The sequence below is a fragment of the Loxodonta africana genome, chromosome 16 (genome assembly GCF_030014295.1).
Source record: "Loxodonta africana isolate mLoxAfr1 chromosome 16, mLoxAfr1.hap2, whole genome shotgun sequence".
NCBI lineage: Eukaryota > Metazoa > Chordata > Mammalia > Proboscidea > Elephantidae > Loxodonta > Loxodonta africana.
In genome coordinates, this window is record NC_087357.1 from 37,658,671 (window position 1) to 37,802,849 (window position 144,179).

Genomic DNA, 144,179 nt, shown 5'->3' on the forward strand with positions numbered 1-144,179 from the left:
ATAAATTTTTCATTAATTCTATACCCAACCAGCCTAGAGAATTATGCATGTGTCTATGTGTGTGCTCTCATTAATAAAAATGCATCAGCAGGCCAGCTTCATGAGTGTGTGACCTGTGCAGTCATACAGAGCTCTGTGCTCAAAAGGGCGCCATACTTGATTTAACACTCTGGTATCACCTGGTGGCATACTGGTTAAAAGTTCAGCTGCTAACGAAAAGGTTGGCAGTTCGAATCCACCAGCCGCTACTTGGAAACTGTACGGGGCAGTTCTACTCTGTCCTACAGGGTCACTATGAGTCAGAATCAATTTGACAGCAATGGATTTGGGTTTTGGTATCACCATCTTAAGGTGCCCTGGTGTCTCAATGGGTTTGTGCTTCGCTGCTAACTTAAAGACTGGTGGTTGGAACCCAGTGGCATCACAGGGAAAAGACTGGTGATAAAGATTACAGCCTAGAAAACCCTATGGGCAGTTCTACTCGGTCACAAGGGGTCACTATGAGTCATAATCGACTTGATGGCAGCTTAACAACAACATCGACTTCTTGAAATTTTAAACTATTTTTAAACAAGGAGCCCAACATTTTCATTTTGCCAAAACTTCAGAAATTATGTGTCTGGTCTTGACCAATTTAAAATATTGGTCTTTGTTCAAAAGCACAAGCAAAATAAAATAGATAGTTTATTTTCATACTTATCAGTATTTTATTTTAAAAAAATGCATACCATCCAACCAGTACCAGTTAGGCTGAGTGGATCCGACTCATGCTGACCCCGTGTGTGTCAGACTAGAACTGTGCTCCATAGGGTTATCAACAGCTAATTTTTCAGAAGTAAAAAGCTTTTCTTCTGAAGTGCCTCTGGGTGGATTCTAACTTCCAACTTTTCAGTTATCAGCTGAGAGTGTTAACCATTTGCACCACCCAGAGACTCCGCATACCATTCAGGTATGTAGAAATTACGTGCCATGGCTTAAAAAAAAAAGCCATGGCTTAGGGAGGAAAAAATGCTTCATCATGCCAATGTGTATACAAAGGGTATGAATTGCGAATAAAGAACACCAAATAAAAGGTTTTGAAAAGGGGAAAAAAAACTATAGTTGAATTAATTTCTTTGGTTCAGGAGCATTAATTCTAACCACGTCATGCCCTCTAGTTAGAGGAAGTGAGAGAAATAGACTGAGGTTCGGTCACGGGTGTAGAAAAAAAAAAAAACAGAGAAATCGAGGGGCAGGAAAGTAGAATGAATCAAGTGTTGAACCCAATAGTCCCCTTTTGATGCAAAAGCAAATATACAAGCAGAAAAGCAATTAGCATGATCACCCTTCTGACGTGCACATTAACTGATGATATCCATTTATCAGGGGAAAAGGATTTGTGCTATCTTCACTGTGTGGTTTTAAAATTTTTGTTTGGCTGGGCTTGCTTTGAAGCAGACTAGAACCTTCATCTTGGCGACCACTTTGGGCGGCTGGATTCAAAGTAAAACCAAGCTGTCAGGTGGCTTTGATCTTTTATCTCTCCCTGTGCTTGGAGGCTCTTTGTTGTATTGCCTTAACCCTATAATAATAAAATTAAAGAGTAAATTAACCTCTTTTTTATACAGTGCAAATATATATCTTTTTCCCCTGAACTTTCAGTATTGCTATTTTATTTTTTGGCGTCAGTCATTTCTTTTGCCACCTTTTTTTTTTAAACAGAAAACAATTCTGTTGCTTTAAGGGGGGGGGGAGTTACACTTGACCAATCTGAAAATGCAACACCTGGAGCCCATATTTAGAAATTTTAACACACACACATACCAGAATTTAGTACTGAAGTGTGCAGAGCATTACAGGAAGCTCACTGCTTAAAAGCAGGTTGTATTCAATCATTCATTTGTAAGTTGGTTGTTTGGAACTTGAAAGCATTTTTTCCATAGAAGCAAAGCTATAAACAGTGCTTTGGTCCTCAGTGTTAAAAAAAAAACGGTTGCAGAAATATCTGTCCTTGTGATGAAAATAGAAAACAATTCTGTGGCAATACAGTAACTGCCAGGGAGGAAAGCTAACCGAGTAATAACTTGTTCGTCGTGAATGCCTATGCTTGAAGAGGAATGGGTTTCCTCCTAGGAGACGGTAGAGGCAGCTGGAAGTTTCCAAGGTACCCGTGGGTCATTTCAACAGCCCACATTCTTAGCATGTTCAGTTTAAAGCTTATGTGTTTTTTGTCCTCCATGCAAGGATGCTCCAAACTTTTTTTTTTTTTTGACTCAGCATGCTTAGGTTCTATTTTTGGCTCGAAATAGAAAGGGGATCAAAAGAGGAAGGGGAATTTTCCCGAGATGCTTAGAGAGTTGGAAAAAAGAGAGGAGGGGTAAATGAAGCTGGGTGGCCTTGTGGTGTTATAGCTCACGTTGTTTGCTCAGAATGCACAAGCCCCTTTGTGTTCCTCTTGCCACACAGGGAACTTCCCATTTTCTAACTCCTCCACTAGCTCTCAGAACGGCTTGTACATACTTCTGTGAAAGCACACTTCACATTGTTCTGTAATTGTTTCTTTGTGCCCCACACGTTTTTCAGTGATTATGTCTCCTCTGCTTGATTAGGGAAACCCCACCCCCAAAGAAGAAACTAATTTAAATTCATTTTTTTTTTAATATCTGAGGAAACTACATGATACAGAAATACATATTTTGATTGTCTAAGTTGAAATCAAGCTGTGAGAGTAAAAAATGGGACTAGGGGAGAACATCGTGGGGAGTCATCACACCAAAGGGAAGACTGGAGATAGTGGGGGAAAGATCTCACATCAGAACCTAAACTTCCCTCCTCATTTACCAGGAGCTTCACTGATGCAGAACCACTTGCCTCTTGTCCAAAATAAATGGAGGAAGGAGACATTTAGGTGGGTTAGAGGAGATAGAGACTGCGTATAAGCCACTGCTTTCCAAACCATGGTGGCTATGTTTTGAGGTTTCCACTGTAACCATTTTCGCTTCTTCCAGTGAAAGCCTCTGATTTTCACGTGGGGACACCCAGATAGATGGGCCTGGGTGGGTGCCTGACCCAGCTCCGGGATGGAGGATAGGGCATCGCTTTCTCTTTGCCCTTGGGTGTTTGGTTCAGGGATAGAGATGTGACCAAAAATTTCCAATTGGGATGAATCTCACTGCTTTTGAGGGCGCAGTCTCCATTCTGCTTCACCTGAAGCTGAGGAGCTATGAGGCTGGAGCAGCCAGGACAGTGGTGTGCTGCTGAACATTCAACAGCTGGCTCTCAAAATTTAAAAAATTTAAAAGCCCTGATTTTTAGCACTTGCCAACTCCTGTGGTGTAAATACTTCCACCATGGCCAATTTGAAGCTCCAGTGTAACATCGCTGAGCATTGGCTTGGGAAGAGATGTGCAGTAGCACGCTATTATACAGTATTTTCACCACAGAGATAGATACAATGGGTGTAAATAACCTCAACTCACAGATAATAGTAAAATGTACTAAAATAATTAGGAAGAGATGAGTTTTGAATATTTACTATCTCTGTTTTTAAGATAATGTATTAAATTGTAAGCTTACATAATTTTTTTTTTTTCAAATAATGGCTAGTGCCTTCAGAGGAAACATGGCCCTGCAGACAACTCAATTTTGAACTTCTGGCCTCCAGAAATATGAGAGAGTAAGTTTCTGTTGTTGGAAGCCACCGAGTTTAATGTGTTATAGCACCCCTAAGAAAGTTTGTGAGGATGGTACTGGACCGGGCAACATTCTGTTTTGTTATGCAGAAGGTTGCTGTGAGTTGGAGCCGGCTCAACAGCACCTACCAACGACAACAAACAAGAAAGTAATGTAAAGTAGCAATGTTTCACCTGTACAACAGTATCTTTTAATTTTTTTACCCTTTTTTTTCAAAGCAAAAAAAAAAGTCCACTGTAGAAATTAGGAACATTTTTAAAGTGAACATGATAACCACCCAGAGATAACCGCTCAACATGTCAGTGTGATTTCGTATATATGTGTGTAATTATAAAGCCTGGATCATACTATACAAATAGTTTCGTGTCCTACATTTTTTTTCTTTTCCCAATGCATTGTGAAGATCTTCTCATTTCATTACAGATTATTTGAAAACACTGTTTGTAATGACTTCAGAGCTTTTCATTTTATGGATATGTCATAATTTATAAAGTTATTACATTATTGTTGGATGTTTATATCATTTCCAATTTTGCACTATTATAAATAATTCTGTATTTACGATAAATTTCTAAAATCTTAAGCCTTTTTTTTAAGCATACAAACATTTTAAGAATCCTGATACATATTGCCAAATTGCCCTCTAGGAAATTTCTATCAATTTAAAGTGCTGTCAGCAGCAAGAGTGGCCATTTAACAAGAACTGTGAATTGTGATAAACCTAGAAGTGGTGTAAATGGTTAAGTGTTCAGCTATTAACTAGAAGGCTGGTGGTTTGGATCCACTCAGCAGCACCTGGGAAGAAAGACCTGGTGATCTGCTTCTGCACGATCCCAGCCAAGCTTATGGAGCACGGTTCTACTCGGACATATATGGGGTCTTTGCCAAGCTTATGGAGCACGGTTCTACTCGGACATATATGGGGTCTTTATCAGTTGGAATCAGCTTGATGGCAACTGTTTTCTGGTTGCTTTTTTGTTTTTTGTTTGTTTTACAAACCTGATTATTATCATTTTTTAAAAGCTTAACTACTTTGACAGGAGGTTTCTATAGCTTTATCAGCCATTCATACCTCTTCTTTCGTAAATTAACCTTTTTTGTGCTTTTTGCTCCTTTTCTATTGGGGTACTAGCCATTTACTTACTGATATGAAAGATTTCTTCATATAGTTATGTTACAGAATATTTAAAAACATTTCTTTATATAAAATGACTTTCTATAAATATTTGTTACATTTTATATGCAGGGTCCTCTCATTTATAGAAGAGCAGAATGTTGAAATCTCACGACACAGGCATTCATGGTCTGGGAGGATGATAGCCATCAATTTGGTTCTCTCACTCCAACCCCAAGGCTGCTAGGGTGCATTGTTCGATATTTCCGGTCTGACAATCCTTGATTTGCCACTTCTTAAGGGAGAATTCAAATTCTTCCACTCAGATAACCTGAGGTTAGATTAAGGACGTGATTACTTTCTTAAGCCATTTCACCCGAGAGACCCGAATTGTGTGGATAAATAATGGGAAAGTATGTATAAAATTTTTTCAAAAGCAATTTGCTTCCTAGTTCTGATTCAACACATCTTCCCTCAGGTTTGGACTGTACGCTTCGTTGTCTTTGAAAAGAACAACATGGGCTAGGGGTAAGGAGAGCTGAGTTCTTTCTGCACAGGTTTTTTCCTGCTTCAGGGTCTTTCTGTAAAACAAGGTTTTGCAAGTCACTTCACTTCTTGTGCCTTGGTTTCCTCATCTCAGGATTGCCAGATAAAATACAGGATAATACGATGCAATAATTGGGATTTACTTTTACTAAAAAGGCATTCGTTGTTTATCTAAGTTCAAATTTAACTGGGTGTCCTGTATTTCTATTTGCTAAATAAGGCAACTCTATTTCTAAGGCCTATTCCAGACCTGAACAATTAAAATTGAATGCAGAGCTAGGAAATATAATCCAATCTCAAGGCAACGTTTGCAGCCTGGGTAATTCGGGTCCCATACTCCGATGGAATGGGATTCCATTGGCCAGAGACTTTTTCCAGGAATGATTGTGAAGGAAATGGTGAATCCTGGACTGGCTTCAGATCTGTTTGAACCTCTAGGTAACTAGATGTAGAGTTTGGAGGTAGGTAAAATATGCAGGTGGGGTCAGAAGGACAATATGGAAGATACTCTAGGACTAGAGTTGATGAAGAGTGAGCTCTAGGAGAGGCAAAAGTTTGATTTTTAATCTTCTCTTACAGCAGTGATGGCAAATAGGTTTCCACTGGAGTTTCTGCTGAGTATTTAGCAGGTTTTTTTTTTCTTGGACATGTTTTGGGGAGGTCTCTGAATCCAAGCTGAGGGTCAGCTGGAAGAAGAAGGATTGAAAAGCAAGGTCTCCTGGCCACATAGTTTCCATTCCTTCATAGTTAAATAATTAGAATTTCAACAAGCTTTAACATCACGGCAGTCCCTCAGTTTGAACTGTAGTTGTATCTCACGCCTAGTTTTTACTTTATTTGCAGGTGTCTTTTAATAACTGCCAGGTTTAATTCAGGAAGGTTTTTTTTTTTTTTTTAATTTTGTTGTTATTGAGAATATATACAGCAAAACATATACCAATTCAACAGTTTCTACATGTACAGTTCAGTGACATTGATTCCATTCTTTGAGTTGTGCAATGATTCTCATCCTCATTTTCTTAGTTGTTCATCCCCCATTAACATAAACTCACTGCCCCCTAAGGTTCCTATCCAATGTTTCGAGTTGCTGTTATCACTTTGATCCCATACAGATAGTTCTTAAAAGAGCATAGTGCTCAAGGCAGACATTTTCTACTAGTTAAGCTAGACTGCTGTTTGGTTTTAAGAACACTTTAAGGAATACTTTTGGTTTAAGGTTTAAAGATTATCTCAGAGCAATAATTTCACGGGTTCATCCAGCCTTCATGGCTTCAGAAAGTCTGGAGTTCATGAGAATTCGAAATTCTGTTCTGCATTTTCCCCCTTTAGATCAGGGTTTTTCTATAGAATATTTGATCAAAATATTCAGTAATGGTAGCTTGACATCATCCAGTTCTTGTCTCACGGTAAAGTAGGCAGTTGTTCATGGAATCAATTAGCCACACATACCGTATCCTCTTCATACTCCTGTATCTCCTTCTTCCTCTGTTGCTGCAGGCGAATAGAGACCAATTATCATGACTTGTATGGCTGCTTGCAAATTTTTAAGACCCTGGGCCCTACACAAGAAACTAGAAAGGAAAAACAGAAGCACTAAACACGTTATTAGGCCAATTAACTGGGATGTTCCATGAAACTGTGACCCCAAACCTCCAAACCAAGGAATCAAATCCAATAAGGTTTTTTGTTCTACATAAGCAGTCTCAGTAGCTGCTTTTTTTTTTTTTTTAAATCTTGTTATATCTATCACACAACTTTTGCCAATTCAACTTTTTATAGGTGTACAACTTATTGTTTATATAGTATTCTAGTTTTGTGTTTGCTGCAGAGAAAGTCCAAAGAAGTAGAATACAGTCCTTTCACTGGGATGTTTGTAATAGGATATACATTTATGAGAAAAATTAAAGAGTTGGCATATGGCTAAAAGTCAAAACAGCGGTCCAAGAACCAAGAGATGAAGGAGGTTGGAGTAGAGGCCCAGGTGGACTGGGAGATGGGAGCAGGAGGAAGTGATCCTTGCAAGTGAATGAGATTTTAACAGACCACAAGAAATTAGAAAATAGTCAAGACTGGGGAAATATATGGGAGCTAGCAAGACTCTTCCAGGGAATTCCAGAGCAGGATTCTGCTTTGGAACCCTCTCCCTTGATGAAGAGAGCATTAATATGGAGCCCTGAGGCACCTGGGAGTTCTAATCCCCCTGATAGTTCTTTGGCCAAGCTTAAGTATTAAAGACACTTGTAGTCTTGTCATTTTTTAAACTCTTATTTTAAGCATTTCAAATGTATTAAAAAGGTTGAAAGAATGGTACAATGAACACGGATACACTCACCACCCAGGTTCCACAATTGCTAACATTTTTTAAAGTTTTGAGCCACCTTAAAGTAAGTTGTAGGTATCATGACACCTTAAACCCATCAGCACGCACTTCCCAAAATATCCTAATAAGGATCTTTTCCTACATCACCACGATACCATTATCATACCTAAAAACATTAACAATAATTACCTAATAGCATCTAATGTTCAAAACCGTATTACAATTTCTCCAACTGTTTCCCAAAAGTCTTGTAGAATTTCCCATATTTGGATTTTTTAAAAAATTGTTTCATTTTGGTGCTACCCAATGTGTTCCTCTAGCCCCTTCATTTCCTATAAACTTAGCAGGACCTCACATTCTAGCTTGCCTGGGAATGACCTGCTTGTTTGCACCTATAATCCTGACATACTGTCAATTGAGTTCCCTTCACTCTCGAATGCCCTAGTTTGCTGAATTTGATCCCTTAATTAAGGTGATCACAGCCAGATCTCATCACTGTAAGGTCGACTTTTCTCTTTGCAATTAGCCAGCAGCCTGTGGGATAAGACTTTGGTAACTTATGAATATCCAGTTCCCCCAACAACATTTCACCTACTGGTTTTAGCATTAATCAACGATCCTTTCTTTCATCAGCTATTTCTTTGGAGTTACCGAATGGTGATTTTCTTACTCTAGCATTCATTCAACATTTATTAGCTAGCATTCTTCTGTGAAAATTGGGGAGGATTTTCAATTCTTCCTAAAAACATCAGGGAAATGCTTCATTCTTTTTAATTTCAAATTATCAGAAGTAATGAGTTGAACCCAAAGCAATCTACAAATACAATGCAATCCCGATCCAAATACCAACAGCATTCTTTATTTTTAGATGGAAAATTTATCATTAACTTCATATGGAAAGGGAAGAGGCCCCGGATAAATAAAGCGCTTCTAAAGAGGAAGGATTAAGTAGGGGGACTCGTACTACCTGACTGCAGAAACTACTATACAGCTACAGTAGTCAAAACAGCCTGGTACTAGTACAACGACAGATGCATTGACCAATAGAACAGAATTGAGAACCCAGATATAAATCCATTCACCTACAGTTACCTGATCTTTGACAAGGGCCCAAAGACCATCAGATGGGGAAAAGACAGTCTTTTTAACAAATGGTGCTGCCAAAACTGGATGTCCATCTGTAAAAAAATGAAACAGGATTCATACTTCACAACATACACAAAAACTAATTCAAAATGGATCAAAGACCTAAATAAAAAACCAAAAACTATAAAGATTGTAAAAGAAAAAATAGGATCAATGCTAGAGGCCCTAATACATGGCATTAACAGGATACAAATCATAACTAACAACATACAAACTCCAGAAGATAAGCTAAATAACTGGGATCTTCTAAAAATTAAACACTTACGGTCATAAAAAAAAAAAAAGCTTCACCAGAAGAGTAAAAAGAGAACCTACAGACTGGAAAAAAAAATTTTGACTATGACAAATCCGACAAAGATCTGATCTCTAAAATCTGTAGGAAAATCCAACACCATTACAACAAAAAGACAAATAATCCAATTAAAAAATGGGCAAAGGAAATGAACAGACACTTCACCAAGGAAGACATTCAAGCAGCCAATAGACACATGAGGAAATGCTCGCAATCACTAGCCATTAGACAAATGCAAATCAAAACCACAATGAGATACCATCTCACCCCAGCATTACTGACACAAATCAGAAAAACAAAACAACAAATGTTGGAAAGGCTGTGGGGAGATTAGAACTCTTTTTTTTTTTTTTTTTGGATAATATTGTGTTTTTTGGTGGAAGCTTAGATAGCACAATAGGTTCCCCTCCAACAATTTCTACACAAATTTTTCAGTTTGTGAACATTCTCATTATTTCTGTTCTGGTTGTTCCATTTCCAATAATCTAATTTCCCTGCCCCCTTACCTTCTCATCTTTGTATTTTTTTATAATTTTTATTGTGCTTTAAAAAAAATTTTTTTTATTGCGCTTTAAGTGAAAGTTAACAAATCAAGTCAGTCTCTCATACAAAAGTTTATATACACCTTGCTATATACTCCTAATTGCTCTCCCCCTAATGAGACAGCACACCCCTTCCCTCCACTTTCTCTTTTCATGTCTGTTCGGCTAGCTTCTGACCCCCTCTGCCCTCTCATCTCCTCTCCAGACAGGAGATGCCAACATAGTCTCATGTTTCTACTTGAACCAAGAAGCTCATTCTTCACCAGTATCATTTTCTATCCCATTGTCCAGTCCATTCCCTGTCTGAAGAGTTGGCTTTGGGAATGATTCCTATCTTGGGCTAACAGAAGGTCTGGGGGCCATGATCACTGGGGTGCTTCCAGTCTCAGTCAGACCATTAAGCCTGGTCTTTTCATGAGAGTTTGGGGTCTGCATGAGATTGGAACACTTATGCATTGCTAATGAGAATGCAAAATGGTAAAACCATTTTGGAAAATATGGCGGTTCCTTAGAAAGCTAGAAATAGAAATACCATATGATCGGCAATTCCTCTCCTAGGAATATATCCTACAGAAATAAGAGCCATCACAGAAGTAGACATATGCACACCCATGTTCATTGCAGCATTGTTCACAATAGCAAAAAGATGGAAACAACCTAGATGCCTATCAACAGATGAGTGGATAAACAAACTATGGTACATACACACAATGGAGTGCTACACAATTATAAAAGAAAATGATGATTCTGCGAAGCATCTCACAACGTGGAGGAATCCGGAGGGCAGTATACTGAGTGAAATAAGTTAATCACGAAAGGACAAATATTGAATGAGACCACTATTATAAAAACTCATGAAAAGGTTTACACACAAAAAGAAACAATCCTTGATGGTTATGAATGAGGGGAGGGTTGGGGATGGAAAAACACTAAATAAACAATAGATGAGCGGTAACTTTGGTGAAGGGTAAGACAGTACACAATACTGGGGAAGCCAGCACAACTTGTCCAAGGCAAGGTCATGGAAGCTCCACAGACACATCCAAACTCCCTGAGGGACCAAATTACTGGGCTGAGGGCTGCAGGGACCATGGTCTTGGGGAACATCTAGCTCAACTGGCATAACACAGTTTGTAAAGAAAATGTTCTACATTCTACTTTGGTAAGTAGCGTCTGGGGTCTTAAAAGCCTGTGAGCAGCCATGTAAGAAACTCCACTGGTCTCGCCCCTTCAGGAGCAAGGGAGAATGAAGAAAACCAAAGACACCGGGAAAGATAAGTCCAAAGAACTATTGGATCACAGCTACCACAGTACAGTTAGGCAATCCCCAGCTACCACCACTGACTGCTCTGATAGCAGTCACAACAGAGGGTCCCGGACAGAGCTGGAGAAAAATGTGGAACAAAATTCTAACACACACAAAAAAACCAGACTTACTGGCCTGACAGAGACTGGAGAGACCCCGAGAGTATGGTCCCTGGACACCCTTTTAGCCCAGGAATGAGGTCACTCCTGAGGTTCACCCTTCAGCCAAAGATTAGACAGGCCCATAAAACAAAACAAAACTAAATGGGCACAACAGCCCAGGGGCAAGGACTAGAAGGCAGGAGGGGACAGGAAAGCTGATAATAGGGAACCCAAGGTCGAGAAAGGAGAGCGCTGACATGTTGTGGGGTTGGTAACCAATCTCACATAATAACATGTGTACTGATTGTTTAGTGAGAAGCTAGTTTGTTCTGTAAACCTTCATCTAAAGTACAATAATAATAAAAAAAAAAATGAAATAGAACGCATAAACACTGATATCCTGGGCATTAAAAAAAAAAAAAGTTGATGAAATAGTTATCTCTGATGGTGGCGAATGAGTTGATTTGGGGTTTTTGTTTTATTGCTATGGACTAATAGATTTTCAGCTGTTCAGTGTAATTTCTTCTAGGGCCTTTCAATGTTTGGTGCTAAAAAATCATAAATTCAGACTGGCATTACCAATTAAATTTAACATTATTGGTACTTTTTCTTTGATTTTATATTTGTATTTTTCCTCATACCAAAATTCTTGGCTCCTACTAATATTAGTGTATTCATTAGTTTTCTCTACAATATACAAAAATCATTTCAAAGTTATACTATGTATTTTACTACTAAAATTAAATTACCAAGTGGAGTTGGATATTTATTTACAGTTCTTTTTATTCTCAGAATATGTTTTACTGAGAATGCTTGGAGGACTATGTCCAAAATTATTTGAAATGATTTTCTTCTCTTTGCTCTCAACTACTAACCTGAAGATCGGCAGTTCAAACCCACCCAGCAGCACTGAGAGGGAAAGTCCTGGCAATTTGCTTCCATAAAGATTACAGCCCAGAAAACCCTATGGTGCAGTTCTGCTCTGTAACACATGGGGCCACCATGACTGGAAATTGACTTGATGGCAATGGATTTGGTTTGGGTTTTGTTCTTTGTAGTATGTTACCATTTAAATTTAAATTTGTTTGTTGCCACTTCTTTTCATTTTTAAAGATTGACATATTTTTCTTTGTGCTTTAATTTTGTTTTTGTTGTTGTTAGGTGCTGTGGAGTCGGTTCCAACTCATAGCGACCTATAGGACAGAGTGGAACTGCCCCATAGGGTTTCCAAGAAGTGGCTGGTGGATTTGAATGGCTGACCTTTTGGTTAGCAGCCAAGCTCTTAACCACTGTGCCACCAGGGCTCCCAATTTTGTTTTTTAGGAAAAATCAAAACTCCGTAAAAAGATAAATTCAGAGACTATATTAACATCCTTATCACTTTTGCTCTGTTTCTAGCTCCAGTATGCCTCCTATAGGTGACCATTTTTATTAGTTTCTGATTTATCCTTCCAGTGTCTATTTTTATAAGTATGTGTGTGTGTGGGTATATGTGTGCGTATAAATATATATAACTTTCCTCCCTTCTTGTAAAAAATGTAATTTATACCGTCCTGACTCTTGCCTGTGTCATGTAACATATCCTGAGATCACACCATACCAGTACAGAGAACTTCCTCATTCTTTTTTTACAGTTGCACAGAAATCCATTGTGGGGGTGGACCAAAGTTTATTCATCCAGTCTCCCACTGATGAACATTTGGGTTTTTCCAATTTTTTTCTATTGCAACTAAAACATCAATAAATATTTGTGTGCAGATAATGTTTATGTGTGTATGTGAAGATGTGTCTTCGGGACAGAGTTCTAGAAGTGAAATTGTGGGTCACAAGGCAAACGCATGTGATTTTGTTAGGTATTTCTATTGCCCTCCATGGGAACTGTAAACACATGCACTCTGTCCTCACATTCTCAGCGACAGAGTGTATCATCAGATTTTTAGATTTTTGCTAATCTGATAGGTGAGATATTATTTCAGTATAGTTTTAATCTGCCTATATCCCAATGTGAGTGTGACTGAGCAATCTTTCATACATTTAAAGGCCACTTGCCTTTCGTATTTATGGGTGTTTGTCCTCTTTTTCTCTTTTTTTTTTTTTTTTGCCATCTCAATTCTTAGGTGCTCTTTACATATTAGGATAATTAGCCTTTTATCTGTGATACCTGATAACAACTTTTTCTTTACTCCTAGTTTATCCTTTGTCTTTTGACTTTGCTTATGTAGTTTTTGCCATGAAAAAGTTCTTTAGGCTTCTCTAGTCAAATTTATCAATCTTTTACTACTTCTGGATTTTAAGTCATAGATAAGATTATAAAGAAATGTAATTCTATTTTCTTCTGGTATTTCTATGGCTTCCCTTTTTACATTTAGAGCTCTGAGCCATTGGGGATTTTTTCTGATAAATGGTTTCAGGTATGAATTTAAGTTTTACCTTCTTCTCTATGGCTTTGCAATTGCCCTATATTTAAAAGTCAATTTTTCCCCATTGCAGATGCCACATCCATCATGTACCTAATTTTCGTACGTTCTTCAGACTATATCTGCACCTTCTCTTTAGTCCCATTGAACCGTCGGTCTGTTTACACAGCAATATCACACTTTTTATTATAGAGGCTTCATAATGTGTTTTAATATCCAGGAGGGCTAGTCCCTTCTCATTCCTTCGATCTTCTTTTTCAGGCGTTTCTTGGCTATTCTTGCTTGTTTATTTTAAAATCAGTTTGTCTGCGGGTGTTTGAGAACTGGTCTGACCAAAGGATGGTTACCTGCTGGACATTAGTAAGGCATAAAATGGATCATCCAGGTGAGACTAAGTCACAGAGAAGCATGAATGACATTCATATTTGGTCTTAGAAGAAAGGAAAAGCCACTGAAGTCCTTAACAGGGGCAGCAATTGGGAGCATAGACTGGGGGTGAAAACGGGGGCGGATCTAGATACAGAGGAGTAGCAAGAGGCTGAACAGTGGTCCAGAGGGCTTAGGCTGGGGTGAGAGCAGGGTGAAGGTGGAAATATTTCAAAGAAGAGTCTTTTTGGTAGATTGGTTCTGAGGGCTGAAGGTGAGGGAGGAGATTAAGCTGATACATAGGCCAGGACTTGTCCATTCCAACAACAGGCTATTGTAACATTTTTGGTCAACAGGGCTTGGACTGATACAATGAATAAAGGCTGTTTTTACCTAAGCTTTCCTCCTAGTAAAACAGGTGCCTCACTCTAGGTCAGCCTGATGTACAGAATGTTGAGTTTACTGAATAGGTAAAATAAGGAACCACTTGTCTCACAGAATGTGAAGCGTAAGCCCCCTTACCCAAATCACAGATATTGTTTTCTTCCTTCTTTTTCCATTCCTGCCCTCTCTCCACAAAGGAGGGTGGCAGACAAATCACTACCAGCACCTGCCACACTTCCTTTTCTCCCTGCCTTTCCCTGGTGTCTTCTGCTGTTTTTCCTCCACTGGCTCACCCAGACTCCATCTGGGTTCTTAACCAGTACTGGCTGAGAAAACCAGGCATGGGCCTGACCAATCAGGGTCTCCTGCCACTTTGACCTGTGTGTGTCAGAAAGCTGCCGGGGTGCTGTTGCTGTAGATTCCACTAACAACCACCCCCCCAAACAAAAAAAAAAAAAAGAAGAAGAAAGGAAGGAAAAGAAAGAATCAAAGAAAAAGAGGGGATCAAATAGAGAGAAAATGGTTTGGGAGGGGTCAGGAAGACTGGGTGGCCTTGGGTAGGTCACATCACCTTTCTAAGGCTCAGTTTTCACATCATAAAATGGGAATGATAAGAGCACCCATCTCATAGGGTTGTTGTGAGGCTGAGAATCATGGTGATGGTTCTGCATAGAGAAGTTCCAATGCCACACCTTGCCTATTTCCTCTGGGAGCATGCCTAAGCCAGCCCTGGAAGGGCAACGGTTATCAGCGACTGGGTAGCAGAGCAGAGAGGGTAAACTGTAGCTGACTTCCCAGAGCAGGAATGCACTGAAACGTGCTCCTCAGCCCAGGCTTCAGTGAGGACTTGGATCACCTCCAAGATCCATTAAGCTGCCCACGGTCTCCTAGCCTCTCCTCTCTCTGAGAAGCAGTCTAGAGTGAAGAATCAGAGGTTCTCTTCTTGAAACTTTAAACCAGGACCTTTGCCCAAAGGTGAAGGAAATATACAACATTCTCAGACTATGCCCACTGGTGCTAACCTATTCCTACGCCCATTACCAGTGTCCAGACTCCAAGTCAGAAGAGGCCTGAGCCCTCTTTGAATCCCTTCTCCTTTACTCTATAGGTGAGAATTGAGGCCAAACAGACTGAGTTGCTCAAGGTCATGGTTAAGTTGGCACCTGGGTGACAGAGCAGGGTCCTCTGCCCCCAGACGAATCACAAAAGATCTCTCTTCAGTGAAGGTAGGACCCTGGGATCAGCAGCTTAGGCGACAGAAATAGACTTGGGTTTGAATCCCAGGTCTTCCACTAATTAGCGGTGTAACTTTGGGACAGTTACATGATCTCTCTAAGCATCAATTTCCTCACCTGTAAAATGGATGTAATCATAGTACAGGCACATGGAGACCATTCAATAAACATGTTGTTTTCATGCCAAAGACATAAGAAAAAAAGCCCAAGAGGAGGCAAGCCTAGCTGGGTCTCATCCCCAAGCTCCAGTATAATCTTTCTGCTTGTTCTCTTGTCTTATCATCTTACAGAGCTAACTCAGACTTAGGCAGACTGTCTTGGCTTTTCCCCATAAATCAAGACTAGATCTTCTCTTATTTAATACCTATGATGTGTGTAAGTTATGAATAACAATAAAACGAGAATTCGTATGCTCACTACTCAACGTAAAAAATAGCACACTACCACCATCTTTGAAACTCTATGTACCCCTTCACCTCAACTCTGCTCCCTGGTAACCGTTCACCTGAATTTTATATTTATCATTCCTTTCCTTGGTTTTACCAAATTGGAATGTATTCCTAAATAATATATTATTTAGCTAGCTTCGCATGTCTTTAACCTCATTATAAATGGAATTGTGCTGTATCATCTTTTATATCTTGCCTGTATTGTTCAAATTGTTTTTGAAATATATCCATAGAGGTGTGAGCAACTGTAGTTCACTCATTTTTTCACTAGTTGTATGGTATTCCATTGAATGAATATACCACAATTAATTTATCCATTCTCCTATTGATGGACTACTGGGTTATTTCCAGGTTTATTTATTTGTTTGGTTTTTGCTATTATAAAAGTCTCTCAATGAACGTTGTTGCACATGACCTTGGTATATAGTTAGGAGTGGAATTGCTGTGTCACTCGATGACAGCGGGTTTAGGTATATATATAGCTTACTTTATTAGATAATGCCACATTGTTTCCAAAGTCATTGTACCTAATGTATGTAAAATATGTGTACTTTTATCAGTGTATAAAACCAAAACAAAATCCATTGTCATCAAGTCAATTCCGACTCATAGTGGCCCTATAGGACACAGTAGAACTGCCCCATAGGGTTTCCAAGACTGCAGTCTTTATGGAAGCAGACTGCCACATCTTTCTCCCACGGAGTGGCTGGTGGGTTGGAACTGCCAACTTTTTGGTTAGCAGCTGAGAATTTAACCACAGTTCCAGCGGGGTTTCCCATTATCAGCAGTGTATAGGAGTTTCAAATTTTCTTTAAGGTTGGGATTATACATTTTTTCCCCATCTTTTAATTGTAAATTTCCACATCCCTGTGCCATGTACATTGAGCCTGAGCATTTAAATGTTCTCCGTGTGCTGTGGAAACCATGTTGTGTGGTTTCATTCCCTTTATAAGTCATCAACTAAAACTTGATGTCATAAATTTCTATCCTTGCATTGACCTTTGTAGCAAGCCAGTTAAAGCTACTGAGTAGGCACGGCAGGCCTGGAACATTTTGATGGTCACGCTACACACCACATGGGGCAAAATGTCCAGTCTGGAAATGCAGACTCTCATTTTTATCATGTCAGACTAAATGCAGTAAAAAGAAGAAAGACAAGTGGCTGTAAAAAGAAAAAGCAGAAGTAACCCATCCCCCTGGTCTTTTTCTCTGGGGAAATAAGTTGCCAGCCCAGGTGCTGAGCAGAGTTGTTGATTGAGAGAAAAGTCAAGGGACGGATGGAGTACAGTTTACAGTAATTTAGAAAGAATGAGCTCGTTGTTTTCACCCCATTCAGTGAAGCTTGATTTTCCTGATCTCGGATGACATTGTACATGCCTTGGTAACATCCTTGTCTACTGGATCCTTTCAGTTAGGAACCTGAAGAGTATCTTATGGCTCCTTCACAATACATTGCAAGATAATTAAGCTGCTTGTTTGAAGGAAATACATGATTGGAGGAGGAAAGCTGTTGAAATTTTTCTCATGAAATATCATCTGCTCTCTTGCTAGCCTGGCCAGTTTGGTGGCCTGGCCAAGCCGAAGGGCCCCACCCTTTAAAACTTCTGAAGATTCTCCCCCTGAACATCTGGCTCAACCAGAAATTTGGAGGCAGGCATGAATGTGAATAATCAAAATTTATCTAGAGAAAAATAGAACCTCAGTTTGTTCAAAGAAGAGGCACGGGAGGAAGAAAGGCATCTACTCTTTCCACTTCTGCCACGACCTCCTCCTCCTCCTTCCCCTTCTCTTTTGTTTCCTCCTCCTCTTCCTCCAGAGCCCTGATAGCTCTGTGGTTAATAGCTATAGCTGCTAACCAAAAGATCAGCAGTTCAAATCCACAGCCATTCCTTGGAAACCCAATGGGGCAGTTCTACTCTGTCCTATAGGGTTGCTATGAGTCAGAATTGACTCAATGGCAATGAGTTTGATTATTTTTCCTCTTCCCCCTTCTAACTGATAGACCTTGAGTCTGTAACAGGAGAGGTAACTGGGAGCCCTCTATTTTGTCCATTCAGTGTATTTTTCAGACCAAGGAGAGGACCAGTCACCTTGGTAAATGTGGGAAATGTTCACTTGACCTCACATAGGTGAGCAGGGCATTATTGCCGGAATCAAGGGAAGTGTGTCTAGGAAGAAAAGGAATGGTCCCTCTCACCGTCTTCCTTCTACACTCTAAACGATGGACAAATCAGGAGTTTTCAGCAAAGTTTATTGGTATAGTTATTGTTGTTGTTATTTAATATACTCACAATAGGTTGAAGAAACTGTGAAGTTTTCCAGAAAAGAAGTAGACCTCTCTGGATGGGTCTGGCCACATGCAGGTAGGGTGCCTTCCTCCCAGCACCTTACCTGCTCCTCCTGTCTGTGCTCTGGAGACCCATTACTGCTCCCATGTCACCTGGGTATGGTGAGGCAAGAGGGGACAAAGACAGGGAGGAAAGTGGCACTCTACTTTTAAGGGAACTTCAGAATGGCCTGATGTCAGAATTACATCATTGGGAGACTGTTAGATTTGTTCTTGGCTAACTTTTGTACATCCAGGCTGAGCTTGAAAGCATCTAGCTACCAGCGTGGTAACTCCAGACTCCACCAGCCCAATAAGGAGGCCACGCTTCTTATGATGGTGATCATCTCTCCTTTTCCAGATCACCTGTCTCTACCCCCAAATGATCTTGCATAGAGAATTTTCCATCCAATTTTACATAGATCTCCAGGAAACGAGAGACTCTAACTCTCTGAGGAAACTGTTACCACTGTGTCACTGCCACCTTGATATTTATTCAAATAATATTTGGGGGGGGGAGGGGACGAGACAGAATAGACAGCACAGAAATGCCATTTTCATATAGCAAAAAAATCCGTTGCTGTCAAGTCGATTCTGACTCATAGCAACCCTGTAGGACAGAGTAGAATTTCCCCATAGAGTTTCCAAGGAGTGGCTGGTGGATTTGAACTGCAGACCTTTTGGTCAGCAGCTGAGCTCTTAACCACTGTGTCACCAGGGTTCTCATTTATAATGGTTTTAAAAGTGGAAAAAGTATATCCATGACTTTAAGCAAATGAACAGAAAGTCTCAAAAAGACATTAGGATGGAATTGGTTATCCTGCTTTTCCTTGAGGCCAGGAAGCTGCCGTTGACAGCATATCATGATACTTGCTGAAAACAGGCACTGTATGTGGACAAGACAACAGGAAGTCGTGACCAGCCAGAAGCTTGTCCTGCCCTAATTACAAATCTGGTTATAAAAAAAAGCAGCTGGAAAGAAATCTGCATGCCCAATAGGTTTCACTATTAAAGTTTACACAACATGGAGTAATCAGCCAAGCTGGCTGGCTACCCTGATCACATGATTATGTAGAAACATGAAACTTGCTATGTGCTCGAGCAAGTTTTACTTCTCTCTAGTGCAGGAGTGTCTGCCAGCAGCCTGTGCTCTCGGAAATCAGATTCAAGTGACAAGGGACCCTTGAGACCCAACGCTTATCATGCTACTGCCTGGGAGGGCCAGGAACTGCTGATGCTACCACTGAACACTTATCCGTAGTGCTTACAATTACCGAAAAGAATGGACAAGCTTAATAAGATAACTGTCCCAGCCAGTCAGAAGTTGAGGTAAGATTTTCCCTATTCAGTACTTCTCCTATTTCTCCTTTTTCTTCTCCTTTTTTTGGGAATTTTCTTACTGTATCTCAGAAGTACTGAAATCCTGGAATACTTTGCTAACTTCAAGGCAGTGGGTGGCAATTACTGTAGGGAAATAGACTGAATTTTTAAAGAAACTTGTTGGAGCAAGAAATGTGTAGCCAGCACAAACTGGCTCTTCCCAGTGACAGATTAAAGTGCAAAGCTCTGGAGAGACAACAAAAAAGAAAAGCTAAGAGGCTTAGATTTCACCAAATGTCAGCTTTCAGAGTCTGAAAGCAACAAACTTTTCTAAAGAAGTATTTGTCTAAACTGAGTCCTCAACCGTTTCATTGTGAATTACTATTTAATTTTGAGAACAAAGGTAATCATTTGTAGTCATTATAGTTTTATCATCTCTTATTTGTTTTGTGACTATATATCACAAGTATCTTTGGGCGATTAGATCTGTTTTTCCAATGTCCTCATGCCACTGTTATAATAATCTATAAGAAGCCACTTAGTAGGAATAAATAGAAGTGGCCCAAGGGGCAAGAGTTAAGAAACTCCTCTTAGCTATGGAATAAATGACTTTCTAAATTTTAATTTGGAAGGCCTTCTTTTGGCCTAATTGTAACATCATCATGGTTTTTGGAGATTAGAACTCTTACATGTTCAATGAGCATTTTGTATTCCAAGTACTAAGGGAACTTCAGTTTTCCATGAGGTGATGTGACACAAGTAGCAGATAAATTATCACAGAGAGTAAGGAGCAAGAGAATTAGAACTTTGAGACAAATTTTAAGAAAAATAATTTTTAAACTCGCAAAGGGATAGCCCTTCACAGTTAAAAGAAATATCTTAAGCCTAGTAGCAGCTTGATAAATGGTAGTTTGAAATGAACTGTTGATCTGGAATCGGTAGGCAGCAGCTGCGTCAGCCATTGCAATAGCTTGTCATTGAATGTGAACCGTGTGATCAGCGCTGAGTGCCGGGCAAGATGACACCTCAGTCTTGCCCTTGCTCTCAAGTTGCTGTATTTACCTTCAGGGGTGGGAGGCAGCAGGTAAAATGATGGAAGATAGTAAGTGACTAAACGAGTATAAGAAGAGAATTGGAGTAGTTGGAGGATGTGTCATGGAGAAGAGGTTTCAAGTGGTAGGCATTAAGAGGGGGTAAGATAAATGTAGCTGGAGAGTTCAAAGAAAAGTGTTAGGTGCTGGGAGGCAGGAAACAGCAAAAGCTGAGGTTTGGAACTGCCCATAAGTACAGTCCACTTGTGGGATGAGGGGGAGAGTTTTCTGGGCCAACAGAAGTGGTAGAGTAGGGTATGTGGGACCAGAATGTCCTGATAAGGTTGGACACAGGGTGGGCCAGATCATAAAGAACAGTTAGGCTCTAACGATAGGGAGGCAGAGAAGAGTTCACCAGTAGGTTTGAGGGAAGTCGGCAGCATGGATTGAAAGGGGAGGGAACCTGGAGGCAGGGATACTAGGAAGAGGGGCAGGTAAGTAACCCAAGCATCTGGGGTTGTAGGCCTGGACTTGGGGCACAGCACTGAGAAGGAAAAGGAAAGACAGACCAAAGAAATTATCAAACATGGCTATCAGGGCCTCTCTTAAATCAGCAAGAAGGTCAAAAAGGACCTTTTCAGACATATTCCATAACCTAGAGCTACAGAAAACATTAGAACCTCTTTTAGGAAATCCAGATTGGAATTTAAATAAGGAAAGGCAATAGAACCTAAATTATTTTATGATTCTTCCCTTTGGGACAAAGTTCAGCTTGATTGCAGAGTAGTTGATAGGCAACATATAACCATAGATCACAGGGTAGAAAACTAAAATTATATTGTGGCTGATCATACACTACGTTCATCTACTTGGGCAGAAGTAACTTTTTTTTTTCCACTTGGTTGCTCAGTTGTCTTTACAGAATTGGCCTGTTTTGGTAAAATGGGCATTGTCAACGTGGAACTTTTCAAAGAAATAAAATTTAAACACAATGGACTTGAAACACCATCTTAAACCTTTTCTATAGTTAGGTGGGATGATGAAGAATAGGTAGATAAAATACTTGACCCTTGTGATTTGTATTCTCTGTCCTCACTGGTTAACATCAATTCAGAATGTTGTCTAACTGTGCAATTATTTGGCACTGGATGACAGAAGAAGAGCTGTGTTCATAGTTTTAGGATTATCAAAGATTAATGAGAATTTGCTCAAATTCTTAACCCCAAAAATAGAGAGATCGTGAGTGTCTTTCACGGAAGCTAGCAGGGAAGACCTTGATCCAGGGCATATATTCCCAGGGCTGAAAAGAAATAGAAGCAGAAGAGAGATCAGCAAGGGAAGGAAAGCGAACTCAACCAAGGAAAGGAGGGCAAGCAGGATTGGAAGGAACCAAGGACTCCCAAAGTGAAGGTGAGAGAGAGAAAATGGACCAGCTGGGGATGGGTACTCACCTTGAGAGTTTCCACTGGAGAAAAACTGAGACAGTTAAGGTGGCTAAGTTGTAACAGAGAAACACGAGCACAAATTCTCGCTTTTTCCTCCTACTGAGGCACTAAAATAAAGTAGGATTCTCTGTTGGTAGGAATTCATAAACTCTCAGAATCTTTTAGTTGATTCTTAGCATGATTTTCCCTTGATTATATAACATAATGCTAGCAGAACCCAGCTGAGGCCTGAGTTCTCAATTCTTCCACACTAAATATTCCTATGATCATAAAAATGTCATACTTCTACGTAAACATTTCAAAATTTTGAAGCCTTGGATCACATTGTGTATATTCTTATGTCTTTAATAGTCTCCCAATTGACTCAATATCTATGCTTGTGTATTTTTCTTCATAACACACATAGACATGTACCCACTTATTTTTATGAATGGAAAAGATAAAATCCCCAGGTCTTTGACACAAGTGTGGTCGATTCAGGTCTCCCGAATCCTTAGCTTATTGGTTAAAGAGCATTGTAGTTTTCAGCCAGACAACCGAAGCTAGAATACTGACTCTGTCACTGACTAACAGTGTGACTTTAGGCAAGTTTATTTCATCTCCTTGGTCCCAGTTTCTTCACCTGTAAGACAAAGATAATAATAGCCCCAATGCCATAGGGCTGTTGTAAGAACTAAATAGATGATTTGGTGACGTAATTGGTGTATAGTGAGCCTGGTATATGGTAATTATTGGATAAAAATAAATGGTGGTTATTAACATCATTATTGTTGTTATTATTCTATGTAGTTGTACAAGTTCTTTTCTGAATATAAACATGGGACTTTACATTGATCCCTGATAAATTTCATGTTAGTTTCAGTTCTTCTTTCCAGTCATTTTGGCTATTTTTGCCTATTAATTCTGACACCTGTGGCATTTAGGAGCCCTGGTGGAGCAGTGGTCAAGAACTCGGCTGTTAACCAAAAATTGGGCAGTTCGAATCCACCAGCCACTACTTGGAAACACTGTGGGGCAGTTCTACTCTGTCCTATAAGGTCGCTATGAATCTGAATCAACTCGACAGCAATGGATTTTTTGTGGCATTTAGCTTTGTGTGGACTATAGATGTAACAAAACTTCCTTCTCTGCCTTCATCTAAGTGGCAAAGAAAATGACTGAGCCCTGTCTGAGTCTCTCTGCTAAGCCTCTCACTCTGGAATCCTGACAGATTCTGGGACATGACTTCTCTTTTCATGTCTTGGAATCTTCAATTAGAGTTTCCAGTTACTTGACTTTTCAAGTTCAGTTCTTCAGAAGGAAACTCTACCTTCTTTTCACCCTCCCTCCACTACCTCCCCCTCTGGCCCTTCCTGTTTCGGTCCATGGTATCATTATCAACCCTAACTCTGACTCACCCTTCTCCAAGCACTCATACCCACTCACCCACCACTCCCTGTAGAGTCTTTCCTTTATGATACGTCCATAGATTTCCTGATTTTCATCTGTCTGGGACAGTTTGGGTGAGGAGTTGCCAAGGGGAAGAGCTAGAGGTCCTTGAGACTACATTTCAATTCATTTTTTCTTTTTTGGTGTCAAACAAAAAACAGACTCCATGAATTACATGCACCATTAAGGTACACATTGTCTTCTGCTGGGGAGAGAAATGAAAGCAGGAAAAGATTTTCAGACATAAGTTTGTTCTGGAATAGTCTCTGTTTCTGTCTCTCCAATAGACTGGATGAATGTTGAGTGAGAACCCTTAAGGCAGTCATAAAAAGCAAATTAGGTGATAACAGAGTTATTAAAAAGTCCAACGACCAAATTCTGATTGGAGGTGGACACACTGTGAGCATCTGGGAGCAGAATGTGTCTCTCTGAAGATCCATGGAGAGAACATTACCCAAGGACACTGGATAAAGGACCAAAGAAGACGTGAAAGGGAGACAACGCGCTTGTTTATCCACCATCTAATGCCTTCTCAGTCATAGATGTAGATTCTGTGGCAGTGTCTGTGAGGCACGGATTTGGAATAATTTTCCTATTAATGGAGATTGTTCCTGCTGCAAGAGTCACCTCTTGCCTGGTCTCTCAGTCACCAGTGGTGCATTATTTTTATTTTTAAAAACTACTAGATGAGTTTTGGAGATGCAACCCTGTTTGTTTTAAAGAGGTTTTTTTTTTAATTTTATTGTCTATTATGAATCAATGCTATATCTGCCCATGAAATGACGATTCAGATTGTATTGATCTTCTTCAGATGTTAGGAAACAGCTTGCCTGATACTCTTATGCACATTAGGAATGGTGAGAGGCGGTGTTTGTGAGGTATCCAGGCTGGTGTGGGGCTGTTGTCTATTGTAATGTTAGATGCTCAAGGCCTTGGGTGATCCTAGATCCTGCCTCTGAGTTAAAGGGGTTGCAGTGCTCTTGTGATTACATATACACCCTTGCCAGGGAAACTTTTTAAGTCCATTTAACCAAGACATTGTGTTTCTTTAAGCTGAACTTACTTTTATTTGCTGTATTGGGTGTTTATGTCTAAACTCTCAGGGACAACCTTAATTTTCTTATTCCAAGTTCTTGCTGGGCTTTCTAGGCCTTTAGGGCTGTAAGAAGGCGACACACTTTTTGCTCCTGATATGGGCCCCACCTGCGAATTAGGTGGAATTCTGGCCACCATCCAAGTCCCTGCCTCCAGATCAAGGAAAGTGTGAACCCCAAAGTGTGACACTGGCCAAGGCTCCAGCACTGTCTCCAGGGCAAGCAGCTTTGGTGCTGGGCACTGGGATTGCCTGGCCTGCTGTGGAAACCACACTCAGGGAGTTACATCTCTTGGCTGCGTGTTGACCTCCTCATTGGCTCTTTTATTTCCCTATCCCCAGTTCTCTATCCATCAGTGAGCAAGTTTGTCTTCCTTCCCCACACCTTGTACCTTGTTCCACAGCTGAGGGCTGCGTGCTCCACAAAGAGCTCCTCCCACAAGTCCCTGCTCCTCCTCCCTGTCCTGCCTTCACCTCTCTTTGGAAAGGGGCTTCTATTGGCAGCTACACCTCCAGGCTTAGTTTTCACATCGTTTTTACAGCACTATTGTGTAACCCCTCCAAAAGATAACTGTCAGTCCAGTATGGCTGTTTTAATGCTTATTTCAAAAGCAAGGTGAGGGAGGTGTGGCCAAGATGGCAGAGTAGTCAGATGCTTCCGGTGGTCCCTCTTACAACAAAGACCCCCTCAAAAAAAAATCAATTACGTATATGACAATCTACGAACCCTGAGCATCAAAGGCAAAGTTAAGAAATTGGACTGAGTGACAGAGGAAGGGAGAGATGGTGCAGAAGCAGCAAAGAGTTGCTGAGTCGGTGGCAGTGCCTCAGCCCCGATTCCCTAGTGTGACTGTGGCAGGGCTGGCGGTACTGTTTGGGGACATGGCTGCTTCAGCGAAAGAAGGCAAGCAAAGTGGTGCACCCCAGTTCCCCTGGCATGACTGTGGCACGGCTCGCAGTGGTGTTTAGGACACAGCTGCTTCAGCAAAAGAAGGCAAGCAAGGTGGCACAGCCCCAACCACCTGACATGACCACAGCAGGGACCAAGACAGCACATACAATCTACACATGCCTCCAGAATCTGAGATAAAACAGCGCTCTCGGCACAAGACAATTGATTTTGTCTAATTTACTCTGCAGATCTAATAGCTTCAACTTTTGAAATAACTCTTTTTGTTTGGTTTTATCTCTCTGATCCCTCCTCCCTCTGCCCCAGCTGGCTTCATTAACAGTTGATTTCCCTGGCCTGAGATAAGTTCTGCTGCACTCCCAGAGCCACTCTTCTGGCCTTGGAGAAGGAACAAATTAACAAAGGGAGGAAAAAGGCTCTGCTGACTCCCCTAATCTGGAAACTCAGAAAAGAAGCGGCTCCAGTCCAGGCGCAAGCAGTCCACAGACTTTGTCTTTCACCCGTGCATGGATCCAGGTGGCCCCTTTACAGCAGATAGGAGCTGGCTGTTATATTGCAAGGGCGAATCTGTTTGAGGTCTGACTGTAACTGTTTCAGCTGTGTGGTGGAAAGGCACATTTCTGATGTTTGATACTGCTCTGCCTATTAAACAGGGCCCTCACCTACCCATAGCAGGGGCCTGAGGACTGGAGGCTCCACCCACACCACCTAGCCACCTGCAACAGGGGTCCAAGGATAAGTGGTGCCTACCAGTCCTTACACTTAAAAGCACTGGCTACCTATGATACGGCTGCAGAGCCCACCCACCAGAGTGCTGTAGAGAACAGGGACATGACTTCCTCACAGACACTCAGGGGAAGGTTTTCAGCCCCCTGCCTTCTTCAGAGTGTGACTCCCTGCTGTGACCAGAAACCTGTGCATACACCAAGGCTCCTCTAAGATAGTAGGTGAGAGCCTACACCACACACTAGGTGACTGACCACCTGGACACCTGAGCTGAACCTATACAAGAAAAGCGAATGCACTCCTAGGCTCATATACCTGGTAACAGCTCTAGCCATTTGGTGACAGGACATTTGTGCTTCAAAGGCTCCAATAATCAAGTTAGTTCACCCTCATAGCCTATTTGGGTATATCAACACAAAACTAAGCAAGAAGCTAGGACACAGTGAGCAAACATAAAATAAATAAATACAATAACTTACAGATGGCTGGGAGACAATAGCCAATATCAAATCACGTAAAGAAGCAGATCATGATTGCATCAACAAACACACAAAACAAAGAATCAAGGAATCTTCCAGATGAAGATGTATTCCTGGCATTACCAGATGCAGAATACAAAAGATTAATATACAGAACTCTTCAAGATATCAGGAAGGAGATCAGGTAAAACATAGAACAAGCCAAGGAGCACACAGATAAACCAGTCAAGGAAATTGAGAAGATTGTTCAAGAACATAACAAAAAATTTAATAGGCTGCAAGAGTCCATAGAGAGACAGCAATCAGAAATTCAGAAGATTAACAATAAAATTTCAGAATTAGACAACTCAGTAGAAAGTCAGCAAAGCAGAGTTGAGGAAATGGAATTGAGAATTAGCAAGACTGAAGATAAAACACTTGGCACCAATATAAAAATATATTCAAAGAAAAATCAGATAAAAGAATTTAAAAAAATGGAGAAACCCTAAGAATCATGTGGGACTCTATCAAGAGAAATAACCTACAGATGATTGGAGTACCAGAACAGGGAGAAAAAACAAAAAATACAGAGAGAATTGTTAAAGATTTGTTGGCAGAAAACTTCCCTGACATTGTGAAAGATGAGAGGGTATCTATCCAAGATGTTCATCAAACCCCATACAAGGTAGATCCCAAAAGAAAGTCACCCAGACATTATAATCAAACTTGCTAAAACCAAAGATAAAGAGAAAATTTTATGAGTGGCCAGGGATAAATGAAAAGTCACCTACAAAGGAGAGTCAATAAGAATAAGCTTGGACTGCTCAGCAGAAACCATGCAAGCAAGAAGGCAATGGGATGACATATATAAAGCATTGAAGGAGAAAAATTGCCAGCCAAGAGTCATATATCCAGCAAAACTGTCTCTCAAATATGAATGTGAAATTAGGACATTTCCAGATAAACAGAAATTTAGGGAATTTGTAAAAACCAAACTAAAAACTAGGATACTAAAGGTAATTCTCTGGTTAGAAAATCAGTAATATCAGATATCAACCCAACACTAGAACACCGGACAGAGCAACCAGATATCTACCCAGATAGGGAAAATCACAAAAATGAATCAAGATTAAAAAAACACTAAAAACAGGGAATCAGTGATGTCATTATGTAAAAGATGACAAATTAAATCAATAAAGAGGGACTAAATAAAGTAGTCGTAGATCTTTCATATGGAGAGGAAATCAAGGCAGTATAGGGAGATACAAGTTAGGTTTAAACTTAGAAAAATAGTAGTAAATATTAAGGTAACCACAAAGGGGACTAACAATCCTATATATCAAAATAAAATATAAGAAAAACAACAGCAAGGTGAGGAAGCTAGCTTAAGAAACATGTTCTGTCTACCTAATGAGCCACTTTATCTATTGGGCACTTTCCTGGGAAAGGATTATTTACCCAGGGAAGTTCTTGCCTCCCAGCAGGCTAGCTGGGGGTCCCACACTTACTCCAGAGTGCATCCCTCCCACAATGCAGGGAACACAAACAGAGGCCGCAGAGCTTTCTGGGTATGCGGCCTGTGCAACTGCACACAGCACACATTCAGAAGGACTCTGCACTTGGTTTAATGCTCTGCTGCCACCTTCTTGAAATCGTTAATAATTTTTTAATAAGGGACCCTGCATTTTCATTTAGCACTGGGCCCTGGAAATTATATAACTGGTTCTGGCCGTGGGCTCCATAGGGATCCCAGTCATGCCTATTATCCCTGTAACATGTAGGGACAACAGACATGAATGGAGAAACCCCATCACATTATAAAGATTCACCTTAATAACCTTAGAGGCCATCCTCTCCAACCCTTTTGTTTTTCAAGCAAGAAAGCTGAGGCCCAGAGAGGTTAAGTCACTAACAGAGCCCAGTCTAGAGCAGACTTCCACGTGTTTCTGTGAGAAAGAAGGAAGAGCAGGACACGCCCTCATTTTCTACTCTCTCCCTGTGTAATTTACTGGGGAGAATTTTTTTTTATAACATTCTAGCCAAGTCTGGGTTCTATATTTTTCCTAGACATTTTTTTTTTTAAGGCAGTCAAGTTACTAGTCAGAAACCCCGGTAAAGTCCTACAGAATCCATGCTGTCAGTATTCCAGGCCATTACACTGTTTTCAAGTCCAAACTTAAATTCTGTGCTGACTCAAGATATGTATGGTTTTACTCTAATATATATTCTTCAAGGAATATTCCCACAGCAGTTCATGTAATCTGAGAGTGGGGTATAATTATCAGGAGCAGAGCTGATCTTACATGTAGACTGAGCATACTGCAGCAACGTAGTGTTATTTAAGAAGTACCCCTGAAAGGTGTGTTTGCTGTACTGGAAAGAATATGGACTTTGAAATCACGGAGAACCTGGGTTTCAATACTTTCAAGAGCTGATCTTACATGTAGACTGAGCATACTGCAGCAACGTAGTGTTATTTAAGAAGTACCCCTGAAAGGTGTGTTTGCTGTACTGGAAAGAATATGGACTTTGAAATCACGGAGAACCTGGGTTTCAATACTTTCAAGAGCTGATCTTACATGTAGACTGAGCATACTGCAGCAACGTAGTGTTATTTAAGAAGTACCCCTGAAAGGTGTGTTTGCTGTACTGGAAAGAATATGGACTTTGAAATCACGGAGAACCTGGGTTTCAATACTTTCAAGAGCTGATCTTACATGTAGACTGAGCATACTGCAGCAATGTAGTGTTATTTAAGAAGTACCCCTGAAAGGTGTGTTTGCTGTACTGGAAAGAATATGGACTTCGAAATCAGGGAGAACCTGGGTTTCAATACTTGCTGTGGGAATAATAATACATATACACTAATAATACATAACATATAATAAAACCAGTTGTCCTGGAGTCAATTCCAACTCATGGTGACCCTATGTATATCAGAGTAGAATATGGCTTCATAGGGTATTTAATGGCTTATTTTTCAGAAGCAGATTACCATGCCTTTCTTCCAAGGTGCTTCTGGGTGGGCTCAAACCACCAACCTTTCAGTTAGCAGCCAAGCACCATAACCATCTGCACCACCCTTGGGACTCCATGCAGCCCTAGTGGCGCAGTGGTTAAGAGCTCAGCTGCTAACCAAATGGCTGGCAGTTTGAATCCACCAACTGCTCCTTGGGAACCCTGTGAGGCAGTACTACTCTGTCCTATGGGGTCACTATGAGTCGTAATCAACTCAGTGGCAACAGGTTTTTTGTTGTTATTGTTAGTGACTCCATAATATATAATTGTTGTTGTTAGTTGTCACAGAGTCAGCTCCGACCCATGGTGACCTCAGTGAATGTCCTATTCCCAAAAATTCCTCCTGACCTGGGCTTTCTTGGTGTGCCAAATTGTGTCATTGGGGTAATGCAGTGTTTTAGGATGGATGCTGAAAACAACCTCTTACCACGATAAAAGCAAAAGCTATTCTTGTAAATGCCTCAAAAATAAATTGAAAAAAAAAATTTTATAATTGTTAATGAAATTATTTTCCATATTTGCTATAAAACAATGATCACATTTTGTTTGATCAACTAGCTATTATTTTGAAGGTTTTTTTGTTTGTTTGTTTTGTTTTTTAATGTATTCTTGAAAAACATTCCTAGGTGCTTTTTAAGAATTACAATGCTTTTCCCCACACCCATTCCTGCACGTGAGATACTCCCCATTTTCAGGAGGGAAAATGCGGAACAGAACTCAAATTCTAATGGAATCCAGACTTTGCCCTGAGGAAGACATTAAACCTTAAAATGGAACTATCCCCTGAAATTATCTTTAAACTAAACAGTTTACAACTCAGAGTGACCCTAGAGGACAGAGTAGAACTGCCCCATAGAGTTTCCAAGAAGCGCCTGGTGGATTCAAATGGCGGACCTTGTAGTTAGCAGATGTAGCTCTTAACCACTACAGCACCAGTGTTTCCTAAGCCAAACAATATAGTGTAGTTTAGCTTAGTTAGCAAACAATGTCTGCCTTGAGCGTTGTGTTCTTTCAAAGATTATCTATATGGTAACAAATTGACAAAAGCAACTTGAAAGGCTAGATGAGAAGCTTAGGAGGCAGTGAATTTGTGTTGATGATGGTGAAACTGTTTGGAAAAGAATACCAAGAAAGGTAGTACAACTTGCAGAGTGTAACCAATGTCATTGAATTGTTCATGTAGAAATTGTTGAATTGATGTATGTGATATCTTCACCAAAAATAATAATAAAAAAAGACATTTCCTATTTTTTTTTTTTACTCAGATCCCAGGGAAATGAGATTAAATGAGCAAAAATTTTTCAGTATACAAAACATACATTCCTCAAAATTATTCTTCTCTCCCTGAAAACATTTTTCTTTAGTTGCAGAAATGGGTTCCCAGTCAAGTATACGATACTAAATTGTACCATGCAGACACAACCAAGACTCACTTTTCCTCATTAAATTTTTAAAAGGACAAGCATAAATTCTTAAAACACATTCATTTTCTAGAATTACATTTTCTGACCAATATCACTTGTAAACTAAAAATTTTTTTTTTCTGAAATGTAATTAGAATGACTTATTTGTCACTTGGTCTTACATGCTTATTGGCAGTTGGTTCAGCTTTGGAATCATGAAGTTCACGCAGTCATTTCCGTGCTGGTAAAGGAGAGACTGGGCATATATCAAAATTTCAGCTGTCACCACTTCATAAGAACAATGACCACACCAGAGCCAAGCAAAGTGACAGAATTAAACAGCGTGACCTCGGGAGTCTCTTCCAAACCCAAGAGTCTGTGTTGTCTATGGATGCAGCTGCCTCCTTTAACTTCTTTAGCATTCACACCCTGCTTTTGTGTGGTTTTATGAAGAAATTTCCCTTTACCCAGGCCCCTCCCTGCTGTGTGGGTGGGTGAGAGCAAGGACCAGCAAGGTTTCGTCTGTGCTGTGAGAAAGGAAAGTGCTAGACTCCTAGAGACCCCAAAGGCCCCCAGCGCCTAAAGTCAGGAAGAGCTTGGGCCTTGACAATTTCTGCTGTCACATCAAGTGGCAAATATTCTAAGAGCTTTTTAAGCTAGTGTAGCAATAATTTCCTTGTCATTTCACCAGTCTCAGGTGACGCGTCCTACACTTAACTGGCTCTGTTAGTCAGGGGGAAGCCTGCCAGGATTTTTGAAAGATACAGGTTGTTAGTAGAATCATCCCCGCTTCTCATTGTGCCAAGTCAGCCCAATTTCTGTCTGCTTATAGCTCAGATCAGCAGTTTAGACCTGCCAAAGACTTGCACAAAATATTTGCAGATCTCAGTAAAAAAAATAAAAAAAGAAACGGTAAGGTGTGAACTGTCTGGAGTAACTTGCAAATTACTTTCTAAGGTGAATAGATGGTTAGTGAGAAATGACCCCAGCAGCCAGATGCTCATGTGTAATGTGGACACAGTCCCTCCACTCCATGACTCTTTGGTAGCCTTCCTGGCAGGTGTCAGGAAAGGACACATGGACCTACGGTGCTCAGGTCCCCCTCCACCTGCTCTGCTCAGCCACCTTACTTCTGAACATGTTGCAGACCTCAGACAGCCCCTGCTACCTATCCTCCCACCACCTAAAAGCACTACCTTCTCCTTTCCCCTTCTCCCAATCTGTCACTTCGTCTTCCCTCTCTGTTACTTCCTAAAGACTGAAATAGGCTCCTAAGCATTTATGGGCCTAGGGACCAGTAACAGGGCAGGGTGGGGAATCATGTGGCTCCCCAGTAAAGATTGGCTGGTAGAGGGATTGGATGCCATCTCCGAGGCAGAGAGAAAAGTGCCTAAAGAGGCACATGGTGAAACCTGCCACCTGCCATGGTGAGGGGCCAAATTAAAACAAGTTAGTTGGTATCATTCAGGGGTGATTGACAACACGGGCTTTGGAGTCAAACCGTCCAATTTTGAATCCCAGCTCTGACATTTACTAGCTGTGGGATCTGGGGCTAATTGCATAACCTGTCTGAGCCAAGTTTTCTGATCTATAGAAATGGGGACAATAATTTTACCTACCTCAGAGGGTACTTGTGAGGGTTAGATGACGTATGCAAAGTGCCTGGCACATAGTAAGTGTTCCATAAATGCTGGCTGCCATTGTTGTTGCTCTTTTTGCTGTTGATATCCCAGCCTGGCCACTGGCATGTATGATGAAGTTTTTTTAACAATGGCGTCTTGGGCTTGTACTGTAAACATGGCTCTGGGCTGTGGAAGGTGGAAAACACAGTCCCTGTCATGGAAAAACTTATTCTTCAGCAGGAGATTTGACGAACAGGGTATGATGGAAAGAGCTGGGAGGGGTCCTCAGCTAAATTAACACTGGGGCAATCTCAGAATCTCCCTGGAACTTGGTTTCCTCCCTTGCAACAAGAAGAGGCTGGTCCAGGATATTCCTAAAGTCTCTCTTACTTCCAAATGTCTGTGTTTATCTTTAATTATAAGGAGCCCTGGGGGCACAGTGGTTAAGTGTTCAGCTGCTAACTGAAAGTTCAGCAGTTGGAACCCACCAGCGGCAATCTGCTCCCATAAAGACTACAGCCTAGAAAACCCTATGGGGAAGTTCTACTCTGCCCAGTAGGGTCGCTATGAGTCAGCATCTACTAGAAGGCACACAACAACAACAGTTATCTTTAATTATAGGCAAAATTACGAGTTGGGATTTCAAAGCTGTGTGGTCTGGGATAAGCATCATGATCTCTCTGGGCTTCAATGAAATGGAGGCAAGTGGGGTGCGGGGAATGTTAACTCAGCTTTAAGAGGTTTACTGAGGTTATCACGCCATGGCTGGGACTGTCAAAATTCTGTGCCAGCTCCACCAGGGACTTACCCTCTGGGAGGAGGCAGCCTCCGGTGCTGAATTCACAAATCTAAATATAACACCAATAATGCTGCCAGAAGGCCAGGCTGGAGGAAGTGAGGAGCCAGGATTGAAGGAGGCTGTGGAGAGGGCAGAGGAGGGAAGTTGGTGATAGGAGCTCTGCTGCATGCAAATAACAGTAGTCACTAGGAAGTGTCATTCTGTTTCAAAATGACAGGTGGGTAGCCAAAGACTTTGGCTTTGAGACAGAAATGATCCAAAGGGAGACATTCTGAATGAATCAGAGTCTCCTCCAGGCTCTGTTCACATAGGGCAGAAGGTTTTTGTCCTGCGGGAAGGTGGTGGAAGGGAGCTCTCTCCTGCATCACCAGAGGGCAGGATTTGCGTTCACTGTAGCTCCGTATCCAGAATTTGCCTTGCCCAGTGGGCATTCACTGAATATTTGAGGAATAAATAAGAAAAATAAATGTTCTGTGTAAAACAACGAAGGCTCAACATGTCCCAGCAGGTTTGGATGCCAAATTTAAGCCGGGGGAGGGGGTGCAAAAAAAAAGCCATCAGTAAATCAAGATAAATAATATCTTAATATAATCTTTTTTAAAAAAAACCAAATTAATGCAAAAAAGATTTATGGTAAACAAAATATCAGTATTTTAAATAAAGACAGGATCAGTATTGCCTCAGGCTTCAATATGGCCCACAGGGCACTGTGCCCCAGCATTGCCCTCATTGAGAGCCGTTGGCCGAGGTCCTGCTGATTTTACCCCACTGCTTCTTGTATCCCACTGTTACGGGCTTGGGCTGGGGCCCAGCACAGTTGCCTCCAAAATGGTCTCCCAGCCACCAATGTCCTCGTGCCCGGGACCTCCTCCATGCTACCACCTTAATCATGACATGCCCCTAAGTAAACGTCCCCAAGGGCTTCCCACTGCCTACAAATCTGATCTCCTTGGCCTGACAATCAAGGCCCTTGATTACCTGTCCCTTACCCCATCCAGCCTCATCTTTGGTCACACCTCTCCCCACACCCCACATTTCTGTCACACTCAACTTCTCATTGGATCCCAGACAATTCTACCTCTGATCCTCTGCACTTGCTATTCTTGCTACCTGGCTGCTGATCCCCAACTGGTTTGCGCATGAATTTTTTTTTCCCATCGGGATCAAGCTCCCAGGTCACTTCTTAGAACCTCAAGTTGTTCACTTCCTTCTGACAGCCCGCACAGCTCTCGGAGTAGCTTTCACTTTTTATTTGTCTGTATCATATGAATTTTTAGACATAAGTGTATATTACTTTCATAAAGAAAAAAAACCTATTTTCATCTAAATAAAACAATTTAAGACATAAAATACAAAAGATTTCACATGAACCAACTAATAGTTCAAAAATTTCTATTAGGCACTGGGGCACCACAAACTATAACCGGAAACCCTGGTGGCGTAGTGGTTAAGTGCTAGGACTGTTAACCAAGAGGTCGGCAGTTCGAATCCGCCAGGCACTCCTTGGAAACTCAGTAGAGCAGTTCTACAGTCCTATAGGGTCGCTGTGAGTCCGAATCCACTCAACGGCAGTGGGCTTGGTTTTTGGTAATCAATAAACAGAAACCCTGGTGGCGTAGTGGTTAAATACTAGGGCTGCTAACCAAAAGGTCAGCAGTTCGAATCGGACAGGTGCTCCTTGGAAACCCTGTGCGGCAGTTCTACTCTGTCCTGTAGGGTCGCTATGAGTTGGAATTGACTTGACGGCAGTGTTTTTTTTTTTTTTGTAATCAATAACCAGTAAGTAGTATTGCCTGAAATGCTATGAATCAGGATATACAGAAATAGAATTAAGAGCTGCAAAATCCTGGGTAATCCAATCTTCTCATTTTATTGGAGACCATGAAGCATACAGTGATGATGAGGACTGCTCAGGTTTGCACAGACAGTAAGCAGCAGAGATTAGAGTAGAATCCACTTCTCTGGATTCTCCATGAGTGCTCTTTTCTTAAGTGCTGTCTCTGCCCGTGCCCAGAAAATGAGCTAGACCTTGGAATGGGACCAGTTGTGGATTTATAACAGTGGGTTAATTATGCCTAAAATGTTTGCTTGGGTCCACACTGAGAAGGCCTTTGAATGCTGAGTTAGTGAGTTTGGACTTTATCCTGTAAGAAACAAGGAGACATCAAAGATTATTCATAAGCAGGGGGACATGAAAAGGGCAACTTAAGAAAATGAATTTGGGGTTGGTAGAGATTGGGGAGGAAACCCTGGGGGCATAGTGGTTAAGGACTACACCTGCTAAGAGGTCAGCAGTTCGAATCCACCAGGCGCTCCTAGGAAACTCTATGAGGCAGTTCTACTCTGTCCTATAGGGTCGCTATGAGTCGGAATCTACTTGATGGCAACGGTTTTTTTTTTTTTTTTTAAATAAATTGGGGAAAGGGAGAGACTGAAGGTTGGGAGACAAGCTAGGAGGCTACTGGAATAGTCTACTGCCCTTGAGATCACAATAGAAGTAGCTGAAGGGGTGGACTGGAAGGGACAAAGACAAATAAGATTTGTCTAAAGACAAATTGGCATAAGTAGTGATGGGAGATGAAGAGTCAAATGGAAAGAAAGGAAAAAGAAAGGGCCAAAGAAAGCTCAGAAGTTTCAAGCCTGAAGATCTAAGGACACCAGGGTCTCCTTTTATAATATATAGCTGTATTGAAATTTAGTAACAAGAATGAACTATACCATAAGAATCATGAATGGCATCTTAAAAAGAAATCCAAAGTCAATAACGTGAGATTACTTTGTTGTTGTTATTAGATCCCATTGAGTTAGTTTGAACTCATAGCGACCCTATGTACAACAGAACAAAATGCTGCCCCGTCCTATGCCATCCTTGCAATGGCAGCAGGTTTGGGTTTTTTTTTGTTTGTTTGTTTAACAAACACTCTGGGTGGCACAAGGTTAATTAAGTACTCAACTACTAGCTGAAAGGTTGGAAGTTCAAACCCACCCAGAGGCACCTTCGAAGTCAGGTCTGGTGATCTCCTTTTGAAAGACCACAGCCTTGAAAACCCTACTCTGCATACATGGGGTGGACATGAGTTGGAATCAACTTGGCAGCAACTAACAACAATAACAACAAACACTCACAACATCATTTCAAGGGGCACACTGCCAGGCACAGCCTTTTTCTGGTGTCAAGAGGAAAGGCTTGATTTTGGATTTTGGCTGAGAGAAGAAGTCCAGCCCAAAGGACACTGAAATGATGAAACTTGGGAACCAGATCAGAGATCAAGATGTGGAAGCAAAGGAGAAGGAAAGATTCATCTGTTCATTTGTTTGCAGGAAGTCGCTTTAATCTGATACTCTATTTAATCCATTCACAAATCCAGATTAAACAAGGATTTTCTCTGATTAACAATGCGTTGCATTCCACCTTTTCTGGAAAGATAGAAGTGAAAAAAAAAAATACTTTAAACCTACCTTTTCATGGTTCTCTGTGAATGCACTGAGGAGCTAAAAGCGGAGCAAGATATTTTCTGATCTTTTTTTTTTTTTTCTACTAAACCAGTAGGATAACCAGCAACCGGTTGCCAAGGTGCCTACGGATGGACTTCAACTTCCAACCTTTTGGTCAGCGTTAACCTTTTGCCCCACCAAGGAACTTCCCCTCATGCACCAGACTCAAATCTGACCTTATAGGACAGAGTAGAACTGCTCCATAGGGTTTCCAAGGAGTGGTTGGTGGATTTGAACTGCTGACCTTTTGGACAGCAGCCGAACTCTTAACCACTGCACCACCAGGGCTCCAGATATTTCTCTGTTTCCTGTTACACCCTCCAGGATCAGTTTTAGCTGGTTAAAAGCCATTCAATTTGCAGAAGGAGGGAATATATAGATAAAGGCTGGCTGGGCAAAGTTCAAGGATGAAAAACCAGGTTTGTGTGCGTGTGTGTGTGTGTGTGGGGGCGTGCGTGCACGTGTGCGCCCACGCACGGCTGAGGGGGTGGGGGGGATGGTGGTGGAATTGTGTTCCCTTATGAAACTAATAATATGGAATATATTAACCGGAAAATGCAGATTACAAAATGTCATCCGTAAACTTAATTGTGCAAAATATACACATACTCATGCATTCATATACACACATAGTAAAATAACTGGAAGACTGTTCAATTAAATGTTAACAGTGAGGGTTAGAATTAAGAGTAAGATTTTTAATATTATTTCTAAACTTTGATACAGTGAACATGTATTACTTTTGTAGTCAGAAACAAAGGCATAAAATGAAAAGCTGTATAACCTACGTGACCAGTCACTATTCACCTGTGACTCCAAACAACAAAAAAGTCATATTAACTTTTGCCATTCAGATTACAGTGGCCAATACCCCTCTTCCACTTTTACCAGATTTCCCACCCCTGGGGTTCTGGGAGCCCCAGAGGCACTTACATACTCCACAGTTCCACACTGGCTATCCCTGGTCTCAGATCCACCCTCCACTCTTTCTAGGGCCATTTGTTCCCTCACTGTGTACAGCTGGCATCTTCTCAGCTCCATCTGGATATCCTTGGGCTCCTTTCACCTTTGGCCACAGCCCTTCTCTTATTTCCCCACAGTCCTAACAGAGACTTATTTGTGCATAATAAGACCTTACTGAAATTTGGGGAAGTACAACACAAAGAATGGTTTATACTAGACTAGACTTCTCTCAGTGTCCCAGGTCTTCTTCAGGTCCTCCCCACTTTACTCCTAGCCACAGATCATTTCAAGTGCCAGCTCACCTCTACACCGTGGGAATCCTTTGAGAAATCCACTCAACCTGTAGTCCAGGGATCAACAGCCAGGAGGCCCCAGGAAAATAGGAAACATCTCAGTACAAAGTTTAATGCCTATCTACCACATCTTCATTTTCCTTACTTCCTGTTTCTAGACTAGTCTCTTTGCAGGATGTGTGACAGCGTGGACACCCATTTCCCACTGACAGGAATGTGCCAGTGTCTTAGTCCCAACATCACTATCTTGTGTTATTCAGTTCTAGAACACTGTATTAGAAATGGCAAAATGATCCTGGCCATGTCGCTGTGCTTCAGGTGTGGTCGTCCCTTTTTGTATGTTGTTCTCCAACATGAAGTACATGTTCTTCCTTCATCTCTACTCTGCAACTCATGTAAACCATGACTCTTAGATAAGTAAAAATAGACAGGCATAAGGTAATCTAAATTGATACAGAGAAAAGTTTAGAGTTCCACAAAGAAGCACATGCAAAATTATGCTTTCAAACTGACTGCTCAGTTTGTCTCAAACATTGTACTCTGTTTCATGAGGACTTTAATTTTTCCCAAGCAGGTATTAGCTTTACGTAGGCAAAACTAAAAGTCCCGCAATGGAAAAAGATATGACCTATCACAGCAGTGCTCAAAGGGTGGTCTCCTGATCAGTAGCATCAGCACCACCTGGGAACTGGTTAGAAATGCAAATTATGAGACCCCACCACAGACCTTCCCAATCAGAAACCCTGGGTGCAGGGCCCAGTGATTTGTGTTTCAATAGCCCTGTAGGTTCTGATGCAGCGCAAGTGTGAGAACCATTGGTCTATCAGATTCAAAAGTAAGCTTCCACTACTGTGAAGACGAAAAAAACAAAAAAGTTGGTAATATTCAAATGATGACTTTTTCATTCTCAGTACCTCATGGGATCCAAATCTCTTGAGATTTAGACTCAGCCAGGGTCACGCTGGGGGAGTGTGTGGTTAAATAACGACAGTAACAATCACTTAAATAACTCGTTTCATTGAAGTTAAATTTAAGAGCTTAAAGTTTTTTTAAAAACAAAGGATAGAATATAAAATTTGATTTGGTTTATACAAGTAATAATTACTATAATCATTTATATGATCTGCTCACCATTTTTAATGCCCAAATGCCAGATTATTTAAAAATTACATATTAATATATATTAGATAAACTTTGTTCTTCATTTTATTTTGTTACATGACCATGGCTGTCTCTTCACAACTTAAAAAATTCCGACAATATGATCCTATTATTATTCTACTACCATGGAGGGTATCTCTGAAACGGATAATTAAAGTGAAGCTACTTTATGTCTTGCCTATTTTTACCTACACACAACTTACCTCAGTAAAACAATGTTGAAACTGGAAGTAACCTCTCCTCGAACCATCTAGTATAACATTCCTTTGTTATCACATATGCTATAAATTTCAGTAGAGGAAAAAAAAAAAAAAGCTCCAAAATGAAGTGGACAATACTAGAAACAAGCAAAAGCTGTTCATCACTAATTTAAGTTAGTAAGAATTGATAAAATGAGCTAAGAGCATCATCCCATTGTCCTGGTTTTGATGTTGTTGTTGTTAGGTGCTGTCAAGTTGGCTCCAACTCATAACGACCCTGTGTACAACAGAACAAAATACTGCCAGGTCCTGTGCCATCCTCACAATCCCTGTTATGCTTGAGCCATTGTTGAAGCCACTGTGTCAATCCATCTCGCTGAGGGTCTTCCTCTTTTTTGCTGATCACCTACTCTACTCTCTCGGTTTGGGGCCTATAATTTTCTTAAAATGCTATCTTGACATAGGTCGTTGTTTTGTTTTTTTAAATATTTCATTGTGTTTTAAGTGAAAGTTTACACAGCAAATTAGATTCCCATTCAACAATTCATACACAAATTGTTCTGTGACCTTGATTACAATCCCCGTAATGTGTTAGCAATCTCACCATTTCCACCACACCTGCCTCCATTTCCATCCATCTAGTTTCCCCGCCCCTCCTTGCCTTCTCATATTTGCTTTTGTGTAAATGTTGACCGTTTGGCTTTATATAGTTGATTGTTTAAATGTGCACATTCTTCACAGGTGTTATTATTTATTTTATAGACCAATCTATTACTTGGCTGAAAGGTGACCTCCAGGAGTGGCTTCAGTTCCAGATTAATCTTGACAGTTTTAAGGCCTTGTCTAAACAGTGTTCCTTCCCCTTCTTGAGCAGCTGATTAAATCCATTTTCTGAACATTTTCTTTATCCGGTTCTCACACCCCTGAGTCCCACGACACACCCTCCCAATCGCCCCAGGGCCGGGTATGCAACAGCTAGGGACAGCCCCTGGAGCCCCTGAGCTTGCAGAATTATTCAAACTCCCCAAATCCCAGGAAGCCCACACACATCCCCAGCACTGACACGCACTTGTACACATGCAAACATAAACATATATCCTTATACACTTCACCAGCATTTCCTCGGTATTAGTCTAATGTTCATCCATTGATTTGTGTTTACAGTGTGAGGTAGTATTCCAAAATCATGTTCTTCTATCTGCATGCCTGTCTCAAGCCTAATTAACAAATATATTTAAATACATGCTTTGGTGCAACTAAAAAAAAAAAAAAACAGTTGGTGAAGTTCCTCTGAGGAGCTGTCTTCTCATCAGAAGTTCTGAGAGAGCTCAAAAGCTTGTCTCCTCTAAGTAACTATTCCACCACCACACTGAAAAGTAACATTTCACAGCATGGGCGTTCTAAATCCATATATAGTCAAGGGACTGTTTCTCCCACATCCCCAATCAACAGAGTTTCATAAACCTATGTTAAGCTTAATTATATACCACTATCCATTTTTATCCATTACCTTCTCCAGGGACTGATCCCTTCTGACAACATGTCCAAAGTACGTAAGATGCAGTCCCACCATCCTTGCCTCTAAGGAGCATTCCGGTTGTACTTCTTCCAAGACAGATTTGTTCATTCTTTTGGCAATCCATGGTATATTCAATATTCTTCGCCAATGCCACAATTCAAAGGCATCAACTCTTCTTCGGTCTTCCTTATTCATTGTCCAGCTTTCACATGCATATGATGCAATTGAAAATACCATGGCTTGGGTCAGGCGCACCTTAGTCTTTAAGGTGAAATCTTTGCTCTTCAACACTTTAAAGAGGTCCTCTGCAGCAGATTTACCCGATGCAATGCATCTTTTGATTTCTTGACTGCTGCTTCCATGGCTGTTGATTGTGGATCCAAGTAAAACGAAATCCTTGACAACTTCAATCTTTTCTCCGTTTATCATCATGTTTCTCATTGGTCCAGTTGTTGAGGTGCCATCCATATTGAAGGCTATGGTCCTTGATCTTCATTAGTAAGTGCTTCAAGTCCTGTTCACTTTCAGCAAGCGAGGTTGTGTCATCTGCATAACGCAGGTTGTTAATGAGTCTTCCTCCAATCCTGATGCCCTGTTCTTCTTCATATAGTCCAACTTCTTATATTATTTGTTCAGCATACAGATTGAATAAGTATGGTGAAAGAATACAACCCTGACGCACACCTTTCCTGACTTTAAACCAATCAGTATCACCTTGTTGTGTCCAAACAACTGCCTCTTGATCTACATAAAGGTTCCTCATGAGCACAATTAAGTGTTCTGGAATTTGCATTCTTCACAGTGTTATCCATAATTTGTTATGATCCACACATGCTTGGCAGACATCCACATCATGCTTGGCAGAGTACAGGATCAGCGGAAAAGAGGAAGGCCCTCAATGAGGTGGATTGACACAGTGGCTGCAACAATGAGCTCAAGCATAACAACGATTGTAAGGATGGCTCAGGACCCGGCAGTGTTTCGTTCTGTTGTGCATAGGGTCACTATGAGTCAGAACCGACTCGACAGCACCTAACAACAACAATTCATTACCTATGAGTTCTCTATGAGTTGGAATCAACTCCACAGCAATGGGTAATATGTTACCTTCATCACCAATCTGCCAGTTTGTCGTAATGTGGTGGCTTGCATGTTGCTATGGCGCTGGAAGCTGTGCCACAGATATTTCAAATACCAACAGGGTCACCCGTGGTGGACAGGTTTCAGTGGAGCTTCCAGACTAAGACACTAGGAAAATCTACTAGTGATCTACCTCTGAAAATTAGCCAGTGAAAACCCTATGGATCACAACAGAGTTTTGTCTGATGTATTGCTGGAAGATGTGCACCCTAAGTTGGAAGGCATTCAAATTACACAGTGGCCACAGCAATGGACTCAAGCATACCAATGATGGATCCGGCAATGTTTCATTCTGTTGCACATGGGATCACCGTGAGTTAGAGGTGACTCAAGGGCAACTAGCAACAACCGATTACTTAACAGAAGACCTAGCTCCTAAAGTCAGAGAAATCTGCATTTAGGTTTATGGAAAATCACAATTTTCTCGTCACAGTGGTTGGGGTTAACTTTATATTTGGCTGACTAAACAGCTCAATCAAATAGTTTTCTCAGAACAAAGGAAAGGTTTGACTGAAAGGTGAGTTCAAATATACTACTCTTTCAGAGGAGAGTCATGTGAAATTTTATTTGAATTTTTTTAAGTCAGAAAACAAAACATGGCCCTATATTCTCACCCTGTTAACATTAATAATAAAAGATATATAATAATAAAGTGATATATGAACATGCTATGGAAATTGCAAGTAATATTGAAAAATCTCAATCATAAAGTAAAAATCTTCTTTTTATGAAGTAGAGGCTCACACTGACAGCCATCAAGTCCTTGCTTTACAGTTGGTTGGGCTGTGCCCAGCTCTGGTGACAAGTGGAGACTGAGAGCCATCTTTTTTTTTTTTCTTCTGTCAAGCTGCACGCCCGAGCACTGGGCAATGTCCACCCACCAAAAAGGGGCACCATTTCTAATTTGTACAAAGGCACTCTTAGAAAGCCACCTTTTAACAAATTCTAAAAAGTTATGCATATACCAGGAAATATGCCTCTATTAGTTCTTTTTATTTCCACAAAGAAACCGTATGATACACACTATTCTAAACTTTCCTTCCTTCCTTCTGTCTCTTCTCCCTCCTTCTCTTTCTTTTTTTCTTTTCCCCCTTTTTATTTACTGTATCTCTTGGGGATCAGGCATTAGTTTCTTTTCTTTTCTTTTTTTTTTTTTTAAGGGTCTGTAGTATTCCATTGTATGGCTCTATCAAAATTTATTGAACTAGTTCCCTTTTAATGACTGATGGGCATTTACGCTGTTTCCAGGTCCTTTTGTGGAGGAGGTGGGGAGGACTGGGGCTATTACACATAATGCTGCTTTAATGAACATGTTTATATGTGCCTAATGGCATGGTTTTGTGACCATGTTTATAAAACAAATTCTTAGCAGTGAAATCATTGGGCCAACAGGCACAGACATTTTAAATTTTGACAGATATTGATTGAAACAATTTATGCCAGTCCTGGCTGTTACCACACTTGTTAATTTTTGCTAATATGATAGGTAAAATATGATATCTCATTTTTTATTTATATTTCTTTAAATATAAATGATGTTAAATGTACTTCCATTGGTCTGTGGCCACTTGCAATAGACTAATGTGTTACTTTAGCTTTTCTGTTAACTATGTGTTCATATCTCTTGCTCATTTTTCTGTTAAATTTTTCCTTTTTGTCTCACTGAGTTGTAAGATTTCTTTGTAAATCAAGACATGCAGTTCTTGTTGTTATTATATGTAGCAGATATGCCTTCTAGCATGTCACTTATTTTTTGATTTTGTGCATCTCATTTTTGTTCTACAAAAGTTTCAAATATTAATACAATGAGATTCATCAGTAATTTTCTTGTTGGCTTCCATGTATGTAGCTTTTAAATGACAGCTTTTCCAAAGTCTACCTAGTAAAGTTAAAAAACAAAAAAGTCTTGGACCTGATTTCAGCCTGTATTGTGTTCTTCAAGGTAGCACCTATCCTAGCATTGTGGTTTCTCTAAGGAAACACGCGATGGACAGGGAGATTTATGACAGGACCAGAGAATCCCATGGGCCTCTAGCTGTCACCTGACTTCTTTTGCAGTGAAGTGAGCTCCTTGGTAACAAACATGGTGAAGGGGAGGGGCTCTACCACTGTAGGAATCCACTTCCACAGGGCAAAGCCCTTCAGGAATTGTTCACCCTTTGTGCACAGATCTAGAAGCTACCTGAGGAGCCCTAACTCCCTGCCATGTTAATTTGAGGTTTCTGGACTTTTCTCTGATAATAAAACTCTTGCAGAATCAGGATTACCATGCCCTCTTCTAACAGTGGCACCTAGGCCAGAAGACCACTCCCACTAGGCCCTGTTGACAGACACAGATCATCCCTCCACAGTGTCCTCCTCCTCATGGCCCCGACCTGGAAACCAGCACTGGAGTAGGGCAGGAGAAAAAGTGTCTCTAGGTTGCTGCATTGCAGCCCTAATTTCAGGTACTTCTTCATACGGCAAAAAAAAAACCTTCATATTTTGGGATGAGGGCACAGAAGGGCATGTTCGAGATGAGACCAGAAAGTTGGGAATTTCCTACTCCTCTGGATCCTCCCAACACCTTCATCCCATTGTCACAGTCTATCTTTGCCAGCACAGAATTAAATTGGACAATGGAAATCTGAGGTAATAAAGAATTGAAATGACACCAATTGCTTTCAAAAGGTGATTGCAAACAGCCTCAGCTTTTCTAGTAAAGTAACCTAGGACCAGAGAAGAACGTTATCTCACTGCGAATTGTTTGGTGCTATGAAAAGCAGCCATCGCCCTCATTCATTGGTTTTATTTGTTTTTGTTTTTTTAAATTAACTAATTTATTTATTGCGCTTTAAGTGAAAGTTTACAAATCAAGTCAGTCTCTCATACAAAAAGTTATATACAACTTGCTATGTACTCCTAGCTGCTCTCCTTCTAATGAGACAGCACATTCCTCGTCTTTATCCTGTATTCCCCATTTCCATTCAACCAGCTCCTGTCCCCCTCTTCCTTCTCATCTCACCTCCAGACAGGAGTTGCCCACATGGTCTCATGTGTCTACTTGAGCCAAGAAGCTCACTCCTCACCAGTATCATTACCTATCTTATAGTCCAGTTCAATCCCTGTCTGGAGAGTTGGTTCCAATCTTGGACTAACAAAGGGTCCGGGGACCATGACATCCAGGGTCCCTCCAGTCTCAGTCAGACCATTAAGCCTGGCCTTTTTACGAGAATTTGAGATCTGCATCCCTCTGTCCACCTACTCCATCAGGGATTCTCTGTTGTGTTCCCTTTCAGGGCAGTGATCAGTGGTAGCTGGTCACCTTCTAGTTCTTCTGGTCTCAGTCAGCCTATCTGAATCCTTATCACCATTAAATTATTCTAAGGCAGGAGCTGCCACACCTCAAAAGCTCATCTTTGATGGGTACACAGCCTCTTAAACAGCTTCATAGCTGCATCACCAAGACACAATCACTGTTAGTTATCCATCCCAGAGTGTGCCAAAGTTTCTTCCTTGTAACCCTATTCCAGTACCAATTTCTGTTTTAGTGTCTTTTGGTTGCATGGAACATCAGCTGGTTCAAATTACCTGAGCACAAAATGGATTTATGTTAAGGATATACATGTGGACTTGAAACACAATGAAAATATATTCTGGAACTAAGGGAGTGAGTGCTAGAGACCACCTAGCTCTTTCTGTCACCTTCAGGGTATCTCTGTGTTTCTCTGCACATCTGCTCTGTCCTTAAGTATAGACTAACCTCCATCTCCTCCTCCACCTTCCCTTCTCCCTCACTCATCTTCCCATCTTTGCTCTCCCTCTTTCTCCCCTCTCCCTTGATTCTTCCTTCTTTTTACTCCTTGTGTTGTTTGGGATAACCATATCTCAATATCATTCTTTCAAATAGTTCTTTCAACTAAATGCACTATGAACAAAATTTAAATGGTTGCATTTAAATCAGAGTTATCTCCGCTCTACTGATTGATCCCTTTGCCTCACATGTATCCTCAGATCAGACGGATCTGGGAATCAGAATTCCTGTCTTCACATCCTGAGGCTGACCCAGACATCCTAATGGATGGTAACATGGCCCAATGACCACACTCCTTATAGAGTCCTTATCTGTTACTCGAGTAACAGATATGAACATAATTCATTAAAATATAATTCATGCTATTTGGGGGTTTTATTGTAGGGTTTTTTTTTTTTCTTTTTTTGTAGTCAAGAAGGGTAAAAACCTTTGAAAAATCAGCCTAGTTATATGAAATTATTACTGTATAATAATCACTAATATCTCATGTTTAATTTCATTTCTTACAGGCAGCTTCAAAAGATGGTCCATGATATTAAGAACAATGAAGGTGGAATAATGAACAAAATAAAAAAGTAAGTTAAACTTCAGAGCACTATATAAACCTTATTATGTCAGCCTGTGCTAAGTGGAAGAAAAGAAACTTCTGTTACCTGAATGAGGGGTTGCAACCTCTCTTACTCATGGCAAGAGTCCATGGTGGTTAGCTTCATAGTCAGAAAACATGGCAAGTTATTGGAGTAGTACTCAGGGTACTTTGCTGTTCCTTCACACTACAGAGAAGGTGAGGTATGCCCATTGGATTTGTCCCAGAAAACATCAAAGCAGGAAAATCAGCTTCTATAATAATTTAGCTGAGAGTCACCAGGACACACACGGAGAAATCCAAATAAGTTACGAGAACACAGTGCTAGCTTCTACTGTCTGTAGGACGCCACACTGTTCTCCATATTTTCATCTGCTTTCTCAGTAATTGCCTTAAAATGGTGCTTTCAAGTGGTATCTGGAGGAGGAAAACTAGAATCCTCCAAATTCTGTATACCAAAAACTTCTTAAGTTTTTTTTTTAAGAAAATGGAAATTGTACATGCCTTCATTTACCATTCAAAATATAAGTCAAGAGAAAAGAGGAAACAATATTTTTAAGTCTTTAGGTTTTTGTTTTTAATGAAAGTAATATATGTTCAAAGGAGCCCTGGTGGCACAATGGTTGAGCGCTTGGCTACTAATCTAAAGGTTCGGGGTTCAAGCCCACCCAGATTCACAGAAGAAAGACCTTACAATCTACTCCTGCCCATAAAGATTACAACCTAGAAAACCCTACAGGACAGCTCTGCTCTGTCACATGAGGTTGCTGTAAGTTGAAATCAACTCCATAGCACCTAACAACAACAATACATGTTCACCAGGAAGAAAAAAAAGAGTTCAGAAATGCATAAAGTCAAAAGCTCCCACCTCTTCATATCCCACCCCAACCCACTCTCCAGAAACAGCCATTGTCCATTGTCACGAAACAATGTTATAAGCATGTATACTAAACACACATCAAAACACAAAAAACCAAACCCATTGCCATCGAGTCAATTCCAACTCACAGCAACCCAATAAGACAGAGTAGAACTGTCCCCTAGAATTTTCTAGGCTGTAATCTTTACAGGAGCAGATCGCCAGGTCTTTCTCCCTAGGAGCCATTGGTGGGTTCGAACTGCTGACCTTTTGATTAGCAGCCGAGCACTTAACCACTATGCCACCAGGGCTGACACACACACATACACTGACATAGATATAGCACATACCCATACACCTACACTTCACTTTTTCATCATGAATGGCATCAAACTATAAGCCACTATTCTACCAACTTGCTTGCTTTGTTTTACATAATGCTATGTCATAGACATCTTTATTTAAAAAATATATTTAGATACATAAAAATAAACCGTATTTCCTTTTGAACTGCTGATTGTCTAAATAAATGTATTAAAATTTAAAATTTATTTAATTGGTTTTATAATAGCAGACATTTTTCTAAGGGGCTAGGAGTTTGTCATAGACATCTTTATTTAAAAAATATATTTAGATACATAAAAATAAACCGTATTTCCTTTTGAACTGCTGATTGTCTAAATAAATGATTTAAAATTTAAAATTTATTTAATTGGTTTTATAATAGCAGACATTTTTCTAAGGGGCTAGGAGTTTGTCATAAAAAAAAAAAACATAGACATCTTTATTTAAAAAATATATTTAGATACATAAAAATAAACCGTATTCCCTTTTGAACTGCTGATTGTCTAAATAAATGATTTAAAATTTAAAATTTATTTAATTGGTTTTATAATAGCAGACATTTTTCTAAGGGGCTAGGAGTTTAAAATGGTACAATTTTGGAGGACAATTTGATAATAACAGTCGAAATTTCTTTGACATTTTCTTCAGCTTGTTTTAATGGTCACAAATACTACTGCAATAAATATCCTTTGCACATCAATAAACTAAACTCCTGAAATGAAATTTAACATAACTATATAAAATTACTACTCTATAATAACTACCAATATTTCATGTTTAATTTCATTTCTTACAGGCAGTTTCAAAAGATGATCCATGATATTAAGAACATGTACCCTTGAAATTAAGATATGTGCCCTTAAAGTTTGGATTGATATTACCAAATTGCCCCCCAGAAATTTTGTACTACTAATAGTGTACGGTCGCTATGAGTTTGCATCAACTCTACGGCTACAGGTCATATGTATTCAGTAAAGAGTATTTTTGCTCTTTTTGATCTTTGTTAATCGTATAAGTAATAAGTTTTGGTGGTGTTTTTTAGACTAGAAAATGTGAATGAGTTTCAAGATGTGTAAGTCATCATCATCATCATAACATACTTAAAATGGTCTGCCTGTGGGCAGTGGTCATTTTATAGAGAAGACTTTTGTCTTCATATTTTGTTCTGTGGCTGGGAGAGGTGAGCGATTATTTTCATTTTAATGTTATTTCTGATACATATAGGATTTCATTCAAATAAGAGGATCCTGGGAGTCACTGCTATAATCACGAGAAATTCTAAATTGATTATCACGCAGTTGCCAATTTTGCAGTACATCAGTTTGTTCAATAGTAGGAAGCTGCCATATAAGAGGTCTATCTATCCCATGATCAGTCCTACTGTCAACAACCACAGCTTTCAAATTTTCTTGGATAATTTCTATTTCAAACATTCTGTCCTTTGTCACCAAAAGACTTTTACTTGACAAACCACGTTTCTTCTCAGTTTGGAAAATATGGCTGCTATAGTCATTTCTCTGGGTGAAGTCATTGGCCCTTTGATTCAAACTGATGTGCGGTTAAGCTGTCACTCAAACCCAGACAACAGGTGCTACCTTGAAAGGAGGAAGCATGGTCGAGTACACTGGTTTCCTAACACAAAACCGTGACTGAGTCTCTACTGGTCCATGGCCAAATGAGAAAATATGGACCTTAAACTGTGTGCAACTGCAGCTCCTAAGCAAGACCCAAACCACACCTTTTATTCCCAGTTGGTCTTCAGTGGCCAACAGCTCTTTCTTGAGGCTGTCCTATATTCTAAGATTATGACCTTCATACATTTTTAAGTGTTAAGATATCCATTCTTTTCTTTTATAAAACGATGATAATAGTAGATAGTAAGGGCAGTCCCCAACTTTTGATGGGGGTTTTGTTCTTAAGACTCCATCTTAAGCCAGTTCTGACATAAATTGAATACCTCTTTTTTTTTTTTAAGTTTTCATTATTATTGCCTTTTATTATCAGTATCTTTATAAATCCCATCTTTATTTGTCCTTGGGTGTTGGAAACATTGCCTATAAACTTATAGATATATTTTAATACATAATACATATTACTAAAAAAAATTTTTTTTTATTGCTAGTAATATAAGATGTATAAAAAAAGATGGCCATAAGTGCACTTTGTTGTAACTTGAATACCTCATAAATTGGGGACTGCCTGTAGTTGTTTGTGTTTTTTGAAATATTTCTGGCCCATGAATAGCCCTGAGCACCAGGCTCAGTTTTGTTTTTGTTTTTCTTCCTTACAATACCTTGGACAATCTGTCTGGACCTCATCATAGTTTTAATGATAGTATCCTCCCAGCATACCCTGCTGGCTAGCTATGAGGATTGAATGAAATAATAGATATGAGAGCCTACGGGGAAACAAAAAGCAGAATTTCCATATAAATATAAATATTGTTATTTTTGCAAAATTATAATCCTGGTTTGTAAGGTTTTCACAATCAAACAAGAGTTTCTATGCTGCTTCCTGCTTCCCTCCCCTCCCCCCCTCCAGGAAATGAAAAATATTGGTATATAATGATTACTTCATACACTGCTTCTATAAAAGAATATGATATTTTAGTTAAAAAGTTACTGGATATAGGCTTTATCACTATTTTAAATTTCATTAAGCAAATCATTTTAAATAAGATGGGTGGCTAGTATTAAAAAACAGAAATTTACTATAAGTCTTACCCACGTCACATAATGGAAGCGAAGGTGTTGTTAGAACTTTTTAAAGTCTAAAAAATGGGATACTCTTTTAAAATGTAATCTTAGTTTTCTTTTAACGAGTGGGGGGAAATTATGAATATTCAGTATATTTTATATGTAGATAAAGATACTAAAGTGGTTTTTAGCATCGTTGAAACAGTTGAACTTCTAAGTAAGCTAAAATCACAATCCCCAACCTGGAGATGCTCACTGCTCATTTATTCAGCTTTTTTTTTTTTTTTTTTAATGGTGCAAAAATAATTTCAGCCCAACCTCCAACTAAGTGCTCATTGTAATTAATTTCTTCTTGTTATTTAAAGCATTTGTAAACTCTTAAAATACAGTTTACCTTTCTGTCAACCAATGAACACTGTCTTCCTTGAACCTCTGAACTTACAAGTGCTCCAACATCTCAGAGCCCCTTCATTGCCTGTTTTTGCCTTAACTGAGTCCCAGCCACATCTTGAGCTGGGGAGATGAGAGGTGACAAACCTCAGGATTAATGGTTTCACTATATTTAAAATACATTAAACCTTTAAATGTGATAGATCCAGAAGAAGCTATTATTCTAGTAGTTGTCCACCTGTTATCTCTATAACAGTTTATGTTTATGAGCCTTGACAACAGCTGTCCTACCTACTGACTGTTTGTCTAATGGTTATTACCTACAGGCTGAAAGTTAAAGCACCTCCAAGTGTTCCTCAAAGGGACTATGCTTCAGGTAAGAGTGTTTCTAAGGTACTTTAATTCTTGATTAATTTAAATGTTCTATTTACTTCATGGAAGGAGAAATACATTCTACTCATTTGAAACAAAAAGTGTCTATCCTAATTTTAAGAATGAGTAAATCTTTAGGCTTTTGACTATAATGGAGGTATAGTATTTGATTCATTCATCTATCCATCCATTTGTCTATCCAACTATCTATTGAACATTTATTAAGCATCATCCATGTGCTGGGCACACACAAGGTCTTAGGTAGAAATACAATGTAAAACAAGAATCATATATCATCTGTACACTCACAAAAGTTATAATCTAGAAGGGAAGACCCATAAACCCATTGCCATCCAGCCAATTCCAACTCGTAGCAACCCTGTAGGACAGAGTAGAACTGCCCCATAGGGTTTCCAAGGCTGTAAATCTCTCTCTTTTTTTTTAATTGTACTTTAGATGAAGGTTTACAGAACAAACTAGCTTCTCATTAAACAATACACATATCGTTTTGTGACGTTGCTTGCCAACCCCATGACATGTTAACACCCTTCCCTTCTTGACCTTGGGTTCCCTATTACCAGCTTTCCTGTCCCCTCCTGCCTTCCAGTCCTTGCCCCTGGGCTGGTGTGCCCATCTAGTCTCGTTTTGTTTCATGTGCCTATCTAATCTTTGGCTGAAGGGTGAACCTCAGGAGTGACTTCATTACTGAGCTAAAATGGTATCTGGAGGCCATACTCTCAGGGTTTCTCCAGTCTCTGTCAGACTAGTAAGTCTGGGCTTTTGTGTGTGCGTGTGTGAGTTAGAATTTTGTTCTACATTTTTCTCCAGCTCTGTCCAGGACCCTCTATTGTGATTCTTGTCAGAGCAGTCGGTGGTGGTAGCCAGGCACCGTGTAGTTGTGCTGGACTAAGTCTGGTGGAGGCTGTAGTACTTGTAGTCCATAGTCCTTTGGACTAATCTATCCCTTATATCTTTGGTTTTCTTCATTCTCCTGTGCTCCAGATGGGGTGAGGCCAGTGGAGTATCTTAGAGGGCCACCTATAAGCTTTTAAGACCCCAGACGCTACTTGCCAAGGTAGAATGTACATTTCCTTTATAAATTATGTTAATTGAACTAGATGTTCCCCAAGACCATAGTTCCCACAGTTTTCAGGCCAGCAATTCAGTCCCTCAGGGAGTTTGGATGTGTCTATGAAGCTTCCACGACCTTGCCAAGGCTGTAAATCTTTGTGGAAGCAGACTGCCACATCTTTCTCCCACAGAGAGACTGGCAGCTCGAATCCCTGACCTTTTGGTTAGCAGTAAGCACTTTAACCACGGCTTCTTAGAAGGGATGACCAGATGATGTTAAATGTAATTCCAGTTCACTGTGATAAGGAAAAGTACAAAGTTCTATGAAACGATATAAAAAACCAAAATAAAATAAAATAAACCCATTGCCAAGTTCATCAAACTCATGGTGACCCCAGGTATTACCAAGTAGAACTGCTTCGTAGGGTTTTCTTGGCTACAATCTTTATGAAAATAGATTGCCACACCCTTCTTCTGCAGTGCTGCTGGGTGGGTTCAAACTGCCAACCTTTAGGCTAGTAGTTGAGCACAAACCACTTGTGCCACCAGTAACCTGGAAGTATATACAACAGCACCTAACTGAATCTGAGGTAGAGAATGGAAAGGACACTTAGAGTGGGGAAAGGAAGGTTTCTTGGATAGAGCTGCTATAGTTTAAATCGATAATTGTGGGTTAGTGAAAGACAAAACAATAAATTACTGGTGGCATACGATCATCCCTGAGTTTAGCTCTGCAACCCCAATCTAACTAGGATCAGCTTTGGAGGTGGGGAAGGATTAGTTTTGAGATTGGTACAGTTTATGGCAGTAGTGACTGAAGTGAAATACCCAACACACTTTCCTTTTCTGGAAGATATGCCCTGGAAGGGTAAATGTAACATCTTTTCTTTCCTGGCACTAAGTATAATAATTTCCTGAATGTAGGCAGATTCTATGTAGCCCCAAGTGAAACCCACAAGGCTATAGACATCGTTGAAGACTCTACCTCTACAGGGCACCAGCTAAAACCAAATCACACCCTTAGATGATGATGACTTCTTTAACTGATAAAGATAGCAATTAATCAGATAATTGAGTCCCTTCTAGGCATGGATGAAATCTTATTGCACTGAGAAATGCTAACCAACATACCCAAGTCTAGTCACTGACCTATGGGCCACTTTCCATAACTCACCAGGTCATGGAGTATTTATTGACCCCCCCTGCCAATCAGTCAGCAAGTCTAGACAGTTGATCAGGGGATTCCTGTACAATTTGGAACTGAAAAAGAGGAATCCTTTCCTGGGCTTTAAAATTTACCTAATCAATAGGTTAAGGAAGCTGCTTATTTAACAGATGAAAGCAAACACATTCTTCTCCCCGAGTACCAAAAAGAAACGAAAACAAAGTACACTAAACCTATTAAACGGCCAAAAAGGTCCAATGGGAGAATTACGGAAACATGGAGTCTCGGGTTTAAAAGGAACTCCAAAGGCCATAGAGTCTAATCCCCCAATCCAGTGTTTAAACCCTACTCCTCCACCATGTACCCCCACAAACAGGGCCTAGTTTCTGCCTGGACACTTCCTATGATGACCTCATAAGCCTGCCTGTCCAGTTAAGGACAGACAGCCTGGCTGGATATAGAGATGAGATCTATCCCTTGTGGCTTCCTAATTCTGCCCCAATGGCCACATAGTACAAGTCTTCAAATATTAAAGAAAGTGGAACTAGAGTTGTCCTGTGCAACTTCAAAGGATTAAACTTAGATGTTAGGTCATTCGAACCTTCTGCAGGGTAAACATCTCCAAACGCTTCAGCTGTTCCACACATTCATTCGCTCAACACATATTTCAGGAGTGCATCCTATGTGACTCTCACTAGGCTTAGTGACTAGTGGGCAGTCAGATAATAAACAAGAAAACAAACAAATGAATATAAATTATTACCAAGTATGGTAACTGCAATGAAGAAAAATGATGGGGCACAGTGATACAGTCACTATGGAGTGAGGGAACCACTACCGTGATCAGGAAAGGTCTCTGGAAGAAGGTGACATTTACTTCGAGTCCTGGGGGATGAGCAGGAATATTTATCACTTTGTAGATGAACCAACAGCACTGCAAATGCTGGACACAGATGTTAGGAGCTTGGAGTCAATCCTCTGAAACATAAGTAGACTCATATATCTGACTTCAGGATGGACATGTCTTCTGAATGTCCCAGACACCTCATACTCACCTGAACTCATCATGCTCTCCTCGTTCATCTTCTCACCCAGGGCCTCTCGTCTTACTCTATTTGGTACTTGACTGAAACGCAGGTAGCATTCATCATTTATTCATCCTCTTGCCTAATCCAGGCACCTTGGGGGATTCTCCTTTTCCCTCATCCTCTGTAAGCAATTAGTTACAAAATCCTATTGATTCTATCTCTCAAATAGTTTTGCCCCTCTCTCTTTCCATTGCTACAGCTCAGATCCATATCATCTCTTACCTGTCTTAGTACAGACAAGCTCTAATTAGCCTCCTTAATTTCCAAATCCGTGCGGTCCTCTCCACCAGAGATATCTTTTTGAAATGCAGCTCTTTTCATGTCACACCTCTGTTGGAATCTTTTTTATGGCTCTATAACACCAATAAAAGAAATCGTAAACCACTAATCTTCCATTTGGAAACCCTACTGGAGCAGTCGTTAAGTGCTTCGGCTGCTAACCAAAAGGTTGGCAATTCGAATCCACCAGGTGCTCCTTGGAAGCCCTGTGGGGCAGTTCTACCCTGTCTGTAGGGTCTCTATGAGTCAGAGTGGACTCGACAACAATGAGTTTGTTTGTTTGTTTGGAATCTTGCATTCAAAGTCCTTCATTATCTAGCTACTAACTGATTATATAATCTGGGGATTTTCTGTATTTATATCATGTCGTTGTTGCTGTTAGGTGCTGTGCAGTTGGTTCTTACTCATAGCCACCCTATGTACAACAAAACGAAACACTCTCTGGTCCTGGGCCGTCCTCACAATCGTTGTTATGTTTGAGCCCACTGTTGCAGCCACCCTATCAATCCATCTTATCGAGGGTCTTCCTCTTTTTTGCGGACCCTCTACTTTACCAAGCATGGTACCAAAAAAACACCAAACCTCTCGGAGTCAAGTCAATTCCAACTCACAGCAACCCTATAGGACAGAGCAGAAATACCCCATAGAGTTTCCAAGGGGTGCCTGCTGGATTCGAACTGCAGGGCTTTTGGCTAGCAGCCATAGCACTTAACCACTATGCCACCAGGGCTTCCTACTAAGCATGGTAAAAAAAAAAGTAGAGGGCTGAAATAGATCTATAAGGTTCCCTCCAATGCTAACACTCTTCACTCATATGGGAACAGATTTTTGGAGACCAGATCCCAGTGAAAACCAGCCTCTCTTTACCTTTCCCTGCTTTAAGAAGTTGCATCTTCCAATCTCCGTGATGCTTGAAGTGTTCTCTTTCTTGACCTCAGACACCTGCTTTCTTCCCTAAAACCCAAGAAATATTTTTGACATCAGTACATCTGTACATATTCTCTCTTGGAACACAGATGTGCAGCTCAGCGAGATCTTCTAAGCCTTTGCTACTCTTTGCTGTTCAAAGTGGGGTCTCTAGCCTGGAAACATTAGCTTCACCTGGAAGGATGTTAAAAATGCAGAATCTCAGCCCCATCCTAGAACTACTGGATCAGAATCTACATTTTAACAAGAGTTCCAGGGGGATTTGAACATATATTAAATTTGAGAAGCCCTGCTCTAAGCCACCAACTCTATCTTTATTTCTTCTCCTGAACTGAAGGACAAAAAAAAAAAAAAAAAAGTATAAACACCGTTGCTGTCAAGTTGATTCTGAATCATAGCAGCTGTGTGTGCTTCAGGGTAGAACTGCACTCCATAGGGTTTTCTTGGCTGTAATATTCTCATGGAGACCTGGTGGTGCAGTGGTTAAGAGTTCGGCTGCTATCCAAAAGGCTGGCAGTTTGAATCTACCAGCTGATCCTTGGACAATCCTATGGGGCAGTTCTATAGGGTTGCTATGATAGCAATAGGTTTGATTTTTGGTTTAATCTTCTAATGAAAGTAGATCACCAGGCCTTTCTTCCATGGCACTGCTGGGTGGATTCAAACTGCCAACCTTTTGGTTAATTAGGAGCCAAGAAGAAACCATTTGCGCCACCAGGGACCTGAAGGACAAACAGATCCTCCCAAATCTATCGAAGTTACAGGATCTCAGAAATTCATCCCATTGCTTCACCAGACCAATAGGGACTTTCCCCCAGCCTCCCCCGCTTTACATTCAATCCCCTGAAACAGTCCTTTTTGCAAAACCACCATTACCACCTGCAGTAGCTGCCCTGCCCCCTCTCAAACCAACTCATGTCCCAGGAGCATTTCCAGCTGCTTCCTCTGAGCCTCCAGGCCCATATATGTGCAGCTACAAGCCCGAGTCCTCAGAAACCAGACCTGAGAGTTTTTTCCTGGACCCAGGGAGTTTGCAAGGACCTCAAGGTTCCAGTGCTTGGAGACCTTAGCCCATGATATGCCTCCTGAGCCTGGAGACCAGGCAAGTGCTCTCTGGAGATCTGTGGAGACTTGGTCCATCTGTTTCCCCCAAACCCTGGAATTTTATCCTCTTTCCAGTCCGTGAAGCAAATGTCTTCCTTCAACCCTCTAAACAGAGAGAATGTGTTGACCTTGGTGATCCCGACATTCAGAGATGGTCAGTGCCCCCAGAGGTCAAGAGAGGAGTGTCTATAGTCCCGCCCTCCAGTTAGACAGGACAAAGCTTCAATTACACCAAGAATGGAGGCCTGGACCTCCTATAGTGATGGAAGTCAGGCCAGTGTGGAGCCTGCTGTTTTCAAGTCACAGCCACAACCCTACCTTAGTCTCCAAGGAGCAGACGTTGCAGGGACCTCACATCTACTGAGCAGAGTGTATCACCGCTCCCCCCGCCAGGCAGCTAGCACTGCTGTCAGAAGGGAAAACATCCAACAGTATCAAGTATTTACTCTGCTCCAGGCATGACGTTAAGCTCTTGACAGACATTGTCTTATCTGATCTTCCCACTAGCATCATTATGTAGAATTTATTATGTCCATGTTGCAGATAAGAAAAATATATCTCAGGGAAGTTAAGTAACCTGTCCAAAGTTACTGCAGCCGCTCACAGGAAAACCTACCCCCGGCCCCCATTCCACTATTCCTCCTTTGACCCGGGCCGAGATCCTTATACTCTTCTGGGCCATTTCTCATTATCCTGACGGCACTGGAGCCACTGGCATTAGCACCAGAACCTGCTTCCCAGTTCCTGAGCTTTCATTAGCTGAACAGCCTCCTGGGGCTGTATTTTTGAAACCTGAGTTCTGGCTCTCAATGGGTCTGTCTTTGTGCCCCCAGAATCTACCAGGGGCATTGAAGAAGCCCCTCTGGTCACTCCAGAAACCCCTGAAGCGTCAGAACTGAACAAGGCCTCTCTTCTCATACCCTTGGGACCTGATATCCAGGATCTGTTGTGATATCCCCAGGAAGTCCGCCTTCTCCTCCCACCACTGATGTCACTCACAGAGATCACAGCAACTATAAAAGGGGCAGGTCTGATCTCCTCCGGTGAACTGACTATCATTTTCCTGTAAGGTCACTATGAGTCAGAATTGATTCGATGGCAGTGGGTCTGTTAGGATTTCCTAGAGATACAAGGGTAGGAAGGATCCACTCACATAAAAAAGACTCCAGGGCAAAAGAAAGTACTTGGACAGGGATTCTTGGATAAATACCCAGCGTGGAAGCACAAGATATGCATAAAAACCCTTAGTCCACTAAAACAAAAAACAAAAAAACATTTCTTTGCCATGGAGTCAATTCTGACTTAAAGAAGCGAAGTATAACACTGCCTTTCCCCTGCCCTGGTGTCCTCAGTGAAACAGTATTTACCTGATTTTCCATCTCCCCTGGTGGTATTAGCTAAGCTAACATGAGGAGAACTGTGTTTGACATTGTTCCTGCCACGTGGCACTAAGAGTAAAGCAATGAAACCTGAACTCAGGGTATTTTAAAATTGGGAAAGTCCTGAAAGATCAACCAATCCAGGCCTCTTGTCTTACAGATAGTAAACTGGAGGCTAGAGAAGCAAAGTGACTCCCCAAGGTCACCCACCAGCTAGTGGCAGAGTCAGGACTATGTCCCCCATGTCTGCACACCAGCCCCTGTTTATAGGGCCCTGCAAAGGTGGAATAAACACACAAAGGGAATTTCTAAGCTATTAAGTATATAGACTCAAAACACCTCTCCCAGACAGCTGGGGTCTGTGCCTTGTCCTCAGCTTCCACCCTGAACCACATCCCTATCTCCCCTCAGACGGGGCTCCCAAGGGGACTATCTGCTGCTGCCTTTTACACAACCTCCACAGCTCTGCTTTCTGTTCCTTGCCTGCATCTGTCCCCACCACTGCAGCTGGCCCACCTTCCTTCCTTTCTTCCTTCCTGAGTCTTCCCACTGGGGGAGTGGGGACTAGGTCCCTGTTCACCATTTCTGCTCTGTAAGACAGAATGAGCAGAGTTGGGTGGCCCAGAGCATGGCCACCAGGGCAGGGTCACGGCCACAACTAAGGCTGCATACCAGGCACGCAGCTGTGGGAGCCCCAATCAACACCGATGGCTGAGATGCCACCAGCATCTGCCCCAGGAGCTCGGGTGCTTCTGTTCACTCAGAACTGAGAGGCTGAGGTCACCGCCGCCCCCACCTTCATGCCTTTGCTCACCACAGAGCCCTTTATTGTCCATCCATGACCTCCAGTCTGGTTCCTCCTTTGTTTCTTCATGCCTGAGTTACTCAAACACTACCCTTGTCAGCCTCCGAATCTCACACACGTCACTGGGACCTACGTGTCCACTGTGGCTGGAGCATCCCCTTGGCTGGTAATAAATCCGGCTTTGTTTTACCACTTGGCAATCTCCTGTTACTCACTCTCCAGTGTAGTTCATTCACTCCGTGCACATCTGCCTCCTTAGAGATGCTCTCTTCCATCCATCAGCTATGTCCTGCTCTTGGTGCTGACACTGAGCCCCTGCCTTAGCTGATAGCTGGAGGACACCCTCCTCTGTTCTCTCACCTGAATCCTGCTCATCTTTCCAGTCCCAGTTCAGGCCCACGTCCTGCTCACAGCCTCATGCAACCTCTCAGCCCTCACTGAGTGCACCTGTCTCTGAACTTTCCCACCACCTGGAATCATTGTTCTGGGACATTTATTAAGAATTTTTATACCATCCTAGATTGTCCTCAGTCTACTATATGTCATTCTTCTAGTCTCTAGGTCTTTTATTTCAGTTACTCAGGGTTGTTTGGGGTCCTTTAGGCCTGGGAGTGAATCCTGGCTTTGCTGCCAAGCAGCTGTGTGACTTCTCTGAGCCTCAGATTCCTGACCAGGAGATAAGAATACCTGTCCTTCAGATTATTGTGAGAATTAAAAAGAATGGAAATTAATAGGTGTGGCTAACATCCATGGAGTCATTACTCTATATCAGGTACTCTTCTAAGCCCTTTACATTTCATTCTCTCAACAACCCTATGAGATAGGTACTATTGTTGTTGTTGTTAGTTGCTGTCAAGTCAGCTCTGACTCGTGGCGACTTTATGTATAACAGAACAAAACATTGCCTGGTCCCGAGCCATCTTCATTATCATTGGTATGTTTGAGTCGATCATTGTGGCTGTTGTGTCAATCCATCTCATTGAAGATTTCCCTCATTTTCTCTGACCCCTCTACTTTACCAAACATAATATTCTTTTCATAAAAATCTTTTCGTAGGAACTATTAATAATGTCCATTTTAGAGATGAGGAAACTGAGGCCCAGAGGTTAAGCAATTTGTTTAAGGTCACGCTGCTAGCAAATGGCAGAACCAGGATTTCAAGTTAGGCAGTCTGACTCCAGGCCTGGAGCAGATGCTGAGATGGGGGCCATTGTGGAATTCTCACATGTCTTATAGCCTCTGTGCTGTGCCCACACACCTGGCAGGGGCCGTGCTGATTGCAAAGCCAAGGCCAGACGAGGGATTCCAAAACCAAACCTGTTGCTGTTGAGTCGATTCCAACTCATAGTGACCCTATAGGACAGAGTAGAACTGCCCCTTCAGGGTTTCCAAGGAGTGCCTGGTGGGTTCAAACTGCCAACCTTTTGGTTAGCAGCTGTAGCTCTTAACCACTACGCCACCAAGGTTTCCAGGCAAGGGATTAAGAACATTTGGATTAAGCCTTTCTTATTTTGACACAGTAAATGAACCATAAGCCCCAAATTAGATCAACGACAAAGTAAGAAAGGCTTTACTCGAAAGGCTGGCAGTTCGAATCTACCAGATGCTCCTTGGAAACCCTATAGAACAGGTCTACTCTGTCCTATAGTGTCGCTATATGTCGGAATCGACTCAATGGCACTGGTTTTTTTTTTTTTTTTTTTTTTTTTGGTTTTACCTGACAAGAAGGCCAGACCAGAATCTTGGCTTCCTGGGAGGGACTGTGCAATCACACACACAAAATTGAACCACCTGGCCCACATTAAACTTGAACTCACCCTCCCTAAAATTTCATCCAGTATACTAGGAGCTTTATTGGATCCATTTCTTTGTGGTAGCCATACTGTGTGATTGGAGTTGGGGTGAATTAGTATTGGTGTTGCTTTGAGGGTTTATTGAGACATTTTCAACACCCAAGACAACAATACCTAATATTTACATAGCACTTATTGTGTGTTAGGCTTTGCTAAGTACTTCACATGTATTTGGAAACTCTGGTGGCATAGTAGTTAAGCGCTACAGCTGCTAACCAAAAGGTCAGCAGTTCGAATCCACCAGCTGCTCCTTGGAAACTCTACGGGGCAGTTCAACTCTATCCTATCGGGTCACTATGAGTCAGAATCGACTCTATGGCCATGGGTTTTGTTTTGTTTTTACATGTATTATATGTGTTATATTACTTGCTTCTCATACAAAGAATATGTTGTTGTTGTTACTGTTGTTAGGTGCCGTTGAGTTGGTTCTGACTCATAGCGACCTTATGTACACCAGAACAAAACATTGTCTGTCCTGCACCATCCTTAGTTTTGTCAGTGTTTTCCATAATTTTGTCTATTTTTTTCTTGGTTTTTTCTATGTTTTCCTTGATCTTTTTCCTAATCTCTTGGAGAGCCCTAAATACTAGCCTTTTTTTTTTAACTTTCATTGAGCTTCAAGTGAACGTTTACAAATCAAGTCATTCTGTCACATATAAGTTAATATACATCTTACTCCTTACTCCCACTTGCTCTCCCCCTAATGAGTCAGCCCTTCCAGTCTCTCCTTTCGTGACAATTTTGCCAGCTTCCAACTCTCTCTATCCTCCCATCCCCCCTCCAGACAGGAGATGCCAACACAGTCTCAAGTGTCCACCTGATATAATTAGCCCACTCTTCATCAGCATCTCTCTCCTACCCACTGTCCAGTCCCTTTCATGTCTGATGAGTTGTCTTCGGGGATGGTTCCTGTCCTGTGCCAACAGAAGGTTTGGGGACCGTGACCGCCGGGACTCCTCTAGTCACAGTCAGACCATTAAGTATGGTCTTTTTATGAGAATCTGGGGTCTGCATCCCACTGATCTCCTGCTCCCTCAGGGGTTCTCTATTGTGCTCCCTGTCAGGGCAGTCATCGATTGTGGCTGGGCACCAACTAGTTCTGGTCTCAATACTAGCCTTTTGAATTCCATATCAGGTAGCTCCACTGCCTTTTCTTCTCCCTGAACGTCATCTGATTCTTTATTTTGGTCACTAGCCAGAGCCATCTTGTCCTGCTTTATTATATATTTTGATATTGTCTGCTGTCTCCAAGACATTAAGGCATTATTTCTTTATTTATTGATTGTGTCTTAATTTGTTTCATCCTACTTTTTTGTTTTGTTTCAATACGTCAGGGGGGTGTTGGACAGGTATGTTTGCTGCTTGCTTGTCTGTGGACATGGTAACTCTCACCACTTTGTCCAAGTGGGCAGGGCAGCAGCAGGCAGGATGAACCCACTTTGCTGTATGTAACTGACTTGGCTAGGTGACTGAGAGCAGACCGGGCAGGCACTGTCTGCCTCCTGATGTTGGTCCAGTGGCATGGTGGGTGGGGGCAGGGCAGACGTGGGGCAGCAGTGGGCTAGCTTACCGGTGGCACTCTATCTGCAGTGGCACTGTGGGGGCTGGCAGGAAGGGCAGAGGTGGCCTACAGGGCTAGGTAGGAGGGTGAAAGAAAAGTAAGAACAGAAAAAAGAAAAATAAAATGGCAGTGCAAGGGGAGCTGGTGGGTGGCAGCAGGCCAGTGGCTCTCTAGCTGAGTGGCACAGCATGGCCCATTGGAAAGGGGTGGAGGTGCCATATGGGCGAGGTGGGAGGGAGAAAGAAAAGGAAGAAAGGTGAAAAAATGGCATTGAAGGAGCCAGCTGGTGTGGGTGGGGAAGACCCAGGGTGGTTGTGGGGTAGTGGCTCTCTAGCCAAGCAGTGCAATGTGGCTCGTCGGGACAGGGTGGAGGTGGTATACAGGGCAGAAGGGTGAGGGGTGGGAAAGCATGTTTCTCTGGTTACCAAGTGCTCTGTCACCTATTGGGAGCTCCGTGAATTTGCCTTTCTATACTCCCTGTCTGGGATTATTGCCGGTTGTGTTCCTATATGGCAACCCTGTGCCGTGTTAGTTGGCAGGGACCTCCACTCTGTATCTCTCCTCATTCTCTGTTTTCCATCCATTTCTTCTTCCGTTTGGTGTTTGATCTTGTTCTTTATCCCTTCACTCGATGCTTAGGGTTCCAGGACTGACATTTGTATTTATTTTACTCAGTTTTTCAGGTCTTTGCTGTAAAGGGTCAGCACGGTACATCTGTCTATGGTGCTATATTGGCTCCATCTCATTACTGAACATTTTGATTAAAGATTCCTTAGAAGAATCCTGACCAAAAGGGGGAAAATGCAGAACAGAATTTCAAATTCTCATGGACTCCAAGCTTTCTGGAGCCATGGGGGCTGAATGAACCCCTGAAACTATTGCCCTGAGATAATCTTTGAACCTTAAACCAAAATATCCCTGAAGTCTTCTTAAAACCAAACAACAGTCTAGCTTAACTAGTACAGAATGTCTGCTTTGAGCATAATTCTCTTTTAAGATCTATCCATATGGGACAAAATTGACAACAGCGACTTGAAAGATTAGATAGGAAACTTAGGAGGCAGAGAGTTTATGTTAATGGTGAAGGAACACTTTGGAAAAGGAGGTGAGTATGGTTACACAACTTGAACAATGTAATCAGTGTCACGGAATTGTACATGTAGAAACTGTTGAATTGGTGTATGTTCTGCTGACTATGTTCTCAATGGAAATCAAAACAATTTTTTTTAAGTGCATTCTGGGAGGAACAAGCTATCCGGGATTACTGGAAGTGAACGTAGGAGACTGCAGCAAGAGAGGAGATGGAGAAGTCAATGAGGAGGGAGCATTTGAATGTCTTGACACAGAGTCTAGGCTTTAGTCTATAAGGAGTCACTGATCTTCTTGAGGAGAGGAACAACATGATCCCATCTTTAAGAAAATAACTAGAATCAGCAGGAAGGAAGAATTGGAGAGGAGAGATAATGAAGACCGGGAAACTGGTTAGGTGGCTTCTGCAACTACTTTCTACCAGTAATTGATCATAAAGTAGACTCTGGCTCATTAAGAAAAGGTTCAGGAAATACAGGCAACCAAGACAGGGAAGCGTGTAATGTATTTTATACAAGTTTCTATTTTAAATGGCTTCTATTTAAAATAAAACAAAAACACCCTGCTGTCTTAAGTGTTAATCTTCAATTATTCCCAAACTTAAGGTGGAAACTTGTCATTCTCCCACTTTGCTAGGTAAGAGATGTCACAATATTAGGAAGAGTATTTATTCACCCATTCTTCTAGAGTTGTCTTGGCAAACTCCAATAATTGCAATAAACTATAATTCGGTAAAAATTAATCCAAAGAATAATTTAATAAAACTTATTTTCTGTTAATATCAAAGTTTAACCTGTATTTGGCTTATAGGGTGAGGCTCCTTCTTAGCTCCTATCATGTTTTTTCCACGACAAGGCACTGCTGCTGCTGTTGCTTAAGACATGAGTTCCCTAATCCAAAGATCTCCTTCCTGTCCTCATTTCACCTCCCTGATTCCTTTCTTAGTGACTCTGAGAAACCCACATGGAACTGAAGTTAGCAGTCTGCTGTGGCAAGGGATAGAAATTGTGAGAAAAATTCTGCTGAGGTTCTGGAGGATTCAGGGACCATGCATCAGGTCCTCTGTAGCAATGGTTCCTCAGTGGGGTCAAAGAGGGCTGGGACCCTTTATTGGGCAGTTGTTGGTGCCCCTCTACCATCAGGCCTGTGTCTAGTTGATCTCTTACATAGGAGAGTGAATTTCATTTAACCTCTAAGCTCAGTTCATTTGATGGAATAGATGCTAAGCTTCTCAAAGCCTAAATGTGTTTTGGAGAAATGGTCAAATATGCTCCCTTGACTGTCATATGAATTATGACAACCATTGTACCATCCAGGGGAACCACTGTCAGTACCTGTGTTATATCAGTTGTTAAACTTATGATTTATTCTTCAAGATCACAGCTTTATTTGCATCTTTTATTATTCTCTCATTCTTCAAGATCATAAGTTTCTGGAGGGCTGAGACCTGTCATATTCATTTTCATATTCACTGTGGAGCCTAGGGCAGTGCCTGCACCCTAGGGCTCATAAGCTATAAGGTGGCATGGCGTTGGGATTCAGAGCATGAGCTTTGGAGTCAACCTGCAGGGTTCAAATCTTGACTCTACCGCTTACTATCTGAGTGACTTTGGGCAAATGATTTATCTTCTTTATGCCTCAGTTTCCTCACAAGGTTTTTGAGAAGACCAAATGAGTTAATAGGTGCAAAGCTCTGATAATACTGCCTGCCATGTACATTGAAAAAAATTTTTTTCTTAATTAAAGAAAAAATCAAAGTCAGGGCCAGTGGAAATCATAGATGTTCTCCCCTCATTTTATAAATCTGGAAACTAAGGCCCAGAGATGTTAACTGTCTTGCCATTATTACCCAATTAGTTAGCAACATAGACTAGGTGCAAATTTGGGCCTATCTGACTCCCTGTCCAATTTTCTTCCTACTACACCACCTACACATTGATTCCAAAAAAAAATTCTTAGAAGCAATGTAGTATGGATTGCGGATCCCTGCTGGGTTACTAAAAGGTACCAGAAATGTCCTTTGATAAAGACAGACATGGGTCAGATGCATCATTGCTCTGCCCCAGCAGGACTTTATACTTTGAGAATTGATTTATGAAAGAAAAAAAAAAAAAAAAGAGCAGCCACAATTGAATGAATATGACACAGCTGTAATAACCATCCAAAGACAAGTAAATGGAACCAGGAAGTCCAAAGGCAGGGAAGGTGAAGCAGGGTGTTTGTGCATGGGTGGAGCTGGCCAGCTGAGGTTCATGCTTGTGCATTCTCTGTTCCCACACACCGTTTCAGGGAGTGCTGCTGACGAAGAGGAACAGTGGTCAGATGACTTTGTAAGTATTTGCTCCTGGGACCAAAAAGGTGCTATTTCCACCAGGTAGTTTTAGTGGCTTATTTCTGAATTACATGCTTCTGGTTAGCTGCCCATTAGCTGCACATCACAGAGGAGAGAGGGCAGAGCTGGAAAGGCCACCTACAGACAAGGCAGCAATAACCTTCATAAAGGCAGACTTGGCCCAGCACTCACTACAGCCCAGGCCTTTGGCTAAGAGCTTTATGTGCTTTCTTCACTGAATCCGCACCACAGCCCTGTGAAGTAGGTATTCTTATCCCCGTGTTCAGCATACTCACCAGCAGAGCCAAAACACATGCAAAGATGTTAAAGGATTTCCGTATCAGTTGATAAATGGCCTCTGCCCTGAATTCCCCAGTGCCCTATCACCAGGGCCCCTGCCCAGGATCCCTGAACAAATCAACAACTAGAGTTAATGCCTGGCACATCAGGAGGCCTCCCAGACTCTCTTTACTGCCACAGTCAGTAAAAACAACAACAACGATGAGTTGCAATAGAGTTGATTCTGACTCATGGCAATCCCATGCGTTTCAGAGTAGAATTGTGCTTCATAGGGTTTTCAATGGCTGTGACCACTCAGAAGTAGATCACCAAGTCTTTCTTCTGAATTGCCTCTGGGTAGATTCAAGCTACCAACCTTTTGGTTAGTAGCCAAGCACTTACCACCTGGGGACTCCACTGTCAGTATCTGTGCCTTATTAGTTGATAAACATTTTGAATATCAGCCCTGTCCATTTTACAGACAAAGAAACCAAGGCATGAGGACTTTAAGTAACTTGTAGTTCCAAAATTCAAACCCAGACCCTCAGAACCAGGCTTTTAGCCACCAAGCTGCTTACTGTGACCAAGTGGACATAAGAAGAGCTCCAGGGACCACTGAGTGAGGCACTGGGATCTAAACATGACGACATGAGAGGGTTCAGAATTAACTGTCAACCTCTGTGAAGTAGCTCTGCAACACAGAGGAACCTGAAGGGGGCTGCTGTGGCCACTTCTCTCCTGGGGTGAGTCTTACAGGGACAAAACACCTGAAAGCTTTTCTTCACAATATACCCACTCCTTACTTACTGGCATGCTTCAGTTGCAAAGACCAGGTCATTATGTGAAAATCAGCATTATGCAGAAGTCGAGGATGACCACATCAGATCACAAAATGGAGGATGACTACATCATTACATAACTACCAAATTATATCATTACATAAATGTCAAAATGCATCATTATGTAACTGCCAAACCACTGAGAATCATGGCCCAACCAAGTTGATATATAACAATGACTATCACAGCCAACATTACTCTCACCTCGCACCACGGCGTTTATTACTGCCGGATGTCATTGTTAACGTGTAAAATAGTCAGATAGTAGATTTTTTACTGTTGTTGTAAATGAAAAACGCCTGATAACGAGATAGTCGATAAGTGAGGACTAGGTATAATGTCTTCTCATTGAACACAGATTAAAATCCAGGTTTGTTACTAAAGCCTCCAGACCTGATGAAATTGGACCCTGGTTGTGGAAACATGTGAGAGAAAAATTGCAGTGAATTTGACGTCCTAAAAAATTTCTTCACAATAATTATTTTTCTCTTTCATCAAATTCATCCAGAATGTTGGCCTGCTCCAATCTGGGAATTTTATATTCGGAAGAGATCCAAGAGGGTCACCACACCACCACACACCCTATTTCACAAATAAGGAAACTGAGGCCAAGAGAATGGAAATGACTTGCCCACCTTCACTCAATTCCCCAGGGGAATGAGAGCAATGCCCAGAATTGAGCCTGAGCCCATTGCAGCACCCTGCATAGCTGCAGGAGTTTTTTCAAAGGACTGGGAAAGAGTGTTCCTACTTTTCACCTGCAGGGAAGGAGTGGCCTCTCTCTAGTTGCTTGGCTGCAGAGCTCCTCCCAGGGCGCAGCCTCTACAGTGGCTGCGAATCCCCACTAGTGCTGCAGTTGCACCCCCTGCTGGATACACACACCTGGGCCACATCTGAAGCTCCGGAAAGAGGCTGGTCCACAACCAGGTGGAAACAAGAAAAGTGAGCTCACTGACTTGATTAAAAAAAAAAAAAGCACCCACTGGAGCCTTAGAAGACATTGGGAGCACAAAATAAAATCAGCCTGGAGAGGGAGAAAATGACTTGCCTCAACCAAAATTAAGATACTAGCTATAATAAGGGTTGAGTAAACAGTAACTCATAATTATTTTTATTTCAGTGGCTTTCCAGTGCACATAGAATAAAACCCAGGCTTGTCTCCAAAGCCTCCAGGCTTGACAACATCCAGCCCCTGCGGACTTGTGCGGACTTTCATAACATGTGCATACACCCCACCCAGGCCATGTTCAGCACATCCCAAAGCACCAGCCCCTCCTCAGTTCCCAGAACAGGCTAAGGCCCTGCCTACCTCAGGGATCTCAGGCTTATGGTTGTCGGGCAGGAGAAGGGAAGAGAAGGGAAGAAAGGAGAAACCAAACCACGTTTTCATTCTTCCTCACTTTGTTTCTCACTCAGCCCTCTTCAGGTTCCACCCTCCTGTTATTCTCATTCAACCCTCCTCCAGCCACCTCAGAAAAGCTCTCTCCTCATCCTCCTTTCGCTTTTCCTTATCCACCCCTTTCTTCTCCTCTCTGCCCATCTCCCTGCTGAATAAGGAGGAAAGAACAGTCCTCAGCCATTCATTCATGCATTCATTCATTCATGTCAAACATACTGAGTGCTTCTCATGTTTTAAGCCTTGAGAACATGACAATCAATAAAACAGTTATCACACTATACCTGCATCAGTGTTATAAAGTGCAAAATGAAAAAGGACAGGCCAAAAAGAAGGTGCATCATCCATTTATTGGACAATTGCGTATCAATCATGTATTGATCATCATGTACTGTCCAGAGTAGTGGGCAGAGGGGTTAGAGAATCTCTTGTGTCCTGAATCAAATATTTCCTCCACAAAATTTACACATATTATATATATATATATATATATATCTTCTACTGTTGTTCTTTGTCAACATACAGTGTTTCGGCCACCCTAAGGATCAAATAGTCCAAACATTCCCCCAGGATAGTACAGTAGTCAAGGTGATGATCTTTAGAGTCAGAAACGCCTGGCTTCAAATCCCAGCTTTGCCTCTTAAGAGCTGTCTAGCCTTGGATAAGTCAGCCTCTCTAAGCCTTGGTCTCCTCACCTGTACACTAGGGGAAGAGCTCTGCCTCCTAGAATAGGAATTATCCTGGACTAAGCACACATGGGAAACCCTGGTGGCGTAGTGTTTAACAGCTATGGCTGCTAACCAAAAGGTCGGCAGTTCAAATCCACCAGGTACTACTTGGAAACTCTATGGGGCAGTTCTACTCTGTCCTATAGGGTTGCTATGAGTTGGAATCAACTCGATGGCAATGGGTTTGGTTTTGGGGTTTTAAGCACACATGAGGAACACTGGGTCTGGTGTCTGCATTTCCAGGATGGTGATTATGAAAATCCAGACGAGCACTCTGACTCGGAGATGTACGTGATGCCAGCGGAGGAGAACGGGGATGACAGTTATGAGCCACCTCCAGTTGAGCAGGAGACAAGGACAGTTCAGCCAGCCCTGCCCTTTGCCAGGGGAGAGTATGTAGGTGAGGCCACCCCACAGACCCTTGGCACTCTGCCTGCCAGGCCACAGGGAAGGTGGGAACAGGCCCATGTTGCAGGGTGGGGGCAAATCTTGTTGCTGCCTGAAGACCCTCTGCCCACCTCCCTCCCATTATCACCACCTCCAAGCAGGTAATCGGGTCGCTCATGAATAATGGAGCCCAAGGTACAAAGCTTTTCAATCTGAGAGGAAGAAGTATCCTTCCTAAATCGGAATTATTGAAAACAGGAAAAAATAAAACAAGTACACCCCGATGGTTGCTTCCCCCAACTCCCAATAACCCCATGCGAAATCAACCCTGAGATTAATCCCCACTTCTTTTATTGCTCCCTGTGCACAAAATACCTAGAATATCTTTTAAGAAGTCTGTACAGACCAGCAGTAACATTCAAAGGTCCCAAGTTTGCTAACGCCACTCCTCCCTCTTACACCCACCAGACAACCCCACCTCACACTGGCTGGCCTCCTACAAACTGAGTCTAGACTGCATTTTTACCTGGGTGGGGGCAGTGGGTAAGAGTTGTTGGAGTAGGCCCCCAATTCATGGGCAACCTCATGTATTAACAGAGTAGAGATCCATAGAGTTTTCTTGGCTGTAATCTTTACAGAAGTAGTTTTCCAGGCCTTTCTTCCATGATGTCCCTGGGTAGGTTCAAACTACCAACCTTTAGGTTAGCAGCCGATTTCAAACCCCTTGTGCCACCCAGGTTCCTAACCCCCCAGGCATACGTATGCTTAACATCTTCTGTCTACTCATTTGTTAGGATGCCATATTGTCAGCCTTACTTAGTCCGTGAGGCTCCTCACTCCCCTGGGAGGAGGTTTTAAGGGAGACATTATTTTTATAATGTAAGTCAATGGGTAGTTGAAATATTTGGCTAATTAACAGCTAGTAATTTTTGGCTACAGAGATGCTGGTGGTTTTATATTTTCTAGATCTTAGTTGGCTTCAACCCAGAGAATGATCCAGAGCTTCATTTGTCTTATGTTTTTTTCCTTTCAAGACAATCGCTCAAGCCAGAGGCAGTCTCCACCCATCAGCAAGACACTTCCCAGCAAGCCCAGCTGGCCCTCATCAAAAGCAAGGCTCTCCTCCACTCTGCCATCCCTCACTTCTCTTCAGAAACCTCAAGTCCCACCCAAACCCAAAGAGCTCCTTGAAGATGAGGTAAACTAAATCTATCCCAAAGACCCCCCCAGAGGATTAAATAAGAGAACATATATACAGCACTAGATACAATGCCTGATACCTAAAGGGGCTTAATATATGTTGGATTTCTTTCTAGTATATTCTAAATTTTTTTTTTTAAAAAAAATCCTGATGTCTAGCTTCACCTGGAAACTGAAGATGTGCCAACACTGGGCCAGCTGTGGCCTCAAACCAACTGATCCTCTTGGCAACCCTCTAGCTCAGCTGTGAATTCTCGATTCCTTTTCCTGTTTGCCATAGTCCCCACCACTCACACAGCACATACACCCTTACCATCCTTCTCCCATAAGCATTGTAGTTTACACACCCTTACCATCCTTCTCCCATAAGCATTGTAGTTTACGACACCTGCTCTAGGGACACTTTGAGTACGAACATCAGCAGACTTAAAAGGAGAAAGTGTGGCTTGTCCATACTTGCTCTGTCAGTTGGAGAGGTGATGCTGTGCTTTCAGGGTAGGATTAGGGTGCTGGGGAGAAGATGAACAGCGGACAGGGGACAGGGTGCACAGACCAGATGTTAGGGTTTCACTGTGAATTCTTTCAACATTCGGCAAATTCACATGAAGATATAAATTCAGACACAGAATACAAATTAATACCGTGGATTACGTAAGGTTCTCCATTTCTGAGAATAACCGAGGATGGACTCCAGTGAGGCAAGTGAGAGTTTTGCTAATAACTGCCTTGTGAAAGTGGCTCAGCCAAGTCTGAACCAGTGCGAAAAGGAGAAGTTTAAAGGAGGCTGCATTATGGAATGGGCAGATAGAGAATGGAGATAAGAAAGAGGTTTTTGGGGGGGTTGTTTGTTTCCTTTAAAGCCAGCATTAGGAGCCCTCGTGGAGCAGTGGTTAAAACTCTCGGCTGCTAATCCAAAGATTGGCAGTTCAAACCCACCAGCCACTCCGTGGGAGAAAGATGTGGCAGTCTGCTTCCATAAAGATTTACAACCTCGGAAACCCTGTGAAGCAGTTCGACTCCATCCTATAGGGTTGCTATGATTTCGACTATAAGTCAGAATCAACTCAAAAGCTGGTTTTGGTTTAAGAAGCCAAAAAAAAAAAAAAAAAGAGCCCATTGCCATCTAGTCAATTCCAACTCATAGTGACCCTATAGAACAGAGTAGAACTGCCACATAGGGTTTCCAAGGAATGCCTGGTGGATTAGAACTGCCAACCTTTTGGTTAGCAGCTGAACCCTTAACCACTATGCCACCAGGGTTTCCTTGGTTTAAGAAGGTAGGTGTTACTATAAGAATTCAACAAAATAATGTATGTAAAGCTGTTAAATGCTCACAAGAGTTGTAATGAGGAAGAAACTCATGCGGGCATTTAATAGCTAATCAAAATGATTCTTGATAAGTAATACAGTGTGGAGCAACGGGAAAGTGAAAATAAGATGAATCCCCACGTGTCTTAGTCATCTAGCGCTGCTATAACAGGAATACCACAAGTGTATGGCTTTAACAAAGAGAATTTTATTCTCTCACAGTCCAGTAGGCTAGAAGTCCGAATTCAAGGCACGGCTCCAGGGGAAGCCTTTTTCTCTGTGGCCTCTGGAAGAAAGTCCTTGTCATGCATCAGTCTTCCCTTGGTCTCTCCTTGGTCTGGGAGCATCTCGGCACAGGAACCTTAGGTCCAAAGGTCGCTCTCTGCTCCCAGCACTGCTTTTCTGGTGGTATGAGGTCCCCAGGTCTCTCTTCTCGCTTCTATACTTTTTATACCTCAAAAGAGATTGGCTTAAGACACTATCTAAGCTAATCTTGTGGACCTCATCAATATAACTGCCACTAATCCATCTTATTACATCATAGTGACGGGATCTACAACACATAGGGAAATCATATCAGAAGATAAAATGGTAGGCAATCATATAATCATACAAGGGAATCATGACTTAGCCAAGTTGACAGATATTTGGGGGCAACACAATTCAATCCATGACACCATGGCACTCCTATCTTTCGAATCTGTAGTCTTGGGGGAGGCAAACATGTAAACACCTACGGCAGGTGTCTTAGTACTGAAAACATCTAAACATTGGAGTTAATCTAAGATGATTTTAAAAACAATCATCTATTTACTTTTAAAGCACATCACTGTAATAACTGAAGAAGGATTTGTAATATTGTATAAGCTACAGTGGTAGAATAATATACCTGATTTCAAAAGATCAATCACTAATATCACTACAGTCAAGTTTTTGTGATACACACATAGGATAATGGAGTTTATATTAAAATATTGCTGCAATTTCAAGGTGGTCTTGTCAGTATACGAATTGTGATAATTCTTGATTATTTATTTACTTTTGGCAATTAACAACTATTTTAAAATATTGAATTACAATGCTGGAAATATACATTATATATCCCCTCTCCTCAGGCCATCTAATGGCAGAGAGAAGACTACAAACAGAATTTGTTCGGATTGGACCAAATGGTTTTGTTTGTTTGTTTTTCCCTACCATTGCTCTTTAGGACTTAAAATTTCTCCACTCCAGAAATATTATTATTCTAAATAGGTCAGTTTTTAGACATTTCAGATAAAAAAAAACCTTCCACTGTAATCTAGTACTGCAGAAAAAAAAAAAAAAACTAGTGTAAAATAGAGAATTCAGAAAAAGGAATTCTGAGGTGGTGAAGTAGGGAAACGAAACCTTGGTGGGGCATGGTGCTTCCAACTTATAATACCTGAATCATCCATTATATCTTCTAATACAATTCGAGTATTATTGCTGATTGCCAATACCAATGTTACATGTTCAGATATAAGATATTTGAGAATTTTGTTGACTATAGGCTTTGAGAGGGTGGGCACATCTCCCTGGGGGATGACCCTCTCCTTTCACAGAAACCAGACTTTGGGAGCAAATAACCCCTGGATCTGATAACATGTCAGTCTGGCTACAAGCTATTCCAGAGAAGTGGATCCATGGAACCAAAAGGAATACCAAAAGGAACACCACAGCCAGTCAACATCCCCACTATTCGATGCTGCTAAACCAGCCTCTTCCCAGCCCTGGATACTGATCAGTCGATTTCATTTCAACTCAACCAGGCTATGGACTGCCTAGGCACTGGAAATACAAATACAGAGAAGGAAGAGGCTCTGTCCTTTAGGAGTTCACAGTTTAACACAGTCAGGCCAGGGACACAACAGAGGGGAGGAACAGGTCCTTTGTGCCACAGAATAGGACCCTGATTGGCAGGATCCAGGAAGGCTTTTGATGATTCAGCTATTTACACCAGGGCATACAATATAGAAAAGTGTAGAGCAAAGATTTCCACCTAGGTCTGTTTGATTCCAAAGCCTAATATCTTTTAGCCAAATCATCTCTAAATATGACTCCAAGATTGAGATGTTGTGTGAATAAAGCCACCTGGTGCCTCTTGGTTAGACTGGAAGATGAAGAAAGAGATGAGAAATAGCAATTTAGTGAAGAGAAGGTAGAAATAAGACAGAAAGAGGGGGAGAAGGAAAGAAGGTACTGGAGGGTGGTGGATAAGAGTATGGGCACTGGATTCTTTAACTGTCTGGGTTCAAATCCTGGCCCTGCCACTTTTAACTGTGAGAGCTTGAGCAAGCTACTTAACCTCTCTGTGCCTCCGTTTCCTCATCTTGAAATGGGGCTGATAGCGGATTGTTATAAGGATTAAGTGAGATAGCACATATAACATACTTTGAAGAGCACCTGGCACATATCAAGGGCTCAATAGATGTTTGTTTTTTCTTTCTGAGTATCCATCTTGGTTACCCACCAGGGCAAGTTGTAAAAACCACTTTTGAGAACTGATACTTCACTTGCCTCTTATTGAAGTAACATTAGTCCCTTCCAACATTTATGACTGATTATCATCAAAGGTGCGAAGACAATTAATGTGAGAAAGAATAATTTTTTCAACATATGGTCCTAGGACAACTTGATATCCACATGCAAAAGAATTAAGGTGAAACTCTACATCACACCATGTACAAAAATTAACTAAAAATGAATCACGAGGCAGGACAAGATGGCAAAATGAGCAGATGCTCTCATTTACTCCCCCTAGCAAGTAACCCACTGAAGAACAAAGAAAAAGAAGCACATACTGAAACCTCAGAACTCTGGATGGCAGCTGAGGTGCTGGAGAGTTGGGGCGAGTCCAGAAGTGAGGGAGAAAAGGAGCAGGGATGGCACAGAAGCTGGGAGAACCTATCTGCTAACTTCTGGAGCACTTGTTCATCACTGCCATTTTGGGATGGGACTGGGCAACATCACAAACAGGGAACACAGAAAGGGAGATAATCTGAGGAAACTGTAGCCTGATTTTTTAACGTGGCGCAGATTGGCTATGAGACTTCGTGAGCCACACAACTGGGAGAAGGTGAAGGGAGGCCATGGTGCTGCGAGGGAGTGCTGTTGAATCTCACTGAAGCCCAAGACAGATGGGCACTAGGGCCAAGAGGAACTGTAAAAGCAGCAGGGCAAGGGGATACTTCAGATGGCTTCCTGCCACAGGAGGACACCATAGGAAAGCCTGTGCAGGAGTGCCCACGAGGGAGAGACACAGCTCCCCACCTTTGCTACATGAAAGTTGATCCCTACTGCTATGTCAGCATCTGCAACCAGCTAAACCACGCCCTCCTGCATGCACACTGAATTCCAGAGTTCAAGCATCTAGAACTCCTAAATCAGCACTGAAAAAAACTAAGGATACAAGTGCCTTCTAGTGATTCTTAGGAGAACATACCTGGCCCACTGTTACTGGATCAATTCTGACTCATGGAGGCCCTACGGGGTAGAGTGGAGCTCCCCTGTGTGGTTTCCAAGGCTGTGAGCCTTTGTGGAGGCAGGCTGTCACATCTTTCTCCAAAGAGTGGCTGGTAAGTGTAGGTCCTGGCCTTTCAGTTGGCAGCCAGGCACATGGCTGCTGCACCACTAGGGTACCCAATCAGAAAATTTTCCCATAAAATCAGAATACAAAATTTAAAGTAAAAAAAAAAAAAAGGCCAAAGTTCAACAAAAAATAGTAAAACACACAAAATCAAAGAGAAGAACCAATCAAAAGCAAAACATGAAGAAAATGAAGTTTCTCCTATGGAGGCCAGACTAACAGAACAAATTTAAAATTTTCAGACTTTGGTGCTAACTATGTTTAAGAAAACAAAAAGTGCACAGAAAACAAATTAATGGAGATAGGGAAACAAATGGAGGAACAAAATAAGAGACTCAACAAGGAAATTGAAAACATTTAAAAAAGAGAGAGAACTACTGGAACTGAAGAATAAAGCAACTAAATTAGAAAAAGCAAGAGAAACACTTAGAAACAATAGAGTCGAACAGACAGAAGATGGAATAAATGAACTAGGAGACAAAATAACTGAACTTATCAAGTCTCAAGGGAAACAAGAGAAAAGAACAAAGAAAAGCAAACTCAAATGGAAATATGGGATTTGATTAAGAAATCTAACATTAGAATTACTGGAATCCCAGAGTAACATGACAAGTGAGTGGAGTGGACACTTCCATTCTAAAGGCATGGAAACAATTTTCCAGGAGATAATCAGAGAGAATTTCTCAGATCCGAACAAAGAACCACGCCTGCAAATACACAAATCCCAATTAGAAACACAAAAAAATCAACTCCACACCATATCCTAATAAAGTTCTTGAAAACCAAACACAAGGAGAGAATTCTGAAGCAAGAAGAGAAAAATGCAATGTAACATACCAAGAACCTTTCATAAGAATCAGTGTGGCTTTCTTCCCAGAAACTTTAGAGGCCAGAAGACAATGAAGCGACATATATAAAATACTTAATGAAAACAATTGCCAACCAGAAATTCTCTACCCAGCAAAGTTGTCATTCAAAAATGGAGAAATCAAGATATTCCCAAACAAACAGAAGTTCTGGGAATTTGCCACTACCAGACCAGCTTTACAAGTATTACTCAAGGGAGGACTTCAGATGGAAAGGCAAGAGCATTAAATAAATACTTGTATCTATAACGGGAGAAAAAATAAAAGAGAGAGAGAGAGATCTCCAAAAAACACAACAATGTGGGCAATCATAAGGACCAAGTATATGATATTTTCAGGAAATGAACTCAATAATTAAATCCTGCAAACAACACAATATCAAGTTTGTAAGAAATAAGTACAAAGTAAACTTATCAAATATAGGTTGTATATTGATGTTAATGGAAGCACAACAACAGAAAAAGGGGGGAGGAACATATCAGGAATAAATTTATTATGCTAAGGTTTTATATTAACTGTTGCTCACATATTAAACATTGTTATAATTATAAGTTGTATAATGTGATATATGTGGTAACCCCTAAGAAACCATTAAGAAAAAACATTGAGAAGAAGGAAGAAAGTAAAAAGGCTCACCACAAGAGAGCAGCCAAATACAAACAAAAACAAAAATCAGAATGAAAAAACAAAGAAGATATGAAATACTCGCAAAACAAATAGCAAAACAAGTGAGGCAGACATTTCATTTCCAGTAATAACCTTAAATGGTCTAAGTGCCCCCATACAAAAGGCAGAGAGTGGCAGAATGGATTAAAAAATATAATCCATTCTTTTGCTGTCTACAAGAAACACACCTTAGACATAAGGACACAAACTGACTGAAAAGAAAAGAATGCAGAAAAATATTCCATGCAACCAGCAAACAAAAAAGAGCAGAGGTGGCCATGCAGTTATCAGATAAAATATAATTTAAACCAAAATCTATTACAAGAGATAAAGAAGGACATTACATAATAATAAAAGGATCAATCCAGCAAGAAGACATAACAATTATATATATATATGCACCTAACAGTAATGCTCAAAAATACATGAAACAAGTACTGACTAATGTGAATGGAGAAATAGACAACACCACAATAATAGTAGGGGACTTTAACGCTCCACTTTCAATTACAGACAGAACATCTAAAAAGAAGATCACTAAGAACACTGAGAACTTAAATAAAACCACAAGCCAATTGGACCTAATGGACATATACAGAACACCCTATCCTGCATCAGAATGGGGCACATGGATCATTTTTCAGAATACATCATAATAGATACAAAACAGCTCTTGACAAATTTAAAAAGATTGAAATCATACAAAGCATCTTCTCTGACCATAACAGTATGAAGCTAGAAATCAACAACAGAAAAATATGGAGGAAAAAAAAAATACATGGAAACTAAATAATACACTACTAAAAAAACTATTGGGTCATAGAAAAAATCAAAAGTGAAATTAAAAAATTCCTTGAATCAAATGAAAATAAAAGCACAATGTATCAAAACATTTGGGACACAGCAAAAGCAGTACCCAGAAGGAAATTCATAGCAGTAAATGCCTACATTAAAAAAGAAGATCCAAAATCATTAACTTAAACTGACAACTTGAACAAATAGAAAAGAAAGAAGCCGAAAGCTACCAGGAAAAAAAAAAAAGAAAGAAAATAATAACAATCAGGGCAGAAATAAATGAAATAGACAAGAGTAAAACAATAGAAACAATCAACAAAACCAGAAGTTGGCTCTTTGAAAGGATTAATAAAATAGACAAACCACCGGCTAGATTGACAAAAAAAAAACAGAAGAGGCAAATAACCAAATTAAGAAATGAAATTTGTGACATTACAACCAATTCAACAGAGATAAAAAAAATCATAACTGATTACTATGAAAAATTGTATTCCAACAAATTTGAAGACCGAAATGAAATGGACAAATTCCTAGAAACACACTACCTACCAAATTAACACAAATGGAAGTAGAAACTTTAAACAGACCCATTATGAAAAAAGAGATTTACGAAGTCATTTAAAAAAAAAACTGCCAACAACAAAGAAGACCAGAACCAGGTGGCTACACTGGAAAATTCTACCAAACATTCAGAGAAGAGTTGAGATCAATCCTACTCAATCTCTTCAAAAACACAGAAGAGGAAGGAGCGCTACAGAACTCTTTCTATGAACCCAACATAACCCTGAAAGCTAAACCAGGTAAAAACCCCAGCCACTGCTGTCGAGTTGATTCCAATTCATAGCGACACCACAGGGTTTCCAAGGCTGTAAATCTCTACAGAAGCAGACTGCCACATCTTTCTCCCATGGAGCCACTGGTGGTTTCAAGCCTCCAACCTTTCAGCTAGCAGTCAAGCGCCTTAACTACTGCATCACCAGGGCTCCTTAAACCAGGCAACGACATCACAAAAAAAGAAAATTACAGACCAACATCACTTATGAATATAGATGAAAATTTTTTCAACAAAATTCTGGCCAACTGACTTCAGCAACATATCAAAAAATCATACACCATGATCAAGTGGGATTCATAACAGGATTACAAGGGTGGCTCAACATTAGGAAATCAATCATTGTAATCCACCACATAAATAAAACAAAGGAAATGAACCATGTGATCATATCAACTGATGCAGAAAGGCAGTTGATAAAATTCAACACCCTTTCCTGATAAAAACTCTCAGCAAAATAGGAATAGAAGGGAAATTACTCAACATAATTAGGGGCATATATGCAAAACCAAAAGCCAACATTATATATGATGGAGAAAAGCTGAGAGACTTCCCTTTGAGAACGGGAATGAGACAAGGCTTCCCATTATCACCACTTTTACTCAGCATTGTACTGGAAGTCCTAGCCAGAAGAGTAAGACAAGAAATAAAAGGTATTCAAATCAGGAGGAAGTAAAACTATCTCTATTTGTAGATGACATGATGTTATACATAGAAGACCCTAAAGATTCCACAAGAATGCTGCAGGAACTAATAGAAGAATTTAGCAATGTTGCAGTGTACAAGGCCAACACACAAATAGCAGTTGGATTCCTCTACACTAACAGAGTACTCTGAAAAAATAAGTCAAGAAAGCAACACCATTTACAATAGCCCCCAAATCAATGGAATTAACCTAATCAGGGACATAAAAGACTTATACAATGAAAATTATAAAATAATACTACAAGAGAGTAAAAGAAACCTACAAAAAAATGGAAAGATACCCCGTGCTCATGGATTGGAAGACTTAATATAGCAAAAATGTCGACTCTACTTAAAGTGATATATAGATAAAATGCAATCTCGATACAAATCCCCACAACATTCTTAACTGAAATGGAAAAGCTAATGACCAACTTTATATGGCAAGGAAAAAAAACCCAAAAGAATACTGAAGAAAAAGAACAAAACAGGAGGCCTCACACTCCCTGATATCAAAATATACTACAACCCACTGCCGTCGAGTCGATTCCAACTCATAGCGACCCTATAGGACAGACTAGAACTGCCCCGTAGAGTTTCCAAGGAGCGCCTGGTGGATTAGAACTGCCAACCTCTTGGTTAGCTGCCTAGCACTTAGCCACTATGCCACCAGGGTTTCCAAAATATGCTATACAGCCACTGTAATCAAAACAGCCTGTTATTGGTCCAGGCATAGACACATAGACCAATAGAAGAGAACTTAGAACTCAGAATTAAACCCAGCCATCTATGGACAACTGATTTTCAACAAGGGGTCAAAGTCCATTCAGTGGGGCAGAAACCATCTCTTTAATAAACGGTGCTGGCAAAACTGGATATCCACCTGCAGAAAAATGAAACAGAGCCCATATCTCACATAATATACAAAAACTAACTCAAAATGGATTAAAAACCTAAATGTTAAACCTAAAGCCATAAGATTCTTGGGAATCTTTATTTGATCTTTTGAACAAATAGAATAAAACATAACAACAAATGTGTGACTAGAATAAGACAAAATAGATAAATGGGACCTCATAAAAATTAAAAACTTACGCTCATCGAAACAAAAGAGTAAACAGATAATCTACAGACTGGGAAAAAATCTTCAAAAATGACTTACCCAATACAAGTCTAATCCCTAAAATCTATAGAAAACTGCAACAATTCAGCAACAAAAAAGACAAACAACCCAAACACAAAATGGGCAAATAACATGAAAAGAACCTTCATCAAAGAGGACATCCAAGCCGGCAACAAACATATGAAAAGATGTTCATGATTATTAGCCATTGAACCCATTGTCGTCAAGTCGATTCCAACTCATAGCAACCCTATAGGACAGAGTAGGACTGCCCCATAGGGTTTCCAGGTCTGTAAATCTTTATGGAAGCAGACTGCTGCATCTTTCTCCTGTGATAAGTATCTATAAACAAACAAAACAAAATCCATTGACATCGAGTCAACTCTGACTCACAGCGACCCTACAGAACAGAGTACAACTGTCCCATAGGATTTCCAAGGAGTGGCTGGTGGATTCGGACTGCCGACCTTTTGGTTAGCAACCAAGCTCTTAACCACTGTGCCACCAGGGCTCCGGTAAGTATCTATAACCAAAACCAAACCCAGTGCCGTCGAGTTGATTCTGACTCATAGCGATCCTATAGGACAGAGTAGAACTGCCCCACAGAGTTTCCAAGGAGCGTCTGGTGGGTTCAAACTGCCGACCCTTTGGTTAGCAGCCGTAGCACTTAACCACTACGCCACCGGGGTTTCCATAAGTATCTATAGGTACATGTGAATACAAATATGTGGATGCAGGCACAAATATTCATTGACTTTTATACAAATAAGGATACTCCTCAGACATAACAACTTCCCAAGATTGGTCTTCTGGGTTTGAAAGCTTAGAACCGTAGTTTTATGGACAAATCAGTCAACTGGCATAACGTAGTTCACAAAAATCATGATCTGCATCCTAGTGAAGTAAGTAGCACCTGGGGTCTTAAAAGCTTGCGAGCAGCCATCTAAGATACAACTATTCACCAGGAGCAAAACACTAAGAAGGTAACCAAAAGCTCAGAGGAGAAATAAGTCTACAAGAGCCATGACCTCATCTACCCTGAGACCAGAAGAACTAGACGGTGTCCGGCTACCACTGACCATTCTGACCAGGGTCACCAAATATGATTCCAGATAGAATGGGAGAAAAATGTGGAGCAGAACTCAAATTCTTAAAAAAAAAAATTTTTTTAACCAGACAAACTGGAACAGTAGAGAACAGAGGACTCCCTGAGACTCACCTTCAGACACTCTAACCTAGAACCGAGCCTATCGCCTGAGATCACCTTTTAACAAAACAGCAGAGGGGCACACAAAATAAAGGATATTACCCATAAGATCTGTGCACTACTTAAAAGCCATCTGTATGAGATCAAAAAGGTCATTAGTTACCCAAAAGCAAAGATGAGAAGATAAGAGGGCAGGGAAACTAGAGTACTGGAAAGGGAACAAACAGAACATAATGAAAGAGAATGTTGGCACATTGTGATAAATGTAACTAAACAATTTGTGCAGAAACTGTCAAATGGGAACCGAACTCGCTGTGTGAACTTTCACCAAAAACTCAAAAGATATTAATTTTAAAAAATGGGTCATAGACCTAAATGTAAGAGCTAAAACTACAAAACTCTTAGAAGAAAACAGGAATAAATCTTAGTGACACTTGGGTCAGGCAATGGTTTCTCAGACACAACATCAAAAGCACAAGCAACAAAAGTAAAACAAAAAAGATAAAATACTTCATCAAAATTTAAAGCTTCTGTGCTGCAAATGATACCATCATGAAAACGAAAAAAACGATCCACAGTATGGAAGAAAACATTTGCAAATCGTATATCTGATAAAGCACTTGTATATATGAGTCGGAATCAACTCGATGGCACTGGGTTTGGTTTTTGGTTTTTTATTAGAAATATTTAAAGAATTCTTATAACAATAATAAAAAGATGGTGGTGGAGGTGGTGGTCGTCGTCGTCATCAAGTTGATTCTGACTCAGAACTGCTCCATAGAGTTTTCAAGGCTGACCTTTTGGGATTGTCAGGCCTGTCTTCTCAGGAACCTCTAGGTGGATTAGAACCGCCAACCTTTTGGCTAGTAGTCAAGGGCTTAACCACTTTCACCACCCAGGGACTCCAGCCAAAAAAGATAAACCAATTTAAAAATGGGCAAAGGATTTGAATAGACATTTCTCTAACGAAGATTTACAAATGGCCAATACACACACAAAAAGATGCTCGACATCATTAACTATCAGAGAAATGCCAATCGAAACCACAGTGAGATACACTTCACACCCACAAGGATGGCTACAAAAAAAAAAAAAAGAAAAACAATATAACACGCGTTGTTGAGGATATAGAGAAATTGAAACCCTTGCACATTGCTAGTGGAAGTGTAAATTGGTGCAGCCATTTTGAAAACAGTTTGTTAATTCCTAAAAATGTTAAACATAGAGTTACCATAACCCCAAAAAATCAGTATGATCCAGCAATTCTCCTCCTAGGTAAATACCAAGAGAAATTAAAGTTTATGTTCACACAAAGACCTGTACCTGGATGCTCACAGCAGAATTATTCACAATAGCCAAAAGGTGGGAACAACCCAAATGTGCATGAACCGGTTAATGGATAAACAAAATGTGGTATATCCATACAGTGGCATATTATATGGCCATAAAAAGGAATGAACTTCTGATCCATGCTACAACATTTATAACTCTTGAAAACATTATGCTAAATGAAAGAAGTCACAAAAGACTACGTAGCGTATGATTCCATTTATATGTAATGTCCAGAATAGGCAAATCTAGAAAATGGAAAATAGATTAGTTATTGGAAGAAGGGGTGGTGTTGGGAAGAGAAGTGACTAATGGGTATAGGTTTCTTTAGGGAGTAATGAAAATCTTCTAAACTTAGGTTGTGGTGATGGTTCCACAACTCTGTGAATACACTTAAAACTAATTAATTGTATACTTTAAGTAGAGGAATTTCATAGTACGTGAATTATATCTCGATAAAGATTTTTTTTTTTAATCAAACTCTCCCATACAGAAAAATATGAATGTACAGCATTCCCCTCATTCATTTCTACATTTCTTTTAGGCTGATTATGTGGTTCCTGTCGAAGATGAAGATGAAAACTATATTCATCCCACAGAAAGCAGTTCGCTTCCATCTGAAAAAGGCAAGCATTTATAGCTTTAAGCACCTGAAAACTTCTAGCAGTTGATCGGGTCACCCAAGACTATTTCGTAGTAAACACTAATGGGCTCAGAAAGGTCTGTGTCTGGCCTCTCTCTGCTTGGTTTGTCGAGCAGAGAGCATCAGGGAGTGACCCATCTCTGCCTTTCATGGTCTTTCCCCTCCGTCGTCCTTCTGCGTTCATGATTTAATACTCCCATCTCTAATTGTGAAAGCACCTGGGTTCTTGTCTTCAGCTGTCCTTGCTTCCAGCGAATTTCTCAAAGAGCCTAGTGCCTCAGAAAGTCACAAGCCACTATACTGACATTACAAATGTTGCTCCAGGAGCAATTTCTGCTATATAATTTCTGCTAGGACTGAAAAAAATGAAGGAGTGAAACATGCTCTGGAGCTTACCTTGAAAACGTAGGTCTGCCTCAGGTCCATATTGTTTTATATGACAACAAATTCTGTTGCAAATAAATCATCTTGAAAAGCTACACATTTACTCTGGATAGACATAATCGCTATGAAGACTATAATCCCGTGCCTCTAGCCTCTTCAGGTAACAACTTGGAGGTAGCAGTGTTCAGCTTTTACTCTGCTGTCATGTAGTGACACTGTCCTGCACTCCCTAACTATTATCAACCGTTTCAAGACCCACCTGAATTCCTGAGCCACCCAGCATGAAGAAACAACAAACACACATTGTTGTTAGCTGCCACTGAGTGGAGAAAGAAACGCTGCTTGGTTGGGCCTGTACCATCCCCGTGATCAGCTGTGGATTGGACTGCTGTGATCCACAGGGTTTTCATTGGCTGGTATTTGGAAGCAGATCTCCAGACTTTTCTTCCGAATACACATTACCCATTCCTTCCCCCACCCCACAAAAACAAAAAAACACACAACATGAAATTCAAGAGAAGTGTGTATGCTGTATGTGGCAGGGGAGGGGGGCTGTTACTTTGCCTCCCCACCACCACTTTTGTTTCAGTACATTTCTCCTGATAAAAAACAAAACTCTTACATCTCCCAGCCCTCTGGTTAGGCAAATGAAATTTCTAGCCAGTTGGATTCACTTTAACAAAATCTCTGTATAAAAACAATTTGATTATTCCTTTTAATCCTAAATACATTCATTCTAAAGATGTTCCTTAGGTGATGTCTGCTTTTAATGGAGAATAAATTTGTGTCCAATTCTTTGGTCTGACCCATCATTTTCATAATGCATTTTTTCCACAAGTGTAAATTTCCTTCAGTGGGATACATCTGTAATCATTATATATGTATATTTGTGTTTTTAAGCTCCCATGGTGAACAGATCAACCAAGCCAAGTAACTCTTCAAAGCCAGCCTCTCCTCCAGAAACAGTTTCAGGTAAAATATACACGTGATTTGGGTTGGATTTAAAAAAAAAAAAAATTTATTGTGCTTTAGGTGAATGTTTACACATCAAATTAATTTTCCATTCAATAATTCATACACAAATTGCCCTGCGACATTGGTTGCAATCCCCTCAAAGTATCAGCATTCTCCCCATTTCCATCCTGGGTTCCCCATTTCCATTCATCCAGTTTCCTTTCCCCTCCTTGCCTTCTCATCTTTGCTTTTGTTGTAAGAAGCACAGTCTTCACAGGTGTTATTGCTTATTTTATACGTTATTTTGTTATTTGGCTGAAAGGTGGCCTCCAGAAGTGGCTTCACTTCCATGCTAGTGGGTTGTCTTAGGGTAATAGTCTCAGGGTTCCTCCATTCTCTATCAGACCAGTAAGCCTGGTCTTTTTTTATGAATTTGAATTTTGTTCTACATTTTTTACCCATTCTAACCAGAACCCTCTATTGTGATCCTGGCCAGAGTGGTCGGTAGTGGTAGCTGGACACCATCTAGTTGTTTTGATCTCAGGTTAGAGGAGGCTGTGGTTCATGTGGGCCATTAACACTTTGGACTAATTGCTTCCTTGAGTCTTCAGTTTTCTTCATTCTCCCTTGCTCCAGATGGGAAGACAGCAATATCTTAGATGGTGGCTCACAAGCTGTTAAGACCCCAGACACTACTCACCAAACTAGGATGTAGAATATTACCTTTATGAACTTTGTTATGCCAATTGTCCTAGTTGTCCCCCAAGATTATGGTCCTTAGCCTTTAAGCCCAGTAGCTCACTCCCACAAGGTGTTTGGTTATGTCTAAGAAGTTTCCTTGATTATGTCCCCTATGTGCTGGTGGCACAGCAGTTAAGAGCTTGGCTGCTAACCAAAAGGTCAGCAGTTCAAATCCACCAGCTGCTTCTTCAAAACCCTATGGGGCAGTTTTACTCTGTCCATTACATAGTATTTCATTGTATGAATGTACCACAGTTTGTTTATCCATTCATCCATTAATGGATACTTAGGTGGTTTCCCTCTATTTGCTATTGTGAATAAAGCTGCAATGAACATGGGTGTGCATATGTATATCTGTATCACAGCTGTTATCTCTCTAGGGTATATACAGGAGTGGGATTGCTGGATCGTATGGTATTTCTATTTCCAGCTTTTTAAGGACGCACCATACTATTTTCCATAGTGGTTGGACCAATTTACAGCCCCACAAGCAGTGTATAAGAGTTCCAATTTCCCCACATCAGTGCCAGCATTTTTTGTTTTCTGTTGTTTTGAACAGTGCCATTCTTGACGGGGTGAGATGGTATCTCATTATACTTTTTATTTTGCATGACCCTGGTGGCATAGTGGTTAAGAGCTACTGCTGCTAACAAAAAGGTCAGCTGTCTGAATCTACAAGGTGCTCCTTGGAAACACTATGGGGCAGTTCTACTCTATCCTTAGGGTTGCTATGAGTCAACACCGACTTGACGGCAACAGGTTTGGTTTTTGGTTACTAGCTGATGCTTGGTAGGTCAGCATTAAAAAAAAAAAAAAAAAGAACCTCAATGAGATGGATGGATTGGACTGCGGCTGCAACAATGGGCTCGAGCATAACAACGATTGTGAAGGTGGCACAGGACCGGGCAGCATTTCATTCTGTTGTACATAGAGGTGGTATGAGTCAGAACTGACTCAATGGCACCTAACTACAACAACAATAACTTACTGACATCAATTACATTAATCAGTTGTGCTACCACTACCCTTAATCGCTGTGAATTTTCCATTACATAAACAGAAATTCAGTGCTCCATAAGCAATAACTCCCCCTTTCCTCCCCCCTCCCACCCCTGGTAACCACTAATAAACTTTGATCTCTATACATTTGTCTGTTCTTATCTGTTTATATAAGTGAGGTCATACAATATTTGTCCTTTCGTGATTGACTTCTTTCATTCAGCAATCCATGCTTTAGCATGGATCACAACTTCATTTCTGTTAAGATTCTTTTTTACCTCAGATGGTTCTGTTGAAATGTCATCCATCTCATTTTTTATTTGGGTTATTTGCTTTTTCTCCTTCTTTTCCTTTGTCAGTTTGGCGAGAGTTCGTCGCTTTTATTGAGTCTTTCAAAGAACCAATTTCTGGTTTTGTTGATTCTTTTCATTGTTTTTCTGTTTTATGTTTCATTTATTTATGCTCTAATCTTTATTATTTCCTTTCTTCTGGTGGCTATGGGCTTCTTTTGCTGCTCTTTTTCTATTTGCTCAAGATGTTGGGTTAAGGTATTGATTTTGGCCCTTTCTTCTTTTTTGATTTGTGCATTCATTGCTTTAAATCGACCTCTGAGGGCTGCTTTTGCTGTGTCCTAAAGGTTTTGGTATGTTGTGTTTTCATTCTAGTTTGATCCTAGGAATTTATTTCATTTTTAATTTGTTCTATACCTAATGGTTTTTAAAAAAAAAAAAATTTTTTTAAGCAAGGTGTTTATTCAGTTTTCATGTGTTTGATTTTTTTCCCTTGTTCTTATCGATTTCTAATCTAATAGTGTTGTGATCAGAGAAGATACTTGGTATTATTCTGATGTTTTTTAATTTATTGAGGGTTGCTTTCTGGAGTAAAATATGGTCTATTCTGGAGAATGATCCATGTGCATTGGAAAAGAATGTATACTGTGCTTCTGTTGGGTGGGGTGTTCAGTGTATGTGTATGAGGTCAAATTGTTTGATTATGTTATTTAGATCTCCTGAATCTTTGTTGAGTTTCTTTCTAGTTGTTCTGTCCTTCATTGAAAGTGGTGTGTTAAAGATTCCTACCGTTATTGTGGAATTGTCTATTTCTGTTTTCAAAATAGTTAGTTTGTTTTATGTATTCTGGAGCTCTGTCATTGGGTGTGTAAATATTTATTATAATTATGTTCTCTTGGTGAATTGACCCTTTAAAAAATTTTTTTTTAGTCATTATATAATCCTTCCTTTTCTCTTATGCTGGATTTTGCCTTAAAGTCTACTTATTAAAGATTAGTATTGCCACTCCTGCTCTTTTTTTGGTTATTGTTTCCTTAATAATTTTTTTCCTTTCTTTAATTTTTAGCTTATTTTTATATTTGTGTCTAATGTGTGTCTTTTGTAGGTAACATATTGCTGGGTCATGTTTTTTTCATCCACTTTGTCACTCTCTGTGTCTTGACTGGTACATTGAAACCATTTACAATTATTGTAATTATCAATAGGTATGGATTTACTGTTGTCATGTAATTGTTATGCTTTTTTGGTGTGTGTTTGATGTTAACAGTTTCTTTGTTCCACTGAATTTTGTGTACTGAGTTTTTTGTTTGTTCATGGGTTTTCTTTCCTTTTTTTCATTGTTGTTTCTGTGTTTACTGAGTCTTTATTATTTTCTTCTCTTTTATTTTTAATGGGTAGATTTGTTAATTTTCTTTGTGGTTACCCTGAACTTTGTCTTCCTAAGTTTAAAACTGTCTTTTATTTCTTGATAGCACCTTGACTTTTCTCTCAGTATGGAAGTTCTGAAACCACACTCTTTTCCCCTTTTTTGTTTTGAAGTTGTCCTCATTTACAAATTGGCATCTCTGATTCTCTGATTTCAGTTTTGTAGCTTTATTTTGGAGCCTTGGTGGAGCAGTGGTTAAATTGCTCAGCTGCTAACCAAAAGGCTGGTGGTTCAAAACCACCAGCAGAAAATGTGGCAGTCTCTTCCATGGGAGAAAAATGTGGCAATCTGCTTCTGTTAAGTTTTACAGCCTTAGAAACCCTATGGGGGAGTTCTAGTCTGTCTTTCGGGTTTCTATGGGTTGGAATCAAGATGGCTATAGGTAGTAGGTTTTAACTTTATTTTACTTTTGAGAATTCTTTATCTGGATTGGTATCTGTCTTATGGCCTTGCATTATTCTCAATAGCAAAAAGATAGAAACAACATAAGTGCTTGTCAGCAGATGAATGGATAAACAAATTATGGTACATACGCGCAATACACACAACAACAAAGAACAAAGATGAATCTGTGAAACATCTCACACCATGCATGAGTCTAGAAGGCTTTATGCTAAGTGAAATAAATCAATCACAAAAGGATAAATATTATATAAAACCACTTTATTAAAACTCAAGAAAAGATCTACACACAGAAAAAAAACAATCTTTGATGGTTATGAGCGAGGGGAGGAGCGGGGAGGAGAAATCTCTAAGTAGATAGTAGACAAGTTTTAACATTGGTAAAGGGAAAGACAACACACAATACAGGGGAAGTCAGAACAGCTTAACCAAACAAAGTCTTAGACACTTCCTAGAAACATCCAATCACCTTGAGGGACCAAGTTACTGGGGCTAAGGGCTGGGGACTATAGTCTCAGGAGACATGTAGGTCAATTGGCATAACGTATTTCATAGAGATAATGTTCTGCATCCCACTTTGCTGAGTAGCGTCTGGGGTCTTAAAAGCTTGTGAGTGGCCATGTAAGTTACATCTATTGGCCCTGTCCCATTCAGATAAAAAGAGAATGAAGAAAACTAAAGACACAAGGAAAATATAGCCCATAGGACTAAAGGACCAAGGGAACCAGAGACTCCACCAGCCTGAGACCAGAAGAATTAGTTGGTGCCTGGCTATCACCAATGATTGCCCTGACAGGGAACACAACAGAGAGTCCAGGAGACAGCAGGAGAAAAACGTGGGAACAGAATTCAAATTCATGTAAAAAGACCAGACTTAATGATCTGACAGAGACTGGAAGAACCTCCAAAACTATAGTCCCCAGATGTTCTGTTAACCCAGAACTGAAATCATTCCCGAAGCCCACTCTTCAGACAAAGATTAGACCGGACTATAAAACAAAAAATACACATAAGGAATGTGCTTTTTAGTTCAACCAGATATATGAGATCCTGTCCAAAACCAGGATGAGAAGGCAGAAAGGGACAGGAATTGGTTGAATGGACACAGGGAACCTGGGGTGGAAAAGGGGAATGTGCTGTCACATTGTAGGATTGCAACCAACATGACAAAACAATATGTGTTTAAATTTTTGAATGGGAAATTAAGTTAGGCTGTAAAATTTCACCTAAAGCACACACACAAAAAAAGATATTTCATACATAGGATTTCTCTGGTAGCAGTTTGGGGTTATGAGGAAGACATCAATAGGATTTCAGTTTTTTGTAACTGTTAAATACAAAGAAAACCAAATAAAACTTACCTTAAACCTAAAAAAAAAAAATATTTCAAAGGGCAGTTTGAGAAGACAAAGTAAAATATTATAATAAAATGTGCAAATACCCAGAGTTGGAAAATCAAAAGGGAAGAATGCTCTAGAGGGAATTATGCTGAGTGAGTTTCTCAAGGTGAAAGTACTGAAGAAAGAATTCAAGCCTCGAGGTGCAATATTGAAGGATTCTATGGGCAAAATATTGAATGACACAGGAAGCATCAAAAGCAAATGAAAGAAATACACAGTCACTGTACCAAAAAGAATTGGTTGACATTCAACAATTTCAGGAGGTAGCATATAATCAAGAACTGATGTTATTGAAGGAAGAAGTCCAAGCTGAACTGAAAGTACTAGCGAAAAACAAGGCTCCAGGAATTGATGGAATACCAACCAAGCTGTTTCAACAAATGGATGCAGTGCTGGAGGTGCTCCCTTGCCTGTGCCAAGAAATTTGGAAGACAACTGACTGGAAGAGATCCATATTTGAGGCCATTCCAAAAACAGGTGATTCAACAGAAAGTGGAAATTATTGAACAATATCATTAGTATCAAACGCAAGTAAAATTTTGCTGAAAATCATTCAAAAGTGTTGAAGAAGTATATCCACAGGCAGCTGCCAGAAATTCAAGCCAGATTCAAAGAGGATGCAGAATGAAGGATATCATTGCTGATGCCAGATGGATCCTGGCTGAAAGCAGAGAATACCAGAAAGATGTTTACCTGTGTTTTACTGACTATGCAAAGGCATTGAACTGTGTGGATCATAACCAATTACGGATAATATTGTGAAGAACAGGAATTCCAGAACACATAATTGTGCTCATGAGGAATCTGTACAAAGACCAAGAAGGAGTCGTTTGAACAGAGCACGGGGGGATACTGCATGGTTTAAAATCAAGAAAGGTATGCATTAGGGTTGTATCCTTTCATCATACTTATTCAATCTGTATGCTGGGTAAATAATCTGAGAAGCTGGACTATATGAAAAAGAAAGTGGCATCAGGATTGGTGGAAGGCTCTAACAACCTGCAATATGCAGATGACAAAACCTTGCTTGCTGAAAGTGAAGACAACTTGAAGCACTTGCTGATGAAGATCAAAGATTACAGCATTCAGCATGGATTACACCTCAACATAAAAAAAACAAAAATCCTCACAACTGGACCATTAAGCAACATCATGACAAATGGAGGAAAAGATTGAAGTCGTCAAGGATTTCATCTTACTTGGAGTCACAAACAACGCCCACGGAAGCAGTCAGGAAATCAAACAACGTATTGCATTTGGCAAATTTGCTGCAAAAGACCTCCTTAAAGTGTGAAAAAGCAAAGACATCTCTTTGAGGACCAAGGGCCACATGATTCGAGCCACGATATTTTCAGTAGCCTCATCTGCATACAAAAGCTGGACAATGAATAAGGAAGACCGAAGAAGAATTGATTCCTTTGAATTATGGTGTTGTTGAAGAATATTGAATATACCATGCACTGCCAGAAGAATAAACAAATCTGTCTTGGAAGAAGTACAGCCAGAGTGCTCCTTGGAAGTGAGGATGGTGAGACTTTGTCTCACATACTTTGGACATGTTATCAGGAGGGACCAGCCCCTGGTTCTGGACATCATCCTTGGTAATGTAGAGGGTCAGCAAAAAAGAGGAAGACCCTTGACTAGATGGATTAACACAGTGTCTGCGACAATGGGCTCAAATTTGTCAATGATTGTGAGGATGGCGCAGAGCCCAGCAATGTTTCGTTCTGCTGTACATAAGGTCACTATGAGTCAGAACCGACTCAATGGCACCTAACAACAACTATTTGAGGAGGCAGCTCTTCCCCAGTCATATTTTGAGTGCTTTCCAACCTATACCAGACAATGTTTCACTGCTATTCATAAGGTTTTCACTGGCCAATTTTTTCAAAAGTAGACGGCCAGTTCCTTCATCCTGGTCTGTCTTAGTCTGGAAGCCCCTGACACTGTCCACCATGGTGACCCTGCTGATATTTGAAATACCGGTGGCCTAGCTTCCAGCATCACAGCAACATGCGAGCCACCAGAGTACAACAAATTGACAGACGAGTGATGTTGGAGCACATTAAAAGATTCAAAAAGTAAAGTAGCATACAGTTTTAGCCTGATAAGTATATTGATACACGTAAGCTGGGCTTACAAAAAAATTTCATTGTATTAACTAACTACAGAGATATTTATTAAAAAAAAAAAAAAAAAAAAAACTTCCTCCTGAAACATTGCACAAAAGCTTTATAGACAGTTATTTTGGTGTCACCCCCTCTGACTGCACCCCCCCAAACCCTTCTAGTAATGCCATTGACTAGCTGATTAATCACAGTTGGACTTATACTGCGTATTCAGATAATATTTCAGCTTGTTGTTGTTGTTAGGTGCCATCAAGTTGGTTCCCACTCATAGTTGACTCAGTGCAACAGAACAAAATACTGCCTGGCCGTGTGCAATCCTCACAATCATTGCTATGCTTGAGCCCGTTCTTGCAGCCACTGCGTCAATCCATCTCATTGAGGGTCTTCTTCTTTTTTGCTGACGCTCTACCTTACCAAGCATGAAGCCCTTCTCCAGGACTGGCTCCTCCTGATAACATAACAAAAGTACATCAAAGTCTTGCCATCCTTGCTTCTAAGGAGCATTCTGGCTGAACTTCTTCCAAGATAGATGTGTTTGTTCTTCTGGCAGTCCACCGTATATTCAATATTCTTCGCCAACACCGTAATTCAAAGGTGTCAATTCTTCTTCAGTCTTGCTTATTTACTGTCCGGCTTTTGCATGCATATGAGATTATTGAAACTAGCATGGCCTGGGTCAGGGGGCACCTGCCTGGAGGAGGCAGCCAGGAGATGCTGAGGGGGGCTGGCTTAGCTTCTGGCCTCTCCCTCTCCAAGCCTACTCTTTATCCCCATGGTGAAGATCTACCCTGTTCTCTCCCACTCTCCTCTCTCATAATGATCACCTGGCTTCTGTCTTCGGGTAGAGGTAGGAAACGTTGGGCCCACGGACAAGGCTCTCTTAGTCCCTTCTGTGACTTCAGAAGATAAGATTTGGATGATTGGTTCACTTTGTCCATTTGTGCAATGAGCAAAGGCCCCAAGAACGCAGAGATGAATGAATGAATATCTTCCAAATGTGAAATTAAGTGTATGTATTTAAGTACGGTTATGAATGAGCAGTGCCTGTATGTGTATGTATCATGGGTGGTGGATTTGTGCCTCTGTCTCTAGGCATCTGTGCAGTATGTATAGATGCAATTGTGAGCCCTTGGTTTCCTCTCACTTGTTACTGTTGTTAGGTACTGTCAAGTCAATTTTGACTTATGGTGACCCCATGTGACAGAGTAGAACTGCCCCATGGGGTTTTGTAGACTGTGATCTTTATGGGAGCAGATCACCAGGTCTTTCTCCACTAAATCACTGGGTGGGTTCAAACCACAAACCTTTCTATTAGCAGCTGAACACTTAACTGTTGCTCCACCAGGGCTCCATCCCCTCTCACTGAGCCCTCAGAATTAGGGGCTCTGGACTTGCCCCGTGGGGTAAGGAGAAAGTTAACTAGAAATTTTAAAATGGAGTCCCTAATCCACATCCTGGTTTTGAGCTTATGAATTGATATCTTAAAAATGTTTCATCACATTTGTTTTTTCCAATAGCTTCAATGCAACTGCCCATATATATTTAACTGAAAGCTACAAAAAAATGTGCATGTATTTCCATGCCTGCCAGAAAGGCCAGTGTCACTGTGACCATCAACCTCAGATTCAAGACTTGGAGCCTGACCTGTATATATGTTTGTGCAGGTCGAAACAGCAGGCCCTGGGAATCCAAGTTACCTTCTTCACCTGCAGCGCCATGCCCACTGCCAAGGGCTGGGTAAGTACCTGTTGCAGAGAAGAAGCCGAAAGAAAGAGGCCCGAGGTCACCAAGTACTTAGTAGCAGAACTAGAACAACGGCTTCGCTCTGCAGACTCCCTGGTAATGGGTGTCCCCATTTATCCCAACTAACCCCTTTCCCTTTCTGCCAGAGGGCTCCATCTGAGGTTAGGAGGATCATAACTAAATCCTGCTCCCATCCCTCTCCACTGTTCAAGGATAGGCTTCCTAGACATTTACACCACTTTCATAATTCTTGTTTAAATTTGAGAGTGAAATGATAAGTGGTCAGCTCCACTTGTTTTCATTGTGGTTTAAGAAAGATAATCTCTTTATTCCACAGGAAGAAGCCAGCTACACCACTGAAGATAGTAAGTTAATTTTTCATTTAAAAGTGTTTCATATTTCCTACAATGTTTATTCTCATCCACTTGTTTCAAGTTGAAAATGCTTTCATCTAAGATGAACACAGCAATCTTAACAACTAAAGTTGCTGGCCAGATGGTCCAAGAGAAACTTAAAATACTCAGTTAGCCAGGGAAGATGCTGCTTAGGAGCGTATCCTCGCTTGGTCCCAGCAGCGTTGCTGAGTGTGTGCAGCAAATCAGAGACTGAGGCCAGGGTCCCTGCCTCCTACCACATCTGCCTTCCCCATGGGAACCTGCACCTAAGCCCATGTATCCAGACCCCATCCACTGACCTGGGAGGTAGTGGCTGGCAGCTACGTATCAGGCCCACGTAAAACAAAAAAAAAGAAAAACAAGCCCATTGCCACTGAGTCAATTCCAACTCATAGCGACCCTATAGGAGAGAGGAACTGCCCTACAGGGTTTCCAAGGAGCGGTTAGTGGAATTCGATTGCTGACCTTTTGGTTGGCAACTAAGCTCTTAACCACTGCATCACCAGGGCTCCCAGGCACACATAGGCCCAACTATAGTCAGAGAACAGTGTACTGGGGCTCCCTCATTATGAAAGGAAGCCCACCTTGACCTGGTACCTGCCATGCAGCTTAAGATTTATACTCACTTAGCAAGACCAGATGCTAGAATCTTACTACATAGGCACTATTGCCTGGGCAGAGCCCAGTCGTCATGGTATCCATCAACCCCATTGACAGAGCACAGAGGTCCCTAAACCAAGACAACACTGCCCCTGCCATGAGACACTTCCAGCCAGTTGTCACTAAACCAGTTGAGCTGGGGGTTATGTGCTTTTAATTTAACTGTTGTTGGGATTGAAAGAACAGCTACGCATCATATAAAAGTTCTCCCAAAATACTTATCTTAATAATATTGCTTTGACTTGTATTTCCACATTCAGCTGTACTGAATATCATTGCCTTTTTTTTTTTTTCCTGTATATATATAGACTCCGATTGCCTCGCAACAGAATGCATCAAGTGTTTGTGAAGGTAAATCTATATGTTATTTTGAAAGACAAGCATGTCTCTTAAAGTTGGTTTCATTAAGGATTTATATATAAATGTATTTCTAAATTTCTTTCATTATAAGCTATTGTAGATATGAAACTCAACTTTCTAAACAAAATGGCCTTGACTCTGCAATGAATAGTGGGGAGCAAAGCAGACCAGAACCTGAGCTTACGGGGTAGGGTCTTTGGGATAGCCTACAACCTACATGCCAAGAAACAGTATAAGTGGCCCTACACAGATGTGAACAAACACAAATTTAGAGCCATTCCCATATCTGAGAACTAATTCTTCAGTTAAGGTTATGAATTTTTTTTTTACTCTGCTCAAATGAGAACACATTATTTTGCTAAGTTTTCAAAGTTCAAATGTCTATCCTCTTAGTGCATTTTTAAATGCTTTCCTTCCTTTGTTTTATCACCAGTCAAAAGCCTCACACACATTTTCCATTAGAGCTTTCCCACTTTAAATTGTATTTGAGAAATACTGGGGAAAACCCCACAAATCTCAACATTTAAGACATTATCTAGCAATTACACTCCTTTACTCATCTAACCCCACACTTGAAGGCACCCAATCTTCAGATCTTATAGTGAGTGTTCCTCTCACCATCTCCTGATTGGTACGGGCATCTCTACAACAGTGTCCTGATTTCTCTGACTCTGAACAATGGATGATTTCTGAATGTGCACTGCAACTCACTCTTTCTGCTTTCATTGCTCTTATGAGGTTTTTCCACGTTGTTTCCCACATCTTTTTTCGCCATACTATTTCATTCCTTTTCTGCTGATTTGCTTTCTTCAGCCTTTCCTTTGATGCTTTTGTCTTCTTGCTCTTCCATTTCTTGTGCTCTTCCATGCCTGCTGATCAGGGATGAAGTTATAGTGGAGACTCAGGGCCTCTGAGCTACTAAAAGAAGTAAGTATAACCCTGTGCAAACTTCAAGGCTTTGAGAGCCCCAAAAACCAGGAGAAAAAGAATTCATGGCATACCCCAGGCTGTTTAGGTACATGGTGCCCCCCTCCCAAAGGGCTCCCAGTACAGGGCCTTGGCATGCTTTCTCTTTTGTTCCTTATTCCAAGAACAGAAGCAATGGCCTTCCAGACCCCAAGAGGGGGAGGAGTCTCTTCCTTCCCTGGGAAGGAAGCCTTCAGGCAGCAGAGGCCAAGCAGGTTTAGTCAAAGCTCATTAGGCTGTTGGGACTAATGTGTTTATTGTCCCTCCTTCTGAAATTACTAAATTGTAGAGTCATGAGCAAAACCTCTAACAAGGCTACTCAGGGTAGCTTATCACGTATTCGAAATATGATCTTCCTAACTTCTGGGCACCACAACAAACTCTGACGTGTATCTTACTGTTTATTTAAATCTTTGAGTTCTTACTACTTTTATTCCTTTTAGGTTCCTATAGTAGGAGATAAGGAGCCCTGGTGATGCTGTGGTTAAGCGCTTCTCAGCTGCTAACCAAAAGTTTGGTGGTTCGAACCCACCAGTCGCTCCACGGGAGAAAGATGTGGCAGTCTACTTCCATAAGATTACAGCCTTGGAAACCCTATAGGGCGGTTCTACTCTGTCCAAAAGGGTTGCTAGGAGTCGGAATCAACTCTACAGCAAGAGGTTTATAGTGGGAGATCAATAGGTCTCAGACGTTCTTCATTGCAGGAGACACAGCCATGGGCATACCCAGATTTTAACATACCCCCAGAGAGTGTTAATGGTTCAGTAGTAACAATCCACTATGGGCTTCAACATAAATTTCGTACATTTAGGTTATGTGCGTTTCCATATGTACTGGTTATAACTCTATCTCTTCCCCTCCCATCCAGGAAAACACAGTGAAATGCAAGTGAGATCAACACCACTATAGGGATAATGTTGAATTTGCTCCAATTAATTTTTCAAAAATTGGATCATTCACAAACTATTACTTTATTTCTTATTAGTAACAAATTACTCATACTACATCTCACAACTCATCAAGGCACACCAGGGTGTTCTAACACTTGTGTATGTGTGTAGTGTGTGTGTGTGTGTGTGTGCGTGGAGACATACAAAGTTGAGGGTGAGGTATTCAGAGGGTAGCTAAAACTTGCTCATCTTCTGCTCCCACTAGTACTCACACACTTAAAAGTCCAGTCCCTACAAGCTCAGTCCCTAATAGCACAAACATCACTAGACTGACAGGTGAACAAGCCAATGACATCTGGTAAAAGGCAAGTTTCCAGGAAGACATCGGACGAAATTTGGTCCTTCTCGGATGATAGTGCTGGGTGTGGGGGGCAGAGACAGATATTTCACTCTAATCCTAATATGAGAATTTTCCTAATCCAGAAAAACCTATCCCTGCTGAACGTCACCGAGGGTCTAGTCACAGACAAGAAGCTGTGCAGTCACCAGCATTGCCTCCTGCCCAGAAGTAAGAACCTTTTCTTTTCAAAATACTAAGTTGCTGCAGGAATTAACACTCGCCTTGTTCTCCTTTTTTGTTCTCCCACATAGTGAGCTGGTTTATAAATCCTGTAAAGATCTGCTAACTGCTTTGTAATTAAATTTTAAAAGGTGCTAAATTAGTAACAATTTTACTAGAGTGGCAGGGGTCTAATATTCAGACTCCCCCTAATTATTGGGCTTAACTAAAATCTAGTATCTCAGTCAAGGCTCCTCCTTTTTTAAAATTAAGGAGAAAAATTTTGCTTATATTTAAGGTTTTGGTTCCTCTCCTATCTTTGGATATGTTTCATTGGCCATTTGTCTTGACTTCTTTGTGACATGCCTGTTCAGAGCATCTTCAGTGTAAACAAGTCATATTTATTCACATGGTGCTTTAAAAAATGGTGCTTTACCCTTTAGTTAATACGAAATCATTTCTTTCAGACAAATTCATCAAAAACCCATCCCTCTGCCAAGTAAGTGCAACGAAGTCATGAACAGCGATACCAGGTAGTGGTTAAGACTGGGTCTTGGCATCTGACCTATCTGGGTTCTAACACCAACACTGTCACTTCCTAGCCTATTTCCTCATTTGTAAAATGGGGTGAAGAATCAAGAATATTTATCTCACAAAGTTGTTTGGAAAAGTAAATATTTTTTAGATAATTTTTACTTTCTTTTTTAGTACTGATTTAATATCTCTACTGGTTATATATCTTTTTTCCCCCCCACAAAAACAAACAAAAAAACTATTTTTGAAGTTAAAAGATTAACTAAAACAACATATGGGAAGTTCCTGGTATAGTGGTTGGAACATATAAGTTCCTCAATAAATGATAGCTATTTAAATTAAAGCTAAAATACATTTTAATTGTCATACAATATCTCTACAAAAGGCACCTGAGAAGAGAATTTGGCAAATATCTGTATAATTTTCCCGAGACAAAGCGACCATTGCTCTAAAAGTATGTGAAGCAGATTAGTCAGGTTCACAGAACGTAACTGTCTAAACCCAGGTTTGCTTTCTACTCAAGGTAGGAAAACAAACAAAAAAATCTACCTTACATGGGTAATTTAGGAAATATCCCAAAATAATCAAGATTAAATTAGTTTCAATAAACAGAATAATCATCACATAAAAAAATATTTATGTGCATGTATACTAAACACAAATCAATCTTTAAGGTTTTAATTAGATTTTTGATTCATCTTAAATAAATGAAACTTTTACTAGTTTTTTATTCTGACAATACAAAATCAAGATGATTTTCCTATAGAAATTTGTCAGTATTTAAAAGCTTCATTATACATTTTTTTGTTTATCAATCCAAGCCACTCTTTCAGTTGATAAATATTTATTAGCCATCTGCCATGTGCCAGGCACTGGTCTAGGCAGAGGGAATACAGCAATGAATAAAATAAAGTCCCTGCTCTCGTGGAGCTTAGTGTCTACTAAAGGAGACCATCAGTAAAAAAAGAACACATAGGTAAATAACATAACATCAGGTAAATGCTAAAGAGCTGTGAAGAAAACTAAAGCAAGGGGGCAGAGTGTGGGGTGTAGAAAGTAACAGAGGCAGTGAGAGCTGCTATTTTAGATAGGGCCGTTAGGAAAGGCCTAATCTGTAAAAGGCTATTGTAAGGATGAAATGAGCTAATATATGGAAAACAGAACAAGCCTGGCACATATTTGGGGCTCCGAAAATGTAAGCCATGTGTGCTATACCAACCACCAAAACTCAGAAACCACCAGCTGCTGTATGCTGTGTGTCTTGGGAAAGCCTGAACACCTACTCACCTTTGCCGCTCCCATCTGAGAACACCATCCCCACTTAGGATAGGCCCTCCCTTCAGGTCCAGTCTTGCCGGGCCTACCAAGCCTACACAGCCCACTGCTGTTACAATGGTGCCTTCCTCCTTTGAATGTGCAGGGCACTCTCATCTGAACTACCTGATTATCATGCACCTGTTCCTATCTGTCATAGGGTCGCTATGAGTCGGAATCGACTCGACAGCAACGGGGAACAGGTTCTTCCTGCAGACTTTCCCATATTAATAAATGATAACTCTGGTCACTCTGGCCAAAAACCTTAGAGTGACCCTTGACTCCGTTCTTTCACACACCTCCAGTTACTCCTTCAAAATCTATCAGGAATCCAGTCATTCTCACTACCTCCATTGATGCCAGCTCTTCCAAGCCACCATCAACTCCTGCCTGGGTTTGCGAGAACACCGAACTAGCCTCCCCTCTCTGTTGTTGCCCCTTCTATCTATTTCCAGCACAGTAGCCAGAGTGATCCTGTTAAGAGACAGGTAGATCATATTAGCCTTCTGTTCAAAACCCTCCGAAGGCTCCCCATATCATGCCTCATTAAAGCTCAAGTCATGATAAGGGTCCCCCAGGTCCTATAAACATGGTCCCCTCCTTGCCTCCTGTATGACCTCATCTCCTTTTTCTTCCCCTTTCTCACTGCACTCTAGGCATAGTGGCCCCCTTGCTATTCCTCATACATGCCAGGCACGCTTTTGCCTCAGAGCCCTTGCACTCACCATTGCCTCTACCTAGAACATTCTTTCCTCAGATAGCCATACGCCTCCTCCCCCTCTGCTGACGCATCTTACCCAAACATTACCTCAAAGCCTTCCCTAACCAGCCTATTTAAACTTGCTGCCTGCCCAAGGCTATTCCCAACCTCCTTCTTTGTTTTATTTTCCCCATAGCACTTATGACTGATAGTGTGTATATAATTATTTGTGTTTTATTGTCTATCTCACCCCATTTAAGCTCCAGAGGGACAGGACATTTTGCCTGTGATGTTGACTGCTGTATTTCCCCCAATGCCTTGATCAATGCCAGGCACAAAATAATGAATGGATAAATACAACTAAGTATTTTTTCTATTGCATGTGTCTCCATATCTACACTATAAGCTCCTGGAGGGAGTTTATGCCTTAAGGCAGCAATTCTCAAACATTTTGTTCTCAGGACCCCTTTAACACTCTTAAAGTGATTGCAGACTCAAAGGGCTTTGGTTGATGTGTTTCTTTCTACTGATATTTAATGTACTAGAAACTAAAACTGAGACATTTAAAAATGTTTATTCATTTAAAATAATCGTAAACTTATTACACATTAACATAAATAATATATTATGAAAAACAACTATATTTCCCGAACAAAAAATTTTAGTGAGGAGAATGGCTTTATTTTACATTTTTGGAAATCTCTTTAATGTCTGAAGTATCAGAGACAGCTGGACTCTCATATCTGCTTTTACATTCAATCTGTTGTGATATGTTATTTTGGTCAAAGTATATGAAGAAAATCGGGCTTTGCACAGATTTGTAACTGGAAAAGAAAAGACCTTGTGAACCCCCTGAAAGGATCTTGGGGACATTCAGAGCACACTTTGAGAACCACTGCCTTAGGATTGTGTGTGACTGTGTCCCCTGCAGCACCTGCTACAGTATTACAAACATTATTCAAGAAATTGTGAAAATTAATTGATATTTCAAATCCCTTTCAGGATTTCCAGAAATGGGAAGCCCAACTGTGGATGGACCATTACCCAGCTTTTCATCTAATTGCAATTTGTCAGAACAGGTATGAATGAACTACAGGTAAGGGCATGCCCTCTGATAAAAGAGAGCATTGGGTAAAGCTTGAGAATAGAGTCTGTATTTTAAGTCAGTTTGTGAGTTACCATTTGCTGGTGAGTATAGAATCCTTTTTTTTTTTTTTTTTTTCCAGTGACTAAGACTTTGCTCCATTTATTTCTACTTGCATTCCAGGTGCCTTGAGTAACAATTCGAGTTTCTTCAAAACTAGCAAAGTGTGTTGTCTTCATTATTCTTCTTCTCACATAGATTTTATTTAAACTGTAATTTCCTCAGGATAGATCTGTGGAGGCTTATGATACTAAAACGTATATTACTTTACAGTTTAAAAAGAGAAAATCTAAGCTGCAGCTTTCTGAACTGTAAAAGAGGGATGACATCATCTGTCCTTGCCTTCAAAGTAGTTGAATCAAATAAGATAACGTCTGTGAAAACACTTTGCAAACTAAAAAGCACTCCACAAAGCAACAACGAGAGAACAATGGAAAGACAGTTCATAACTTATTCAGAAGAAAAGAATAAATGGCTCAGGAACCTAGCGGAATTTATTTGTTATGTCCAAATAAGACAGCCAAGGCCAAATGGGAAAAAAAGTCAATTATATAATTTTTACGGTCAATCAAAGGAAGCACAAAACTCATTTTCCAGTTACTGATCCCAAATGTAGTTAGGCCTGTCTTAGTAATGCAAAGTGAGTCCGTTTCTCATACACAGAAGTTACTGAGTTTTTATGGCCCATCTCATGCCTAACAACACCCTCTATTTCACAGGAAGCTGAAGTTTACTGTAAGCCATGGTATGCTGGTGCCTGTGATCGAAAATCTGCAGAAGAGGCATTATACAAGTCAAATAAGGTTTGACCATTTTTCAACCCCATATAGTGCCCTCAGTCTATAATAGGCCCAGTTGTTGTCCTTATAGTATGCTAATTAAAATAATTGCAACAGTTATGAATGCAGGGATCTTTTTCCCTTACTCAAGAGGGACCACCATCCTCTCCATCTTTGTTCCTCCTTCTCATTTCTACTTGTCCTTTCATCTCTCCAAGGATCCACAGGCTCCGCTGCTCCCCAAACAGTGCAAGAGAAGTAGGCTTCAGGGGTAGGCTCTTTGTAAGGCTTGGTGCTACATGAGACCCATGCAGGAGTGAGAAGTGACAGGCTATTTTGGATCATTGCATGGGATAAAAGATTTGGGTCAAGATGGCAAAAAAAGACCTGGAAGCAAACTTTTGGAGAGTCCAAAGCAACCACATAGGAACACTGGGGACAGTTTGGACAATCTCACTCTAGTCTGGGGTAGACCCAAATGATCCCTCTACACCAGAGAATTTTCTTACTATACACATGGCTCTCAGTTTTTTGTTTGTTTGTTTGTTTTGGCACCCACGCTCCTTTAAATGTTTTTTTCCTCTTTTCTTTGCCAAGTGCCACTGGTTTATAAATTTTCTCTCACATTCCTGGCAATAATAGGTAATACTTCTTTGTCCAGGGTTATATATTACCTCTACCATGTGTCTTTAGTGCTACTGGAAATTAGTGGTGGTTCATCCAATTCATTCAACAAACATTTACTGAACAACTACTGTGTCAGGTGCTGTACTTGGCACAGAAGATTCACAAGTAATGAGACATTCTTTCCTCTGAAAGTACTTACAGACAAGTAAAGAGAAGAATGGTACAGAGAATTCCTGTTTTATCTCTTAACCAAATTTGCCAGCTGCTGGTACTGGTGCATGAATAGCTGGGCCAATGGAATTGGACAGAAAGGCCAGAAATGGACCCGACTTCATATGGAAATCTAATATATCCAAGGGTAGTATCTCAAACCACTGTTTTAATTTAGGTGTTCTGTAGTATATTTTAATATCTGGTAGGGCTTGTCCCCTCTTGTGGCTCTTTCTGAAGCTAGACAAATTGATACTAAAATTCATACGGAAAAATAAGCATGCAAAGCACTGAAATGAAAGAATTTTTTTAAAATTAGGAGTGAATGTAGAATTTTGTCAAAGGATTTTTCCACCTTTTTACAGAGATAATAAAAAATTACTTTTCTCCTTAGATTAATGTCATAAATTATGTTAATAAATTCCATATTATTGAACTTTCCTACTTGGACATGATATATTATTCTCTTAATGTGGTGTTGAAGTCTGTTCAGTAATATTTTATTAAGATTTTTGTATCCAGAGTCATACGTAATATTCGTTTATAATTTTATTTTATTGCTCTATGATGTTTAGATATCGATACTATACTTGCCTCATAAAAACAATTTGGAAATCTTCCTTCATTTTCTATGCTCCAAGATAATTTATATAGCATTGAGACTATCTGGTTTCTAAAGCTGGCAGAATTTCTCTGTAAACCATCTGGATCTGGTGCTGTTTTGTGGAGTAGTTCCTTGATAACTTTCTTCTGTGTAAATTGGTCTGCTTAAGCTTTATATCTCCATTGACGTTGATTTTGGTAAACTATTTTTTTCTAAGAACTTACCCATTTCATGTAGGTTTCCACAGAGGTGAGTATAGAGGTGCAAAGAATAGTCTCTTCTGGTGTTTTAAAACTTACTATCAATAATTATTTCTTCCTTGTCATTTCTTATTTTATGTATTTGTACTTACACCTTCTTCATGATTAAATTAGCTGTCTATTTTGATTTTTTCAAAGAACCAGAATTTTTATTTATTAAATTGATCTGTTTTTGTTTCTTTTCTCCTTCATTAATTTCTACTTTTGTTTTTATTATTTTCTTCTTTGCTTTTTTTGGGGGGGTTGCTTTGTTCTTTTTATAGCTTTATGAAATGAAAATTTAATTCATTTATTTTAATTCTTTCTTTTTTATTGATATAGGCAATAAGTTCCCCTCAATCACCACTTTAGGAGTATCCTATAGGTTCTGATATGTAATGGTTTCTTTAACATTATTTTTGAGAAAACCTGTAATTTCTGTTTCTGCTTTCCCTTTAACCCAACCGTTGTGTCATAGAATTTTTTTTTTTTTTAATATCCACTTGGAAGGGCTTTTTTGTTTGTTTTAATTTCATTTTTTTATTTCTAGTTTTAGTCCTTGTGATCCGAGAATATTGCTTGTGATATTTCCATTCCATGGAACCTAGATATTTTGGGTGACCCAATATATGATCAATTTTTTTGTGAGTGTTTCACAAGTGCTGAGAAAAAGATATTTTCTCCATTATCAAGGTGGTGTTCAATATATATCCGTAATATCTGCTTTACTGATTATGTTGCTTAAATCTCCTATATCCTTACCTTTTTCCTGGGGGACAGGGAGGTCAGCTTAACCTGTTTTGTACCAAGAATGGTGTATAAAGTCTATTATTCATGTATTTCCAGCTGTTTCTCCTTGTTACCTCCTGCTTTATTTGGTAGTTACTATGCCATATTCTCATTGTGAATTATGACTTTCAGCATTATATAAAGTAGCTTTCTTTGGCTCATTTAATGTTTTATATCTGGATCACATACCCTTTTTTTTTTTTAATTGTTTTTATTTTCCTGGTATATCTTTGCCAATTCTTTTATTTTTAGCCTTTTTTTTTTACTGTTTTTGTGTCTCTTGTATATAGCATAGAGTTGGGTTTTGCTTTATGAGACAGTTCAAAAATATTTGTTAATAAGCAAGTTAAGCTCATTCACATTATTGATATGACTGATAAGTTTAGTCTTAACCTTGTCATATTATTTTATGTTATTATTACTGTTATGTGATTTTTATTGGGTTTCTTTCTCTGTTTGGAGAGAGTTTCTCTTTGCTTTATGAAGTGTCTTAATTGTTATTTTTTAATTTTTCTTCTGGTATTTAGACAGATTTGTATTTTTTCTTCTAGTAGTTATCTTGATATTTACATCTTTTACAGTGCACTTAAACACTTTGCTCGTTTAATGTTTACTGTCTGGTCTGTCAGTTTTAAGTGGTGTCCTTTCAGATACTATCTATAAAACAGTCAGTGATCTTATTCTACTTTTCTTCCTTCTCCTCTCATTTTTTTTTTACTTGCACCCTTGCTACTTTGTCAGAACATACAGCATTTTCATGCTGTTCTTCTCCACCCTTGAAGTCCTAGCTGTACAATTAAATATATTAGATGCACTACAATAGTCCTTTCACTGATTTCTCCCGTTATTTCTGTTTGACAAAGCTCACTGCAGTAGATTGTCAGGAAGGACTTGTGTTTACAGTATTTCATGAGTTCTTGTACATTTAAGGCTGCTTTGTCACAGCCTTATACTTGGAGGAAATCTTGGATTGAGTTTTTAGAAGCATTGCTCTGTTGTATTGCTGTATTGCTCTGTTGTATGATGCTCTTGAGAAGTCTGGTGCCATCCAGGGCTGATTGTCTTGCCCTTATATATAATTTGATATTTTTTTTTCTTAAAGGCCCTGCAGACGTTTCTTTGTTTTAAAAGTCTAATAGTTTTATCAGAATACATCTCTGAGTTGATCATGCTGAGGTCAGGTAGATGTAAGCCTTTTCAATATGTAGATTTAAGTTTTCTCCTATTTCCAGTAAGCTTTCTTAAGTAATAGTTTCAAAGAGTAGTTCCATTCCTTTGTTTTGGTTTCCTTTTTCAAGAACTCAAGCGATATATGTTTTGGACTTTTTCTTTATTCCCATCACTGTCTCTCTGACCCTATTGTACTTTTATCATTTTTTTTTTAATCATTTTTCTTCTCTCTTGGTTGTGTTCATACCTTCCTTCAATGTTGTTTATAAAATTTTCATTTGAAGGTATTGTCCCATGGGCATCTTGTAATTTCTTCTTCATTTCTGAAATAGATTTGTGCTTTTCTTCAATTTCTTTCCTGAGTTTAATCAACTCCTGTTGCATTTCTTCTTCCTTCTTTTTGTCCATAATTTTTTAATTTGTTTCTGGATTAGTTTTATAAAATATTTAATTAAATTTGGAGTGTTGTGTTACAGAGTTGTTTTTTTTTTTTTTCCTGCTTCAGTGTAAGTTTTTTTGGTGAGTTTTTATCAACTGAAGCATTTTGATTCCCAATTTCTGTTTTCATTTTGCAGAACTTTTGAGTGGAATCTGTTTGCTTTTTCTATTCATAGGCAACTGGTAGGCATGGCTCCTGGGTCAAGAGTACCCTCTAGGCTTGATCCTAATGTGTCTCTTCACACATATCTAAATCCTAAAGCATATTATCTTACTTATCACATCATAAAGCTAGCATTGAACTCACTGAGGATTTTCTACATATATTTTCTTATGTCATATATTTTGCTGATGTCTTTTTCTTGGAAAATAATAAGCTGTAATCAATAATAAAAATTATGTAGCTAGATAATTATCTTTTGAATGTAATATAAGTATTCTTTATAAAATAATTTGTAACCTATGGAAATATGAATGAAACTAACCAAAATTATGCTTTTCTTTTTTCAACAGGATGGATCATTTCTTATACGGAAAAGCTCTGGACAAGATTCCAAACAACCATATACATTAGTTGTATTCTTTAATAAGCGAGTATATAATGTTCCTGTGCGATTTATTGAAGCAACAAAACAGTATGCTTTGGGAAGAAAGAAAACTGGCGAAGAGGTCAGTAATTTCTCTTTTAGCTAAACTCTGTAAATATGTATTGAGCACAATAGCATCATACTGTATTAAGTGCTAGGGATAAGAAGAAAGGATACAAGAGTACTTGGTCCTAAGCTTCCATATATCTCATAAATAGAGAACAACAGGTAATACTGTGTTCAAGTAATTTATCCTATGGGAGAACCAAAACAGGGAAAGAGTGGCGTGATGTCAAAGTTACATGCTGGTCCCTTTCATTCAGCTACTTAATGGGGTCAGTCTGACCTAGGATTTTACTCCAGGAGACATATAAATCAAGGTTAACTATCAAGCAGAATTAAGGTTTAAAGAATCAAAGTCAGGAGCCAGACTCCAAAATTAATACTTAGAATCTCAGCTCTGGCACCAAGTTAGGTGATCAGGGAAAGATCCGGAGGAGACAAAACCTGTTGAGTTGAAACATTGGATCATTGCCTTTGGGCCTGAATGAGCTTAGGGACCTGCAGCAAAAAAAAAAAAAAAAAATCTTATGGGTCTTAAATACTAACTGAACATGAACTTCAGCTCCTCTTTAATCTTGACCAAACTCAATGCTCACCCTAGGCCAGTTTAGCCAGCCTGTCCCTGTAGTGAAATATGGGCTGGAATAATCCATGAATGCTCCGTAAAGGGAATGATACGTCTCTGGTCTTGAATGATGGGCTACATTTGAATAAAAACCCATTGTCATAGAGTCAATTCTGACTATAGCGACCCTATAGGACAGAGTAGAACTGCCCCATAGAGTTTCCAAGAAGCAGCTGCTGGATTCGAACTGCAGACCTTTTGGTTAGCAGCCTGAGCTTTTAACCACTATGCCACCAGGGCCCCACATTTGAATAGGTGGACAGAGATATGGAGGAGAGGAGAAGAAGAAAAGACCAAAAACAAAGTTCAAGTTAAGAAACACTTATTTTCAAGATTTCCCCAGGAAAATTATACCCAGTCCAAGCCTAGCACTTGTTAGGAAGTGTCTGAATTGTTAGAAAGTGTCATAATTTTTCAAATGTCTGTCTTCTCCACTAGGTGAAACCAGTGACTACGTATTGTTCATCTCTGTATCTCTAGAACAGCACAGTGGTTGGCTTCAATGAATGTTTGATGCTTATTAAATGAATAAATTATTGATTGAGTGATTACAGGCAAGAGAATAGCATTTGTAAAACAACTGAAAAGGTTTTGTGTCAATGCGTGTGCTCTTAAAGTCTCAGATATTTAGAAAATACAAAATTCTTGAATCTGAGAACATTGGTCAAGACCAAACTAGGGTTCTAAAATGTAGATTGCATTATCATTCAACACCAGTTCAACTGTACCAGGCCTGCCTACTTTCTCCTACTCATAAAAGCCCTCATTCTCACTGAAGCCTTTATCGTAAAAGTCTTTTTAAATAAATGTTCCTCAATAGTAAAAAGAATGGTAGGAGATGGTGGTGATTCTGGTAGAACAGAATGATATTTAGATGGATGATTTCATTCTAAAGCCTCCCTGGGCATCTAGCTCTTCTATAAAAGGCTAAAGGGGAGAGCCTGTCCTGTTTAAAGATCCTGACATCCTCCCACATAAATTTGGAGCTCCAAAAGGGATTCTGGACTTTCACGTCTTTCTAGGAAGCTCTGATAAAGAGCAGAGAGATTCTTTTGGCCCACAGATTCCTTATCCCCACTTCAAAGTAAATAGATCATATTTGTTTTTGTTTTTTGTTTTAACTCCATTCCCAACATATCCAGCCTATGGACACCAAAAGAAGTACTGTATTCTTCTTCTTTGTATTGAATAATTTATTTTGTGTGGTTGTTGTTGCTGAAAATATACATGGCAGAACACAAACCAATTCTACAATTTCTACACGTACAATTCATTGACACTGATTACATTCTTCAAGCTGTGAGACCATTCTCAGCCTCTTTTTCTGAGTTGTTCCTCCCCCATTAACTTCACTGCCCCCTAAGCTTCCTATCTAACATTTTGAGTTGCTGCTGTCAATTTGATTCCATACAGATAGTTCTTTAAAAGAGCACAATGTTCAAAGTAGACATTCTTTGCTAATTTAAGCTAAACTATTTCTGTTTAAAGATGACTTCAAGGGATATTTTTGGTTTAAGGGCAATAGTTTTGGGGGTTCATCCAGCCTCGATGATTCCAAAAAGTCTGGACTACATAAGAATTTGAAATTCTGTTCCATATCTTCCTTCTTTTGATCACTATTCTTATTCTTACAGTGGTATCAAGAAGCACTGACAGAGTCAATTAAAATTCTTATTTTAATAATCCCTTAGTAAAAAAAAAAAAAATCATGTCTCCCATATACTTAACATATGAATGGAAAATGAAAAGTTTGGTTACAGGAGGTCAACCATGTGGATATTTGGAAAGTCTGGGTATTTGTATTTGTGTTTGTGTGTATAGGTAGAAAAAGAAGCCAGTTGATTAAATATTTAACTTTCCATGTAGCTGTTTCAGCATATGTAGATACAGTATTGAGTAATCTTACAGCTTTGGCAACTCTCTATTTTATTAACTGTGAGATTTTGCGTTATCAAACAAGTTGCTTTTCTGTCCAGGTATAAATATCTCAAACACACTGAGTTAGTATAGACAGGAAAAAGAGAACTGAAGGAAAACAACAACTAAGTTACACACAATTCTTTCAATTAAATCACAAATACACTTCAACCTTACTCATCACTCCCTGCTTCAAACATATCAATCCCCAAACCCTAAAACAAAGCAATACTCAAAAATATTCAAGGACTAGAGAGACAGAATGAGACTTTGTGTAGGTATAGCAATTCTCTCCTTTGCTTCCTGGGTTTAGAACATACTTTTCCACTTGGAATCCACTTCAAAGGGGTCACATGTAAGGGCTATGTCATTTCCCGGTCCTGCAGTCTATATATTTAACTTCCAACACCATTCAGTAAAGACAGATGCAATGCCAGAAAAACATAATTAATGTCTTGCGGTATTTATCACAAAAGGATTTCATTGGGAATTGCAACAGGGTTGAATGACTGAAGAGAAAGAAAGGAATAAAGACTAAAAGTATTCAGAAATTCCTGTCTCTCCCCTCGACCTAATATTCATGTACCCATTTGAAAAAAAAATTGATGAGTATTCTGAATATTTTACTTTATTCAACATATAGATGTTTGGAAGACATCCAAATAATTAATACAAGCTTTTTAAAAACTTGTATTCCAGATATTTAATTTTATTCAAAAAGTTAAAAGAGATAATAAAATTAGTGATAGTAATTGCTGAATTCATGGCACTGTTGAAAAACAATGACTGCTTTTTAAAAAATGACTTTAAATGCATTTCTTCGGTGACTGTGACCTTGTCCCACATTTGTATAATCAATGCATTTCATTTCATGGCCTGTGTTAAATTTATTTTCTCTTTAATTTAAAAGTTAGATCATTTTTACTTTCAGAAAGGATTTGGATAACCTTAAATAAAAACTCATAGACAACAGGAATTAAAATACAGAAAAATAAATATGTATGGCGAGAGACTGGCATGAAATAGTTAATTAGGCATTCATTTTGTTCTAAGCTTACTGGTAGCCAAAGCAAAAATGGAAACATGAGGATTTATAAAGTTTTCATTATTTGTTAAAAAAAGAAGAAGAAAAAAAGAAACTTATCTGACAGTAAATTTAAGGGAGAATTTATTAGATCAATCCTTTTATCTAAGAGTTGTATAACATAGCAGATAATCTGTGGTTTGTCAAAAATTCAGGAAACATAATTGTATGACAGTTTCACATTTGACCCTAAATAAAAAGCAAAATATTACATTATAACTCAAGAATTTCTACAAGAAGTTATGCTAATTGACACTATCAGTTCCATTTTTAGACTTATTGAATATGGGAAAAGCCAGGGCCTGTCACCTAGAAGGTTACAGCCTTCATAAAACTAGACTTTTTTAGGCGATGTCAGCTGGTACTAGTAACTTTGGGTAACTTGAGTAAGTGGAGAAGGTAGATCTCAACCGGGCTTTGAAAAATGGGAGGAATGGAGCTCGAAGTTAACATAAATGTCAGTGTATAATTCACCTATGTTTTCTCGCTCTAGTACTTTGAAAGTGTTGCTGAAATAATCAAGAATCACCAACATAATCCCTTGGTTCTCATCGACAGCCAGAATAACACAAAAGATTCCACAAGACTGAAATACGCAGTTAAAATTTCATAAAGAAAAAAAAAATGCAGGTCCGCATCGTTGATTCAGACACTTTCCCAAACTTTCTACTTTGGATAAAAAGTCTCAAAACTTCATATTTTGGATTATGAATAATCCAGTAAGAAAACAGAAGATGGAGGCAACTATTAAGGTGGTCATCCTTTTTTTTATAAGATGGTCACATGAAATTGTTTTATCTATTGCCTGACATGATGAACTGTTAATATTTGATGAGGTTGAGTTATTATTCTACTAATAGTCTCCAAATAAATCATTATTTAAAAAAAACAGGTGTACAGTATTTTGAGTCATGTGAGAAAATACCACACTATTTTCAAAATAAGAAAATAATATTCTTGGATAAAACAAAGCTGCTAAAAATTTAGGCCACCACAATGGTCACTGGTGCACTAATGTAGCTGGGATGTCTACTGTCAATGCTTGACAATTATGTCTTGGTTAAAATTTTAATGTGCAGAAAATCAAAATATTATAAGTAATATATGATATTTGTAAGTAGCAGACAAGGAAGATGTAATAGTTCCTTTTTTGTGACTGCCCCCAACCATAGGACATATATATGGATATGAACTTTCTAGAAGTTATTGCTCCAGACTGTGTTGTTAGCTTTGCTTATTAAAGATGATTATACCCTCTTGTATCTGCATTTTTTTTAAATGAACCTAAACTTGACATGAAGTTCAAAGTGGAATAAGAGCAAAACCAGTTCCTAGGGAAACATATCACAGAACAAGAGCAGAAAAACAGACATTTACGAACACTAGGGAATAAAAAGGATACCATTGTGAGCAGCCCTGTCCAGAAATGTATTATACTCTGTAATATGGAAGTTTTTTTTTTTTTTTAACTGTATACTTTAGACAGCATGGAAACTCTGGTGGTGTAGTGGTTAAGAGCTACAGCTGCTAACCAAAGCAGCAGTTCAAATCCACCAGGTGTTTCTTGGAAACCCTATGGGGCAGTTCTACTCTGTCCTATAGGGTCACTATGAGTTGGAATTGACTTGACAACAAAGGCTTTTGGGTTAGACAGCACTGAAATGATAAAGCAGCTAATTAAGATAAATTCAATAATTAAATAAGAAGTACACTGATCACTGAATAAGACAGCAATGTCTGAAGGAGTTGTGAAAGGCTAGAAGGTAATGATTTTAGAGTAACTCACAGACTGACTTGGAAAGATAATTTTTTTTTAACAATTTGTTTTATTTTGTTGTTGTTGAAAATACACACAGCGGAGCATATACCATTGTAACAATTTCTATGTGTATAATTCATTGACATTGACTACATTCTTCAAGTTGTACAACCATTCTCATCCTTTTCCAAATTGTTCCTCCTTCTTAACATAAACTCACTGTTACCTAAGCTTCCTATCTAACCTTTTGAGTTGTTCTCGTCAATTTGATCCCATTCAGATAGTTCTTTAAAAGAGCAGAATGCTCAAGGCAGACATTGTTTACTAATTAAGTTAAACTAGTATTTGGTTTAAAGAAGACTTCAAGGTATATTTCTGGCTTAAGGTTTAAAGATTATCTCAGGGCAATAGTTTCTGTGTTTCATCCAGCTTCAATGGCTCCAGAAAGGCTGAATTCTACGAGAATTTGAAATTCTATTCCACATTTTCCACCTTTTGATCAGAATTCTTCTACAGAATCTTTGATCAAAACATTCAGTAACAGTATCCAAGCACCATCCAGTTCTTCTGATCTCATGGCAGGGGAGACAGTTATTCAGGGAGGCAATTAGCCATACATTCCATATTCTCCTCTTATTCCTGACTCTCTTTATTCCTCTGTTGCTCCAATTGTTGTACCTTGGATGGCTGCTTGCAAATTTTTAAGACTCCAGGTACTACACAACAAACTAGAAGGTAGAACAAAAGCACTAAACACAGTATTAGGCCAATTAATTGAGATGTCCTATGACATCATGACCCTAAACCTCCAAATCAATAAACTAAATCCCATGAGGTATTTGGTTGTACATAAGCAGTCTCAGCAGCTGCTCTTTTGTTGTTGTTGTTTTTATTGTAAAAATATATATCACACAACATTTGCCAATTCAACTTTTTATAGATGTATAACAAGCCATGGTGTTTCTAATCGCCTCATATGCATGTTAAAGGGGGACAATCAGTAACGAAGACTGAAGAAGAATTGATTCCTTTGAATTATGGTGTTAGCAAAGAATAGTGAATATACCATGGACTGCCAGAAGAACGAACAAATCTGTCTTGGAAAAAGTACTGCCAGAATGCTCATTAGAAGCAAAGATGGCAAGACTTTGCCTCACTTAATTTCTACATGCTATCAGCATGGACCAGTCCCTGGAGAAGGACATCATGCTTGGTAAAGTAGAGGGTCAGAGAAAAAAAAGGAAGACGCTCGGCAAGGTGGATTGTCACAGTGGCTGCAGCAACAGGCTCAAGCATAACAACTATTGTGGGAATGGCACAGAACTGGGCAGTGTTTCCTTCTGTTGTACATAGGGTTGCTATGAGTTGGAACCAACTTGATGGCACCTAACAACAACAATAACGTATTGACATCAATCACATTAATCAGTTGTGCTAGCACTACCCTTAATCAGTGTGAATTTTCCATTAAATAAACAGAAATTCAGTGCTCCATGACCAATAACTCCCCCCTTTCCTCTTCCCTCCCATACCTGGTAACCACTAATAAACTTTTGTCTCTATAAATTTGTCTGTTCTTATATTTTTATATAAGTGAGATTATACAATATTTGTCCTTTTGTGATTGACTTATTTCACTCAGCAATCCATGCTTTAGCATGTATCACCACTTCTTTTCTCTTTCTGGCTGAGTAGTATTTCACTGTACATACGTACCACATTTTGTTTATCCATCCATCCATTGATGGACATTTAGGTTATTTCCACCTTTTGCCTATTGTGAATAGTGCTGCAATGAACACTGGAGTACATATGTCTCTTCGCATTGCTGCTTCCAAGTCCCTTGGGTATATTCCTAGCAGTGGAATTTCTCAATAATTCTATTTTTAAATGTCATATACTTTCATGATTACTGCCTATATACTTTTGACAATGAAATTAAATATAAATAGGCTTTAGATATTTTGTATGGGAAGATATTTTTTTCCCTCTTAGAAAAACAGTGGAATCATTTAGAATGTACTAAAAAGGACAGCCTGTAATTTAAAGGGAACTGGGTTAATTTTTTATAGTGTGAAGCATTGGCTCTCTAATTTAATCCTGTTTTCCTCAGGGTTATATGGGATTTTTTTTTTTTTTCTACTTAATCCCTCCACCACCACAGTGACCTGGCTCCATGACAATCTCTTTGGCCCCAACCTCAGTCTCCTCCCCCAGATGGCCCATTCTAGCTAGGCAGAGGAGCACAGCCATAGCATTTTACTAGTCCAACAAACTGAAAAACCAAACCCACTGCTAGAGGCCTTGTAGGGCGAAGTAGAACTGCCCCATAGGGTTTCCAAGGCTGTAAATCTTTACGGAATCAGACTCCCATATCTTTCTCCTGCTGAGTGGCTGGTGGGTTCAAACCACCGACCTTTTGGTTAGCAGACACGCACTTTACCATTGCACCACCAGGGGTTCCTTACTAATCCACTGGGGGTTGATATTCAGCATTGCTGGGGTGGATTTCTTGGAGCAGAGGTTGGGAGAAACACTCAATCTAAGATGCCGCCACTTTACAGAAGAGTTAACTGGAGGGTGGCCCTACCTGCTTCCCTAAACCCTCTTTTGTAGGTGGTATAGGCTTCATGATGAGACCAGGAAAACCTTCACGAGATCTCAATGGCCTTGCCTGTGGTTTTCAATGCTTGACAAACAAGTGGTTTTGCATAGGGAGATTTCCAGGTAAGATGAATGGCAGGAAATGAGACATTAGCCAAGAAGAAGTATATTGTGTGGCAACTGAAGAAGGAAACAAACCAACTTAGTTCCTGTTTTGTTTCTGTTTAGAGAATGTTCTCTCTTTTCTATCAGTGGGGATTTTGCAAATAAGCTTGCAGTTGGGGTATTAAGAAGGCTGTTCAATTTATTCAGACAGACAATGGAAATAGGAAGGCTGGGTCTTTGGGCATCAGAAGACTGTATTGTGTTATAATGAGTTTGCCAGGGAAATGGTTTGGACACCCTGCACTCTGGAAGCAAAACCACGGTTACTGCATCTGTGGTAGGCTTGCATTAAAGAGTCCAAAAGAACAGAATGCAGTGATATGAAGCAAAGAGAGTGCCGCATGACCCATGATCTTAAAGCAGGACTGAAACCCTGTCTCTTAAAATGGCCTTAAGAAGCCATATAACTCAGCCTCTATTACTAAGCAGGGCTGCATGGAAATCACTGAAAGACCAGCCTCCTAGCAAGGTTAGTTGCACTAAAGGCCCTTGGCACTTGGTGGCTGTGTCTAACCACAAGGTAAGCTAGTTCTGTGACTTCATAATTAAAAAAAAAAAATTAAACAGGTACGAATATCCTACTTTTATCATTTACCAGTGTGGGACCTTGGGCATGTTTTTCACCATTCTAAGCCTCAGTTTCTACATTTGCAAAAAAAATGTCGTAGAGGAAGTACCACCAAAATGCTCCTTAGAAGTGAGGATGATGAAAGTGCATCTTGATTACTTTGGATATGTTATCAGGAGGGAAAAATTCCTAGAGAAGGACATCATGCTTGGTAAAGTAGAGGGTCAAGGAAAAAGAGAAAAACCCTCAACGAGATGGATTCACACAGTGGCCGCAATAACGGGCTCAAACATACCTACTATTGTGAAGATGGTGCAGGACCTGGCAACATTTCATTCTGTTATACACAAGGACTCTATGAGTCAGAGCTGACTCGACTGCACCTAACTTCTTTCTGGTAATGATACAAGAGTTAAATAAGCTAGCATATGTTGAGTGCCTCCTCTTCTCCTCCCCTTTTGGAACTCCAGTTACATGAATGTTAGACTACTTGATGTTATGGAGGTGTGCTGCTTGGGTCTTCCTTCAAGAAAAAAAACTTGGCATTCAGGTGCAAGAAGTGCAGTTATTGTACAGCCTCTGTTAGTACCTTCAGAATCTACATCAGGTTTTGAGCTAAGTCCATGCTGTTCTTGGGAAGTCCTCAGCCTGGCCATTTCTACCCAACATGGGACTCCTGTCATGGGCAATCTTTAATCTGAAGCCCTTTTCGGGTTGGCTGATTTTATCAGAGAGGTATGACAATTTGAGGCTCTCTGTGCCCAATTCTGCTTCCACCCGCCAAAACTTTTCATTCAACAGTATCAGATCTGCTTCATGGTCTGAAAGATTTTCTTGCACAATCCTGTTCCCTCCCCCTTAATCTTTCCAAGGCATTACCCCCCGATAAATCTCCTGCACCCCAAACTCCATCTCAGCATCTTCTTCACAGAAGACTCAATTTAGACAGTTGGTACCAGGGGTGGTCCAAGAAAGCAGGTAGTAAGATTGAGTTTTGGAACCAGATTACTCACCACATCGCTGGCAAATGAGAATCCAATCTCAGGGTTATGTGAGGCATGGAACATCCCCGGTACAAAGTGTGACCCAGTTGCTGATCTGTAGTGGGAGAGAAAAAAAAGCTGAAGACCAAACTCAGGATTTAATAAAGAGTTGCTGAGCTGCAAAGAAAATTGAATGCTAAACCAAGACAGGTCTGCCGTGCCAAGGTCAGGGTCCCAATTCAAAAAACCCACCCTGACAGATGGGATGAGGACATTTGGGCGAATTCCACCGATTATCTGGCTCTCCAGACTCCTCTGGGCCCTCAGAGTCTGTAGAAGTACTGAGAGGGGCAGCATGGGAAAGAGGGTGTACAGAGGGTATAGGCCTAACAACTTGGGCATTATGGTATTGTTTTTACCTAGCTTGCATAGTTAACTTTTACATACGCCAGTGATTTTGTGATTTTACAGTTCCCTCCTCCTCCCCTTGCCTTTGTCTTTCCCATGATCCTATAAAGTTTGAAATCAGCCTATGTGCCTCTTTAAGAAGTAGGCAGCAAGTGATACATCTGGAGGAGAAAGAGACTAAATAAAAGAGCCAATCTGGTGACTGGAACTAGGATGGCCTTAGAGGATCTTTGAGAATACTCACAGAAGGTCAATTTGTCTGGAACGCAGTTATCATGCTTACTTCAGAGAGGAACTAACAAATTTCTTGAGCTCTTCAGACCCAAAAGCCGTCCCTATCCTCTGGCCTCCAGGAAACAGATTTTGGAGGAGTCCATTTCCCTCTGTCTCTTGTGTACCTGTATACAATAAAGACCCTCTTGCTGCTCACCCCACCCGTTTCAGTACTGGCTTCTGCAGCAGGTGGCTCGAATCCGTACTTTGCGGTAACAGTGCCCCTTTCACTAAGAGCTGCCATTCTTACTCTGTGTGGAGACACTGCAGAGGCCTCTCCCCTACAAAGTAAGAGAAGCTCCCCTCACGAAGGGAATTCAATATACTGGAGTAAATATATTATGTGAAGGCAAAAATATTGACCAGAGGATTATGTTCCAAAGGACCACTATTCATTAAAAAGCCATCAGATATACACTGATGGTAAGAGACAGGAGCATCTAAGAAGTTCAGTGGTGGCCCATCACTACTGGCTAGAGCTAACAGTGGCTAGGGCTATAGTCACAAATTGTGGCACAAGGATAGTAGCACTTAATTATCACTTAAGGGCACTCAATCATCTTCCAGTGAGCTTTTCATCACCCTGCAGACCACTTCCCATGAACTGGTCTCAGCCCACCAGCCATCATCAGTGAATTTCATTCAAACACACTCTGGACTCCAGCTTGGCCATAACCTCTAGAGAGTTTCTTGCCCAACTAGTTGGCAACTTCCCATGGTACAGCTCAAGGATTTCATTACCTTCCAGTAAGTTTGACATTCAGCAGGCTGCATCCTGCAGGCCAGCTCTAGCTGACAGACACCTGTCAATAAGTTTCATAGACACCAGATGCACTGTTCCTACAAACCAGTTCCTACCTGTATCCTCCAGCAAGTTTTTTCGCTACCAGTATCCTGAATGTTTCTGTCATAACTACCTTTCCAATTAGATCTGAATATCAGACTGGGGGTGGGGACCCCTCCTCTAAGTTCTTAGTTATTCTTTGTTTGCTGTTGTTATTGTTAGATGCCATTGAGTCAGTTCCGATTCACAGTGAAGCTATGTACAACAGAATGAAACACTACCCAGTCCTGCACCATCCTCATAATCATTGCTACGTTTGAGCCCATTGTTGCAGCCACTGTGTTAATCCATCTCATTGAAGGTCTTCCTTTTTTTTTTTTTTTTATGAACCCTATACCTTACCAAGCATGATGTCCTTCTCCAGGGACTGGTCCCTCCTGATAACATACCAAAAGTATGTGAGACATAGTCTCACCATCCTTGTTTCCAAGGAGCACTCTGGCTGTACTTCTTCCAAGACAGACTTGTTCATTCTTTTGGCGGTCCATGGTATATTCAACATTCTTCACCAAAAGCATAATTTAAAGGCATCGATTCTTCGGTCTTCCTTATTCATTGTTCAACTTTTGCATGCATATACTGAAACTATCATGGCTTGGGTCAGGCGCACCTCAATCCTCATAGTGACATCTTTGCTTTTTAATACTTGAAAGAGGTATTTTGCAGCAGATAACCAATGCAATACACATAGTTTCATTTCCTGACTGCTGTTTCTATGGGCATTGATTGTGGATCCAAGTAAAATGAAATCCTTGACAATGTCAATCTTTTCTCCATTAATCATGATGTTGCTTACTGGTCCAGTTGTGAGGATTTTTGTTTTCTTTATTTTGAGGTATAATCCATACTGAAGGCTGTAATCTTTGATCTTCATCAGTAAATGCTTCAAGTCCTCTTCGCTTTCAGCATGCAAGGTTGTGTCATCTGCATATCTAAGGTTAATGAGTCTTCCACCAATCTTGATGCCACATTCTTCTTCATATAGCCAGTTTCTCGGATTATTTGCTCAGCATACAGATTAAGTGAGTGTGGTGAAAGGATACAACCCTAATGCACACCTTTCTTGATTTTAAACCATGCAGTATTCCCTTGCTCTGTTCAAACAACTGCTTCTTGGTCTATGTACAGGTTCTGCATGAGCACAATTAAGTGTCCCGGAATTCCCATTCTTTGCAGTATTATCCATAATTTGTTATGATCCACACAGTAGAATGGGTTTTCATAGTCAATAAACCACAGATAAACATCTTTCTGGTATTCTCTGCTTTCAGCCAAAATTCATCTAACATCAGCAGTGATACCCTCGTTCCACATCCTCTTCTGAATCCAGCTTGAATTTCTGCCAGTTGTCTGTCCATGTACTGCTGCAACCACTTTTAAGTGATCTCCAGCAAATTTTATTTGCATGTGATATTAATCATATTGTTCAACAGTTTCTGCATTCTGTTGGATCACCTTTCATTGGAATGGGCACGAATATGGATCTCTTCAAGTCAGTTGGCCATTAGCTGTCTTCCAAATTTCTTGGCATAGATGAGTGAGCACCTCCAGTGCTGCATCCCTTTGTTGAAATATTTTAATTGGTACTCAATTGGTATTCTGTCCTGGAGCCTTGTTTTCTTCAGTGCCTTCAGTGCAGCTTGGACTCCCTCAATACCATCGGTTCTTGATCATATGCTACCTCCTGAAATGGTTGAACGTTGACCGATTCTTTTTGGTACAGTGACTCTGTGAATTCTTTCAATCTGCTTTTGATGCTTCCTGCATTGTTCAATATTTTGCCTGTGTTGTTGTTGTTGTTAGGTGCCATTGATTCAGTTCCAACTCACAGTGACCCTGTGTACTACAGAATGAAATATTGCCTGGTCTTGCACCATCCTCATGACTGTTGCTATGCTTGCACCCATTGTTGTAGCCCCTGTGTCAATCCATCTCATTGAGGGTCTTCCTCTTTTTCTTTGACCCTCTACTTTACCAAACATGATGACCTTCTTCAGAGACTGATCCCTCTGATAACATGTACAAAGTATCTGAGACATAGTCTCACCATCCTTGCTTCTAACGTGCATTCTGGCTGTACTTCTTTCAAGACAGATTCATTCGTTCTTTTGGCAGGCCATGGTATATTCAATATTCTTCACCAATACCATAATTCAAAGGCTTCAATGCTTCTTCGGTTTTCCTTATTCATTGCCCAGATTTTGCATGCATATGAGGTGATTTAAAACACTGTGGCTTGAATCAGGCACACATTAGTCCTTAAAGCGACTCCTTCGAAATTGCAGGTTGAGGCTTGAATTTTTTATTTGGTTTTTTTGGCTTGAGAAATGCTGAGTGTGTTTTTCCCTTTTGGTTTTCTAACTCCTGGTCTTTGCCCATTTCTTTATTTTACTCTGTCTTCTCAAGCCACCCTTTGAAATCTCTTCAGCTCTTTTACTTTATCATTTCTTCCATTCTCTTTAGCAACTCCGCGTACAAGAGCAAGTTTCAGAGTCTCTTCTGACATCCATTTTGGTCTTTTCTTACTTTCCTGTCTTTTTAGTGACCTTTTCATTTCTTTATGTACGATGTCCTTGATGTCATCCTACAACTCTTCCGGTCTTTGGTCAATAGTATTCAATGCATCAAATCTATTCTTGAGATGGTCTCCAAATTCAGGTGGGATATACTGCAGGTCGTATTTTGGCTCCTGTGGGCTTGTTTTAATTTTCTTCAGTGTCAACTTGAATTTGCATATGATCAGTTGCAAGTCGGCCCCTGGCCTTGTTCTGACAATGACATTGAGCTTTTTCATCATCTCTTTCCACAGATGTAGTCATCTTGATTCTTGTGTTTTCCATCTGGTGAGCTCCACATGTATAGTTGCCATTTATGTTGTTGAAAAGGTATTTGCAACGAAGAAGTCACTGGTCTTGCAAAATTCTATCATGCAATCTCTGGTGTTGTTTTTATCACCAAGGTCTTATGTTCCAACAACCTATAATTCTTCTTTGTTTCCAACTTTTGCATTACAGTCACCAGTAATTTTTAATGCATCTTGACTGCATGTCTGATCAATTTCAGACTGCAGAAGGTGGTAAAAATCTTCAATTTCCTTATCTTTGGCATTAGTGGTTGGTGCATAAATTCATATAATAGTTATATTTACTGTTCTTCCTTTTAAAAATAACATTGCCTTCTAGTTGATCCCGACTCATAGTGACCTATAGGACAGAGTAAAACTGCCCCCACAGAGTTTCCAAGCAGCGGCTGGTGAATTCCAACTGCCGACCTTTTGGTTAGTAGCCCAACTCTTAACCACTGCGCCACAAGGGCTCTTCTTCTAGGCGTATGGGTATTGTCCTATAGTTGACAACACTGTACTTCAGGATAGATCTTGAAATGCTCTTTTTAAAGATGAATGCGATCCCATTCCTCTTCAATTTGTCATCCCGGCATGGTAGACCATATATATGATTGTCTGATTCAAAATGTCCAATACCAGTCCATTTCAGCTCACTAATGCTTAGGATATCGATCTTTACGCATTCAATTTCATTTTTGACCACTTCCAGTTTTCCTAGATTCATACTTCATACATTCCACGTTCCAACTATTAATGCATGTTTGCAGCTGTTTCTTCTCCTTTTGAGTTGTGCAACATCAGCAAATGAAGGTCTCAAAAGCTTGAATACATCCACATCATTAAGGTTGACTCTACTTTGAAGAAGCAGCTCTTTCCCAGTTATATTTTGAGTGCCTTCCAACCTGAGGGGCTCATCTTCTGGCACTATATCAGACAATACTCCGCTGCTATTGGTAAGATTTTCACTGGTCAATTTTTTTCAGAAGTAGACTGCCAGGTCCTTCTTCCTAGTCTGTCTTAGTCTGGAAGCTCTGCTAAAACCTGTTCACCAAGGGTGACCCTCCTGGTATTTGAAATACTGGTGGTGAAGCTTTCAGCATCACAGCAACATGCAAGCCATCACAGTACAACAAACTGACAGATGCGTGGTGGTCTCCCTTGTTTACTCTCTCTCAATTTCTGAAGATAGTAGTTGACTCCTGTATTTGCCCTTTTTGTAATCCACAGAGTCCTCTTCTGCCTTTTAATAGTTAACCACCTATTATGGAATGAATTGTGTACCCCAAAAATATGTATTGTAAATCCTAACCTCTATGTCTGTGGCTATAATCCCATTTGGGAATGAGTTTTCTTTGTTATGTAAATAAGGCAGGATTAGTGTAGGGTGTGTTTTTTAGTCAATCTTTCACAAGATACAAAAGAAGCAAATTAAGCAAGCAGAAATGAGGGGAAGATAGATGCCTAACCACAGGCAGATCTCCAAGAAACCAGGAAAAAGAAACTGAAGAGACAAAGACCTTCCCCCAGAGCTGACAGAAAGAGACAGCTTTTCCCTAGAGTCGGCGCCCTGAATTCAGACTTCTAACCTCCTGAACTGTGAGAAAATAAATTTCTGTTTGTTAAAGCCATCCACTTGCAGTATTTTTTTATAGCAGCACTAGATAACTAAAAAAAAAAAAACTAAGACACCATATTTACTGGTTGCTACTTTTCTTAACAGCATTATTGAGATATAACTCATATACCACAAAGTTCACCCACTTAAAGTATTTGAAATACTGGTAATTCAGTCACTTTTAGTATATTCACAGAATTGTGCAACCATAATCTCATTGAGGACATTGTTGTCACCTTCGAAAGAAACTCCATACCTGTAAGCAGATACCCTCCATTTTCTGCCAACCTCCAGCCTAGTCAATCACTAATGTACCTTCTGCCTCTATAGACTATTCTGGACATCACATATAAAGGAAATTTTACAATATGTGGTCTTTTGCTACTGGTCTTTTCTCCTAGTTTGTATGTTGTCATGTCACTTTTCCTTTGACACATAAAAGTTCTAAATTTTGAAGAAGTCCAATTTTTTCTCCCCTTTGGTTCCTTATGTTTTGGGTGTCTTATTTAAGAAACTACTGCTTAATCCAAAGTTACAAAGATTTACACCTATGTTTTCTTCTAAGAATTCTACAGCTTTAGCTCTTACTTAGGTTTTGATTCATTTTGACTTAATTTTGTGTATGGCATGAGGTAGAGGTTCCTTATGTTTTGGGTGTCTTATTTAAGAAACTATTGCTTAATCCAAAGTTACAAAGATTTACACCTATGTTTTCTTCTAAGAATTCTACAGCTTTAGCTCTTACTTAGGTTTTGATTCATTTTGACTTAATTTTGTGTATGGCATGAGGTAGAGGTACAACTTCATCCCTTTGTAGTTTTCACTGACCCTGTACTTTACCGAACATAATGTCCTTCTCTAATGATTGGTCTTTCTTGATGACATGTCTACAGTAAGCAAGCCAAAGTCTCACCATCCTTGCTTCTTAGGAGCATTTGATTTTATTTCTTCTAAGACTGTTTTATTTGTTCTTCTGCCAGTCCATGGTATATTCAATATTCTTCACCAATCCTACAATTTGAAAGCATCAATTCTTTTCATGGCCCAGCTTTCACATGCATATGAGGTGGCTGAAATCCAATATGAGTGATGAAGACACACAGAACAGAGAGACAGAGACGAAAGAAGCCATGGGACAATGGAGGCAGAGACTGAGAAAGGGCATGGAATAGATTCTCTCTCAGAGCCCTCAGAACAATCAACACAGTGACACCCTGATTTTGGACTCCTAACCTTCTGAACTGTGAGAAAATAAATTTTTGTTCTTCTAAGTCACACTATTCCTAGTACTTTGTTATGGTAACCCTAATTAACTAATACAACTTTCTTGATTAAAATGTTTTATTCTTTATAATGCTATTGTAAGTGAAATTGTTTTCTTATCTCATTTTAGCATTGTTCATTGCCATTGTATAGAATAATTGATTTTTGCACATTAATCTTGCATTCTGCACTCCACTGATTTACGAGTTTAAGTTTTTATGCGGTTCCTTAGGATTTTCTATATACAAAACTATGTCATCTGCAAATAGAGATATTTTTACTTCTTCCTTTCCATTCTGGATGCAATTTGTTTCTTTACTAGTCTAACTGCCCAGACTGGAACTGCCAGCACAATCCTTAAGAGAATTAGCAAGAGCAGACATCCTTGCTTTGTTCCTGATCTTAGGGGAAAAGGATTCAGTCTTTCAGTATTAAAAATGATGTTAACTGTAAGTTTGCTGTAGATGCCCTATATCGGGTTTTGGAAATTTTCTTCTATTTCTATTTTGTTGAGTGTTGTTATCCTGAAAGAGTGCTACATTTTTTGTCAGATGCTTTTTCTGCACCTATTAAGATAATCATATAGTTTTTGTACTTTATAGTATATTGTATTAATCAACTTACCTAGGCTGAGCCAATTGTGTCTTCTTGGGATATATCCCACTTGGTCATGGTGTATAATCCTTTTTCTATGTCCCCGGATTCAATTTACTAGTATTTAGTTAAGGATTTTTGCATTTATATTCATTAGAGATACTGGTTCATTGTTTGTTGTTCTTTTCTATCTTTGTCTGGCTTTGGTATGAGGGTACTACTGGCTTCATAAAATGAGTTTGGAAGCATTCTCTCCTCTTCCAGCTTTAGGCAGTCTAGCTAAAGTTTTGTCAATGTTACTGATTTCAAAGAATAAACTTTTGGTTTTGCTAATTTTCTCTGTTGTTTTTTCTATTTTCTGTTTCATTTATTTATGTCCTAATATTTATTATATTCTTCTTTCTGCTTTGAGCTTAGTTTTCTTTCTTTCCCAGTCTTAAAGTGGTAAGTTATTGATTTGAGATCTTTTTAAGTATGTGTTTATAGTTATAAATTTTCCTCTAAGCCCTGCTTTAGCTGCATCCTGTAAGTTTTCGAATATTGTATTTTTGCTTTTATTCACCTGAAAACCTGTTGCTGTTGAGTGTATTCTGACTCACAGCAACCCTATAGGACAGAGTAGAACTGCCCAATAGAGTTTCCAAGAAGCGGCTGGTAAATTCAAACTGCTGGCCTTTTGGTTAGCAGCTGTAGCTCTTAATTACTGTGCCATCAGGGCCCCATTCATCTGAAAGTACTTTCTAATTTCCTTTTGTTTTAGTTATCTAGTGCTGCTATAACAGAAATACCACAAGTGGATGACTTTAACAAAGAGAAATTTATTTCCTCACAGTAAAATAGGCTAAAAGTCCAAATTCAGGGTGTCGGTTCCAGGGGACGGCTTTCTCTCTCTGTCAGCTCTGGAGGAAGATTCCTTGCCCTCAAATTTCCCCTGGTGGAGGAACTTCTCAGGCGCAGGGACCCCCACGTCCAAAGTACACGCTCTGCTCCCAGTGCGGCTTTCTTGGCGGTATGAGGTCCCCCTGTCTCTCTGCTCACTTCTTTTATATCTCAAGAGATTGCCTCAAGACACAATCCAATCTTGTACATTGAGTCCTGCCTCACTAACACAACTGCTGCCCATCCTCCCTCATTAACATCATAGAGGCAGGATTTACAACATATCGGAAAATCACACAATACCAGGAATCGCGACCCAGCCAAACTGGTACACACATTTTTGGGACATAATTCAATCCATGATACTTTTGTAATTTTTTCTTTGACATATTGGTTATTTAGCAGTGCTTTTTAAATTTCCAAATATTTCTGACTTTTCCAAATTTCCTTGTGTTATTAAATTCTAATTTAATTCCATTGTGGTTAGAAAACATATTTTGTATGATATCAATCCTTTTAAATTTATGTATGTTTCATGGCCCAGCATATGGTCTATATTGGAGAATGTTTTATGTGAACTTGAGAAGAATGTGTATTCCATTGTTATTGGGTGGACCACTCTACAGATATCTTTTAAGTCTAGCTGGTTTATAGTGCTGTTCAAGGCCTTTCTTTGTTGATCTGACTGCAAGTGGGGTACTGAAGTCTCCAACTGTTCTTGTTAGGTGCCACCAAGTTGATTCTGACTCACAGCGACTCTATGTACAAAAGAATGAAACACTGCCCAGTCCTGTGCCACCATCACGATCATTTTATGTTTAAGCACATTGTTGTAGACACTGGGTCAATCCATCTTGTTGAAGATCTTCCTCTTTTTTTGCTGAAGTCTCCAACAATTATTATTGAATTTCCTTTTTCTCCCTTCAATTCTATCTGTTTTGCTTCATATATTTTGGGGCTGTGCTGTTAGGTTCGTATATATTTATAATTGCTTTATCTTCTGACATCATCTGGTGCCATTTCCTTATTCCAATATGGCCTTGTTCTCATTTCACTCCTTTGTGATGTTATCAAGTACATTATATTTTTGTTATTGGCCCAAGTATACAAATATACATATTGTTTTAAGCAATTACTTTGTACTTCATTTTATTTTTATGCTTTAGGTGGAGGTTTACAGAGCCAGTTAGTTTCCCATTCAATAGTTTATACACAAATCGTTTTGTGACATTGGCTGCAATCCCCACAATGCATCAGCAGTCTCCCCATTAGCACCCGCAGTTTCCCATTCTCATTTGTCTGGTTTTCCTGCTCCTTTCTGCCTTTTCCTCATTGCTTTTGGGCAGATGTTGCCCTTTTGGTCTCATATAGATGACTGTTCTAAGGCACTTTCCTCACAGGTGTTATTGTTTATTTTATAGGCCTATTATTTGGCTGAAAGGTGATCTCCAGGAATGGCTTCAACTCCAAGTTAGAAGTGTGTCAAAGGGCTATAGTCTTAATGGTTCCTCCAGTCTCAGGCCAGTAAATCTGATCTTTTTCATAAATTTGAATTTTGTTCTACATTTTTTTCCCACTCTAACTGGGACCTTCTATCGTGATCCTGGTCAGGGCGGTCAGTACTGGTAGTCGGGCACCATCTAGTTCTTGGTCTTAGGCTAGTGGAGGCTATGGTTCCTGTTGTCCACTAGTCCTTTGGACTAATCATTTCCTTCAGTCTTTGGTTTTCTTCACTTTCTTTTGCTCTGGATGGAAAGAGACCAATAGTTGAATCTTAAATGGCTGCTCGCAACCTTTTAAGACCCCAGGTGCTACTCACTAAAGTAGGATGTAGAACATTGTCTTTATGAACTGTTATGCAAATTGACCTAGATGTCCCCTGAGACTATGATCCTTAGCCTTAAAGCTCAGTAACTCAGTTCCACAAGGTGTCTGGTTATGTCTAGGATGTTTCCATGATTGTGCCCCCTGTGTGCTCTAATATATATATGAATATGCATGCAGCCCATACAAATACATATGTAGAAATATCCACAGCCAAATCTATATGTGCACGTGTGTACTCCCATACGCCCTCCCACACCTTTTCAGCATACATATCTGTGTATTCTCTCATAAATCCTTGTTTGTTAACACTGCTGTTGCAGAATTATGTTATAGTATTTACCATCATCGCCTTTTATTCTTGTGTACCTTTCAGTGTCTTCCCTTGCCTTGGTCATGTTGTGCTGACTGTCCCCATATTGTGTAACATACGTCTACTTTCTAGTTAGTGATTTTCTCTCTCATGCTCTCCCATTTCTGGTAACCATCAAAAAAATGTTTCTTTCTGTGTAAACCTTTTCTCGACTATTTATAATTGTGGTCTCATACAATATTTGTCCTTTTGTGATTGACTTATTTCACTCAGCATAATGACGTCCAGATTTCATCCATGCTGTGAGATATTTTGCAGATTCATCATTTTCTTTATTATTGCATAGTATTCCATTGTGTGTATGTACAAGTTTGATTAACCATTCATCCATTGATGGGCACTTAGTGGTTTACATCTTTTTGCGATTGTGAATAAAGCTACAATGAACATGGGTCTATTCTCTAGGCTCTTATTTCTCTAGGAGATATACCTAGGGAAGGCTACATCATATGTTATTTCTATTTCTAGCTTTTTAAGGAAGCGCCATAATATTTTCCATAGTGGTTGTGCCATTTTACATCCCCACTAGTAATGTATAAGAGTTCCAACCCCTCACATTATCATCAATTGTTGTTTTGCTTTTTTTTTTTTTGATCAGTGCCATTATTGTCAGGGTGAGATTGTATCTCATTGCAGTTTTGATTTGCATATCTCTAATGGCTAATGATTGTTAGCATCTCTTCATGTGTTTTTTAGCTGCCTGAATGACTTCTTCAGTGAAGTGTCTGTTCATATCCTGTGACCATTTTTTAACTGGGTTGTTTGTCTTTTTGTTGTTGAGGTGTTGACATTTCCTATACATTTTAGAGATTCGATTCTTGTCAGATACAGTGAAGCCAAAAAGTTTTTCCCAGTTTGTAGGTTCTCTTTTCACTCTTTTGGTGAAGTCTTTTGATGAATATAAGTGTTTCATTTTTAGGAGATCCCAGTTATCTAGTTTTACTTCTGTTGTTTGTGCATTTTAGTTATGTTTGGTATTCTATTTATGCCATATACTAGGGCCCTGTCTTGATTATCTAGTGCTGCTATAACAGGAATACCATATGTGGATGAATTTAACAAAGAAAAATTTGTTCTCTGACGGTCTAGGAGGCTAGAAGTCCGAATTCAGGGTGTGAGCTCCAGGGCGGGGGGGGGGGCGGTGCTTTTTCTCTCTGTCGGTTCTTGCAGGGGGTCCTTGTCATCAGTCTTCACCAGTTGAGGAGCTTCTCAGCACAGGGACCTTGGGTCCAAAGGATGCACAATTCTCCCAGTTCTTGTTTCTTAGTGGCATGAGGTCTCCCCGTCTCTGCTCACTTCTCTCTTTTATACCTCAAAAGAGATTGGTTTAGGACACAACCTAATCTTGCAGATTGAGTCCTGCTGTATTAACATAATTGCCTCTCATCCTGCCTCATTAACATCATAGAGGTAGGATTTACAACACATTGGAAAATTACATCAGGCAACAAAATGGTGGACAATCACACACTACTGGGAATCATGTCCTAGCCAAATTTACAGATATTTTTGAGGGACACAATTCAATCCATGACAGTCCACCCTTTTGCCCCCCAAAAATTCATGTCCTTCCCACATAAACACATTCACCTCATCATATCATAGCAAAAGTCTTAAATCAACTCCAAGTCCAAAATCCAAAACTTCTTCACCTGTGAAATCTAGAATACATGTTATCTGCTTCCAAAGTACAATAGTGGAAGCGGCACAAGCTAGACACTTCCATTACAAATGGGAGAAACCGGAGGGGAAAAAGGGATAACAGGCACCAAGCAAGTCAGCAGAACACATTACATTAGCCCTCAAGGGCTGAAAATAGTCCTCTGTTCTCTGAGACCATTTACACAATGGCCCTGCCCTCCAGACTCCAGGAATTGGCCACACTCTCTGGATTCTGAGTGGAGGCCCCTGGGTCCTGGGCTTCAGACTTGCCTTCCAGTTCCACTGGAACCACAACTCTGCTCCCTTGGCTTTGGACAGCCCCATTCTCCTGGTCCATCTGAGTGACCGGTTCTCTACTGCTGGTGGTTTTCTTTGGTCTTTTACATCCCTAAGTTAGATTTATTCCTAAGCATTTTATCTTTTGGCAGCTACTGTAAATGGTATTATTTTCCTGATTTCCTTTTCAAATTTCTCGTTGGTGTAGAGGAATCCAACTGGTTTTTGTAGGTTGATTTTGTACCCTGTCACTTCGCTGAATTCTTCTATTGGTTCCAGTAGATTTCTTGTGAAGTTTCTGGAATTCTCTATGAATATGATCCTATCAACTGCAAATAGGGATAGTATTACTTCTTCCTTACCAATTTTTATGCCCTTTATTTCACTTCCTTTTCTTAGTGGTCTAGCTAGGACTTCCAACATAATATTGAATAAGAGTGGTAATAAAGGGCACCCTTGTCTCATTCCCATTCTCAAGGGGGATGCTTTCAGTCTCTCCATTGAGAATGATGTTGGCTGTTTGTTTTGTATATATGCCATTAATTATGTTGAGGAATTTCTATTTCTTTTTAGATGAGAGTGTTTATCTAGAATGGGTGTTGGACTTTATCAAATGCCTTTTTTGTATCAATTAAGCTGATCATATGATTCTTCCTTGTTTTATTTATGTGGAGGATTATGTTGATTGATTTGCTAATGTTGAACCATGCTTGCATACCTGGTATGAATTCCACTTGGTCATATCTTTTTTTATATGCTGTTGAATTCTATTGGCTAGAATTTTGTTGAGAATTTTTGCATCTGTATGCATTAGAGATATTGGTCTATAATTTTCTTTTTTAGTGGTGTGTTTGCCTGGTTTTGGTATCAGGGTTATGCTGGCTTCATAAAATAAGTTTGGGAAATATTCCTTCCTTTTCTGTATCCTGGAATAGTTTGAATAATATTGGTGTCAACGCGTCTCTGAATGTTTGGTAGAATTCTCCAGTGAAGTGTCTGGGCCAGGCCTTTGGTGGGTGGGGGAGGGGGCAGGGGGGCAGTTTTTTTAAGGACCTCTTCAATTTCTTGTTATGGTTTTGTTCAGATTTTCTACCTCAGTTTGTGTTTGTTTGGGTAGGTAGTTGTTTCTAGAAATTTGTCCTCTTCTAGGTTTTCAAATTTGTTGGAGCATAATTTTTCATATTATGCTATGATCCTTTTTATTTCATTTGGTTCTGTTATGTCACCTATCTCATTTCTTATCTGAATTATTTGCATCTTGTCCTCTTCTTTCGCCACTTTGGCAAGTAGTTTGCTGATTTTATAGATCTTTTCGAAGAACCAGCTTCTAGTCTTGTTAATTCTTTTGGTTGTTTTTCTGTATTTTAATTCATTTATTTCTGCTCTAATCTTTATTATTTCCTTTCTTCTAGTGGCTGTGGGCTTCTTTTGCTGCTCTTTTTCTGTTTGAGTTGAAGGTTAAGATATTGACTTTGGTCCTTTGTTATTTTTTGATGTGAGCATTTATTACTACAAACTGATCTCTGAGCACCACTTTTGCTGTCCCAAAGGTTTTGGAATGGTGTTCTCATTCTCTGATTCTAGGTTTTTCTTTAAATTTCATTTTTAATTTTTCCTATTACCCAGTGGTTTCTATACAAGGTGTTATTCAGTTTCCACGTATTTTTTTCCCCTTGTTCTTCCTGTTACTGTTTCCTCATTTATAGCATTGTGATCAGAGAAGATATTTTATATTATTTTGATTTTTTTTTTAATTTATTGAGGCTTGTTTTTTGGCCTAAAGTATGGTCTATTCTGGAGAATGATTCATGGGCATTGGAGAAGAATGTGTAACGTGCTGTTCTTGGGTGTTCTGTATACGTCTGTGAGGTCGAGTTGCTTGATTGTGATGTTTAGACCTTCTGTATCTTTGTTGAGTTTCTTTCTAGTTGTTCTGTCCTTCATTCAAAGTGGTGTGTTAAAGTCTCCTACTATTTTAGAATTGTCTATTTCTCTTTTCATTATCATTAAAGTTTATGTATTTTGCAGCTCAGTCACTGGGTGAGTGCAATTACTTTTTAAATCAGTTAAGGAAAAATATGTAATTACACTCTTTAATACTTACATAATCACCTTTACTGGCACTCTTTTATTTTGTGGGTTAAATTATTGTCTGGTATCACTTGCTTTCAGTATGAAAATTTTTCTTCAGTATGTCTCGTAAAGCAGATCTTTCATTTTATCTGAGAATGTCTATTTTGCTTTAACTTTTGAAAGATATTTTGGCTTAAAATATGATTGTTGCTTGAGTTTGCTTTTTCTCTCAGAACTGTGAATGTTATCCCACTGTCCTCTGACCTCCATCGTTTCTGATGAGAAGTTAGCTGTTAATCTGATTGGGGTTCGCTTGTACATGATTATTTTTTCTCTTGATGTTTTCAGTATTTTCTTTGTCCGTGGCTTTCAACATTTAACTATGATTAATCTGGTTATGGGTTTTCTTACATTTATCCTACCTGGAGTTTGTTGAGTGTCTTGGAGGTGTAATATTTTTCATCAAATTAGGGAAGTTTTCAGTAATTATTTCTTCAAATACTTCCTTCTCTTTTCCCTCCTGTCCTTCTAGGTCTGCCATTACATGTATGTTGCTAAGCTTATGGTGTTGTCCACATTTCCTTGAGTTTATGGTTAATACATGTATATGACCTGTTGCCATGAAGCTGATTCCTACTCATAGTGATCCTGTAGGACAGAACAGAACTTCGCCCATAGGGTTTCTAAAGGCTGTAAATCTTTATGGAAGCCAATTGTCACATCTTTCTTCTATGGAGCAGCTAGTGGGTTCGAACTACCACTCTTCCAGTTATCAGTTGAACACTTTACCACCGCACCATCAGGGCTCTCTCCATATGTGTGTGTGTGTGTGTGTGTATGATTTAATTTAAATGGTACAGTTCAATGGTTTTCAGCATAGTCAGAGCTGTGCAACCATCACCACAATCCATTTTAGCATTACCATCACCCAAAAAGAAACCCCAGACCACTAGCAGTCACTCTGCAGTTCCCTTCAACACCTTTAGCTCTAAGCAACCACTAAATACCCTATCTCTATGAATTTGCCTATTCTAGATATTTCATTGAATCATGCAACATGTGGTCTATGCGACTCATTTCACTAAGCATATTTTCAAGGTTCAACAGTGTTGTAGCATGAACCAATAACTCATTCCTTATTAGGGCTAAATTATATCAGTGTATGGATAAACCACTTTTTGTTTTCATTCATCAGTGGGCTCATATTTGGGTTGTTTCCACTTTTGGCCCATATGAATGATGCTGCTATGAACATCTATGCACAAGTTTTTGCATGAAGATATGCTTTATTTCTGTTGGGTATATATCCAGGAATGGAATTATTAGATCATACAGTAACTCAATGATTAATCTTTTGAGGAAGTTCCTGTTTTCCAAAATGGCTGCATCATCTCACATTCCAACCAGCAGTCTATCATGGTTCCAATTTCTCCACATCCTCTCTGATACTTTTTATCTTCTAATAGATTATAGCCACGTAAGTGGGTGTGAAGTGGTATATGATTTTGATTTGCATTTCCTTTATGATTGACATGCAGGAGAAAGATGCAGCAGTCTGCTTTTGTAAAGATTTACAGCCTTGGTAAAGCTATGGGGCAGTTTTACACCATATAATAGGGTTGCTAAGATTCAGAATCAACTGGACAGCAATGGATTTGATTTTTGGTTAATGAATACTGATGTTGAACATCTTTTCATATGGTTATTGGCCATTTGCATATCTTTAGTCAGTCCCTTTGCCAATTTTTAAATTAGGCTGTCTTACCGGTTGTCTTGCAAATATTTTCTCCCATTCTGTGGGCTGTCTTTACACTTTCTTGATGGTATTCACTGAAGCACAAGTTTTAAATTTCGATGAAGTTGAATTAATCAATTTTGCCATGTTGACAAAATGGCCGAGTAAGGAGCTCTGAAATTCCACTCCCTTCAATAAAAATCAATAAAAAGACTGCAAAAATAGTCAAAATTAGCTTTTTTCAGGATTCTGAAAACTAATCAAATGATTGTAGTGACCCATAAAACACTTGTTCAAGAAAAATGACTGAGTCTCGGTAAGAACAGTGAGCTTTGTGACATTTTAACTTATGCTAGTTGTAACCCCAATTTCCCAAATCAGCAGTAGTCTTAAAGGCCTGCATTACCAGTATGGAAGAGAGAACAGTCCTCAATGGAAAATAATTGTAAGGATTTGTTTTGACCTGAAAGACATTTATGGCAAATGTTTTAGATATTGCTGCCTGAGGCAATAGGTAAAAATTGGAGTAAACAAAAGGTTAACGAAAAACCTTTTGGGAAAAGGCTGGGGGATGAGATGTCCATAACGGCTTCTAAAAGCTCTGACATACTCCTAGGAATCTAGAAGTTCACACGCCTCTCCAAGGCTGCGCACATGCTCAGAAAAGGCCTAATTCTCACCTCTGATGGACCTAGAGGCTCTGCAGAAACAGGAAGTGACGGTTAAGGCAGTACTGTAAAGTGCTTGGCTGAGTGTTTAAGATGTGTCCCAACACACACATAGAGCCTCTCAGCAAAGACTTGAAGTTTATTTTTCATTCTAGACATTTAAGAAAATCTCTGTCCCATCACTACCTAACAATTAAGGTAACAAAACAGTGGCCATATATGAAAGAGAATACAGACTTCACAAACTTAGAACTAAGAAAAGTCACTAAACAAACAATTACAGAAAGACGCAACGACAAACCCTGGGGAGGAGAGAGAATCTTATCTCCAGAGTTATCATATTACAGCATTCAAAATGTTTAGTTTCTAACAAAAACTTATGAGGAATGCAAAGAAACAGGCAAGTATGGTACACACACGATAAAAAAAAAAGCAATCAACAGAAGTTAGCCCTGCGGATGCCCAGATGTTGGAATTCCTGGACAAAGACTGATTTAGCTATTTAAAACACATTCAAAGAGCTAAGGGAACATATCTAAGCGAAATAAAGGAAAACAAGGCAACAATGTCTCAATAAATAAAGAATATCAATAAAGAGAAAGAAATTATAAAAAGGAACCAGATAGAAAGTCTGGAGTTCAAAGGTAAATAAGTTAAATAAAAAATACAACAGGGAAACTCAACAGCAGAAATCAGCAGTAAGAAGAAAGAATCAACAAATTTGAAGATAGGTCAATTGAGATTATTCAGTTTGACGAACAGAAAGAAAAAAAAAAAAAAGATGAACAGAGCCTCAAAACCCTATGGAACACCATCAAGCATACCAACATACACATAAGGGAAGTCCCATACAGAGTGAAACAAGTGTCAGAATGAATATTTGAAAATTTTGATTAAAAACCACCTACAAATCCATGAAACCCTATAAACTCCAAGAAGGATAAACTCAGAGATCCACACAAAGACACATCATAACCAAACTACTGAAAAACAAAGAAAAGTATCTTGAAAGCAAGAGGAAAGCAGCTCATCACATACAAGGGGTCCTCAAGACTAATGGCTAATTTCTCATCAGAAAACATGGATGCCAGAAAGTAATAGGATGAAATAGTCACAGTGCTGGAAAAAAAAAAAAAAAACTGTCAACCAAAATTTCTATATCCAGCAAAACTATCCTTCAAAAAATGAAGGATAAACAATCCATGTCACAAAACAATATGTGTATTAACTGTTTAACGAGAAACTAATTTGCTCTGTAATCTTTCACCTAAAGCACAATAAAAAATTTCAAAATGAAGGAAAAATTAAAACATTTCCAGGTTAACAAAATGAGGGCATTCTTTTCACTAGCAGACTTGCCCTAACAGAAATACAAAAAGGAATCTTTCAAGCTGAAATGAAAGGGCACTAGATAGTAACTCAAGCTGACATTAAGGAATAAAAAACACCAGAGTAAAGGTAACTACATAGGTAAATACAAGACAGTATAAGGGTACCTTTTCTTTGTAATCCCTTTTTCCTCCTGACTTAAAAGGAAATTCCACAAAGCAATAATTATGAATCTATGTTGAAGAGCACACAATTTATAAACATAATTTGTGACACACAGAATGGTGGGGGTGGGAATGGAACTATATGAAAGCAAAGTTTTTGTATACAATTGAAATTAAGTTGGTATTAATCTGAAATAGACTGTTATAAATTAAGATGCTAATTTTAATCCCCGGGGCAACCACTAAGAAAATAACTTAAAATACTGTAAAATAAACAAGTGGATTAAAAAATGTATACTAGAAAATATCTCTTTAACATGAGAAGGCTGTAATAGAGAAACTGAGGTACCAAAAAGATATACAATGTATTTTTAAAAAGGAGAGAAACAAAGACAGAGAGTAGGAGAATGGAAAAAAAAAAAGGTATGATCCAACTACATACTGCCTAGAAAGGACTCATTTGAGAATCTGATACAAATGAGTCAAAAGACACCAGGAGTGAACATATTAATATCAAACAAAGTAGACTTTAAGGCAAAAATTGTTATGAGAGACAATAGGGTCAATTCCTGAAGAACATGTAACAATTATAAAGATATATGCACCTAACAACGGTACCACAAAATACATGCAGCAAAAAAAGAAGTGAAGGGAGAAATAGTTCAGCAATAATAGTTGGGGACTTCAATATTCCATTTTCAATAATGCGTAGAACAATTAAACAGGCAGATCATAAAAGAAATAAAAGACTTCAGAAACCACTATAAACCAACTAGAGGTAACTGATGTATATAGAAGACTCCATGCAACAACAGAACATACATTCTTCTCAGTGCACACAGAGTATTCTCCAGGATAGACCATATTTTAGGGCACAAAACAAGTCTCAATTAATTTAAAAATATTTAAATCATACAAGGTATGTTCTTTATTCACAGTGAAATGAAATTAGAAATCAATAACAGAAGGAAATTTGGAATAATCACAAAAATGTGTAAACCGGACAACACATTCTCAAAAAAATCCATGGATCAAAGATACCACAAGGGAAACTAGAAAATATTTTCAGATGGAAAAAATACAACATACAAAAAATTATGGGAGGCAATAAAATCTGTGCTCAGAGAGAAATACAAACACCTACATTTAGAAAGATCTCAAACCAACAGCCAAATCTTCCACCTTAAGCAACTAGAAAAACAAGAAAACTAAACCGAAAGCAAGAAGAAACAATAAAGATTACAGTGAAGATAAACAAAATAAACAGAAAAGCAAAATGGAAAATCAACAAAACCAAAACCTAGTTCTTTGAAAAGATCAATAAAACTGACAAATCTTTAGCTGGACTGGCCAAGAAAAGGAGGTATGACTAAAATTATTAAAATGAGGACTTAAAGGGGGGAACATTACAAAAATACAGGACTATAAGGGAACTCTATGAACACTTGTAACGCCAAAAAGAAATTAGCTAACCAAATGAAATGAACACTTTTCTAGAATGACAGACACTATCAAAACAGACTCAAGAAAAAATAGAATATCTGAATAGACCTATAGTAAGCAAAGAAATTTAGTACTTTAAAAAACACACAACAGGGGCGGGGCCAAGATGGTGAACTAGTCAGAGGCTTCTGCTGATCCCTCTTAAAACAAAGACCCGAAAAAACAAGTGAATTGATTATATATATGACAAGCTAGTAACCTTGAGCATCAAAGGCAAAATTAAGGAATTGGCCTGAGTGACGGGCGAGAGGCCGTGCAGAAGCTGTGACAAGTTGCCGAGCCCATGCAGCACCTCGGCTCTGATTCCTTGGCACCGTTCTTTGATGCAACTGCAGTGGGGCTAATGGTAGTTTCCTGAGACACGGAAGCCTCAGTGAAAGAAGGCAAGCACAGTGGTGTACCCCTGACCCTGTGGTGTGTCTACAGCAGGGCTGGCTGTGGTGTCTAGGAAGTGGCTGCTTCAGCAAAAGAAGGCAACCGAAGTGCCAGCACCCCAGCCCCCTGGTGTGATGCCTGCGGGACTGGCTGTGGAATTCAGGACATAGCTGCTTCAGTGAAAGAAGGCAAGCGTGGGATGCAGCCCTAACATGCTGGGGCAATCCTGGCGGGGACCCAGCCAGCACACACAGGCTACACATGCCTCTGGAATCTGAGATAAAATAGCACTCTTGGCACAAGATAAGCAATTTTGTCCAATTTAACATAAGCACGTGGACCTAAGCTCCTTTTTTTTGAAAGAACTCTCTCCTATCTGATCCCTCCTTCCTCTGCCCCAACCGGCTTCATTAACAGTTGATTTCCCTGGGCCTGAGATAGAACCTGCTGTGCTTCCTGAGCCATTCTCCTGGCCAGGGAGAAGGAAAAATTGACAAACAGGGGAAAATACTCTGCTGACTCCCCTAATCTGGAAGTTCAGAGCAGAAGTGGCTCCAGTTCAGGCATAAGCAATCCAAAGATTTTGTCTTTCACCCCTGCATGGGTCCAAGTAGCTATTATATTGCAAGGGCAAATCTGTTCGAGGACTAAATGTAACTGTTTCAGCTGTGTGGTGGAGAGGCGGGTTTTGGAGGTCTGATATCGCTCTACCTATTAAACAGGGCCTTCCCCTAACCATAGCAGGGGTCTGAGGACTGAAGGCTCCATCCACACCACCTAGCCACCCATGTAGGAGTCCAGGAATAGTGGTGCCTACCAGTCCTTACAGGTACAAGCATTGGGTGCCTAAGGTACAACTTCAGAGCCCGCCCACCAGAGCGCTCTAGAGAACAGAGATGCTCCATCCTCACTGACACTTGGGGGAAGGCTGTCAGCCCCCTGCCTTTCTCAGAGTGTGACCCCCTGCCGCTGCCAGAAACCTGTGCATACACCCAGCACCACTGCTCCTCTAAGATAGTGAGAGCCTACACCACACAACAGGTGACCAACTATCAGGACACCTGAGTTGAAACTATACAATAGTAAATGGACTCCTAGGAACATATACCTGGTAACAGCTCACGCCATCTGGTAACAGGACATTAGTGCTTCAAAGCCTCCAAAAATCAAGTTAGCTCACTCTACTAGCCTATTTAGGTATATACTGAAACAAAACAAAGCAAGAAACTAGGACACAGTGACCAAACATAAAATAATACAATAACTTATACATGGCTCACAGACAACAGTCGATATCAAACCACATAAAGAAGCGGACCATAATTGCTTCAACAAACTCCCAGAGAATCAAGGACTCTCCCAGATGAAGATGTATTCCTATCATTACCAGATGTAAAACACAAAAGATTAATAAACAGAACTCTTCAAGACATCAGGAATACCATCAAGAAGGAGATCAGGCAACACACAGAAAAAGCCAAGGACCATACAGATAAAGCAGTTGAAATTAAAAAGATTATCCAGGAACATAATGAAAAATGTAATAAACTGCAAGAATCCATTGACGGCAATCAGAAATTCAGAGTATTAACAATAAAATTACAGAATCAGACAACTCAATAGAAAGTCAGAGGAGCAGAATTGAGGAACTGGAATTCAGAATTAGTGAGAATGAAGATAAAACACTTGCCAACAACATATTCGAAGGAAAATCATATAAAAGAATTAAAAAAAAATAAAGAAACCCTAAGAATCATGTGGGACTCTATCAAGAATAACTTGCGAGTGACTGAATACCAGAACAGGGAAGGGTAACAGAAAATAGAGAGAGAATTGTTGCAGACTTGTTGGCAGAAAACTTCCCTGACATCATGAAAGATGAAAGGATATCTATCCATGATGCTCATCGAACTCCATACAAGGTAGATCCCAAAAGAAAATCACCAAGACATATTATCATAAAACTTGCCAAAACCAAAGATAAATACAAAATGTTAAGAGCAGCCAGGGAAAAGCAAAAAGTCACCTACAAAACAGAATCAGTAAGTTCAGGCAACTCAGCAAAAACCGTGCAGGCAAGAAGACAATGGGATGACATATACAAAGCACTGAAGGAGAAAAAGTGCCAGCAAAGAATCATATACCCAGCAAACCTCTCAAATATAAAGGCAATATTAAGACATTTACAGATAGACAAAAGCTTAGGGAATTTGCAAAAACCAAACCAAAACTACATGAAATACTAAAGGGAATTCTCTGGCTAAAAAATCAATATCAGATATCAATCCAACACTAGAACAAAGAACAAAGAAACCAGGTATCAACTCAGATAGTGAAATCACAAAAATAAATCAAGATTAAAAAAAAAAGTTCAAAACAGGGTATCAGTGATCTCATTACATAAAAGATGACAATAAATCAATAAAGGGTCTAAATCCTGGTGGCTACAGCTGCTAACCAAGAGGTCGGCAGTTTGAATCTACCAGGGGTGCCTTGGAAACTCTACCAGGCAGTTCTACTCTGTCCTACAGGGTCGCTATGAGTTGGAATTGACTCGACGGCAGTGGGTTTGGTTTTGGTTTTAAAAAAGTAGGCACAGATCTTCCAGATGGAGCGGAAATCAAGACAATATAGGTAGATACCAGTTAGGTTTATACTCAGAAAAATAGGGGTAAACATTAAGGTAACCACAAAGAAGACTAACAATCCTACACTTCAAAATAAAGAACGAGATAAACATAAAGACTCAGCAAAAACAATTTCAACTACAATGAAAAAGAGGAACACACAATTTACAAAGAAAAACTCAGCACAAAAAAAGTGGAAAAATGAGACAGTCAACAACACACAAGAAAAGGCACCAAAATGACAGCACTGAACTCATACCTATCTATAATCATGCTGAATGTAAAAAGACTAAACGCACCAATAAAGAGACACAGAGTTGCAGAATGGATAAAGAAACACCATCCGGCTACACGCTGCCTACAAGAGACACACCTTAGACTTAAAGACACAAGCAAACTAAAATTCACGGATAGGAAAAAAATATCAAGCAAACAACAATCAAAAAAGAGCAGGAATGGCTATACTAATTTCTGACAAAACAAATTCAAACTTAAATCTACCACAAAGGATAAGGAAGGATACTATATAATGATTGAAGGGACAATACAGGAGGAGGATATTACCATATTAAATATTATGCACCCAACGACAGGGCTTCAAGATACATAAAACAAACTCTAACAGCATTGAAAAGTGAGATAGACAGCTCCACAATAACGGTAGAAGACTTAACCACACCACTTTCAGTGAAGGATAGAACATCCAGAAAGAAGTTCAAGAAAGACATGGAAAAGCTAAGTGCCACAATTAACCAACTTGACCTCAAAGACATATACAGAACACTCCACCCAACAGCATCCAAGTATACTTTCTTTTCCAATACACATGGAACGTTGTCTAGAACAGACCACATATTAGCCCATAAATCAAGCCTTCACAGAATCCAAAACATAGAAATATTACAAACCATCTTCTCTGACCATAAAGCCACAAAACTAGAATAACAGAAAAATCAGGGAAAAGAAATCAAACACATGGAAACGGAACAACACTTTGCTCAAAAACAACTGGATTACAGAACAAGGACAGATTAAAGAAATTCATAGAATCCAACAAGGATGAAAACACTTCCTAACTGAACCTTTGAGATACAGCTAAACCAGTGCTCAGAGGTCAATTTATATCAATAAATGCACACACACACAAAAAGAAAGGCCAAAACAAAGATTTATCCCTATCACATGAACAAACAGAGAGCAACAAAAGAAAACTTCAGGCACCAGGAGAAAGCAAATAATAAAAATTAAAGCAGAACTAAATGAAATAGCAACAGAAAAACAATTCAAAGAGTTAACAAGACCAAAAGCTGGTTCTTTGAAAGGATTAACAAAATCAATAAAGTATTGGCCAGACTGACAAAAGAGAAATAGGAGACGAAGCAAATAACCCGAATAAAAAATGAGATGGGCAATATCACAACAGACCCAACTGAAATTAAAAGAATTGTAACAGAGTACTATGAAAAGTTGTACTCTAACAAATCTGAAAACCTAGAGGAAATGGACAAATTTCTAGAAACACATTACCTACCTAAACTAACACAGAGACAGAACTAAATCAACCTATAACAAAAAGAGACCGAAAAAGTAATCAAAAAATTCCCAACAAAGAAAAGCCTTGGCCCTGACAGCTTCACTGGAGAATCCTAACAAATGTTCAGAGAAGAGTTAACACCACTACTACTAAAGGTATTTCAGAGCATAGAGAAGGACGGAATGCTCCCAAGCTCATTCTTTGAATCCAGCATAACCCTGATACCAAAACCAGGTAAAGACTCCACAAAAAAAAAGAAAATTACAGACCAATATCCCTCATGAACTTGGATGCAAAAATCCTCAACAAAATTCTAGCCAACAGAATTCAACAACGTATCAAAAAAATAATTCACCACGACCAAGTGGGGTTCCTACCAGGTATGCAGGGATGGTTCAACATTAGAAAAACAATCAACGTAATCCAACACACACACAAAAAAAAAACAAGAACCACACGATCTTAGCAATTGATGCAGAAAAGGCATTTGACAAAGTCCAATACCCACTGATGATAAAAAACTCTCAGCAAAATATGAACAGAAGGAAAATTCCTAAATATTATGAAGAGCATATATACAAACCCAACAGCCAACATCATCCTAAACGGAGAGAGACTGAACCCATTCCCACTGAGAACAGGAACCAGACAATGATGCCCTTTATCACTATCCTTATTCAACATTGTGCTGGAGGTCCTAGCCAGAGCTATAAGGCTAAATAAAGAAAGGGCATCCAAACTGGCAAAAAAGAAGTATCTGTTTGCAGATGACATGATCTTATACACAGAAAAGCCTAAAGAATCCTTAAGAAAACTACTGAAACTAATAGAAAAGTTCAGCAGAGTATCAGGATACAAGATAAACACACATAAATCAGTTGGATTCCTCTACACCAACAAAAAGAACATCGAAGAGGAAATCACCAAATCAATACCATTTACAATAGCCCCTAAGAAGACAACATACTTAGGAATAAACCTAACTAGAGACTTAAAAGACCTATACAAAGAAAACTACAAGACACTACTGCAAGAAACCAAGAGACCTACACAAGTGGAAAAACATACCTTGCTCATGGATAGGAAGACTCAACATTGTAAAAATGTCTATTCTGCCCAAAGCGATCTATAGATACAATGCAATCCCGATCCAAATACCAGTGACATTTTTTAAGAGATGGAGAAACACATCACCAACTTCACATGGAAGGGAAAGAGGCCCCAGATAAGTAAAGCATTACTGAAAAAGAAGAACAAAGTGGGAGGCCTCATACCACCTGATTTTAGAACCTATTACACCACCATGGTAGTCAAAACAGCCTGGTACTGGTACGACAACAGAGACATAGACCAATGGAACAGAATTGAGAATTCAGATGTAAATCCATCCACATATGAGCAACTGATATTTGACAAAGGCCCCAAGTCTGTTAAATGGGGAAAAGACAGTCTCTTTAACAAATGGTGCTGGCATAACTGGGTATCCATCTGCAAAAAAATGAAACAAGGCCCATAACTCACACCATGCACAAAAACCAACTCAAAATGGACCAAAGACCTAAATATAAAATCCAAAACTATAAAGTTCTTGGAAGAAAAAATAGGAACAGCGCTAGGATACCTAATACATAGCATAAACAGTATACAAAACATTACTAACAATGCACAAACACCAGAAGAGAAACTAGATTAACTGGGAGCTCCTAAAACTCAAATACCTATGCTCATCCAAAGACTTCACCAAAAGAGTAAAAAGATTACTTACAGGCTGTGAAAAAGTTTTTAGCTATGACATTTCTGGTCAGCGGTTGATCTCTAAAATCGACATGTTACTGCAAAAACCCAACAACAAAAAACAACCCAATTAAAAAAAGGGCAAAAGATATGAGAACTTCACTGAAGAAAACATTCACGCACCTAACAGATACATAAGGAAATGCTCACGATCATTAGCCATTAGAGAAATGCAAATCACAACTACAATGAGATTCCATCTCACTCCAACAAGGCTGACATTAATCCAAAAAGCACAAAATAATAAATGTTGGAGAGGTTGTGGAGAGACTGGAACACTTAGACACTGCTGGTGGGAATGTAAAATAGTACAGCCACTTAGGAAATCGATTTGGTGCTTCCTTTAAAAACTAGAAATAGAACTACCATACAATCCAGCAATCCCACTCCTTGGACTATATCCTAGAGAAGAGCCTTTACACGAACAGATATATGCACACCCATGTTCACTGCAGCACTGTTTACAATAGCAAAAAGATGGAAGCAACCAAAGTGCC

The 144,179-nt window shown here is 39.8% G+C and overlaps 1 protein-coding gene and 1 long non-coding RNA gene across 5 annotated transcripts; one reads left to right on the forward strand and one right to left on the reverse strand.

The window, feature by feature from the left end:
- Positions 1-19,243: 19,243 nt before the first annotated feature.
- On the forward strand, positions 19,244-115,180 carry BLNK (B cell linker). Of its 4 annotated transcripts, none has more exons than XM_064269539.1 (18): positions 19,244-19,545; positions 21,800-21,977; positions 46,543-46,608; positions 51,236-51,285; positions 65,892-65,932; positions 69,420-69,576; positions 70,598-70,761; positions 83,725-83,806; positions 85,108-85,179; positions 94,213-94,285; positions 94,629-94,656; positions 95,655-95,697; positions 98,046-98,130; positions 98,589-98,620; positions 101,672-101,748; positions 102,533-102,616; positions 107,183-107,338; positions 111,439-115,170. In XM_064269539.1, the coding sequence occupies exons 3-18, from the start codon at positions 46,556-46,558 to the stop codon at positions 111,556-111,558; spliced, it is 1,317 nt and encodes a 438-aa protein (XP_064125609.1). In that variant the 5' UTR covers positions 19,244-19,545; positions 21,800-21,977; positions 46,543-46,555; the 3' UTR covers positions 111,559-115,170. The 4 variants fall into 4 exon arrangements, with proteins under 4 accessions (XP_064125609.1, XP_064125610.1, XP_064125608.1 ...); XM_064269540.1 differs by having other exon boundaries at positions 21,866-21,977; XM_064269538.1 differs by lacking the exon at positions 21,800-21,977 and having other exon boundaries at positions 19,246-19,545; positions 111,439-115,159.
- On the reverse strand, positions 34,916-65,686 carry LOC111750302 (uncharacterized). The gene is made up of 5 exons (XR_002785462.2): positions 57,234-65,686; positions 55,752-55,838; positions 54,828-54,958; positions 54,281-54,726; positions 34,916-35,613 (listed from the first exon to the last, which is right to left on the reverse strand). It is a non-coding gene; the product is annotated as an uncharacterized LOC111750302 (long non-coding RNA).
- Positions 115,181-144,179: the final 28,999 nt, after the last annotated feature.

What these genes read in the sequence shown, in the direction of transcription:
- BLNK (XM_064269538.1), top strand. Translation starts at nt 19,499, where the DNA reads ATGGACAAGCTTAATAAGATAACTGTCCCAGCCAGTCAGAAGTTGAG. An exon ending in ATTGCAATTTGTCAGAACAG is followed by an intron (nt 101,749 to 102,532) that starts GTATGAATGAAC and finishes TCTATTTCACAG; the next exon opens with GAAGCTGAAGTTTACTGTAA. An exon ending in CATTATACAAGTCAAATAAG is followed by an intron (nt 102,617 to 107,182) that starts GTTTGACCATTT and finishes TTTTTTCAACAG; the next exon opens with GATGGATCATTTCTTATACG.